The sequence below is a fragment of the Botryllus schlosseri genome, chromosome 9 (genome assembly GCF_051294905.1).
Source record: "Botryllus schlosseri isolate E-star chromosome 9, Bs_hap1, whole genome shotgun sequence".
Lineage (NCBI taxonomy): Eukaryota > Metazoa > Chordata > Ascidiacea > Stolidobranchia > Styelidae > Botryllus > Botryllus schlosseri.
This window is the reverse complement of record NC_137244.1, coordinates 222,407-366,585: the sequence shown is the minus strand read 5'-3', so window position 1 is coordinate 366,585 and position 144,179 is coordinate 222,407. Positions and strand designations below refer to the sequence as shown.

Genomic DNA, 144,179 nt, shown 5'->3' with positions numbered 1-144,179 from the left:
TGGGAGTCTTGATATCAAAATTTTGAAAGGTTTCGGAATCTGTCAAATTATACAAAAAAATTTAGCAAATTCTTTGATATATTTCATCCATTTCGGACTCGATCAACGTAAAAGAATTAGTAAATATTTTATACAATATATTGTATTTGTAGTTGAAGTATAGTAATAATTCTTATGGTTACCGCACTTGTAACGATTCACGGCTTAACTGTAATAATTAGAATGATGTAACTTTCAAATTGTCATGCATTTTGCAACAACATTGTTCTCAATTTTCAAGGTGCTGACCATTGGAGGAAGAATCACCCTTAAACCGGGAATTCACGATCCGTAAACGCGGCCGACTGTTTCCCTCCTCAAGAGGAAGGAAGAGAAAAAGGGAGCAGAAATAGCAAGAGTGTGACAAGTCGCGTCCATTCGCTTTAATGCGTATTTCCATCCGCGAAGCGCGAAGTAGTAGGTGGGAAAACTAATGGGCGTTTGGTTAGCGCTTTATGAGGTTGACTCCAGCGCTGTATTTGCTAAATGTTGCGGTGAAATAGGGGCGGTGTCATTTGGTATCAATATTGACTATTAAAAGACTATTTGTTAGTGGTCATGGATTTGTTCGGCCAGTATGCAGTAATTTCTGATGGTCACTTCCCGGGCTTCTGTTCTCTAACCCCTCATGATTGTTATTCTGCTTCTAGTAAGATTGTCGATTCTAATGTTTTATCGTATCATTTGTCGGAGGTTTCGCTCGCTTTTTTTACAACGTTTTGCTCTCTGCTAGGTCAATTACTGGCTGAGTATCACTACAGCCTAAGAAACTGCACTAATTCTCATTTTAATGTCTTGCTGGTTATCTTGCTGTCAATTCTAATAATTTGTTAATGTCTATACTAGTGCCGCCACTCAAATGTTTTGTTCTCTGTACACAATATTGTTAGGTCTTCAGCTTTCCAGGCAGAGTATCATTCCACTTTCTAGACTTGAGTATATATCTCTCCAACTAGCTGCCAAATAATTGATTCATTTGGATTGTTGAATTGATCATTTTTGACAGAATGTGAAGAACTTTTAGTCAAGAATTCTTTTTGTGTTAGTGGCTGTTTTCAAAGATTGCTGAAGTAGTCATCGTTGATCTTGATAATCAAGTAGAAGTGGCGATTGAAGTCAGTTCTCTAGTCATATAATAATAAAAAATATAATAATAAAAACTTGAAAACTTGAGTGGAAATAGTCCAGAATCAAATCCATTTTAGTAAGTATGGGTGAAAAAAATGTAGGAGTCATTCGTTACTCGCTACCTCTGCCATTTTCGCAGTACGAATGTCTTAGCTAATAATCGTCATTTTCATTTTATTTCTACAGGGTGTTGAAAAGAAAACGCCAGAGGGATTATCATCATCAGACGATGAAACCTTCTGATTACTGACTGTTCTCATAGTTTCATTCATTGCTACTTGGCCCTACAAGTAATTTCGTTCGTTTCATTTTTTACACCGGCATTGTTTACTTGCCAATTCGTTTTGAATTGAATTACCGCAAATGTGATTAATATGTAGTAGATAATGTGGTGTGTGTGTGTGTACGCAGCCGTGATCAGGTTATGCCCAGTGGTAGAAAACAGGTTATTATATCAGGATATTCTTTTAATGTAGGATCTACATTCTACTCACCATGTTTAAAGGCTGTAGCATCTGCATAATATTTACATTATTGAAGGACATTGAAAAGACATTGAATTGAGTCGACACAAAATCCCCCTTTCTACGACCTGCCGAGATCTAATATCTACTATATCGGGCTCGGCTTTCTACATCTTTGGTCTGTACTGTGTTTACTGGGTGGTAAAACGGTCGGGATGTTGATATCGTTATCATGTCAATGAAATGAAAAACAAACTACTTCCGGTCGTGTATATTTTCATAGCAAATCTAACACTGGAATGTATAAAGACTTCGACGTTTATTCAATTCAACAGGCCTAATAATGTAAATAATATTAGAGTTATACATAATTTGCGTTTGCGGCCAATCTTCAGGTCTGGTCGAAATCGAAAATAATCGCCGATGTCTGTTTTGCATGCGTCGGTCTCCTCAATCTTGCAAGTGGTTTGTACCAGATAAGTCCGTAAGTTATCCCATGCGGTCTGGAGTCATGCGCAATGACTCAAGTACAGTACAACGTGCCAACTTTTTGCCGGCGTACCTTACGTCCAGTCGTGTATTTTCATCGCCAATCTTACGCTAGAATGTATAAAGACTTCGACGTTTATTCAATTCAACAGGCCTAATAATGTAAATAATATGATTAGTTATATGATAATAACATTGATAATGACATTTATTCAATTCAACGTAGGCCTAATACTGTAAATAATATGATTAGTTATAAATAATTTGCGTTTGTGGCCATGCAATCTTCAGGTGTTCCCGTCAAGAATCGCGTAGTATGTGGCAAGATAATCGAAGTACTTGAGTAGCCGAGTGCAGGTCAAGTCAATACCAAGATTGATTCGAGTCGAGTCACCAAAAATCCTTACTCGAGTCATTACAGTATCCTAGTTTCGGCCCCCGAGCGGCATCGTCTGTAATGTCGGCAATGTCGGCATTGGAGACATTGGTGACATAGCCGACATTGGTGACATTGGCGACATTGGTGACATTGGCGACATTGACAAAATAGATAGACGTCGACTTTGGTGACATTGGCGACATGTACAAATCAAAGACACCCGTTTTCGCCGTTTAATTTCCCATTCCTTATTGTTCTTGTTTCTGTTCAAACCATTCGCAGTGAGTGAAACACTAAAAATGTACTATACGCAGCGGGATTCTCTTGAACCAGAGTCCAACCGAATACTGATTCAAAACAATAACAATCTAAACTCGAGCATATATCAAGAAACCAGAACAATCCAAAATGAGTATTCAAACGAAACAGAGACGGTGCGATAGGAGAGCTAAGCAGATGAATTAATATGTAACGAAGCCGTGTGAGTATTATTTGCGTTCATAATTAAAGATGTCGCGGGCCGCAAAATAAACCTCTGCGGGCCGCGGGCTGAGAACCCCTCCCAGCAAACACCCGATATCCCATGGATTTACTGGTATGTCCACAATTGTTCCAACTCGTCCCACCTCCCAAGGTTAGTTACTGAGGACTTGCTCAGTTTGTCGCAAATTGAACGTCCAGTTAGGTAACTCCAGGTGACTTCCAGTGGAAGAAATTTTTAGAATCTTCCTATTCCCGTCACCAATGAATATTCCAAAGGATGTCATGGTCATGTCATGGATGCCCCTACTTGGATATCGTTTTCATGGAGTCCAGCTGGCTTGTTCAAAATAAAGACTCTCTCTCTCTCTCTGTTCAAAATGGCATATTATCAATATTCATCCCCACGTGGGATGCACATGCACATCTCGCGGACGAAATCGTAAGACATATAGGCTATATAGCCATTTATTGGTGTACTGTTTTTTTTTTAAATATATCGCAATCCTGCTTTGTATTGATTTAATGAAATTGTTAATAAGCTGAACTATAGGCCTAAAGAGGCATATAGCAGGACCCAGGCGTGCACCTGCTCCTGCACAACTGCACAGTGCACATCATGGCGAAATACGTGTTCTGAATATGTATACTATCCCAATATGGTGAAATACAAGAACAAATGTGAGCATCAAGGTGAAATTGTGATGCATGTGGCGGCATCACAACGTGATTCAGTAAGCATGATACGCCATGACCAATTGAACGTCCGTAGCACACAACACGTCAAGTCTGGTATCTCAACAATCGCGGCCCAGACAGCCTTCTTCCTTCTCCGTCACGTGATACCTGCTCAGTGCAGCGCGACGGCGCGTGCTTCTGGCATTTGAATCTGAGTTGATGTCTGTGTGACTGATGCGACGAGTTTCTTAGAGATAATGGACGCAAACAAAACAGTCATTAGTCATTGATTAGATTGAGAAGCTGTACGAAGCGAAAGATTGATTGATGCATGTTGGTCGAAGCTTTCGAAATTGATATGTCCAGGCGCTGAATAGTCCAGTCCTGGCAAACTGAGCCCAGCGATATACTGCAGGCCCGCAATATAGTCAAGTGAGGGTAACCCTAAAAGGAGGGAACGCGGAAACTGCGGAAAACGCGGAATTCGCGGAAATGGCCCCTAAAACGCGGAAACTGCGGAAAAAGCGGGAAACCTCTATTCCTAGAGCGCTGAAAACAGAGGAAAACGCGGAACGCGGAACAGTCGGTCATTGACCTCTATCGAGCACAAAGTTGGCACTAAAACGAGGAAACAGCAGAACGCGGGACAGTCGTTCATCGACATTTGTAGATCTCATTGAAGGAACTCTAAAGTCTAAAACGAGGGAACTGCGGGACACCAATTTTAGAGTGACGCGATTTGGGCCTCATAAATAGCAGAGAACTGTCGTAATAGTTGAAAATTGAAATTACTAGGTATCTGAGAGTCATACAGTCGTTCACTAACAATTATACACCTGGCCTCGCGAAACATACCTTGAAAACGCGGGAGCTGCGGGACACCCTAGTTTTCGAGTATAAGGCAGATTTAACCTCACAAACGACCGCAAACCGTCGTGATAGTTATAAATCAAACTTTTGAAGTATCTGAGGGTTAAGCCTTCGGCAACTGACCCTAATAAACGCTGAACATAGGGCCGTAACAGCACTTCGTCGCCCCCCCCCCAAACGTTGGTCTTGGGCCCCCCCATAGGGTGATAAATCGGACTTCTGGGGGCTTCGCCCCCCTGACCCCCCTTGTCTACCCGCTCATTGGGGATAATTGACATCAATATGTTTGTCCGTTTAGTGGGACTCCCATTCTCGCCTAGACGCGCGAAGCGCGAAAAATCTCAAGAATTCATGATTGAATCGGTCAGTATCATCGGGGATTGCATATATATATTGCTATCAATTTTTCATCCCCTATCTGCTGACGTATTCAGATTTACCGGTAGAGCTGAGTGAGATAGGTAGGACCCCTCAATGATAATTAAACATCTTCAGGCGTTTACCCGTTGGCAGGAACGAAACAGCACTTCGTCAGGTCCCAAAGAAACTTGGGTCTTGGGCTCCCATAGGGTGATAAATCGACCCCGGTAACCGACCCCCCCCCCATCCCATCTTGTTGATCGCTTTTGCCACGAAATCAGCCGTACTGTTTAGTGAGCCAGCGCGAGGCGCTAAAACTTTCGATAATTAATGATAAAATCGGTCAATAAGATCGGGAATTGCATATTGGTATATCAATTTCTTGTCCTCTCTGCTCACTTTATCAGATTTACCGGTAGAGCTGAGTGAGGTGTCTTGGAAACTGTAGGGCCCGTAAATAATAATTAAACATCTTCTTCGGCGGGCGGACCCGGTCGTATGACTTCGTTACCTGAGGTTATTTCGTGACCTCCTGTCTGCTTTATCAAAAAATATAGAATCGGGCAAAGGTACTAAACTAAAAGACGCACACGATTTCAAATTGGTTTTTCTTCACTGGCGTAGGCCTATAATTTTTCACCGCGGGATGGAATTCGTCTTCTGAGGTTCAGATTGCCAAGACAGGAACATTCGGCGCCAGTCATTTAGGCGCCTAGGCTATGGACAATCAAAGCTATATATATTTTGTATATATAACGAAGTTTTCGGTCAGCGTAAGGGCAGTCCTTTTCGGCCAAGGTTTTTACGCTGCCGATCGTTTTGGCACACTTCTTGGAGTCGCATGTAATATGTCCTAAATCGTTCTATGTCTTGGTGCGTCGTGTCGCGGTATTGGCGAACGCCGATATGTCCATTTCTAAAAATCTTTCGTGTTCTTTTCTTGGGGAAAGAGTACCAAAAAATCATGATATTTGGCACCTCGAAATCGCGCGAAACGCGAAAAATTTTTTTAAAGTTGCATAAATTTTCAAAAAATACTTTATAATTTATGCTAATTCACGAAATAATTTTGGGCCCCCTTCGAGCTCGGCCCCCCCCCAATTGGGGGTTTTGGGGTGCGGCAGTTACGGTCCTGCCTGGCGGAATATATATAGAAAACGCAGAAACTGCGAACACCTTAATTTTCGAATACAACGCAGATTTAGCCTCACCACACCATCGGCCGCGAACTGTCGTGATAGTTAAAAATCGAACTTATGAAACGAGGGTTAAACATTCGGTCACTAACGATTATACACGCGCAGCGTGGCCTCGTGGCGAACATCTAGAAACCGCGGGACACAAATGTTCGAGTATAAGGCAGTTTATGCCTCAAATGGACGAGGACTGTCGTATAAAGTTAAAGATTGAACTTATCAAGTATCTGCGGGTCAAACATTCGTTCACTAACGATTATACACGCCCAGCATATGGCCTCGTGGCAAATATCTAGAAACCGCGGGACACCCTACATTGCCAGTATAAGACGAGTTTGGCCTCACAAATGGCCGAAAACTGTCGTAATAGGTGAAAATTGAAAATATGCGAGGTATCTAATGGCCAAACATTTGGTCACTTAGCCCTGTAAGCGCTGAACATGGCCTGGTGAAAAATATCTAAAAAACGCGGAAACTACGGAACACCCCGAATTTCGAGTATAACACGAATTTGGCCTCACAAATGGCCGAGAACTGCCGTAATAGTTAAAAATTGAGCTTATGAGTTATCTGATGGGTAAACATCATCATTGGTTTATTAGCAATTTTATCAGTCACTGACCCTAATAGACGGTAAACAGGGCAGTGTCGGGCAGACATGGGGTGATCACTTCATGATTGTAATCGATTGCGATTACGATAACTTCTGAATGACGCGATCACGATTACGATTACGATTACAGCAAAATCAGGAAGTAGTCGATTACGATTACATTGGAAAAGTAATCACGATTACTCACGATTACATTTATTTTGCATCTTAGAAGCTATGTTGGAAGATAATATATGGATTGCGCTGAAGAGGCCTAATGAGATAACAAATTCCCTTTAAAAAGAGATACGTCATTTGCTTGTTACGTCATAAGGTACCCATTGCCCATTTTTATAGAGGTCAATTTATCGCGCCCAATGATTTGCATTCTTGCCAGGGCCAAAATTGCCGCATCCCGAATTTCCCAATAGGGTAGGGAGCGAGCTCGAAGGGGACTCAAAAGTATTTCGTAAACCAACATAAGTTACAGAGTATTTTCCAGAGATGTAAAATTAACTTGAAAATCCTCTCTAGATCAGTGATTCCCAACCGCGGCTCCAAGCTAGCCTACTTGCGGCTCCCATTGACGTTGGAAAATTCAAAAGAAATATTATCAAATCAACTTGAAACAAACAAAAAAATTGATATTCAAAAATTACACTTGCTTGGCTTGGAATCTGGAGTTTATAATTAAGGGTGGAGACCAATTCCTTTGCTGTCGAGTAGCGATTCTCTACTCGACTCGATTTCGTTACTCAACTCACGTCAAAAAGTATGCTCACACTCAAATGCGTTTGGATCGTCACTCAAATGTAAGTCTGCTCAACATCAGACTTAATTAAGTGCAGGTGCTGGTGTTGCAACACGTTTTACAACGCTATCTGACCCTCAAACCAATGGATCATTTGACTTGAATGTTAAGTTCAACGGCCGCAGTGACGGAATGAATGCTTTTTCCCCACGATGAAAGTTTTTTCAAGTCCTGTTGTAGTTAATGTGGCCACTGACCCTGGTAATTTACGACTTGAGTTGCTAGACATGCAGTCAGATATAAAGACATGGCAATGTGTTTGTGCGTCTCACGGAAGTTTTTTTTTCTAGTTTGCTACGCTTGAGCCACTACAATATCGTTTGATTATATAACAAACCAGAGGTCACGAATTAACAACATGTAATTATAACAAGACACCAGTGGTTATAATTATGAATTACCTACCCCCAGCTCTACACGTAGGTGATTGTGTGGCGAGATAGCGCAGTGGTATAATCCACGGCTGCAACGCCATTGGGTTGCGGGTTCGAGTCCGACCGAGGTCGGCTTCAGAATTCCTTTCTAAGTGTTGGAGGTTTATCTAGGCTCCTCTTCGCCGCCTCATCCGCGTAAGCGGTGTCTTACAATAAGCCTAGAAGTGGGCCGTGCTAAAAGTCTCAGTCTTCAACTTGCGATTACCACCCTATGGGGGACGAGTTGCTGTTTTGGTTCTGATTCCAGCTACAGCCCATGCTAACATGATATATAAGCTCATGGCTATGGCGGCAGGAGTAGTAAGGATTGATCAAATTGGTACCGTCCAATCACAGAGCGCCACGTCATCCTAATTGCCACGCCTATATGACGCCCATTGTCACGCCTACAGGATGCCCATTGCCACGTCACCTGCCACTGCCACATCGTGTGTATTTATGAGCAAATTTCATTGTTTTGTGAATTTCAGTACCGGTTTTCCATGTATATTTAGCAATATGTATTGAATAACTTGAAATGTATCATCACTAATTAATTAATATCAAATGCGATTTTAAGCGCTGCGACTTGAAAATATTAATATAATAACTTACTTTTTTGGATATAAATAACATTCAGATTACACATAAATTTCGAAAACTATGATCAATGATATCGTTGATCGGTATTGCGTCGATTCGCGTGCTGAAATCCTCCAAATCGGTTGATGTTTCGAGGTACACCGCTTTGCTGCCATCCGACGCTGCGATCACTAATTAATCAATATAAAATGCGAATTTGAGTGCTGCGACTTGAAAATATTAATCCCTACGCTTCTGATGAATGATTTTATGTGATAAGGACCTTGGTAACATTCAGATTCTGCAGCGATTGTTTGGATATACATTTTATCAACACCCCACTAAACCATAGGGCGTTATATTACTCTATTGGTCGGAGATAACTCATCCGTCCATATTTTTAAACTTGATTTTATGTGTACAAGGTACGGTTTCTGCGGTCTCCACATTTACGACTTATTTTGATTAGACGCAGGTAAGCGATTCTCAAGTTCAGAGCTATGGAAACAAATCAGTCGCATGTGCTCGTTCCGAAGTCGCAACAGCTTACTGAGCTTAGTAGCATATACGCGAATCCCAAGGCGAAAATAATCGAACGAACTATAGCCGCAGGCGCGCGATTCTCAGGGCTGTAATTATACAAACACTTTATCTGCATATACGCGAACCCCAGCGTTATAACGACAGGGACTAATTAACGCGTTCTGAAGCCGTAAATTTAATCAACTTCAATGATATGGCCATGATTTAAAGATGGTAATATCTCTTAATGACTTTAATACTCTGAATTTTAAATTATCCACACCTATTGGTTGAAATGTTGTTAAGTAACTAATGTTTTCAACATGACCTAAACGCAAAGTGCACGAATTTCCATGTTGATCAAATACCACAAACTTTGCTTGCTTTCAGAGTCAGTAACTGAGCGCATAACAGAATTTACCCAAAATAGTCGGTACTCCGAAAATTTTGTATAGTAGAAGTTTTTAAATTTATTTTACACTCGCGGTTTTATTGTTATATATTAAAATTAAACAATCACCTTCGCTGCAGGTACGCGATCCCTAACGTTATAATGATAGGGACAAATTAGCCGCATGAAAGCGAGTCTAATGAATATAACGACAGACAACAAGTTAGTTGAAAAGTAAAACTAATCGTGACCGATGCATTAATGACTTCAATACTCTGTATTTTAAATTATCCATACCTATGATTCGAAACGTTGTTAAGTAAGTCATGTTTTCAACACAACCTAAATGCAGTGCACGAATTTCCATATCGATCAAATACCACGAATTTTGCTTGCTTTCAGAGTTAGTAACTAAGCGCGTAACATAATTTAATCGTAAGCTTTACTTGAATTTTTTAAATTAAGGTAGAAGTAGCCATTTACGAGTAAGTAAAACGTTAGTATTTTAGGTTCATTTCTGCCTAATACTATAATTGTCATGGTGTTGAAGCAGTCCAATATCATAAACACTTGAAAGAATTTGTTGCATGCAGCTAAAAACCTAATTGAGTACTCGGAAGAAGTACAAGTAGCACAGTTTGTGGTGTTTGTATGACATCAAAATTTACGTACTTTTCGCTTACCTTATGTTAATAGTGTTCCTCGTCTATCTACTTTATAAGATTCAGTGTAGAAATTCAGTAGAAATGTAAACACGCTTGAATATGACTAAAACTCGCATAAGCATTACACTATGATTGATTATTTCAATTAGCAAGCATAATAGATCATCACCTAATGAATGCAAGGACGAGTTCGCAAGTGGAAAATAAGTCAGATCGCTCGAAATAATAGTCCCGAGTTGCGTAAAGCTAATGTTTTCCCCGTAGCTGAGATCAAGGTTAGCAATTTCGCCTATGGGAATGAGGTATTAGAAAATACCAATTCGAGAGGTTCTCTACTAGATAGTGCCTATACTCACGTTTACAACACAACCTAAACGCAAAGTGCACGAATTTCCATATTGATCAAATACCACAAACTTTGCTGGCTTTCAGAGTTAGTAACTAAGCGCGTAACAGAATTTACCTAAAAAAGTCAGTACTCCAAAATTTTTGTAAAGTATAGCTTTTTGGCGTTGGATTTAAGTTCCAATGAACAAGTGTTCACATATGGGTTCGAATCCCACACCCACTACGTTTTACGAGAATTAATATTTTTAGATTCAAATTTAGCGTATTGAGTACTTTTTCTGCCTTTTTCAGCGCATTAGAGACGTTTACACTATGGATTTCGTGAGCTTTACTTGAGTTTTATAAATTAGCGTAAAAGTAGTCATTTCCGAGTAAGTAAAACGTTCGTATTGTAAGTTCATTTCTGCTTAATACTATAATTACCATGGAGTTGAAGCAGTCCAATATCAAAAACACCCGAAAGTATTTGTTGCATATAGCTAAAAACCTAATTGAGTACTCTGAAGAAGTACAAGTTGCACAGTTTGTGGTATTTCTATGACATCGAAATTTAGCTGACCAGAACTTATACTTGAGTACTTCGAAATGTACAAGTACTTTACCTTCACACGACGTTTCTGTAAAATGAATACTGATTTTATTAAAAAATAAAAAATACCTAGAGCAATTATAAAACGCATCTTCGAAACTTTTGGTCTAGTTCATCCGCTTGCATTTCGAAACGGACCATCACGACAAGACTCTAGCCCACCACATTGAAAAGGAATAAGGCATCGGGTTTGCAGAAAAAAGAAGAAGCAAAAGATGCTAAGTAAAGTGGCTACCAGGGTTTTGTAATTACTCGAGTCAACCAAAAGTTTCGAAGATGCGTTTTATAATTGCTCTAGGTGTGAAATAGACATCGCACTCTTGCGGGGAAACAACACGAATTCAGTCTTCACACCGCAGAAACACAGCCGCTTGGTTAACATCACAAAACCGCAATTGAACTCAAGATTGCCATACACGGAATCGCTGTTAACGATGTCTGACTGCGGCGTTTCGACGAGTAACGAATTCTCGTATTTAGTATTGATTGTGACACATACTCAAAACAGCGACAGTTTTCACAACCCGGTACATACATTGAACCAACTGATGTAAGGTGAAACACCACGTTCACACCAAAAAAAAGTTTGCAGGGTATGACCACCACCAACATATAGAGTAGTGAGTGAGTAATTAAACTACATACCCCGATTTTACTATATTCCGAGATCCGGATCACGATTCAAGTCTACCTGAGAATCCGAACTACCCTGTGAAGTTGATATATCAAGTTGTGAACCGTGAAAGGGTTGTAATCTCGTTGAAATAGTGTGCGACACATTTTTCCACAAGTCGAATGCATGTCGGTTCATACTAAGACCATGTTACGGTCAAATATGTGTGTTTTTCTGTCTCCAAGTCAGCTACCCCCACATTGAATGTACAGAGTCGGTGCATGTATGAGACTTCAGAACATGAATTTGTAATCCATGATGCTTGTAGTGCCGGCCATGATGTTATCCATGATGTATGTAATGTCACACACCTCCTTTACGCGAATACTTGGTATCTATGAACAATCGTGAAGTATACTGGATGTGTAATGTCTTGTTATTTTCATGGAAACACGGGGGTGTAACATGTTTGAATATTGTTCATTGGTTTGTCGATTCAGAGTTGATATCCGGATCCGGTTAATACTTTCTCGGGTTTCCGATTTCAAACTGAACGGTGGGATATGTATTGACCAATAAAGAGTGACACAATATAGTAAACATGTGTGAGAAAACTCACAAGTAACCCGGATTTGTTAGCGCGACGGGGACATAAATTCAACCATTATCCGTGTACCAAGCAGTTACCAAAGTCATGGAGGTTGCTAATTTCAACATATTGACTCTGTAGGAGGCTAAAGCACGAACCGGGACACACACAGACACACACACACCAGGACACACAATATCCGTCGATTTCCAAAGCATACATTTCGATATACAAGAGCATATTGTTATTTCATGTGGTTAACTGTTGATATAGATGCGATGCGATCGACGCGGGTATACTCTGAAACCGTTTGTCCGTTTATATGAGAAAAGATGCTGTGAAGGACTTTAAAAAGCGGCAATTGAGCATAGTTGTGTCGAGTTACCGAATGATTTTTTCCTTACATCAAAACAACTAGAATGTGTAACTACATTAAACACGTATCTAAATGAGCTCCAGGGCATTGTGATTATGCAGCATACCAAATTGCATCACACATTTACATTTCATGATGGAATAACTTTAAAACTAACGCAGTTCTATAGCAACTTTTGCCTACATCTGTTTCGCTAGCGTGTACATGTACATATACATAGTCAGCTTTAATTCCAGAATTACCATGCTAATATGTGAATCCTCACCTTGAAACTTGGTACGTAGTTGTAGGACATTGTGATTATGCAGCATACGAAATTTCCTCACGCATTTCATAATGGAACAACTTTAAAACTAACGCGACTCTACATCGACATTTTGCGTACATCTGTTTTGTGAGGGCGTATAGTACGTACCCATACATAGCCAACTTTAATAACGGAATTACCATGCTTAACATTGAATCCCAACTCTAAACTTGATACGTAGTTGTAGGACATTATGGCAATGCACCATGCTAGATTTCATCATCACACATCTAATGATGGAACACCTTTGAAACTATCGCAGTCGAATACCGACTTTTACGCATATCTGCTTTTCGTGAACACAGCATATACCCATACATAGTCAATTTTAATAACGGAATTAGTATGCTAAACATCAAATTCTCACCTTGAACGTTGGTGCGCAGTTGTAGGACATAATAAGAATGAACCATACCAAATTTCGTCAGACATTTCATGATGTAACACCTTTAAAACCAACGCAGTTCTATACAGACTTTTGGCTAAGTCTGTTTTTCCGTAGCGTAGCACGTACCTATGCATAGTCAACTTTAATAACGGAATTACCATGTTAATAATCGACTCCCAACCTTGAAACTCGCTACACCGTTGTAAGACATTATGACAATGCACCATGTCAAATTTTGTTACGCATTTCATGATTGAACAACTTTAAAACTAATCCAGTTCCATGCCGACTTTTGCGGGGGGCGTAGCACGTACCTATGCATACTCAACTTTAATAACGGAATTACCGAGCTTAACATTGAATGCGCAACTTGAAGATCGGTTCACAGGTGTAGGACATTATGACAATGGAACATACCACTGCGATAACTTTCAGAATTGTTAAGTATAGTACTCGCACTTTGTGAGAATACCCAAGTAGGTTTTTTTGCCTACATGCACCAAATACTCTCAAGTCCTTATGATATTGGAGTACATCAACTTCATGATAGCTAGAGTATTGAACAGAAATGGACCTAGAGTTCTAACGTTTTACTTACTCGGAAATGACTACTTCTACCTTATTTTAAAGGATACCTCGTTCGAAGCGAAATTTATGTGGTTTTGGATAATATCCAAGATGTAGGCTCACTTTGAAGGGTACTTCCTAAAACTCAAATATTGCGCAAAAGTACAATTAGGGATCTAAAAGTTACTAATATAGATGGTTATTTCCGTAGATAACTTACCCTCTACTCAAGAGGTTTTTCAGGTGGAACTACCTACTTTTAGGACTGTGTATGTCAAAGTAGTTTGAGCTTACGTTTATATCACCTTGACAAGTGACATTATCAGACATGAAAATGATATTATCACGTAATACCAGAAGTTAACACACGTCAATGTGTTTCGGAATTCACGAGAAATTGGTTACTAAGAGAAGTATATTCTTGTGTACACAATAGCGGAGAGAATATTTAAAATGTAGTAAGTAGGCCGATGGGTATTCATTGAGTTGTATAAGCATAAAAAACATTCCCGCGCGCTCCTAAACCCTGCCTAACCCTACCACCTAATCCTAAGACGCGCGCGCGGGAATGTTTTTTATGCTTATACAACTCAATGAATACCCATCGGCCTACTTACTACATTTTAAATATTCTCTCCGCTATTGTGTACACAAGAATATACTTCTCTTAGTAACCAATTTCTCGTGAATTCCGAAACACATTGACGTGTGTTAACTTCTGGTATTACGTGATAATATCATTTTCATGTCTGATAATGTCACTTGTCAAGGTGATATAAACGTAAGCTCAAACTACTTTGACATACACAGTCCTAAAAGTAGGTAGTTCCACCTGAAAAACCTCTTGAGTAGAGGGTAAGTTATCCACGGAAATAACCATCTATATTAGTAACTTTTAGATCCCTAATTGTACTTTTGCGCAATATTTGAGTTTTGGGAAGTACCCTTCAAAGTGAGCCTACATCTTGGATATTATCCAAAACCACATAAATTTCGCTTCGAACGAGGTATCCTTTAAAATAAGGTAGAAGTAGTCATTTCCGAGTAAGTAAAACGTTAGAACTCTAGGTCCATTTCTGTTCAATACTCTAGCTATCATGAAGTTGATGTACTCCAATATCATAAGGACTTGAGAGTATTTGGTGCATGTAGGCAAAAAAACCTACTTGGGTATTCTCACAAAGTGCGAGTACTATACTCAACAATTCTGAAAGTTATCGCAGTGGTATGTTCCATTGTCATAATGTCCTACACCTGTGAACCGATCTTCAAGTTGCGCATTCAATGTTAAGCTCGGTAATTCCGTTATTAAAGTTGAGTATGCATAGGTACGTGCTACGCCCCCCGCAAAAGTCGGCATGGAACTGGATTAGTTTTAAAGTTGTTCAATCATGAAATGCGTAACAAAATTTGACATGGTGCATTGTCATAATGTCTTACAACGGTGTAGCGAGTTTCAAGGTTGAGAGTCGATTATTAACATGGTAATTCCGTTATTAAAGTTGACTATGCATAGGTACGTGCTACGCTACGGAAAAACAGACTTAGCCAAAAGTCTGTATAGAACTGCGTTGGTTTTAAAGGTGTTACATCATGAAATGTCTGACGAAATTTGGTATGGTTCATTCTTATTATGTCCTACAACTGCGCACCAACGTTCAAGGTGAGAATTTGATGTTTAGCATACTAATTCCGTTATTAAAATTGACTATGTATGGGTATATGCTGTGTTCACGAAAAGCAGATATGCGTAAAAGTCGGTATTCGACTGCGATAGTTTCAAAGGTGTTCCATCATTAGATGTGTGATGATGAAATCTAGCATGGTGCATTGCCATAATGTCCTACAACTACGTATCAAGTTTAGAGTTGGGATTCAATGTTAAGCATGGTAATTCCGTTATTAAAGTTGGCTATGTATGGGTACGTACTATACGCCCTCACAAAACAGATGTACGCAAAATGTCGATGTAGAGTCGCGTTAGTTTTAAAGTTGTTCCATTATGAAATGCGTGAGGAAATTTCGTATGCTGCATAATCACAATGTCCTACAACTACGTACCAAGTTTCAAGGTGAGGATTCACATATTAGCATGGTAATTCTGGAATTAAAGCTGACTATGTATATGTACATGTACACGCTAGCGAAACAGATGTAGGCAAAAGTTGCTATAGAACTGCGTTAGTTTTAAAGTTATTCCATCATGAAATGTAAATGTGTGATGCAATTTGGTATGCTGCATAATCACAATGCCCTGGAGCTCATTTAGATACGTGTTTAATGTAGTTACACATTCTAGTTGTTTTGATGTAAGGAAAAAATCATTCGGTAACTCGACACAACTATGCTCAATTGCCGCTTTTTAAAGTCCTTCACAGCATCTTTTCTCATATAAACGGACAAACGGTTTCAGAGTATACCCGCGTCGATCGCATCGCATCTATATCAACAGTTAACCACATGAAATAACAATATGCTCTTGTATATCGAAATGTATGCTTTGGAAATCGACGGATATTGTGTGTCCTGGTGTGTGTGTGTCTGTGTGTGTCCCGGTTCGTGCTTTAGCCTCCTACAGAGTCAATATGTTGAAATTAGCAACCTCCATGACTTTGGTAACTGCTTGGTACACGGATAATGGTTGAATTTATGTCCCCGTCGCGCTAACAAATCCGGGTTACTTGTGAGTTTTCTCACACATGTTTACTATATTGTGTCACTCTTTATTGGTCAATACATATCCCACCGTTCAGTTTGAAATCGGAAACCCGAGAAAGTATTAACCGGATCCGGATATCAACTCTGAATCGACAAACCAATGAACAATATTCAAACATGTTACACCCCCGTGTTTCCATGAAAATAACAAGACATTACACATCCAGTATACTTCACGATTGTTCATAGATACCAAGTATTCGCGTAAAGGAGGTGTGTGACATTACATACATCATGGATAACATCATGGCCGGCACTACAAGCATCATGGATTACAAATTCATGTTCTGAAGTCTCATACATGCACCGACTCTGTACATTCAATGTGGGGGTAGCTGACTTGGAGACAGAAAAACACACATATTTGACCGTAACATGGTCTTAGTATGAACCGACATGCATTCGACTTGTGGAAAAATGTGTCGCACACTATTTCAACGAGATTACAACCCTTTCACGGTTCACAACTTGATATATCAACTTCACAGGGTAGTTCGGATTCTCAGGTAGACTTGAATCGTGATCCGGATCTCGGAATATAGTAAAATCGGGGTATGTAGTTTAATTACTCACTCACTACTCTATATGTTGGTGGTGGTCATACCCTGCAAACTTTTTTTTGGTGTGAAGGTGGTGTTTCACCTTACATCAGTTGGTTCAATGTATGTACCGGGTTGTGAAAACTGTCGCTGTTTTGAGTATGTGTCACAATCAATACTAAATACGAGAATTCGTTACTCGTCGAAACGCCGCAGTCAGACATCGTTAACAGCGATTCCGTGTATGGCAATCTTGAGTTCAATTGCGGTTTTGTGATGTTAACCAAGCGGCTGTGTTTCTGCGGTGTGAAGACTGAATTCGTGTTGTTTCCCCGCAAGAGTGCGATGTCTATTTCACACCTAGAGCAATTATAAAACGCATCTTCGAAACTTTTGGTTGACTCGAGTAATTACAAAACCCTGGTAGCCACTTTACTTAGCATCTTTTGCTTCTTCTTTTTTCTGCAAACCCGATGCCTTATTCCTTTTCAATGTGGTGGGCTAGAGTCTTGTCGTGATGGTCCGTTTCGAAATGCAAGCGGATGAACTAGACCAAAAGTTTCGAAGATGCGTTTTATAATTGCTCTAGGTATTTTTTATTTTTTAATAAAATCAGTATTCATTTTACAGAAACGTCGTGTGAAGGTAAAGTACTTGTACATTTCGAAGTACTCAAGTATAAGTTCTGGTCAGCTAAATTTCGATGTCATAGAAATACCACAAACTGTGCAACTTGTACTTCTTCAGAGTACTCAATTAGGTTTTTAGCTATATGCAACAAATACTTTCGGGTGTTTTTGATATTGGACTGCTTCAACTCCATGGTAATTATAGTATTAAGCAGAAATGAACCTACAATACGAACGTTTTACTTACTCGGAAATGACTACTTTTACGTTAATTTATAAAACTCAAGTAAAGCTCACGAAATCCATAGTGTAAACGTCTCTAATGCGCTGAAAAAGGCAGAAAAAGTACTCAATACGCTAAATTTGAATCTAAAAATATTAATTCTCGTAAAACGTAGTGGGTGTGGGATTCGAACCTATATGTGAACACTTGTTCATTGGAACTTAAATCCAACGCCAAAAAGCTATACGTTACAAAAATTTTGGAGTACTGACTTTTTAGGTAAATTCTGTTACGCGCTTAGTTACTAACTCTGAAAGCCAGCAAAGTTTGTGGTATTTGATCAATATGGAAATTCGTGCACTTTGCGTTTAGGTTGTGTTGTAAACGTGAGTATAGGCACTATGTAGTAGAGAACCTCTCGAATTGGTATTTTCTAATACCTCATTCCCATAGGCGAAATTGCTAACCTTGATCTCAGCTACGGGGAGAACTTTAGCTTTACGCAACTCGGGACTATTATTTCGAGCGATCTGACTTATTTTCCACTTGCGAACTCGTCCTTGCATTCATTAGGTGATGATCTATTATGCTTGCTAATTGAAATAATCAATCATAGTGTAATGCTTATGCGAGTTTTAGTCATATTCAAGCGTGTTTACATTTCTACTGAATTTCTACACTGAATCTTATAAAGTAGATAGACGAGGAACACTATTAACATAAGGTAAGCGAAAAGTACGTAAATTTTGATGTCATACAAACATGATGACGTACTAGTATAATGCACATTTTGGAGAGATTAAGTAAAGCAATGATCTCAGATAAATCCGTTAAATTAAGGCAGAAGTAGCAATTTACGAAGAAAGTTAGCATTCCAGGCCTATAATTCTGTTTAATACTGAAAATGTCATGAAGTTGAAGCGAACGGAAATCATAAACACTTCAGTATTAGGTCCATATACGTGATAAGCTACTTTAGTATTCTGATGGTTTGGGATAAAATGTAATTTTTCGTGCTTTTTTATTTTTTAATAAAATCAGTATTCATTTTACAGAAACGTCGTGTGAAGGTAAAGTACTTGTACATTTCGAAGTACTCAAGTATAAGTTCTGGTCAGCTAAATTTCGATGTCATAGAAATACCACAAACTGTGCAACTTGTACTTCTTCAGAGTACTCAATTAGGTTTTTAGCTATATGCAACAAATACTTTCGGGTGTTTTTGATATTGGACTGCTTCAACTCCATGGTAATTATAGTATTAAGCAGAAATGAACCTACAATACGAACGTTTTACTTACTCGGAAATGACTACTTTTACGTTAATTTATAAAACTCAAGTAAAGCTCACGAAATCCATAGTGTAAACGTCTCTAATGCGCTGAAAAAGGCAGAAAAAGTACTCAATACGCTAAATTTGAATCTAAAAATATTAATTCTCGTAAAACGTAGTGGGTGTGGGATTCGAACCTATATGTGAACACTTGTTCATTGGAACTTAAATCCAACGCCAAAAAGCTATACTTTACAAAAATTTTGGAGTACTGACTTTTTTAGGTAAATTCTGTTACGCGCTTAGTTACTAACTCTGAAAGCCAGCAAAGTTTGTGGTATTTGATCAATATGGAAATTCGTGCACTTTGCGTTTAGGTTGTGTTGTAAACGTGAGTATAGGCACTATCTAGTAGAGAACCTCTCGAATTGGTATTTTCTAATACCTCATTCCCATAGGCGAAATTGCTAACCTTGATCTCAGCTACGGGGAAAACATTAGCTTTACGCAACTCGGGACTATTATTTCGAGCGATCTGACTTATTTTCCACTTGCGAACTCGTCCTTGCATTCATTAGGTGATGATCTATTATGCTTGCTAATTGAAATAATCAATCATAGTGTAATGCTTATGCGAGTTTTAGTCATATTCAAGCGTGTTTACATTTCTACTGAATTTCTACACTGAATCTTATAAAGTAGATAGACGAGGAACACTATTAACATAAGGTAAGCGAAAAGTACGTAAATTTTGATGTCATACAAACACCACAAACTGTGCTACTTGTACTTCTTCCGAGTACTCAATTAGGTTTTTAGCTGCATGCAACAAATTCTTTCAAGTGTTTATGATATTGGACTGCTTCAACACCATGACAATTATAGTATTAGGCAGAAATGAACCTAAAATACTAACGTTTTACTTACTCGTAAATGGCTACTTCTACCTTAATTTAAAAAATTCAAGTAAAGCTTACGATTAAATTATGTTACGCGCTTAGTTACTAACTCTGAAAGCAAGCAAAATTCGTGGTATTTGATCGATATGGAAATTCGTGCACTGCATTTAGGTTGTGTTGAAAACATGACTTACTTAACAACGTTTCGAATCATAGGTATGGATAATTTAAAATACAGAGTATTGAAGTCATTAATGCATCGGTCACGATTAGTTTTACTTTTCAACTAACTTGTTGTCTGTCGTTATATTCATTAGACTCGCTTTCATGCGGCTAATTTGTCCCTATCATTATAACGTTAGGGATCGCGTACCTGCAGCGAAGGTGATTGTTTAATTTTAATATATAACAATAAAACCGCGAGTGTAAAATAAATTTAAAAACTTCTACTATACAAAATTTTCGGAGTACCGACTATTTTGGGTAAATTCTGTTATGCGCTCAGTTACTGACTCTGAAAGCAAGCAAAGTTTGTGGTATTTGATCAACATGGAAATTCGTGCACTTTGCGTTTAGGTCATGTTGAAAACATTAGTTACTTAACAACATTTCAACCAATAGGTGTGGATAATTTAAAATTCAGAGTATTAAAGTCATTAAGAGATATTACCATCTTTAAATCATGGCCATATCATTGAAGTTGATTAAATTTACGGCTTCAGAACGCGTTAATTAGTCCCTGTCGTTATAACGCTGGGGTTCGCGTATATGCAGATAAAGTGTTTGTATAATTACAGCCCTGAGAATCGCGCGCCTGCGGCTATAGTTCGTTCGATTATTTTCGCCTTGGGATTCGCGTATATGCTACTAAGCTCAGTAAGCTGTTGCGACTTCGGAACGAGCACATGCGACTGATTTGTTTCCATAGCTCTGAACTTGAGAATCGCTTACCTGCGTCTAATCAAAATAAGTCGTAAATGTGGAGACCGCAGAAACCGTACCTTGTACACATAAAATCAAGTTTAAAAATATGGACGGATGAGTTATCTCCGACCAATAGAGTAATATAACGCCCTATGGTTTAGTGGGGTGTTGATAAAATGTATATCCAAACAATCGCTGCAGAATCTGAATGTTACCAAGGTCCTTATCACATAAAATCATTCATCAGAAGCGTAGGGATTAATATTTTCAAGTCGCAGCACTCAAATTCGCATTTTATATTGATTAATTAGTGATCGCAGCGTCGGATGGCAGCAAAGCGGTGTACCTCGAAACATCAACCGATTTGGAGGATTTCAGCACGCGAATCGACGCAATACCGATCAACGATATCATTGATCATAGTTTTCGAAATTTATGTGTAATCTGAATGTTATTTATATCCAAAAAAGTAAGTTATTATATTAATATTTTCAAGTCGCAGCGCTTAAAATCGCATTTGATATTAATTAATTAGTGATGATACATTTCAAGTTATTCAATACATATTGCTAAATATACATGGAAAACCGGTACTGAAATTCACAAAACAATGAAATTTGCTCATAAATACACACGATGTGGCAGTGGCAGGTGACGTGGCAATGGGCATCCTGTAGGCGTGACAATGGGCGTCATATAGGCGTGGCAATTAGGATGACGTGGCGCTCTGTGATTGGACGGTACCAATTTGATCAATCCTTACTACTTGCAGGTCCCAATGTTGAATAAAGAATTGTGAAATAAGGATTGGCGCCCGTTTCAAGTAGAGTCATACGAGAATAAGACGAAGCGAACATAAAATTCTGCCTTCGACTTAAAGGTCAACTATATCGACCGAAACAACTTTGGCTCATTCAGTAGAGTTTTACATGCTGATTCCAAAAATATACACCATACCTTCTAAAATTACGTATTTTCTGAGATATCGAGCAGCGAAAGTAGCAAAATGCCACCACAGACGAAAACGGTAGTAAAATCAATGAAGCATGTCGATGACGTACTACCATGAGGATTTCTGATGCTGCGGCTGTGGTGTATGTGTTGAAGTGGGATAATGTCAACCTCTGAAGCTGTGGACTCAACTGATAGCTACACGGTGCCTAGTAAATCTGATTACGACACTATTGAGGAATTCGCGTATATAGGTAAGCCATTGAATGGTAGATACGATCAGGCATTACTGGACGACGAAAGTACCGTACCGTTTGGTCAAATGATTGGACTTGCGCGTCTAAAACAATTAGTGTAACGCTTGTGCGGTATGCTGACGATCTAAGCTTGAAGACCGATGCATATAACTAATACATATTGACTTTTCAGAGACGCTAGACCTGACTAGATTCACTCAAAGGAATTCAGCTCCGCTGCATGCACTGGATCCGAAGTATTCCGACGTCGCTGATCAGTTCTCACAGACTGCTACTTCCACTTTATCTTTGTATGTAATAAAATGGCATTACTCAAAAGATTTTACTGGATTCTAATACATACAGAAAAGTCGAAAGCTTTTATTGGGTTCTAATAAATACAGAATCGCAAAAATTATAATATCATAGACGGAAATTATCTCAATAAATCTCTGTGAATAAGTGATATTCCCAGGATTCATCGGCGAATTTTCTTTTTTTGATGTTATGCTCCAGCATGATGCCCTCGGCCAGGATTGTCAATGTTTCTGAAATAATAATTTACAGCAGAAATTCAATCATATACACTCACTGACACTCCATTTACTTTATTCAGGGATATATAGAACTCCGGGATGGCTGACTTCATTTTAGCCTTTACCTAAGTAGGTCCAGAAAGTTACCTGCAATCTGCCTCGAAATATCCACTTTTATGCAAGCTAGCGATACAGCTGTTTCTAGAATAATGATCCTCAACCTTTTGCAGAATAGTTGGTGAGTAAGCTAGACATTCTTCCCAGATCACAACCTTACTGCTGTATGGCCAACCTAGTTAAGTATGACACTGCTGTGTAGCCAACCAAGTAAACCATGACAACTCTGAATTTCAGTAAATCAGGAATGTGTTTAATTTCTACACATATAATCTGCACCAGGCCATAAATAACAGAGTGAATAACGAATAATATCAGCGTCTTCTACCTATTTACAAGCCATTGTCGGAATCCTTGCAGCTGGGAGGGGGGGTTATAGGATTGATTAAATCAACCATTTCAATTCGCGTTAATCGACAATTACCATGGAGTATAGGGTTGCATTTAAAACAAACATGTTTAAAACCAGGCGGACCTTGTATAAAACATACTTTTTTTAAGCCATGACGTCAAGAATATTCAATAGTGACGTCATATTGGATTGAGATTGACAATTGAAAATATAGTGTAGATATAGCTCCTTTGACGAAATATCTGTGCTATTGCTGTTGAACCGACTATTTTGAGGGTTCCAGCCATCCCACATCGATATTAGTCGGCTATATCGGGTGGTAATAGTCTGTAGGCTCATACAACACGTATTTTGGAAAGTATTTACACAATTATGCCATAATTTTACAACATGAAAATAATTTTTTTTAAAGGGCCTCTGTTTAAAACACTGTTTAAAGCATGTTTTAAACATGGTATTTCAAACACCGTTTGTTATAAATACACCCTTACCATGGAGCATTTACAATAAAGAAAAGATAGGACGGCCTGTAAGGACTCGAAATTGTGATAGCAGCATTGTCATCTTCTATGTCACTCAATGAAAGTTGATCAAGAAATCAACACACCATTGATACTTCTCTTCAGGTTCAAATGCAGTCTCGGTGGGTAGAAGTTTGGTCCTTATCATTATCAATTTAAGAAGCATTCGGTAGACCCAGTTGTTGAATTCAGCTGATATTTTGTTCACCGAGAAATAGTTTCATGACCGCAGTGAAGAAATTACCACCATGGCTTAACGGTACATCACGAATGGGCCTCCTGAAGCCTTTCATGCCATTTATCAGTTAAGAAATATTCAGTATCATTGTCTTGCAGATTTTCCGATAGAGCGATAGATGATTCCATGTCAAAAAACATCTCGGTGAGGAGGCAGTAGATCCAAATATTCAGATTGTGGCCATCTTTGCCAAGATTTCAATGGGATGTGCCCAGTATAATATATCAGGATATCCACTGTTGACATGATGCAAATGCTGGAACATTGCGTTTGTTTTTCTGGAATCTGCAACAAAAATGAACAAATGATGTATTTGGAGACACAAATTCACCTTAAGAATATATATAGAATATAGATGTAAGCAGAGTTGGTCAGTAGTCAAGAACTTCTACTTCATTGCAGTACTCAAGTAGATGTTGCCTATTTTCGAAGATACATCTTGTAATTTTGAAGCAGCCATCTCCAAACTTGAGTACCCTGCAGGCATTTCACTTTCTACAGCTACTTGAGGAAGTTTAAATACCAGTACGCCCGGGAATACGACTGTTACTTAAGTAGCAATGCAGACTACTTTAACCACATCAGGATTAATGTAAATAGCTCATTTAATAACGTATCACTAGAATCAGCCAAACTTACCTTGGGCCGACTGAGGAGAGCTCCATGCGTTATTGCGACGATTTGACGAAACCTTGCAAATTGAAAGCAATCTTCAGAGTTTTCCCTTCCTTCGCCGTACAGGCCTATAGCCTATAGGCTATAAGTGTTTATATGGTAAAGACAGACTGTATCTCAGGGTCGTATCGTGTCCTGACGATTGTGTTGGCTTATCCATTCAAGGGAGTGGGCATCTTCACGGCTTCAGTAAGAGCCAATGGTCAACAAATGTCATGGCCATATTCTGGGAGTCAGCCGTTGGCAGTTCACAACAGTGCACTTCTGTTGAAGTATAATTCCAGTACTGTAGCCTTAAGGTGCCGTTCATTAACATACATATGCCTGCCTTGTTTTACCAGACACGTAACTGATGAATAATATCTGTAACAAGAGATTGGATTCAACAGTTGTTATGGACACTTACAACTGCAACGACCTTGACGTGTTGTTTTTGTATTAGATTCAAATGGTTGGTTATCCTTAATTGAAATGCCTCTTGAATCTTGCACACCGGTAGTGTACTCAGTGGCTCCAATTCTTATACTAGGAATAATCCAGCAATGATCTGGAATACCGGTAAGCCTGCAATACCAGCACAACCTGCATATTCACATATTAGCACAAGATCTTAACAGACGAAGTCCCTCCTAACGGTCGCCTTCATAGTTGACACGGCACAGTGTAAATGTACACTTGTACTATTACAATGTACAACCTTGGATGGTGACATACATTCGCATAACATACCGGTAAATGAAAAACATACCGCAAGGCGTAATCGAAATCATAATGCTGATATCAATGTCAACGTTGGAAATTATTGTACATTTTGTTATCTTCTCACGATTATTAACGCAGCAAAACATGTTACATAAGATACTACAGAAGCAGAGATATTCCGAAGGCGAGTATACCGGTAAATTGCTGCTGAAGGAATAAGGCCAATACCGCAAAGCTTCAGACTACCTGAACATCTCATGACCTGGTTAACCTCTAGCTTTATAAAAAAAACATAAACATGGATATTATATGCCTCTACCGCTCTCAAAGACTCAAAATTAAAGATAGATGAAGCGGCTGACCAGAACGTGCATCAAAACTGAATGCGCGAATCGGGACCTACTTAGGTAATACGGCGATGACGCAATTGACGCAGTCAGCCATCCCGGAGTTCTATATATCCCTGACTTTATTTTTATTGTAACACCGGTTCAATATATATGTGAAAGCCAGCAGCAGGACAAGAGTTTTTTATGTAAGCCTAGATCAGGGGTGGTTGTTTGAAGTTACAAAACTCTGAATTTGTTGGGTAAAGTGAGGTTGAAATAATAATTACCTACCGTGACACGGCATCATCGTGATGTACACTACAAAAAAAATAGACAAATTGGTCTCAAAATTAGACAAATTTGGTCTCAAATTTAAGAAATGAGGATGATTCGGTCTCATTTTACCACCCACTCACCATAAATGCTATTTTCGACTCAGACAACCATATATATATTGATCTGAATAGTACATGTGAGTAGTAAGTGGCATGTACCTTGATAACTATATCTAGTGAATATCTTGTAAACTCCTTAGTACAGTATCATCCCAACGCTGCAAATTCTGGTCTCTCTCATGCTTCCCCTTCGCTCAGACCCTAACATTGAAATGGATGCCCCCAAAGCACCCCTACTATTTTCGATCAATTCCGGTATTACTTTTAAGACAGAAAGTACTTGGTAAGACTAATTTGTCTTTAAGACTTTTTCTGCTAAAAATCGATTTGAGTGTATGGCTTGATCTCGTTGCAATCTTGCACGTGCAGCAGCAAGGGGAGGGGGTTCTGGCCACACCTCGTGGTCAACTGGTCAATGATTGAATGACAGATGTGCCTCCAGAAGTCGTTCTTCACCATTGTACAGCATCCTTTGCGGTAGAGAAAGTGTGATGGCAAAGTGCTCCTACTCCGACTACAGCAGCTTATTGAAAAACACTGTACATCGGTGAGCACAGCAGCCTTCCTTATATTGGACTGCAAAAGGGTCTTTCCGGACTTGCTTTTCTTCTGCTCTCTGCATCTGTTTTCATTGAAGTGCGGGGCAGCTAGCCGTCCTCGTCCTTACCGAGGTGGCGTTTCCATGGGATCAATACATGAGATGGAAACAGAACTGCTTGCCTTGCACGTTGGCTTCTGTACTTCCTCTACACAAGCCATCGCAAATTATAAGAACCTAAAGTACCATAAAATGAAAATTGAATAGTCCAGTCGGGCATGACGAATCAAAACAACGCAGCATCAGGTAATTTAGGCGAAGACAACAACCAACGATTGACTTAGACATCCCATTCAGTGTTCCATTATAGAAATTAAACATGGAACGGCAACGACCGATTTTGCAGCTTCGTTCCGCTTCGCAGAGGCTGGAGAGGAGAATTGTTTTGCGTAAGCGACTGTAGGATTTCTGGCAATCCAAAAGCTATCTTCCCGAGCCCAGAAATTATTGAATCTGGTCTTGATCGAAAGCTACTGTTGCACCGATTCCGAAAATATAAATTTAAATATTGATCAGGCACTGATCCCCCTAGAATCTGTCCTCCAAGTCTGAAATATCGGCATTGTTCAGAACAATCGGGTAACCGCAACACAATGACCATAACAATGACCCGTTGCGACTCTCCGATTGTTCGAACAATGACGATATTTCGACTTGGAGGACGGATTATAGGTGGATCAGTGCCTGATCATTATTTTAATTTATATTTTCGGAATCGGTGCAACAGTGGCTTTCGATCAAGACCATATTCAATAATTTCTGTGCTCGGGAAGATAGCTTTTGGATTGCCAGAAATCCTACAGTCGCTTACGCAAAACCACTCTCCACTCCAGCCTCGGCGGAGCGGAACGAAGCTGCAAAATCGGTCGTTGCCGTTCCATGTTTAATTTCTATAGTTCCATGTATCGGCAAAATCCTCATGGTTGTACGTCATCGACACGGTTGCTGATTTTACAGCCGTTTCTCAGAGGTCGGCAGTTTGCACTGCGATATCTCAGAAAATACGTAATTTTAGAAGTTAGGATGTATATTATTGGAATCAGCATAAAAAACTCTACAAAATGAGCCAAAGTTGTTTTGGTCGATATAGTTGACCTTTAATACAGATAATGTACTGCAAGCTGCTGTTTCGAGAAACGGCAAAAACGGCTCGGTTTTGATATATATATATATCTATATCACCAGCTGTTGAATTTTACTGCTTCGTTGTGGAAATCGATATGTTTTATTTGACGAGTACAAAATTTCAAATCTTTGTCCGGTGTACGTACGTACTAGATAGGCCTACTGCTCGCCAAGCAGCTACGGTCAAATTGCGTTTAACTAAGCATAAGCATAACCAAACATCAACCATAAGTTACTATTTTAAACTAGGCAGAACGGAGATAAATGATACTGCTGCGAGGTAGTGGCGTGTGGAACGTGTTGATAACCTGATATACAGCACGGCGAGTGTTCTTACAATGACACTAATGTTCGACGAACGTAGATCGAATATCTATTTAGTGTGGATACTTCTTACGCAATGACGCGCAAAGCTAATAGGCTGCCTCGGACGTAATAATGAGCTGTGGCGTTTGAAAATCAGACGTTCGTGCTGTCACGAGCCTGGTATAATATTTCTTCCTTGTTCACGAATGTTCAGTTTATGTCATAGTCATTGTAAAAATAAAAAGTAATCGTTCTTTCACAGAGAAATCGATTATATATGGGAAGTAGTCGATTACGATTACTTCGGAATTTTTTCGAATGTAATCGATTGCGATTACTCGAAAATGCTGTAATCATCGTAATCGATTACGATTACTAATGGCGATTACCCCATGTCTGGTGTCGGGATGACTCGAGTCATGACTTGACTCGAGTCAGACTCCAGTGACCTTTTTCGTATGACTTGACTTGACTCGATTCTGCCAGCATGCCATTGTGGACAAATTCGCGTACTGTAATCATGGGCTTATCACAGATAAATTTTCGGGTATTTTCGGTCCCAGTGTCTCGTTGGTATCACATCTTCCCTATGTATGGTAGCCCGACATATGAGCATGCAACATAATCGAAAACGACAGTTGAACATAGGACACTTTAGCATGCATCATTTCAGCATGCTGTGACTTTATATAACCCCCAAACTAACTCCAACCCGAAACATATCCCTGGAAATAACCGTTATATATCCTAGCCTAGTGCCCGATGTCACAGTTCGTTTTCTCGCACCTCTTTCTTGCTTTTCCATCCCTTGTGAGTGCGCTCTTTCACCTGGTCTGCGAAGCAATGAAGCACAGAATAAACTCCGACGCGGAATCGAACCAGGATTCACGGTATGTGGGGCACGATTCTTCGGTATACCGTGAATCCCTCACTACAATAATTTACACTTGCATTCGAAAATCACGACATAATTGGCCCGGTGTTTGTTTGTTTGTTTTATTAACACAATTGGCGCATATTAACTCCTAGGTCATTTGCGCCCGGAAAGTAATTTCATAAATTCGTGTCTTTTGAGATCTTTGCCGCATTCTTGCGTACTTTTTTCTGGTCTCTGCCACCATCTTTCTTGAGTTCGGCTCTCTCTTCATTTCTGGACATGTGAAGGCGCTATATTTACAGCGGTATTGGCGATGAGGAGCCCAGATAAACCTCCAACACAACAACAACACACCTCCAACAGTGTTTTAAACAAAAGCCTTTAAAAAAATTTGTGGTTTTTTCAAGTGGTAAAATTATGCCATAATTGTGTAAATACTTTCCAAAAAGCATGTTGTATGAGCTTACGGATAGGGCTGGGCACAATGATTCGAGTACTCGAATCTGAATCGAGTATCAACTTTATTGATTCGAGTCGAGTAGTAAAAGACGATTTTTTCGAGTACTGAAATTATACGCTCCTCGCATCTGAAAGTTAATTTACTAACGATAATTATAGTTTTGATACTATTTTCCACTGAGGAAGCCTTGAAACCTTGATTGGCCGTGCCGCAGCATACGAGACGTAGTACAAAGCTACGAACCTTACTGGAAATAACACATTTCCGAAGTCATGGTCATCCCACAACATTGTCAAGAAGTGCAATGGAATCGGTATGGTCGAGAAAATACCAAAGTATCTTCAATGTGACGGATAACAGGCATTATGTTCTTTGTGCTGGCATAAAAGTTACATATTTGAACTTTGACATAATACATTCTGTTGTGACGTCATGATGAGTGATACTCGAATACTCGATTCGGCTCGAAGCGTTATACATGATTCAGAATCGAATCACTCAAGTACTCGATTTTGCCCAGCCCTATACTGACGGACAATAACCACCAGATATAGCCGACGTATATCGATATATGGAACGGTTGGACCCCTCAGAAAAGTCGGTTCAACAGCAATAGTACATATATTTCGTCAAAGGAGCTATATATTTAATCTATATTTTCAATTACCAATGTGAATCCACTATGACATCACAATTGAATATTCGCGACGTCATGGCTTATAAAACCATAAAATACATGTTTCAACCAAAGGCCTTGTTTTAAACGTGTTTGTTTTAAATGCAACTCCGTCCATGCTATTCCTATTAAACGCTTAAATTAGATGCAAGTAGTTAGATAAATGTGAGATTTGCCCGCATGCACCCTATTTACTTAAACAAACCAAGAATATCAATATAATAATTATTGAAAGAACTAGCTCATTCTCAATTTTGCAGCAATACTTTTATGACCTTGTGTGCGGCAATAAAAAAAGGGGGAATAATTAACGATAGAGAGAAAACGAACAAAGAATCTTGATTGAACTTTGTACTCAGACATGAGACTTGAGTACTTCTACTTGTACTTTTCCACTCCTGATTCTACCTCGCCTGACCTCTGGTACACGAGACTTGTGTATTTAGTAATTTTTTTTATATTTTCCCTCGAATAACAATGGATTGGCTTTTAATTTCAATGGTATGTACTTACTAGTAATTTTTATATTTCCCCTGAACAACAACAGTATAGTATTTTTATATTTCCCCCACGAACAACAACAGTATAGTATTTGTTCCTTCGGATCCGTATGTGAGATCCCGGTGCGTGTTTTAGGTGGATTGTCAACGCGCGTCCGACCGGATGAATCGCCAAAAGTGGATTATCGGTTACTTGCGTTTGTCTGTGCAGAGTGACGCCTACGGGCTGTGTCATACTGGAATCGTACTCTACTTTATTATTGATCGAAGTTGTAACGGGAGAAATGATCTGTTATGGTTATAAATATACGTGTCAACTCGAGTTCTCGATGACACCCATGTAAATAAAGCCCTCGCTATTGTTACGGGTCACAGAGCACGGGTCACGTGTCGACGATCGCTCGAAGCCCGTCGACAGATACCTTGAAAGCTCTCGGTATGGTGTATAATTGTGTATGGATTGTCGCGGTATTAGAATTGTGGTTACGGCTCGATGGCGGTGCGAGGATCAGTTTATACTATAACTACTTAGCTTGGATATTATACGACGCGCTGCTATCGTTGCTTTGTCCAAGACCTGATTCACGATAATCAATCTCGCTGTCGAAAATGACATGCGGCCGCGTAGACTGCATAGCGCCTTTTGTTTTGTGATCCATCATGCTGTGCCGAGGATCGAAACATATCCTCAGCACATGTTATGCCAACACCTCCAAGCATATTTGCGGCATCATACTACGGATATAAGGATTCGGGGGGAGTGTTACCGTCAGAGAATTGCTGTGTCACGCCTTCGGGCCTTGCATTTTCCTCTCGGTAACTGCGAGTACGATGTCAGATTCAATTGTACAGTGACGAATCTGGGATAGCTCGCTTTAGCGGGGATCAGTGGACCGACGTTATTTTGTTGAAACACGCTCGGTTGCGGTGGTGCAATAATGGGGGATGAATTGTGTCAGATCATACGAGATGCGATCTAGCCTACTTTCGGTGAGGTGTAAAGATGAGCGAGAGATTTCGAATTCTGACTCCACCCCGACTCGGGTGTATTGACTCGGCGGAGTGCTACCGTGAGAGAAATGCTGTTTGACCCCCTCGACCTAGCTTTGAATTTACCGTTGAAAAACTCCACCAGAAGAAGCTGTGATCGAGTGTCGCAATCAATGTCAGCCACGCTCCATCAATCTGTTGTTTTGACAAAACTTGTGCGTATACGCCAAAGATGTGTATTGATTAGGATTTAGAAAAAACATAGCGTCCACCCCTCCAAACACATAGTTACGGGGTATGGCGGGGACCCGGAAACTCAGGGTATAGCTTATTAGTAATTCTACCGGATGACTCATTTTAGCACCGGATGATTTTAATGCTTGACGTTTGCCTTGTTTTATCTAACGAGTGTAAATTTCAACTAGATGTACGCTGCACAAAGTGAACAGTGTACATACCACCGACCAAGCAGCAGCGTTCAAAAGTGTGTTTAACCCAACGGAAACACCACTAATTACGTTACTATTTCAAACTACAGACAGAGTGGGGGTTTATATGGCAAAAATAACACCCATTCAAAAGTCACTTGACAAAATTGATGAACCCTCGTATATTAATCGATGTAGTCAACTGGTTTGTGTTGTGTAAACTACTTTTTGCATCCGCTTCACTGCTCCACACCAGGTGTAAACTCAAGTAAACATATTTATTGAGGCGTATAGCACACAGTGGGGTGGATCAACACTGTATTGATGGGCACCCCAAAAGCCTACATAGGGGATAATGTGACGTTGAAGGAATAACGAAATGACACGTTAGCGCCTGTGTTTTCACAGATCATCGGCTTACCTATGAGTAAAATGCGACATTTATCGTAGGTGCGGTAAACGATCGGTTACGGTCCAGAATGAGATGCGGTAAACGCGCATTGTGTTGAACGCATCAAATTTGTCCCCCTGTCTATTTATGACCACACTCGACGCTAACAAACATTCAAAGACCTGAAAGCACGTACGAGCGAATATCGACGCTAACAAGAGAACGATCGATCAATGTTCAGCTTGGCAGTGACTTTCCGCTTCAGTAAGTTTACCAAAGCCACGAGGTCGTGCAAATAGGCGTCAATTTCTATATTCTACACATGACCGAGTGATCGCTATTACGACGTTTGACATCGGCACTCCAAACAGTGAGATAGACTGATGCTAACAAAGGTCTTGGAAGGCCAAGAACCGCGACCCGAGCAACACCGTTCAAAACGCTTCGTACCCGCTTCGTACCCGTACCATTACAGAAGTGGGGTAACCTCTGTATGATCGGGTCAGTCGAATACCTGTGATTACAGAATTTGGGTGACATTGGTACGATAGGGTCTATCGAATACCTGTGAATGTCGGTGTGGCCATTAGATTTGTGTTTGCTAGTTGTTGCTTCTAGTCTTTGTCTGATGAATTAAGCCTCTCTCCATCACATTACCAGTAGAGAGAATAAAGTTGCCGTATCGGTGTTATCGAAAATACCCACCACGCAAGGTCACCTGTTTCGGTTACCCAACGTACATTCGTTGGTCGAGATAGGTCTCATACTGAGTCGTCGGTGAATTGACGCAATAGTGTGACAATTTGGTTTGTGTTTACTGGTACTTGTCTGTAGCGTCGTTAGAAAACAACTTAATGAATTGATATCTCTGTCAATTTAGGGTATCGGGCTTATAGACCACTATGAAACCTTATTTAAGTATTGTACCGCGTGTTAATTGATTAGAGAGAAGCAGGCATGGCGGTGCCTGTATAAAAATACTGTTATAAAATTCACATTGTCCTCGTTATTATCGGGGAGATACGGCTTTGTAGTGATATTGCTATTGCCAAAATACATTGAATACGATTTATTCCTCGTATGTGTTGGTCGGTGGTCGAATAATGTATCGATTCAGCAATTCGCACCGCCCGAGGTACTATGCTACACACGCCCCGCGGACTGTAGAAATTGCCTGCTCCTACACATATGTAAATGGTGCAATAGCGACAGCTAACGGTTGTCAATCAGCCATAAAAGTACAGCTAACCAGTAATACAGCTCTCAAGGATAAACTAGGAATATGTGTGTGAGCCGACTCGGTTGACCTATGGGGCACGCTTAGACACAAAAGCTCTGTCTTGGTACTTCATGTTTATGAAAGAGCTTGGCATTAGGTCAATGGAGAGATACTCCACCCGGACAGAAACGCGTGTATATCGCTTCCGGTTCACACCGCAGTGAATTGTACAGACTCGCCACTTTCGCCAAATTCTCTAAAGTATCATACGCGACACGCACCGATTTAGCGTCTGAAGGATACTACTGGCTAGGATTTGAAGACAAAATCAAATGCTTTGGATGCAGTGTATACCTCGAAAGATGGACCGGGTCGAGTGCACGGCGTCATGACGCGAATTGTATACGAGACGCGTTGAACATACCTATTGTGAAATCGAATTTCAAAAGTTTATTGAGACAGTGTAAAGCCGTTGGAAACGCCAACATCAACTTTGCGAATATCGTTGATCAAGAGCACGAGTATCGGGTTAGGAATCTCGACTTGCGAAAGGAGTCGAAGCGTCGCGAAACCTTTGAGAAATGACCCAGCTATCCCATACCACCGGCGGTCGGCGAGTTGGCAAAACAAGGTTTATTCTACCTCGGTGATCTGGACAGAACGCAGTGCTTCAACTGCTCCGGCGTTCTCCGCAATTGGAGGCCTACAGACGATGTATCTGAAATACACTTGACGTATCACCCGGGTTGTTGTTTCGCACGTGGCGACGATTCGGGGAATATGGCGCTAACCGAGCACGAACGAGACAATTTGGATAAGTTGCTCGGCGACAAAATACGACGTCTCACTCTACATCTACAAGAACCACGGGAACCATCCGAGGACGAAAAGCGATGTCTTGAGCAACTATTTCCTTGTCTTAACCCCGTGAATCCTCTCATGTCGTCGTTGTCAAAAAGAATCGCAACGTTCGACAAGGGCTGGGAACCGAATAAAATTAAGGCTAGTGTTGAACAGTTAGCAAAAGCGGGTTTGCGGGGTTTTACTACATTGATTCGGACAGAACCAAATGTTTTTACTGTGGCGGCGGGCTTCGTTGGGACCGGGGAGACGAGGTTTGGACAGAGCATGAAAAATGGTTTCCGCAGTGCGAATACGTAATCCGAACGAAAGGTATCGAGTTTGCGCAACGTATCGAAAAGACACACCCGAATCTCAATCGTCCTGTGATTAGAAACCCCATAACCAGACAAGAGTTGATCAAACGCCAAAAATTGGTCTGCGGAAACGTCACTCGTGCGATCGATCTATGCATTAAATAGAGGCGATAAAACGATTGTAGTGTAGCAACACCTATTTACGAGACTTGTGTAACTGTGTCTTTTGTGCTGATAACACTACCTAAAAATTAAAATGAATTTCGTGAATTGTAAAATTATTTGATGTAACTGTGTTTTTTGTGCTGATAACAATACCGACAAATTAGAATCAATTTCGTGTATATTCATTGTAATATTATTTGAGCAATAAGAAGATGACGGGGCGCAGTGGCTTACTACGCGAGTCAGTCGGTGTGAATAAGCAGGCGCGTGGCCAGCAACGAAATACAGGCACTATTTCTGAGGTACGGCTAATTCCATTATAATTTAGCAAATTTTTTGAGATTTGTAATGCATACTCTCCGAATTGTCCAATCTTTACATATGTTGTTCTTTTTTGAATTCCAAGTTTATTAAAAAAACAAAAATTGAAAAATGTTCAGCGGTTCAAAAGATATTGCGATTTAAAATCCTCTCGTCACTAGGTGGCGCTACTTTCAAAAATCTTTGAAATCGATATTTTTCGCCTAAATGATGGTAGAGAACCAATTAGAATGTCCAATTAACCAATTCTGGGGCCAAGGAATTCAATAAAACCCACTGTTTCGCCCTAAACTCAATGAAAAAAAAGTTACGGATGAAAAAAAAATGGGGTGGACGGGCTTGAAAATGTCTGTAGGATACGGCCTACACAAAAAAAAATTCTTGGGAAATGTGCTTTTAAGGAGTGCGGTTGATAAAAAGCTTGATTTTAAATTTAAAACTTATTCCACAATGAAATATGCATTACATAAAAATTTCATGGGAAATGGAGGACATATGCTCCCCTAATGAGGCCGCATGGTAACCCTATTAAAATAGGAGGGTCGACGGGGACATCAAATATATCGCGTTGCTGTCAACCAGAAAACGCGAGTTTTGTCAAGTCGCAGATTGATGACTGACAGCGATTGTGTCACGCTCGATTGATCACAGCTGATTTACGTACATCACACCGCGTCGTTGACCGTTGACCGCATGTTGACCGGTAAAGCTATTGTCATCGTGACACGATTTTTACCAATATACTCCTTGAGGTGCCAAATCTGATCGCACTAATAACACCTGTATAGACGAATCAAGCAGAATTCCGCCAAAGGGGCGATACCAAGTCTCCTTGTAAGTAAATTATTATATAACGACACCTATATTACAGCAGAACAATCTTGTCTGGACGGGGGAGGTCACGAAACATCTCCGGACCCGGCGCAGATTTCATCAGTTTTCAGCGAAGCCAGATTGGATGCGACCAAATGGCCTTGAGAGTCGGATTTATACTATATTTGTCCTCACAACATGTGAAAATAACAGGACTTTACGTGCTAGCCACATTTTCTGGACTTTGATTTGGCAACCCGAGTCGGGGTGGAGTCAGAATTCGAAATCTCTCGCTCATCTTTACACCTCACCGAAAGTAGGCTAGATCGCATCTCGTATGATCTGACACAATTCATCCCCCATTATTGCACCACCGCAACCGAGCGTGTTTCAACAAAATAACGTCGGTCCACTGATCCCCGCTAAAGCGAGCTATCCCAGATTCGTCACTGTACAATTGAATCTGACAGCGTACTCGCAGTTACCGAGAGGAAAATGCAAGGCCCGAAGGCGTGACACAGCAATTCTCTGACGGTAACACTCCCCCCGAATCCTTATATCCGTAGTATGATGCCGCAAATATGCTTGGAGGTGTTGGCATAACATGTGCTGAGGATATGTTTCGATCCTCGGCACAGCATGATGGATCACAAAACAAAAGGCGCTATGCAGTCTACGCGGCCGCATGTCATTTTCGACAGCGAGATTGATTATCGTGAATCAGGTCTTGGACAAAGCAACGATAGCAGCGCGTCGTATAATATCCAAGCTAAGTAGTTATAGTATAAACTGATCCTCGCACCGCCATCGAGCCGTAACCACAATTCTAATACCGCGACAATCCATACACAATTATACACCATACCGAGAGCTTTCAAGGTATCTGTCGACGGGCTTCGAGCGATCGTCGACACGTGACCCGTGTTCTGTGACCCGTAACAATAGCGAGGGCTTTATTTACATGGGTGTCCTCGAGAACTCGAGTTGACACGTATATTTATAACCATAACAGATCATTTCTCCCGTTACAACTTCGATCAATAATAAAGTAGAGTACGATTCCAGTATGACACAGCCCGTAGGCGTCACTCTGCACAGACAAACGCAAGTAACCGATAGTCCACTTTTGGCGATTCATCCGGTCGGACGCGCGTTGACAATCCACCTAAAACACGCACCGGGATCTCACATACGGATCCGAAGGAACAAATACTATACTGTTGTTGTTCGTGGGGGAAATATAAAAATACTATACTGTTGTTGTTCAGGGGAAATATAAAAATTACTAGTAAGTACATACCATTGAAATTAAAAGCCAATCCATTGTTATTCGAGGGAAAATATAAAAAAAATTACTAAATACACAAGTCTCGTGTACCAGAGGTCAGGCGAGGTAGAATCAGGAGTGGAAAAGTACAAGTAGAAGTACTCAAGTCTCATGTCTGAGTACAAAGTTCAATCAAGATTCTTTGTTCGTTTTCTCTCTATCGTTAATTATTCCCCCCTTTTTTATTGCCGCACACAAGGTCATAAAAGTATTGCTGCAAAATTGAGAATGAGCTAATTCTTTCAATAATTATTATATTGATATTCTTGGTTTGTTTAAGTAAATAGGGTGCATGCGGGCAAATCTCACATTTATCTAACTACTGATGCATCTAAGACTGGTAAAATGGCGAAAAATATTAATGCGCAAAGAGGTGAAACGAATTATATTAAAGTAACCAAATCATCAACCGCGGTAGTATCATAAACGCAAAACATAATTGAAGGTCATGTAATAAGAAAAACATGCATGCATTCACCCACGCCCAGAATAGTAACACTGAGCGAGAAAAAAATGGACGTATGTCTAGATCTAGCACTATGAAATGACAAGGGCAACCACAAATATAGAAATTCATATTGCTCGTATATTCGACTCCCTATCATCGAGAATTGATGCTCGATAATAACAACTTGTCAATGAAATTCACGTTTTCTTCCGATTACAATACTTCCGTGGGTGTTATTATATATGTATTCGGTAAAATTTGATTCCCCGCAGTTTCCACGTTTGCTAGATCATATTTTCCACGAGGGCAGATTGTTCGTGAATGTATAATGGTCAGTGACCGAATGTTTGATCATCAGATACTTCATAAGTTCAGTTTTTAACTTTTGTACGACAGTCCTCTGGTGTTTATGGGGCCTAATTCACCTTATACTCGAAATTTAGGGTGTTCCGCAGTTTCTAGATATTTTCCACCAGGCCATGTTCAGCGTTTTCAAGGCTAAGTTCCCGAAGTTTAACCATCAGATAACTCATAAGCTCAATTTTCAACTATTTTACGACAGCTCTCGGCCATTTGTGACGCCAAATTCGTCTTATACTCGAAATTTAGGGTGCTCCGCAGTTTCCGCGTTTTCTATATACGTTTCACCAGGTCATGTTCAGCGCTTACAAGGCTAAAGTGACCCAATGTTTAACCATCAGATACCTCATTAATTCAATTTTTACCTATTACGACAGTTCTCGGCCATTATTGTGAGGTCAAACTTGTCTTAAACTCGAAATTTAGGGCGTCCCGCGGTTTCTAGATATTTGCCACAAGGCCATATGCTGGGCGTGTATAATTGTTAGTGAACGAATGTTTGACCCGCAGATACTTGATAAGTTCAATTTTTAACTTTATACGACAGTCCTCTGCCATTTGAGGCATCATTTGCCTTATACTCGAACATTTGTGTCCCGCGGTTTCTAGGTTTGCCACCAGGCCACGCTGCGCGTGTATAATCGTTAGTGACCGAATGTTTAACCATAGCAATTTACAACGTAGCTACGTTGTAAATTGATATGGTTTAACCCTCAGATACTTCATAAGTTCGATTTTTAACTATCACGACAGTTCGCGGCCGATGGTGTGGTGAGGTTAAATCTGCGTTGTATTCGAAAATTAAGGTGTTCGCAGTTTCCGCGTTTTCTATATATATTCCGCCAGGCTATGATCAGCGTCTATTATAGGGTCAGTGACCGAAGGCTTAACCCTCAGATACTTCATAAGTTCGATTTATAACTGTCACGACGGTTTGCGGTCGTTTGTGAGGTTAAATCTGCCTTTATACTCGAAAATTAGGGTGTCACGCAGCTTCCGCGTTTTCAAGGTATGTTCCGCGAGGCCAGGTGTATAATTGTCAGTGAACGACTGTCTGACTCTCAGATACCTAGTAATTTCAATTTTCAACTATTACGACAGTTCTCTGCTATTTATGAGGCCTAAATCGCCTCACTCTAAAATTGGTGTCCCGCAGTCTCCTCGTTTTAGACTTTAGAGTTCCTTCAATGAGATCTACAAATGTCGATGACCGACTGTCCCGCGTTCCGCTGTTTCCTCGTTTTAGTGCCTACTTTGTGCTCTATAGAGGTCAATGAACGAATGTTCCGCGTTCCGCGTTTTCCTCTGTTTTCAGCGCTTTAGGAATCGAGGTTTCCCGCAGTTTCCGCGTTTTAGGGGCCATTTCCGCGAGTTCCGCAGTTTCCGCGTTCCCTCCTTCTAGGGTTACCCGTCAAGTGACAATATTATTGAGCTATGAACTTCGAAAACTTTTCGCGCTTCGCGCGGCTAGTGGCCCGCGCAATATTTCGGCGTTCGAATGTGGCCCTTTGGCTGAAAAGGTTGGCCAGCCCTGCACTAGTGCGACCACAGATATTGTAATTATATTTTTGTGAAACTATCGTCTTCACCATGTAACTTGCATGTATCAGTTCCGTTTTGGCGTTTGTGCTTCTGTTTTTGGTAATTTTTTCATAGAACTCGGAACGCAATATGCATTTTTTCCGCACTCCATATTTGCAGCGTTGAGGGATTATTTAATGGAAGTATTTCTTACGGAAATTCCAAACGTTGCATTGCATCAAACAAGCATTGTTCAATCTATGCAGAATTGCCGGGCGGTCTGTATGTTTGACAGCCCTGATGTAATGGAATTTGGCTTCTTGCCAACATGGGTAGTCGAAGTAAAAGTAGTCAGTACTGCTCAAGTAATACATGATTTCTAGTGAAGTATATGTAGTGGTTTACAAGACATGTTAAACCTACCTCAAGGAAGCCGTTAGTGTGATGTCGTAAATTTCGTCGAGGTGTCGCTTGATTTTTGCATATAACCGTAAGTGGCATTTAACAAATTAAAGTATTCAACGTTGGGACTCTAGTGGAAGTAGAAGTAACAGGAATTTATACTGGAGTATTGTAATGATTTACGAAGTATGTGAAAACTACTCCAAGTTGAAAGGTACTCGAGTTGTTTAAAAATGGTGGATTTGGTTGTAATGTTTCATTCTACCATGTAATGGTCCGAACATGGGTAGCCGAAGTAAAAGTAGTCGTTTTTGGTACTTAAGCTGAAGTAGAAGTAACATCATCAATTTTAACTGAAGTATAGAAGTAGCAATTTTCAAGGTATGTCAAGATTATTTCAAGTGGAAGTAGAAATATAAGTTGATAAGTACTCGAGAAGTGGTCTTTTGTCGAACAGGAGTTAGCTCTCGAGCAGACATGTACCGGTAAGTAACGTAAATCTGTAGTGAAGCATATGTAGCACTTTCCAAGGCGTTGTATAACTACTTCGAGCAGAAATAGGCAACATACGGAATTCACTGACATTGCTATATATATTTCAGCCACAAGCACCGAGAAAAAACGTTTGGGTGCAGCCACTTCTGATTGACGAAGAAAAAGAATAGTCACTCGACATCCGCAAACGGTGCATTGATTTAATTCTTGCAGAGTGAATTTTTACGGAACGCTTTTTGTAATGCTCGTTTTAAATTGTTGCTGTTACTTTATTCCTGCGATACCATTCTTTCATTTCATCAATCTTTTGCACATGGACTGTTCCATTAGCTTCGAGTTGTCCCAACAGTTGCAGTGTCTTATATTCCTGTGACACCTTTTTTTATGTAATTAATGCTTTTTTACTTTTGACTATTTGTCATTAGTTTGAGTGGTATTAGCAGTTGCTGTTTGCTAAACTCCTGTGACACATTTTCTGTGATTGCTTGTCGCAATATGATTTTTTACTTCAGCCTTGACTGTGTTAAGTGGTAGTAGTTCTCGCCTTATTTCACATTTTGTGTTTCGTAAATTAGATAGTTGTAGTTTCGTTGATAATAACCAATATCGTATTTGTATTTTGCCAGTTTCATTCCCCACTCACCCAATATACGCTGTGTGAGTAGTATAGTCGATCGGTCGCATGACGCAATGGGGTTCTTATGGGCGGGGTGGCATGGTGCCGAGAAACCGGGGGTGGTGATGCGCCTTTTTTGCTATAGGCTGCGGCGGTGATGCGTCATGTATTCTTATGGATGCGGTCGTGATTCGTACTTTCGGGTATAGGCTGCGGCGGTGATTCGCCGTGAAAACTCGTGGTCGTGACTCGCCTTTTTTGCTATGGGCTGCGGCGGTGATGCGCCATGTATTCTTACGCGATATGTGGTGACTCGCCATGTGTTCTTATGGGTGCGGTCGTGATTCGCACTTTCGGGTATAGGCATCTCTCGCACATCGCATGGAAAACTCGTGGTGGCACATCGCCCTTTCGGGTATTGACATCTCTCGCACGTCGTACTTTCGCATGTCGTGCTTTCGCGTATAGGTTGTGTTGGTGATTCGCCATGCGTTCTTATGGGTGTGGCGGTGATTCGTACTTTCGGGTATATACATCTCTCGACCGGTGTTGAATATGTATCAAGTAAATAGTCATGTGAATGAATCTTTGTTAATGTGTATATCGTGCCGCACAAACGGAAACGCGGCTTGTTGTGAGGATTAAGCAGTGCGACCTATATTTCGAATGACCTGTGTGTGGAATTGTTTCACGGCCAGCCGCGTGCTACTATCGATTATTACACTAATCCAGTCAGCACTATTACATTCAGGAGTATTCAGTATTCAGCAGCGACACGAAAAGCGATCAACAAATAACCGCGTTCACAAACTAACACTTCAAAAATGTGTGAAATAGTTTGCAAAACCCCGCGATCGCTGACAAGATAATGTCTCGGGCATAACCATTTTAGTGACTTGGTGTTAAAGACATACCGATCGCTCACAAGGTAATATTTCGGTAATTAGTTTGTCACAGAGCCGTCGCAGACGGTGATTCGAAAACCAACAATTTGACACTTTCTGGTGCTTGCTATATGTTTTGACACTTCGGAACGTGGTCGACTTTAGTTATATGATAAGAATCATGTGAATATACAAGTAATGTGTCAATTTGTCAACTTGAAATGAAACTTACTGCACAAACCAAATTGATTCGTATCTGAATGTGTTAATTCGGTACAATTCTAATTATTTTGAGAAATCTTTAGATTCGACCGTAACCGAATATTACTGACGCCGACTTTCAGCCGCATCGAATTATTCGCACATTCCGCGCCGCTGTTTTCGCACTTATAGAATCAACACAACTATAACTCTACAAGAATCAAGAATCACAAGTATGTGTATTATACAGTTATTGTCTTTATCAACACGAAATCAAACTCTTAACAAAAACACGCAACTAATCACTCGTCAACTCTATCATGAAAATCATCGAGTCCTTATCATCAAAAATGTTATAGTGCAGCGTCGGAATCCATTCGCAGGGTGTACTAAAGTTAAATCCAGATAATCCAAAATGAAATATTTGGACTTTGAAATAGTCTGAATTGAAATATATTGACAAACATGACTACCAACTTTGATCCAGTCACATTTCAAGATCATACTTTGAAACAATCCTTGAAACTTACAACTCTATTCACGACTGAGTTTTCCGTTTGTCAAATAGAGTTTCAGTAAATACTATCGCTATGGTGTCGCTATATTTTAATGTATAGAATCAATCAATGAAATAGCACCTGTTGTAAACATTTCTAACTTGACAACCACTTGTGCATACCGTGATCAAGTTGCGACGCGATGAGTTAAATCGAAATATTTCAATCTATTTGTCGAAACCTTGAGCAAGCTATCTGGTTATTTTTTGTTGCAATTGAGTTAACGGAAATAGTATTACGTCTCGACATCTTACCATCTTACCATATTCAAAGAATCAACCACAAAAACATTGTCAAGTAAATCCGTTACCCGACAAACTCAAACAGTTAGCCAAACATACACGAATCCGTACAATCACTAAAACCTAAAATCCATAACAAGCTTGGTTGTATTCATATCCCTACGCATCATTATTATTCAACTTGAAAAGTCGTTACTATTCTGTAAGATAAAGGAATTACTACGCGGTATATTCTGCAAGACAAACTAATTACTACTCGGTATATTTTGTAAGACAAAAGTAATTACTTCTCAGTGTCGGCGACTTGAGATTAACATAATATGCTTGAGTATACGAGGTTTGACAGTCTGACCAACGTAGTTAAGAATTCATTTCTTACGATCGAACACAGGTGTTATATTCATAGTTATCATACTGTAAACATAAGGATTGACACATTGATTTGACGTATGTAATAGTTGATCACGACTTGATTATTAAATTATTCGCGTTAATTAGACCCGGCGTTGTCTTGAAAGTTATGACAGCAACAAACTTTTCGGAAACATTGTTATTAACATATTGATTTGTAAAACTATACTTGTCTGAAATGTTCTTGATTTGAAAGATATGCCGTGTTGGTACAAATCACTCTGCGTATTACGGAGATCAGAAAATATTTCCAGGACCCAAGACTAAAGATGAAACAACAATTTCGTTCGTTGATTAACAACCGGTGCAATACTTTATTGTCGGGATCTGCGTGAGAATTGAAACATACACACATTACGCAGTACGAAAATACCACTTCGGCTCCGGAGGGAGTCATTTAATCCGTGTTAAACTCTGTTCACACTCTCTGTCGAAAATGTGTGAAATTTAGAAACATTACGAGGTCACACTCTAAGACTTTGATCATCAAAAAGTAAATAGAGGTATCTTTACTGGACGGATTCTATTCAACCGGTCTTGATTAATACAAAACCCATAACAATAATATCGAAGTACGTGCTACACTGAAAATCTACAAAAATGTGTTTGAGAAATTAAAAATTATCCCATTGTCATTCGTCAAAGTAAATGTCGTCACAATACTCTATCACTAAAAACCATACACTTGTATGTGATTGAATCACCGGCAATTAACTAGCTAAATCAAACCCCTAAGAAATTTCACTCACTCATTAGATATTAAACAGCGTCGCTTAATCGGTGTGAGTCGTTTTTTCTAAATATAAATCATATCTGTCCATCAGAAAACAATTTTCACTCACTTGGGTAATGAAATCAGTGTGCAATATCAATACAAGATATTTCCGTCACACAAAAAATAATCAACTTCACTCGAAATTTCCATACGACGAAACTGTACAAAGGTTTCATGTTTTTTGTATGACATGGAATCAATACCGATCGAAGTAGTCGTATTAGAAATGACTTTCAAACAAAGACACTATATGTGGTTAACATTCTCATCGATTCTATTGTGATCAATGTATATTTCATGTGATCCGGATTCATTTCGATATGGTTAAACATTCAACCTCAACGGATACGAATCGTCACACACTCAAGTAATATCATACCAAATAGGTATTTACAACAACCAAGACACAGAAATTATGTTTGTTCGTTTCGATTTTATTACTGGAGGTACTCATCCCTTCGCTTAATACAATCTAGATTTAAACTCCATCGAACCTTTGGTGCCTATCGTTTTGCTGGATACGAATTATGTTAGTCTAACAGTACACAATTTTCACTATCTTGGGTTATGAACTCAGTGTGTTAGCGATCATTCAATATTTTGTAGTATCAACTAGTTACTTTGTAGGATACGAATGATCATCCTCACAACTCTCACAAAAGTATGAAAGATATTTACATCACACAAAGTAATCAACTTTACTCGATATTCTCACATTACGAAACTAAAGAATGGTTGGTTTGACTCTACAAACTGTTTCGTTACCTCAAGAACTTTATTGTCTGAATGGTTGGTTATGTGTCAAACCAAATAGTTCAACACAACACTAGTACCAACAGAAACATCAGAGTTGTTTACACAAAAGTTTGTATGTGTACAGTATGTGAATACCATGTGTAAGTCCAGCACAATTGTGGTATCCATCCGGGTTTAGTTAACACAATTTACGACACCGAGGTCGCCTCATCTTTCGTAAGACAACAAACCAACCAAGGTTTCAGGATATGTCCATGTCATAGCAATAAATCAGCTACTCCAACAACAGAGTACATATGTTTTCTAGTTACGGTGCTTACATCTTACACACAAATCAATATACTTTGCTAACAAAAAGTGCTGAGTCATCAAGTGATTGCCCTAGCAACAAAACAGCTAAACGTACTATCATACAGAATGGCCGTTATAGTCATCAACGGTACATGGTACAAGTAACAAGTCTCGAGAATCCAGTTATTGAAAAAACGTGAAAGTGTTTCTCCTGCACCAAGTCGTTATGTTGACGAAAGCGTATATTGTAATATCACGATCGATTTGCATTCGTTGGTCACAAAATGTCATTACTCTAAATCAGTGGTTCCCAACCTTTTTCGACGCATCGCCCCCTTTTCAAGGTCAACACCGATCATCGCCCCCCAAATTTTGTGTACCGAAAATTGGGCATACAAATTGCAATCACCGGCGGGTTGACTAAAAAAAAAGGTCGAATTTTCGGCTCGATGTCTGATTTGACACACTTTTTCACACTTTTTTGCGTGGGTTGACTAAAAAAAAAAAAAAAAAAAAAAAGGTCAGCCGTTTTGACGCGTCATCGCCCCCCTATCGCCCCCTTTGCTATTTTCGCCCCCCGTCGCCCCCTTTGTCCATTTTCGCCCCCCTGTCGCCCCCTTCGTCATTTTCGCCCCCCTAGACCGCCAAATCGCCCCCTGGGGGGCGATATCGCCCACGTTGGGAACCACTGCTCTAAATAATTATTTTTCACTCAAACACAAACGCATACTTGTCACCAATCGTTTTCATCAAGTACGAGTTCAAGAAGCTTACTACGACATGAATTGTTATTTTTATGTTGTGTAAATTGGTAATAATTAATTTTAGTAACACTATATCAACATCATCGAGTTGTGCGAATAGATTTACATGTGGTCTTGTGGTTTTAATCGAAGTACACAGCACGGTCTAATGTAGAGCGATCTCTATTGTACAGCAACTCGGTAATCGAAATGCATGCATTAACATTTAAACAGCGATCTTGTTTCGTCATGCGAAAAATACGTTCACTGTCGCGATACTCTGCACAAGACGAGCAAATCCTTTTCACCCTCGTAATAGTATACCAACGGCTACCGACGACAACGTTTAACAATACCAACGACACTGGAAACACTGAAACCACAACACTTAACCGAGTAAAAATACATTTTCCTTTGGCTACATGACACTTACCCGACTAAACAATATCATTATCACCTGGAGATCCACCGTTACCCGAGTAACAAAACCATTTTCCTTTGTAGATCTATCGTTTACTCAGAGTACCAATACATTTTCACTTGAGGGTCTATCGTTTTCTAAAGTAACAAACCCCCCTTTCCTTTAGAAATTTATTTTTTCCCTGGGTAACAAACCTTTTTCACTTGGAAATATATTTTTTCTTTGGGTAACAAACCTTTTATCACTTGGAAATATATTTTTCCCTGAGCAACAAACCTTTTTCACTTGGAAATATATTTTTTCCCTGAGCAACAAACCTTTTTCACTTGGAAAACTATCATTTACCTGAGTACCAATACCATTTTCACTTGGAAATCTTTTCTCTGGGTAACAACACCATTTTCGTTTTGAAAACTGACGACCACGCCCGACAATTTGATATTTTTGTATATTGTTACAACGGGCAGTGACAAAATATACACCAACAACAACTCCGATACATTTGTGTAATCACATACTCACTTGTTCTGGTGCATCCCATCAAAATTGACGGTTAGCCACACACACACACAATAACAATGCGCTATTTCGATATGACTGCGATGTCCGGGTTCGTGCTTTGGATTTTCCAGAATCAATCCGTCTAAAGTTGTAATCCCCCGACTTTATTAACTGGTTGATACACGGATAACAATCTTCGGCAAATGTAGGAATGCATGCTACCCATCGTGCTAACGATTCCAGGTTACTTGTAAATAATTTTCTTGCTCACCCTATACAGATTATGCGTACAGGGATATGTAGCGGTAATCGGTTTGGTCAATACATATCGACCCTTTCAGTATGGAATTACAAACCCAATACAGGTCAGTCCATAACCGGATCCGGATATTCAATGCAAAGCGATAAAGCAGAACCAATGACCAAATGTAATTAAACATGTAGATTCACAACCCTTGATTTTTTTTTCGTGAAAAATGACAATACATATCGAATATATTTTACGATTGTTCAACCCTACCAAGTATTCACGTAAATGTGGTTTATGACATTACATACAATGTGTCGGTGTACAAATGTTGGGTGTTTATGCACACATCGGTATGACCTATAGACAACATCATCATACCCTCCAGGACTTCGTTATTGCATCGCGAGTTCAATAAAATCAATTTTGTATATTCAATCGGTGGCATAGACGACGGAAGGCTTGGAGATCCAATGTAAAATTCAGACAAACAAACGGGTATAATTGTCCATCTTGGTTATTCACTCAACTACCATTGGTGCTCTCGATACAGCGAACGGTACAGTATGCAACGCATATCATTAGAGTGATATATCCACAGGTAAATATGGGGCCTGGCCACAATAATTGTACGACGCCGACAAATCGATGCACGCAAGGTGTGGTTGATAATAATTGTTTCATGTGTCAAAGAGACAGCACTCCCTCGTAAAGGTTAGCAGATCCCACAGAAACACACCTTGGATTACATTATCAAATCGATTTCAAACTTAAACCGAATCACTGGTGTTGAGAGTAGTGATATCCGATTTTTTCGAATATCCATATCGACTTAGTGAACGATCGGTAACGACACTTATCATAAACATTATGAATATTAGTAATTCCAGTCGTGTCTATCTTGTGTTGTTACTGGTTGCTAAAACCATCGAGTGAATCATTGAACGGATAGTAATCTGGTTTAAATCTCGATACAATTATTGTGGCCAGGCCCCATATTTACCTGTGAATATATCACTCTAATGCAGTGGTTCCCAACCGGGGAGGAATTCCCCCCTTGGGGGGAATTTCGCCACATTTAGGGAGGAATTCTGCTTTAGAATTGTAACGGATTTCCCAAATTGTTCATGTCCGAACAGTCATGTAGTCAACCAGTTATATCCGAATGTATGGTCCTTATGGCTGTTTTTTGTTTGCTGATAGTATATTCAAATGCTATTTGAAATCTTTTTTTCACATTCAAATCCCCCCTTTTTTAAACTAGTTCAGATGTGCTGCAGTTTGCAAGACAATTTTGTAGGCCAGCAATCAAATCCTAAGCGAGCAAATGTCGTGTCGGATCTATCACAACAAGGCCTCTAGCGAAAGAATTTATCTTATATTTTCAAGTCAACATTTTCAGACAGTGACAAAATATTCCACCGTCATCGATTCAAGTCAAAGAGATCGCTAGCCTTACTTTATTTTTAGTGAACAGCTACCCGATCGAAAAAAGACATGTTAAACTTGGTGCAATGTTACCGAAACGTAATGGGTGTCCTAAATTTCCATGAGCTCCAGCAGGGAATCTTATCACGTGTATGTTATGTATCAGGGCTGTAACCAAGTCACGATGCTCCGAGTCACAAGTCAATCTCAATTTCATAGTTTTGACTCGAGTCAAATTGAGTCATTTTCAATTCACCATTGGGTCAAGTCCGAGTTCAAGTCAGCGATCAAAGGGTCGAGTCCGAGTCATGGTATTATGACTCGAGTCCGAGTCCAAGTCACACTCAAGTCAACACTGTTTGGTGATATTGAATGATTAGGATTTATGTTATAGCCTACTAATATTCCTCACTTTTAGCAGTTTGACATTGTCAAGTACCAGGATCAATAGACGAAATTCCATGAGGGTGGTCACTTTACTGTTCTTCGAAATTACAATATAATGTCGGTCTATAGGCCGTTTTATAGTCTCGAGTGATATGGCTTGGTTCGAGTCATGCACAAGGACTCGAGTCCAAGTCGGGTCAATACCCAGATTGTCTCAAGTCGAGTGGAGTCGTATCCATATTTTGAGAAAATGACTCTCGAGTCAAGTCGAGTCATCAGGAAATGGTGACTCGAGTCGGGTCAACCCTGCTATATATGAAAGTACCAATATTATTAGTCAAATGCATACGCAATCTTGAGAAAAAAAATTGCGATACCAGTAAATTTATGGATAGTGATTTTTCGCAGTAGCTATATTAGTGATTGGTGCATGGTAAGCCGAAAACACAAATGGAAGTGTGGGGGTCTGTTGAGTCAAGCCTTCCAGAATTTGTTTGATTGGGACCAATACCATTGATTTTGGAGGTCTACAAAAGTGTTATTACAGCACTGCTAGAAACAAACGAGGTAAAAATGACCTTTTTTAATCATCGGGCAGATTTATTCTAAGGGGGGAATTTCGGCTTAAATTTCGGCCAAGGGAGGCACGAGATGAAAAAGGTTGGGAACCACTGCTCTAATGATATGCGTTGCATACTGTACCGTTCGCTGTATCGAGAGCACCAATGGTAGTTGAGTGAATAACCAAGATGGACAATTATACCCGTTTGTTTGTCTGAATTTTACATTGGATCTCCAAGCCTTCCGTCGTCTATGCCACCGATTGAATATACAAAATTGATTTTATTGAACTCGCGATGCAATAACGAAGTCCTGGAGGGTATGATGATGTTGTCTATAGGTCATACCGATGTGTGCATAAACACCCAACATTTGTACACCGACACATTGTATGTAATGTCATAAACCACATTTACGTGAATACTTGGTAGGGTTGAACAATCGTAAAATATATTCGATATGTATTGTCATTTTTCACGAAAAAAAATCAAGGGTTGTGAATCTACATGTTTAATTACATTTGGTCATTGGTTCTGCTTTATCGCTTTGCATTGAATATCCGGATCCGGTTATGGACTGACATGTATTGGGTTTGTAATTCCATACTGAAAGGGTCGATATGTATTGACCAAACCGATTACCGCTACATATCCCTGTACGTATAATCTGTATAGGGTGAGCAAGAAAATTATTTACAAGTAACCTGGAATCGTTAGCACGATGGGTAGCATGCATTCCTACATTTGCCGAAGATTGTTATCCGTGTATCAACCAGTTAATAAAGTCGGGGGATTACAACTTTAGACGGATTGATTCTGGAAAATCCAAAGCACGAACCCGGACATCGCAGTCATATCGAAATAGCGCATTGTTATTGTGTGTGTGTGTGGCTAACCGTCAATTTTGATGGGATGCACCAGAACAAGTGAGTATGTGATTACACAAATGTATCGGAGTTGTTGTTGGTGTATATTTTGTCACTGCCCGTTGTAACAATATACAAAAATATCAAATTGTCGGGTGTGGTCGTCAGTTTTCAAAACGAAAATGGTGTTGTTACCCAGAGAAAAGATTTCCAAGTGAAAATGGTATTGGTACTCAGTTAATGATAGTTTTCCAAGTGAAAAAGGTTTGTTGCTCAGGGAAAAAATATATTTCCAAGTGAAAAAGGTTTGTTGCTCAGGGAAAAATATATTTCCAAGTGATAAAAGGTTTGTTACCCAAAGAAAAAATATATTTCCAAGTGAAAAAGGTTTGTTACCCAGGGAAAAAATAAATTTCTAAAGGAAAGGGGGGTTTGTTACTCTAGAAAACGATAGACCCTCAAGTGAAAATGTATTGGTACTCTGAGTAAACGATAGATCTACAAAGGAAAATGGTTTTGTTACTCGGGTAACGGTGGATCTCCAGGTGATAATGATATTGTTTAGTCGGGTAAGTGTCATGTAGCCAAAGGAAAATGTATTTTTACTCGGTTAAGTGTTGTGGTTTCAGTGTTTCCAGTGTCGTTGGTATTGTTAAACGTTGTCGTCGGTAGTCGTTGGTATACTATTACGAGGGTGAAAAGGATTTGCTCGTCTTGTGCAGAGTATCGCGACAGTGAACATATTTTTCGCATGACGAAACAAGATCGCTGTTTAAATGTTATTGCATGCATTTCGATTACCGAGTTGCTGTACAATAGAGATGGCTCTACATTAGACCGTGCTGTGTACTTCGATTAAAACCACAAGACCACATGTAAATCTATTCGCACAACTCGATGATGTTGATATAGTGTTACTAAAATTAATTATCACCTATTTACACAACATAAAAATAACAATTCATGTCGTAGTAAGCTTCTTGAACTCGTACTTGATGAAAACGATTGGTGACAAGTATGCGTTTGTGTTTGAGTGAAAAATAATTATTTAGAGTAATGACATTTTGTGACCAACGAATGCAAATCGATCGTGATATTACAATATACGCTTTCGTCAACATAACGACTTGGTGCAGGAGAAACACTTTCACGTTTTTTCAATAACTGGATTCTCGAGACTTGTTACTTGTACCATGTACCGTTGGTGACTATAACGGCCATTTTGTATGATAGTACGTTTAGCTGTTTTGTTGCTAGGGCAATCACTTGATGACTCAGCACTTTTTGTTAGCAAAGTATATTGATTTGTGTGTAAGATGTAAGCACCGTAACTAGAAAACATATGTACTCTGTTGTTGGAGTAGCTGATTTATTGCTATGACATGGACATATCCTGAAACCTTGGTTGGTTTGTTGTCTTACGAAAGATGAGGCGACCTCGGTGTCGTAAATTGTGTTAACTAAACCCGGATGGATACCACAATTGTGCTGGACTTACACATGGTATTCACATACTGTACACATACAAACTTTTGTGTAAACAACTCTGATGTTTCTGTTGGTACTAGTGTTGTGTTGAACTATTTGGTTTGATACATAACCAACCAACCATTCAGACAATAAAGTTCTTGAGGTAACGAAACAGTTTGTAGAGTCAAACCAACCATTCTTTAGTTTCGTAATGTGAGAATATCGAGTAAAGTTGATTACTTTGTGTGATGTAAATATCTTTCATACTTTTGTGAGAGTTGTGAGGATGATCATTCGTATCCTACAAAGTAACTAGTTGATACTACAAAATATTGAATGATCGCTAACACACTGAGTTCATAACCCAAGATAGTGAAAATTGTGTACTGTTAGACTAACATAATTCGTATCCAGCAAAACGATAGGCACCAAAGGTTCGATGGAGTTTAAATCTAGATTGTATTAAGCGAAGGGATGAGTACCTCCAGTAATAAAATCGAAACGAACAAACAAATTTTCTGTGTCTTGGTTGTTGTAAATACGTATTTGGTATGATATTACTTGAGTGTGTGACGATTCGTATCCGTTGAGGTTGAATGTTTAACCATATCGATATGAATCCGGATCACATGAAATATACATTGATCACAATAGAATCGATGAGAATGTTAACCACATATAGTGTCTTTGTTTGAAAGTCATTTCTAATACGACTACTTCGATCGGTATTGATTCCATGTCATACAAAAAACATGAAACCTTTGTACAGTTTCGTCGTATGGAAATTTCGAGTGAAGTTGATTATTTTTTGTGTGACGGAAATATCTTGTATTGATATTGCACACTGATTTCATTACCCAAGTGAGTGAAAATTGTTTTCTGATGGACAGATATGATTTATATTTAGAAAAAACGACTCACACCGATTAAGCGACGCTGTTTAATATCTAATGAGTGAGTGAAATTTCTTAGGGGTTTGATTTAGCTAGTTAATTGCCGGTGATTCAATCACATACAAGTGTATGGTTTTTTAGTGATAGAGTATTGTGACGACATTTACTTTGACGAATGACAATGGGAAAATTTTTAATTTCTCAAACACATTTTTGTAGATTTTCAGTGTAGCACGTACTTCGATATTATTGTTATGGGTTTTGTATTAATCAAGACCGGTTGAATAGAATCCGTCCAGTAAAGATACCTCTATTTACTTTTTGATGATCAAAGTCTTAGAGTGTGACCTCGTAATGTTTCTAAATTTCACACATTTTCGACAGAGAGTGTGAACAGAGTTTAACACGGATTAAATGACTCCCTCCGGAGCCGAAGTGGTATTTTCGTACTGCGTAATGTGTGTATGTTTCAATTCTCACGCAGATCCCGACAATAAAGTATTGCACCGGTTGTTAATCAACAAACGAAATTGTTGTTTCATCTTTAGTCTTGGGTCCTGGAAATATTTTCTGATCTCCGTAATACGCAGAGTGATTTGTACCAACACGGCATATCTTTCAAATCAAGAACATTTCAGACAAGTATAGTTTTACAAATCAATATGTTAATAACAATGTTTCCGAAAAGTTTGTTGCTGTCATAACTTTCAAGACAACGCCGGGTCTAATTAACGCGAATAATTTAATAATCAAGTCGTGATCAACTATTACATACGTCAAATCAATGTGTCAATCCTTATGTTTACAGTATGATAACTATGTCAAACCTCGTATACTCAAGCATATTATATTAATCTCAAGTCGCCGACACTGAGAAGTAATTACTTTTGTCTTACAAAATATACCGAGTAGTAATTAGTTTGTCTTGCAGAATATACCGCGTAGTAATTCCTTTATCTTACAGAATAGTAACGACTTTTCAAGTTGAATAATAAAGATGCGTAGGGATATGAATACAACCAAGCTTGTTATGGATTTTAGGTTTTAGTGATTGTACGGATTCGTGTATGTTTCGCTAACTGTTTGAGTTTGTCGGGTAACGGATTTACTTGACAATGTTTTTGTGGTTGATTCTTTGAATATGGTAAGATGGTAAGATGTCGAGACGTAATACTATTTCCGTTAACTCAATTGCAACAAAAAATAACCAGATAGCTTGCTCAAGGTTTCGACAAATAGATTGAAATATTTCGATTTAACTCATCGCGTCGCAACTTGATCACGGTATGCACAAGTGGTTGTCAAGTTAGAAATGTTTACAACAGGTGCTATTTCATTGATTGATTCTATACATTAAAATATAGCGACACCATAGCGATAGTATTTACTGAAACTCTATTTGACAAACGGAAAACTCAGTCGTGAATAGAGTTGTAAGTTTCAAGGATTGTTTCAAAGTATGATCTTGAAATGTGATGGATCAAAGTTGGTAGTCATGTTTGTCAATATATTTCAATTCAGACTATTTCAAAGTCCAAATATTTCATTTTGGATTATCTGGATTTAACTTTAGTACACCCCGCGAATGGATTCCGACGCCGCACTATAACATTTTTGATGATAAGGACTCGATGATTTTCATGATAGAGTTGACGAGTGATTAGTTGCGTGTTTTTGTTAAGAGTTTGATTTCGTGTTGATAAAGACAATAACTGTATAATACACATACTTGTGATTCTTGATTCTTGTAGAGTTATAGTTGTGTTGATTCTATAAGTGCGAAAACAGCGGCGCGGAATGTGCGAATAATTCGATGCGGCTGAAAGTCGGCGTCAGTAATATTCGGTTACGGTCGAATCTAAAGATTTCTCAAAATAATTAGAATTGTACCGAATTAACACATTCAGATACGAATCAATTTGGTTTGTGCAGTAAGTTTCATTTCAAGTTGACAAATTGACACATTACTTGTATATTCACATGATTCTTATCATACAACTAAAGTCGACCACGTTCCGAAGTGTCAAAACATATAGCAAGCACCAGAAAGTGTCAAATTGTTGGTTTTCGAATCACCGTCTGCGACGGCTCTGTGACAAACTAATTACCGAAATATTACCTTGTGAGCGATCGGTATGTCTTTAACACCAAGTCACTAAAATGGTTATGCCCGAGACATTATCTTGTCAGCGATCGCGGGGTTTTGCAAACTATTTCACACATTTTTGAAGTGTTAGTTTGTGAACGCGGTTATTTGTTGATCGCTTTTCGTGTCGCTGCTGAATACTGAATACTCCTGAATGTAATAGTGCTGACTGGATTAGTGTAATAATCGATAGTAGCACGCGGCTGGCCGTGAAACAATTCCACACACAGGTCATTCGAAATATAGGTCGCACTGCTTAATCCTCACAACAAGCCGCGTTTCCGTTTGTGCGGCACGATATACACATTAACAAAGATTCATTCACATGACTATTTACTTGATACATATTCAACACCGGTCGAGAGATGTATATACCCGAAAGTACGAATCACCGCCACACCCATAAGAACGCATGGCGAATCACCAACACAACCTATACGCGAAAGCACGACATGCGAAAGTACGACGTGCGAGAGATGTCAATACCCGAAAGGGCGATGTGCCACCACGAGTTTTCCATGCGATGTGCGAGAGATGCCTATACCCGAAAGTGCGAATCACGACCGCACCCATAAGAACACATGGCGAGTCACCACATATCGCGTAAGAATACATGGCGCATCACCGCCGCAGCCCATAGCAAAAAAGGCGAGTCACGACCACGAGTTTTCACTGCGAATCACCGCCGCAGCCTATACCCGAAAGTACGAATCACGACCGCATCCATAAGAATACATGGCGCATCACCGCCGCATCCTATAGCAAAAAAGGCGCATCACCACCCCCGGTTTCTCGGCACCATGCCACCCCGCCCATAAGAACCCCATTGCGTCATGCGACCGATCGACTATACTACTTGTGTGTGAGCTGATATGATGTTGTATCCCATGTTGTTAGTCGCGAGGCGTTGAACCAGGTATGGAGTGGAGATGATAAAGGGGGCGAATGACACTTTCATAGGGAGTGGCGTCATGTCCACAGTACGTCAGGCGTGTCCATAGGGAGTGACGTTATGTCCACAGTACGTCAGGCGCGTCCATAGGGAACCACGTGACGTCCAGGCTAGGTCAGACGCGTCCATGACGAGTCTCTCCATGTCCACAGCACGTCATTGCGGACGTACTCAGCGAGTGGACAGGACGTCTCTAGTTGTCGACAAACCCACTCCAGGGAGGTAACGGCCGGAAGTAACCGGATGTCCTGCCAGCTATTCCACCGGAAGTCAACTGGACATCGAGTGTTTGCTGGGGCTGTTTTAAAGAAAGGTTAAATCTTAGAAATAAGGACGGTATGGCAATCCTGGTTATAGACCTCATGCTAGAGAACAAATGCATCATGACATGGTCAAAGCTGTCGCGTAATAATATTGCAGCTAGTGGACATTTGACGTGCCCCAGTTGCATGTAGAATATTTTAGAATTTACCAAATATTGATCTGATATCAGATCATTTGAGCAGTAGAGTATATAGCCTAATCGGGGATTCGAATATAGTCCTGTTAAGTTGGCGAATGTTCATGTCAAAGTCAAATTAAATCAGCGCAAGGTTTGCTTTTTACGCGAACTGATCATTGATCAATAACAATAACTTGAATATAATAATTATTGTGCCACAGTAACAGCAGTGTTTATTAAACGTTTAGCGACCGTACCCCTTATGCGTTCAATAAGATTTCTCGTACCCCGTGTCCATTTTCAACACAATTTCAGATGGTACCTATAGTAAAATCAAAAAAGCTATTTTCGTGAAATCGTGCGTGGTGCAAAGAATATTTTTCAGTTGAATAAATTATCCTAGAAAATATTCCACTTTTGGTTGGTTTGCAAAATAATCTCAAGCTCTGGATAGCATATAGGCCAATTACCCTATAATTCCACAATGCATCTCACACCCCCTAATGTGGTGCTCCGTACCCCGAAGGGGTCTACAGAACCCTGGTTAAGAACCCCTAGAATAGAAGTGTCCACTCACCGAAGAATCCATTGGTGTTACAGCTGTGGAGCGTACCATTAGCCTACCTTAATATTACCAATAAGATCAACCTGGATGTATTACTAACTATACATAACCGGGGCAACAGATTGCCAGTGGATTCCATGTGGACTTGATTAGATAGATCTATACGCTACGCAACGAAAGCAACGACCTTTTGATTCCAAAGACAGTTTTATAGTTTGTTGAATCCGTGGTCGTACCAAAGTCACGGTGTTCCGAGTCACAAGGCCTCTGAATTTAACGTTTAACCAATGATAATGTATATATATCATTGGTTTAACTCAACTCGAGTCATTTTTATTTTATAATCCAGTCATTCCGAACAGGAATAATTTTACGAGCGGTTGCTCCTAAGTCCAAAATCACAATTTTCGGTCACGAATCATCAATGGGTCGTGTTTATCATCATGATAGCTGATCCTCCACCACATAAGAGCTGTTGAGAGTAATGTTATATAGTGGAGTTTGAAGAGATTTCCGATTTTCGAGTAGTTTTTGAGTGAACTCTAAGTTCTCAAATCGATCAAATATATGTGACACATGAATAGATTGTCGAATTCTTAAAAATCCAAAATGCCGTCGCGGCCCGCGGGTCTCGTGTTTGAGACCTCTGGCCTAGGCCAAGGTGGGTTTCTGATTCCATAGACTACTTCAAGTCGCATCGACATCTTCCTGTCTTTTCATTGTATCGCATTTTTTGTGGTGTATTGAGCTGATAAAATTGCTAATAAACCTGATGATGCACCATGCTACGCTGTAAATTGCTATGAATGCACACTGAATGAAAAGTAATGCAGAAAATATTAAAGGCAAGCGACAAAATGAGGTGGCATGAGGCGGAGGGCGAGGTCGATGTTAGGTCGTGGTCCGGTAATCCTGAAGACTGGCTAGTGTTCATTTTATCGTAAGTCATATGCATAAGTCATATGCAATTTGAAATGTGGCAACCGCTTTTACATAAATGGCGCGATAATTCGATTTCAGTAGTAGTTCATTGATCAGTTTGTTTATTGTTTTTTCTTTTCTGTATGAGATCAGAACGCCACAAGATTGTGATACAATGTAAAGATATGAACGTATCAAACTACCGTCCTCGGATTCGTTTGCAACTAATATATAGCTGATAAAAAGACTACTCAAGTCGTTTCGGCTCCCTCCTATCTTTTCATTATATCACAATGTCGCATTGTCGTGTAAAGATATGATAAAAAATTTAATAAAATGATGATAAACTATATCTCCCGCTCAAACGGCGATGGACTCGGCAATTGAACAGACTTGTACAACTATAAAATTTTCAGCTCTTCCAAATTAGATTGGAATTAGATTATGGCATTTCAATCTAATTTAGTGAAATTATACAACTATTGAATTATCTAGTTTTTCAAGTCTGCAATTGAACTGTGTGTGAGTCAGGGTGTGTGTGTGTGTTTTTAGTCAGGGGTCATAGTCTTATAGAGATACGAGTGGTTAAGTCGAGTAACCACGAATCCAATTTCAGCAAACTTATTTTGTATGATATTATAATTTTAGATGTTCTGCCTATGCGCTATGCCCAATATGGAATCGGTGTCTCGTGCACACCAAATATTCTACTGACTGCACACAGGTGTGACGCCGAGAACCGTCTTGGCACACCAAAGATATTGCGCTAAGCGTACCGGGATTCCAACCTGGCGCTATGCCTATAGGGCCATTTCACACCGGTAGGCGGCAGCCTACTTTTGTTTTACTTAAAACCCTCATTAAAGAATTAACTGTTTCTGTTTGTTATTCCAATCTCCAACTTGACTAAAAACAAGCGTTTGTTGTATTTAACCTTTTGAATATCAGTACCGTGACGTTAAAGCTTCAAAACAAATCTTGTGGACTGTTGTGTTGAACCTTCGAAATTAACATAAAGTGCAATTGTGTCCATGCAATTGGAAAGTTCTGTTAAAATCCAATACCTTTAACCTGTGATTTTGACTAGCCTTGGGATTCTTTTGAAGGAACTGTAACCTTGTTGTTTGCTAGCCTGTGAGCACCTGACTTCAACATCACTGCTCACCTCTCCCCTGATAAATTCCGCAAAACATACCAAGATCGCACCGAGGGCCTCCATTATACTGCCAAATGTTGCTAAACGGTACTGTCGAAATTGAAAGAATTGTGGACAGCCAGAGTGGAATTGGTGGCAGTGTCATACGGAACTTTCTGTTCAATTACTTAATTATTCTATGCAGAAAAGCTCTCATCACGCAGGATATATTTCAAAAAATGTACCGAGATTCCATAATGGTGGACAGTTATGTGGACGTATGGTTGACAAATTTCTCATAGAAATAGAGAGTTAAGCTATGGGAATTATAGTTTTGACACTATTTTCCACTTTGTAAACCTCGACCTTTTTGTGAAGTCGTGATCAACCTACAGCATTGTCAAAAATGCAACGAAATATAGATACGGTAGAAAAAATTATCAATAGATTTTAAGGTGATGTAGAACTAGCAATATATTTTATGTGGTTGGATAAAATGTAAAGTATTTGGATTTTCCATATTTATATGATGATCATCCATATTCCATGCTGATGTGATGTCATAGTCGGTGACATTCTAATACCCGACCAGACTGGATGCCTAATCCTAGATTCAGAAGCTCGGAGACTTGATTTCATCCAGCCCTATATATAGTCCCTTATGACGATGACGAGATGACTGATATTGATTGTTTCTGCTAAATCTGAAAACACATTTGAACATGGTACTTTACATCTCTAGGCACCGTGGTTAGTCTAATGGAGCGTAGAAAACTCGCTTCGAGCATATTTAATATAGAAAGTCCATCCAGAACGAGCACATTTGGGAAATGCAAGCAGGATGAAAACGCCAAAGATGTTGCTGGATTGCAGTTGGAAATAACGGAAATAAAAACACGTTTGAAGCAAGTGGGTTCATTTGTATTGAATTCAAATTACAATTTAAGGCTTCTTGTACAGGCAGCCATTGTCCTGACTATTCGAAATTTCATGTGTGTGATGTCATTTAAAGAGCTTCATGGAGGTACAGAACTCAACTGCAATACACAATTGAATATAGTATATCCATATTGAAATGAACCCGAATATTGTCAGCTGACACTTGTCAGGAGTAATCATCACCAACTATAGTAGAGAATTGGAAAGAACATTGCTGACGATTACTCCTTACAATATCAATATATATACTAGGCCTATTCAATGACCATTGAAGTTCTGTACCTGTACCTCTGTACCTTTAATAAAGCCCAAACTTGGAAAACTATTAGAAACCTAATCAACCCTTCCAGCTCCCATGCCACCATCCCGCCTATTATAATTGATGACAACGGCAATTCTGTTAGCAATCCAAATAATGTAGCTAATGCATTAAATAATTACTCCACCTCTATTGGGCCAAAACTTGCATCTGATTGCCCTAATCTCCCCCCAAAACACTACCAAAGTACACCACGTAGTAGTACTAACTGTATATTCTTGAGTCCCACCAACATAGGAGAGATTAGCATAATAGTCGCCAACATGAGAAATAATGAAGCAGAGGGTCATAATAGGCTATCTGTGCAAATATTGAAGGCAGTTTTCCCTGCAATTTCTTCAATATTGGCTCATCTCCACAATCAATCCATGGCTTTAGGAATCTTTCCCGAAGCTTTTAAAGTAGCCAGAGTAGTTCCTGTACACAAAAAAGGAAACAGAATATTTATCGACCAATATCAGTCTTATCTTGCTTAGCAATACTTTTTGAAAAGCTTCTACACTCAAGGCTCTCCGAATTTCTTCAAACCAGATTATGGCCCGATCAATTCGGCTTTCGAACTCATCACAATACTCAACATGCCATTTTAGATTTACTGCTCAAGTACCAATCAACAATTATATCTAATGAGGTCGGTTGCTCCATATTTCTTGACTTGAAAAAAGCATTTGATACGGTTGATCATTCAATACTTCTGAATAAACTATGGTATAATGGGGTTAGAGGGACACCGCTAGCCTTGTTTAAGTCATATCTAAATTGCCGCTAACAATTTGTTGGTGACCAATGTACGAAATCTGAGCTAAGCGAAATTACTTGCGGTGTTCCTCAAGGTTCAGCTCTTGGCCCCCTTTTCTTTATCATTTACATAAACGACTTACCAGGTGCATCTAAATTCTCAACTAGGTACCTTATTTGCTGATGACACTTGCCTGTATAAATCTGACCACAATTTGAGTATTCTACAAGACTCAGTCAATATTGAGATGAAAAAAATCTGTCATTGGATGAGCCTCAATAAATTGAATATCAATGCAACAAAAACTCAAGTCCTTCTTATCAATGTCAGACCTAAGATCTTGTTACCTTCTCCATTTTTGACCATCGACAAAGATAAACTATCAGCAGTCCCTAATGTCAAATATTTGGGACTATGTATTGATAAAGATTTGAGTTGGAAGCCACAACTAGCAGCTCTTGCCAGCAAATTAGCGCAAGCAGTAGGTATTATAGCTCGCTTGCGACATATTCTCCCTAGATCTGTACTAAGAGACATATATTTTTCACTCTTCCACTCTCACCTGGACTATGGAATCATCTTTTGGGGGTTAACTTACGATACCTACTTGAATCACATCGCAGCTCTCCAAAATAGGGCTATCCGTTTGATAAGTGGCATGGGCCGATACGAGCATCTTTCTCCAAGATATAAATCCCTAGGGATATTGAAAGCGCGCGACCTCTGCACTTATGAAATTGCCAAGACCATGTACCGATATCACCATGGTGAATTCCCTTCTGCTCTTAGCCGCATCTTTACGCCATCTGCCGGTGTCCACTCTCACGGAACTAGATCCGCCACTGCTGGAAATATCTTTATGCAGAATTTAGCCGCTAGTGTGTGCCAGAGATCCTTAGCTTTTGTTGGTCCAAGGATTTGGAACTCCTTATCAATAGAGCAATAGAGCAATAGAGTCCACATCAATAGAGGTTTGTCATTTGCATCATTCTGTCGGAATTTTAAGTCTCAGCTCATTTCTACATATTGAGACCTGAGAGTATAATCTGGTATTTATTTTGAACTAGTGTTACAGTTTTTTTTCTACTACCACTGTTTTGCGTTTGCGTTTTGTTGTTTAATCTTTTGTTGAAGTGTTACTGACCGACAGTTGCATGATATAAATGTTCTAACGTTACGCCTTGACTACAGCTGACTTGAAGACTAAACATCTTGATGTGGTCATATCGCTGTGTTTGTCTTTTTTACATATTTGTGTGAACAATCATCGTACGAATAAAGAATCTGTCTGTCTGTCTGTTCTTTAAGTCCTGGAGCAATATTCTCATTTTGATCTTTCTTATCAAACAGGTAGAAGCCGAGAAAAGAACATATGAAAAAGATCTTGCTGTTTACATGGCCGAGAATAAAAGTTTGAACCACCAGGTAGGAGCAAAGACTTTACTTTATTACTTTCAGAGGGAGTCGATGTCAAGTGCTGTATGCGGAAAATACCTTTATAGAGTGGTAGCCTATACATAATAGATTATTACTAGGGTTGGACAAAATCGAGTACCTGAGTAATGTGAGTTCGTGTCGAGTCGAGCATTTGAGTATCGCTCGTTATGATGTCACAACAGCATGAATAATGTGGAATGTTCAAATATGGGCCTTTTATGAATCTAGAACAGTGGTTCCCAACCTTTTTCGACTCATCGCCCTCTTTTCAAGCTCAACGCCTATCATCGCCCCCAGATTTTGTGAACCGAAAAATCGGTATACAATCTGTAATCATCGGCGAGTTGACTAAAAAAAAGGTCAACTTTTCGGCTCGATGTCGAATTTTACACTTTTGCAACAAAATTTCAGTGGGTCGCCTAAAAAAAGGTCATTTCTCCGACTTGACTCCTATATAGCCGTTTTAACGCGTCATCGCCCCCCTATCGCTATTTTCGCCCCCTTTGTCCATTTCCGCCCCCTTCGTCATTTTCGCCCCCTAGTCCACCTGGGGGGCGATATCGCCCACGTTGGGAACCACTGATCTAGAAAGACTATCATGCCAATTCTACCTCGCGTTGAATATTTCATATTTTTTCGTACCTAGCCTACCTATTTTATAGCAATTTGTGACGATGCTGCGGTTAATCACGTCTTCCCATATATGTGAATTCCACTGATGTCCCTAGCTTTATACTAGATGTTTCGTATGTTACAAAATGACCAATCAAGGTTTACAACTTTCAATAGTGGAAAATAGTACAGAAATTCTAATTCTCGTCGCCGAATTAGCTCTTTGTGGTGATAAGCGTATGATTTCAGCGCTCGAAATATCATTCACTGCTCGAATAGAATCGTCGCAATTAATAGGCCTACTTGATTCTGATGTGGGTACTCGAATCATTGTGCCTGTCCCTAGTTATTGCTGAGTTCATTGCCCCAAATTTAAGTCTTTTCTTGTTTTCCTGCTGAAGATTTCGATGCCCCGCTATTTGTCATTTTGAAGATATCCAATGCTGCACCTACCACAGGCTGGAACAGGTTTTGTCACCAGGGTGGTGTAAACAGAGGGATAGATTCGAGAACAATCTACCCCCTTTTATAATCCCTTACTTTTCTCTTGGAGAGAGTAATCTGCTTATCTGGCATTCTAAGTGCTTTCACAATTGGGCATATTGTTGTTATTGTTTCTTTTGTACACTGTCTTAACAACCTAAATCTTTATAATGAACCATTCCTCATACCGTACTAAAATAACTAGATTATTCCCCTCCTGCCGCTGGCCTACATTCTATCAGCAGCACAGAAATTTGTTTGTGATTCGGATAATTCGCTTCTCCTGGTTTGTGAGCTCACATATCACTACTGAATTGAATAAAATCGATTGAAACTTGCATAATATGTTTATGTATATAGAGATATTAACACGAAAGATAATTGGATCCTTGTTGCATTGTCATTTGTACATAGATTTTACAGGAATAATCTACTAGAATGTAGGACATTATCTGTTTGCAAAATATCCCTCCTCTCCCCTCTTCTCTTAACTGACATGCCTGGTCTGGATGTCACTTCCACAATGCTTATCTTTGGTTGTCTTTAGGCCATTACCATCCTTTCTTCATTGTCCTTTAGCTGTCGGAACTCAGGGAATCTCACGATAGCAATGCATCTACTTCCGCAAAACTCCTTCGAGAAGTCACCAATCAAAATAAAAAGCTGATGGTCAGTTGATTACCTACTCCGCTTTAGGCTTGCCCCTAATGGTTTGCATTTGGCACCATTTTCCAGAATATTCAAGTCGAACTGGAAGGAAATCTTGATCGCAAACGGAAAGAGATCGTCGACAGCAATTCAGAATGGTTTAAGAAACACGAGGCTCTGCAAAAAGAAAATTTTCAAAATCAAAGTGAAAGCAAGAAGTTGAAGAAAGAGATGCAGGTGTTTAAAATTGTAAATGCTTATGGCATGAAATGGCTGCCAGAGTCTGATATCAAATCCAAGACATTCGTGAATTCTCAACTCCGCAAATCACCATGACACAAAATGAGTAGAGAACTTTAAATGTAATTATTTACAACTTCTAGAACTATCCCAAATAACAGAGATTAGTTGATTTTCCGCAATTTAAATTGATCTAGTACGGTCTGTAGGCCTACTTATGTATTGTGCCTATAATACATTCTAAAATTGACATATTTAAAGCGCTTCTTGGAGATACAGAACTTCAATATGCAATTGGATAGTATTTTCCTATTGAAATGAACCCGAATATGTTCGGCCGACACTCGTCAAGGGTAATCGTCAGTAACTAGTTGACCTTTATCAAAATACATCAGCCAAGATTGTTTACAAAAGGAGTTCGTATACCATCTTAAAAGAATACATTGAACACTCTCTTATTTGAGATTTTATTTCAAACTGGTGAGGTCATATTTTGTGATACAATTCTTGGTGTACAATGTTCAAATCCGATTCCCTACTAGTTGCTGACGAGTGTTAGCCGAAAATATTCCGTTTCATAACTTTCATTTAATATGAACATACTAATATTCACAATATTCACAATATTAATATTCAATTAACATTGGCATATGGGTAAAAAGTTTTAGAAAGTCATTGATAGTTTTACCATTCTTTTGAGTGAACTGTAAATCCTCAAAGCGTTCATGACAGCAATATGTATTATTTGCAAGTATTTATGTTAATAATCAACGTCGATAACTGAATGTTACTTTACCATTGGTTCTGATGATTTAATTTGATTTGAATTTCTAATATATGATGACTTGCAGGAACTCGAAAGAAAATTAACTGATTCTAAGGAGAACTCGTCGATAAGCAACATGAGAAAGGAAATTCAATATCAAGCCTCAAGGAAGAAGCTGGAGGACCTCAATTCCGAAAAGGAAGAAATGGAGAAGCGATTAAATAAGGTATGGGATTTAACAAAACCCCTCTTTAACTGCTAATGAATTGATATAGTAGGGTTTCGATACGTCCTCTTTTAAGAGGATTTGTCCTCTTTTGAGATTTTGTCCTCTTTTTTGAAAATTTAGGTCATATTTAGAGCAAAATGCGAGTGATATGCTGTAAATTAGCACAGAAGTGACGCTTCGGCTGGGCGAAAAGTTGACCTTTTTTTTTAGTCAACCGATCACAAAGTGGGAAGAATTCTTCTCCGGTTTTGCAAGTCTCAAATTTCTGAAAAAGTGTCCTCTTGTTAGATTTCCAAAATATGGTAACCCTATAATATAGCCTACCGCTCACATGCCTACTGCCTACAACTGTTCATTTCCTTCACCTACATTCAATGCTTACATATCCAAATACTGAGTTTTGTTGAGTTAATAAAGTAGACATGGCATCAGAATGTACCTAGCCTGAACAGTGAGTACTTATTAAGAAGTTTCAAGTGTGTTGCTACTGACAATATCTGGTCGGGCATGAAATGTCGATTAGGAACTTGATAATTGGTTTGTGTTACAGGTAAGGCTGACGAAAATCGAGTACCTTACATAAGTAACTCAAGTGTCACTCATTATAATACCGCATCAGTATGAATGATTAGGAAAGAGTTAGGAATTGGGTAATATATACCCACCCAGGCCCGTAGCCAGAGGGGAGTTTCGGGGTCGAAATCCCCACCTTTTGATGCGCAAAACCCCCTCAAACGTGAAACCCCGTCCTTTTGAAATGACCGTTCTGACGCTAATACGCGGTTGCAATTCAATAAATCTTATCATTAGCGAAAGGCGTGTTGTGAATTAGCGAGATCCGTATGTGCACATTGCACTGCACAATGTAACACGACGCGATCTCCCGCAGAGATAATCGCGATATCAGGTCATTGATTGCCGCGCGCTCAGCAATCGTCACCTGATTTATCATGCTCCAGCAAGCCTAGTTCCGTTGGCTTGAAGAATCGCATCTGTATTAGGCCCGGTGCGCACTATACCATCGAAGGCCTGCACAATCGCATCTGCTCAGACTGGTGCGCACGATATCATCGGTGGGCCTGCACAATCGCATCTGCGATAGGCTTAATACGAAAGATATATCATCGCTATAGCCGGACTTCATCACTAGCCTAACTATCTCGGGTCTAGCATGGTTACTGGTTATCTCTCGATGGCTTGGAGACAACGCCGTTAAGTGTATGCTGATTAGCGATTATAATTAAAGATTGACATCCGAAACTGAATGGCATGGACTGTCGGCAAACATATGCGTGCGTTGCGTACCCTACATATGAAATGGATTTCCACTAACAATTGAACGTTAACATAACCATCAGAAGATGTCTGTCAAGGCTTGAGTTATAAAAGAGGACAGGTTTGAAGCACCTGAAATTGGCGTCGTTATAGCACATATTCCATAAAAACTTGGACATTTAGACTTGTGCAAATCGTCGGGGAGGCTGCGTGAGACGCGTTGATTAGCGCGGGTATTTAATTGTTCACGACATCATCAGGGACTCGCTAATTCGAAAAAATCAAAACCCCACCCTTGTATTTCAAAGCCCACCCCTTATTTTTCGGCTGGCTATGCGCCTGTACCCACACCCACAGTAAACACTATTATTTAAAATCCAAAATTGTGAACATCAACATCTTTGCTTCTACTGGTCGGAGTTGAGCCAAATTTGTTATAGGCCTACATCATTTTTTGATAACTTAATTTCATGTTGATGCCAGTAAAATTTGAAAATTAAAAAAAAATTCTTAAATAAATACAAAATTTATGAACTTCAATAGTTCTGATCTACAGGTTGGAATTTATCCATATTTGGTGTGCGGCGACCTCAACCAACAATTTTATGGAATAACCAGTAAAATTTGTTGAACAAAGTTATTTCTGTACTGTACAACCCTAGCCTTGTTTCCAGGAAATTGTCCAGTTGCAATCCCAGTTAGCAGACAGGGAGAAACAGTTGAACATTCAGTCTGAAGTGACCAAATCCAAAGAGAGCGATCTGTATGTGAAAATGGAAGACAGCAAGAAGAAATGGTATGATGAGAGGGACAAGAATGAAGGACTGGTGTTGCGAGTAAAGGTTGGTTGAAATCGTCTTTGAATTACAACTGCCATCTATCTTTTGTAAATGACGGAACCTTATTGATACGCTGCAGTATTGAATAAGCACATAGAGGTAAGTTTAGTTTTACTGACCAAAACCACTCACATCTCTGGTTTCAAATAGATACTAAAGTCGATTGATCTTTTTCAATCTTTTTCAAAATTGATGGCATGTTTTTTGAACCAGGGCCGAGAAGTTGAAGTCGGCAGATTCTGAGTCTCAATTTCATTAGTGTGTCGTGAAGGAAAGTTTTGGTTCGAAGCTCCGGAATCTTTATAATTTATTAGCCTCCGGTATAATGGTATATTTTTGACCGCCCTCAACAGAATCTCACCCTCGAGCTACAAAAGGCCCGCGAATCTGCTGATTCTGCCCAGGAACAAATGTCGGGAAAAGTTCGGGCCTTGGAAACTCAAACGTCTGCACTGCAGCAGGAGATAATCGCAAAGAATGTAAATCTGGTGAGGCGATTGAAAAATGATTACCGTAAACCGGGGTAACTTTGGACTTTGGACACTAAGCAGTAAAAGATTTAAATGGTTATTGATGAAAAAGGGTTGTCGCTGGATGTCCAATTCTTTTTCATGAGGCAGCAGTACTACAAGTAGTCTCAATAGAAGGTGGATTCGTTTCACTACAAGATAAACTTGACCCAACATTGATAAATTAATGGCGGGGGTCAAATTCTTCAAAATTAATGGTCATTAAACTTCTTACAACCAAACATAGATAGCATTTGATTCACAGATTAAAAACTTGGCAGCAGATACCTCTAAGCAGTCTTAATCCATGGCAAAAATCTCAGTGGGCTCACCCTTAGATCAATACAGGAAAATGTGATGTCCAAAGTTACCCCGTCAAATTTTATCAGAACGGGGTAACTTTGGACAGTGGAAAATGTGATATTCAGAGCTCTGGAAGTGGCTGCGTCATCTGTGTCAAAGTGTATGGTCAACTATATTCCTTATTACCGGCCAGATGACTTTTTAAAATGGAATGAGAAGGTTAATAAATTAGGAGTTTGCCAAAATATGAAAAAATGGGTAGGCAATGAGCTCAGAGATTGCAATCGGATGTAAGCTACTTCAAAAATTTATCACATACTCCTAAAGATGCGCCAGCTGAATATGGGATATCGTAAATTACGACAAATATGTCCATCAGCGGACATAGGAAAGGGAAAGTGTATCTTTTAAAGAACAGTAATATATTTGAAATCGGAAATAAATCACGGTAACATGTTTAATGTTTGCTGTCGATTGCTGACACTGCCAGTGGGATACCCCTTATCACCATATGTTATTTATAAGTCCCAATTGGCGAAGGCATGAGGGAAAATTGAGACAAGAGATGAATAAGAGGGCATTAGCCTTCATAAACTACCTAATTTTTTTTTTTTGGGGGGGGGGTGGATTAGGTAAAAATCATGCAATAGGCCAAAAATATACTATTTTGTTTCAGTTTTAGCCAATGCTCTCATCAACTCTTACCAAATAAGCCTCATTTACGAGGTTTCATAAACAATTGAGTGTAAAGGCATACAAAAAAACTACATTGTCCAAAGTTACCCCACATGCAGGGGTAACTTTGGACACGGATAATTTACAAAAATAAGGTACTTATTTATGACCATTAAGATTTTGGATTAGGTAATTCTAATCTTTGCTCCATGACCCGAAAAAACACAAAACATGCCTCCCCTACACCCTAGCATTTCCGAGATACAAAGCGGAATTGTTGAAAATTGTCCAAAGTTACCCCGGTTTACGGTATTTATACGGGGGATTCCAACGATTTTTAAGATTAAATTAATAAAAATCAGTATACCCCTTTTTTCAGGATATCATATCAGTACTCAAAAATACCATCTCTCACTATTCGTCTGGAATCATTAAAATGAACACCTACTCGATTGAAATTCGAGCACCCAAATCATTGTGCGCCCTGCCCAAATTATAAATACCATTTTAGCAGAATAAAGAATATTTTCATTTTGTTTCCCTTTTCCATATAGTTAGTGCACAGGGCTGCCTTGGTTATTTGCTAAACACAATGCATGTAATCTATTTTTTGCAGCAAGATCTTCAAAAGCAGTTATTGGATTCTGCCGAGGCCAACCTCCACAAGTCCGATGAAGCAAGAGCCAAGTTAGCATTGGTCAACCAGGAGAAACGGGCTCATGAGAGCAAGATTTCTGCTTTGCAGGTATTGTGTGTGAAAGGCCATAGGAGCCGAATGAATGCTTTCAGAAGGCGACCAGCCAACTGTCTCTTATACATAATATAACCTCACTTTTATGAAACCTCTTAAATGATGCCCATTTGGTAAGATTTGATGAGAGCAGTGGCTAAAATGAAACAAAATAGTAGGCTAATGGCTATACGTCTGGCCTATCACATGATTTTGACCTCCTCTTCCTCCCCCCCCCCAAAAATGAATAAATTTAAAAAAATAGGTCGTTTATAAAGGCTAATGCCCCCTTATTCATCCCATATCTCAATTTCCACTCGTATCTTTCGCAATTGGGACATGGCGATAAGGTTATCCCACTGGCGGCGCCAGCAAACATCAATCCTTGTTACCATGATTTGTTGCCGATTGGAAATATTTTACTATTCTTTAATATATGCACTTTCCCTTTCCTATGTCCTCTGATGAATATATTTTTGTAATCTATGCTACACTCCGTAGACGCATCTTGAAGAGTATGTGCAAGTTTTTGAAGTAGCTTCCACCCGCTTAAAATCTCTCGGCTAATTGTCTACCCATTTTTTTTCATATTTTGGCAACTCTCAAGTTATTAACCTTCTCATTACATTTTAAAAACCATCGAGCAGGTCATAGCGAATATAGATGACGATTCACTTTTGACACAGATGAAGCAGCGACTTTCCAGCCACTTTCCTGAATATCACATTTTCCCCTGTCTGAAGTCACCCCGTTCTGCTAAAATACGAGGGGAAAACTTTTGACATAACATTTTCCTATATTGATCTAAGGGTGAGCTCAGCGATGTTTTTGCAATGGATTCATACTACTTCGAGGTGCCTGCTGCCAAGTTTTTAATCTCTGACTGACATGCTGTGTATGTTTGGTAGTAAGCATTTTATTAACTATCAATTTGTATGAAATTGCCCCCCCTCCGCCATTAATTTATCAATGCTTGTTACCTCACGAGAAAGAATTGGACAATGGACATCCAGCGGCAACTCTTTTTCATCAATAACTATTTGAATGTTTCACTGCCTTGTGTCCAAAGTTATCCCGGTTTACGATACGTTTCTGCAACGGAATACAAGATGCAAATTCCGATTTTATGAATTCCTTGAATTCTAACAGCATTTTTTTGTATTGCCAGGAAGAAAATGAAGAACTGGCGAGGAAAAATGCGAATTTGAAATCCACAAAACAGAAACTGGATTCTGCTCGGGAGGAATTGGGGGAAATGCGTGAGACGCATCACGTTCTCGAAGCTAAGGTGAGCTGATTTTCAAGTCGCACATGAGCTCAGGTCTTGAATGTGAACTGCGGTCGATGACTTGGAAAACTTTTGACGTTACACAATTCTGTCTGTATGTGAGAACAATGTCGCTAACATAAATCATAGTTTGATGTGGAAAGCTGTCCGTTAGGGTTGTTCAAAACAACTTTTTATTAAGGATTCGCGGAATATATTGTGAGGTTGCCTAAACGCTGCGCACCAAATTTGGCTCGATTTCAACCAGTAAAAGCCGACGCACAGCCAATTGAAATTTTCTAATTTATTCTAAAAAACTCGAATAACTTCCATTCTATGGGTCCTAATTGCATCAAATTTGTTTGGCATCCTTTGGATAGATAACTCAAGAATTTCATGAGGTTTACAGAATAATTTCAAAATTTATTTTTAATTTTTATACTAAACTTAAAAATTTCAATTGAGTGTTCGTCAACTTGTACTGGTAGGAATGAGGCAAATTTGGTTTGGAGCATTTTTTCGGCAACCTAACAATTCACTGAGTTCACTGAGTGAATTGCCGGGATCCGGAAAATATAGTTGTTTTTGTACAACCCCTACTGTCCTTGGATACAGATTTGCACAAGTAGAACACTCTACTTCTGTAATTAGGGCAAAATGGAGGTGATCTAATTCTACTTCAATTTGTCAAGTATTTCTATATAGCTACACAGTTATTTCAAAATTCGATTAGCATTAGAATAACTGAATTGTCAAAAACTTTATTCAGTTGATATCAATTCAGAGAGTATGAGAATAGCAAATGTCAGTACAGCAAGCTTGGCTTGGCGAAATTAGATTAGAATTAACATAAGAGCATAGAAACATTTCACCAATTAGATTACTGGCATTTCGCTGTAATTGGTCTGATTTTATTCAGTCTGGCAGGGAGTAGGGTCATCTCAAGTTAGCGTTTTATCATTCTTGTCCATTGCTGTGTGTTTACAGCACGCGCGATTGGAACGTCAACTCAAAAGTGCGAATGGCAACAACCAAGCCCTGACAGAGGAACTCAACCGTGAAATAGAGCAGCTGCAATCTAAGAATGGTGCTCTTGAAAATCAATTGAAGGTAAGACAAATCGTCAAGTATGCTTACTCCATCTGAAATGGGTACGGGTTGATCGATGCCAAAATGTAGGGGTAACAGTGGCGTAGCCAAAGGGGGCTTTGTGGGTTGAAACCTGGGCTGTGGAATTTTACCACCGACTCCGATTCCACGCATTTCGAATGTACCGACTCCGACGCCCGAGTCTTTAAACGTACCGACTCCGACTCTGGCTCCAACATTATTACCAATTTACTTCGAAAATTATATGCCACATTGTCGGTTGAATGACTATCATACAACCATCAAACATATGCAAACATATGATTAACGGTGGCATGCTAAATTATTTCATTGTGGCACAGCACGAATTATCCACTATGCAATTAACATGAAAGAAAGATTTGCTAAATATCCTTCCTTTTTCAAGTTTTTATGACATGGACTCTCTAATATCCTGAAATGTATGAATCATTCAAATATGGCAGATATCCAATCCCGCATAATAAAAATGTAGATAAAAAATCCAAGTGTAGCTCTTGTGTATGAGTCAGCAACTAATAAAGAGATTGAACCTACTAATTTTGTCATTGCACACTATACTGATTACAAACACACACACTCTTAATACTAACAGACATTGGTCATAAATGGAATTTAGTTAAGTAGTCAAAGACCACAGCCTATGTCTGTCTAGTCTACATGTACTTAATCAAGTATTCAAGGATTGGGACTTGCAGTCTTTCTTAATCATTTGTTCGACCCAAACAGCTAAGCTACGCTACAAATATTTTTAATTTTGTCAAGTGGGAAGCATTGTTTGGTCAAATTTACATCATTTTTACAATTTTACAAAACCAGCCGATGCATTTGCTCTGTCACAGTATCATGGTATAATTCCGAAAATTGCATCAATTTTGACTGCATCGCGAAAACGCATATTGCGATTTTCCTCCCCTGTGCAACTGAGTTGTAATTTGCAAGCAGGGGCGTATCTAGCCGAAAAAAAAGGTAGGGTACCTTTAGAAAAGGGGGGTGTTTTTAAAGGGAGAGGGTGTTCTTGATACGAACCGCTTTATTGCGTAAAAATACACACAAAAGCCGATACGACAAGGGGAAGATAATCTCGCTTGTGTTAACGTCTTTATACAAATGAACATATGCCAGTTATAGTAAAATATAGCTCCATTATGCACAGTCGTATGCTACAGTAACAAACGTAAGGCCCTCCTCTTTTGTGCGCCACTATGCCCGCTAATTGCCTACAGCGAGTTTCATGCGCGTGGATCTTCTTACAAAGCGCGCTTGAATTATGACACAACACAGCAGGTGATCATCGATCACCTCGCAAATCACAATGCATCAGACGGGAGTAGCAAACAAATTTCGATGGCGATGGAGAATTATATTCAAAAGATTAAGGTCGTTGAAACACAGTGCATAACAGAAACAGTTTGCAAAGGTATTATTCATTAACGCTGTTATTGGGGGAAGGCTTCATTATTCGTCAAGTCAGGCTAGGCACGGTAGCGATTTAGATTAGGCTGGGGACGTTTTATGATTATGAAGAAGACCGGAAAGGCCGGACAGAGATCTATTGCATCATTTTTCAAGCCTTCTTCGCCGAACATCAGTGATACACCCGAATTCAATTCGTCGGCGGGACGCAGGGGAGTCGAATTGAGTCAGGCCAAAGGACCATGTTCTTCGCAACAATTAACCCATTCGCATTTCGAATATGATATTGTTGATTATAAGCGTCGTAATGAAGTTGAGAACCAAATCAAATTCAATTATTTAACTGGTCATTGGAGACCAGATCGTTATTTCGAGTTTCCGTCGAAAGAATATCGCTACTCCCAAAAAGTCGTTCGGCTTAAATTTCAGCGAAGTTGGCTCGACGCGTTCAAGTGGTTAGCCTACAGTCCGTCCCAAGACAGGGCATACTGCGTGTTTTGTCGACTGTTTGCCGCGGATGCAGTTAGCGGCCAGCAATTAGGACAATTCATCACCGAGCCAATGCAGAACTGGAAGAAGGGTAGAGAGTATTGCAGAAACCACGCTAGAAAAGAATACCACGCTATGGCTCTCCTGCGAGCAGACGGTTTCGAAAGAACGCACAAATCGGGTACGGTAGTGGAAAGAATGAGTTCAAGTAGTGAAAGGAAGGCCATTGCCAATCGCGAAGCTATAAAATCCATCATCGATGCCGTTATATTTTGCGGTCGCGAAAACATACCTCTTCGTGGCCATCGGGATAATGGCGCTCTAGGAAATGATCAATCACGTAATGACGGACATTTTTGTGCACTACTTCGATACGCCATATCCTCTGGTAATAAATATCTGTCTGAACATTTTGCTACTGCTCCCGCCAATGCCCTTTACAGATGCGGAGCAATTCAAAATGAGATCATTGAAATCTGCGGCAATTTCATTAGAAAGAAAATCATAGAAAGAGTTGCTGCCGCGAAATATTTCTCTATTCTCGCGGACGAAACTAGTGATGTTGTTCAGTGTGAGCAATTATCACTGAGTGTTCGATACATTGACGTCGACAAAAACATGGATGGATGTGTTCGTGTAGACTTTCTTGGTTTCATGGAACCTAAGAAGTTAACAGGACGAGCGCTTGCGGACCTTTTCATTCAAACTTTGACTTCATGGAAGATGGTACTGAGCAACATGCGCGGGCAAGGAGCTGCGAACATGTCCGGACGCTTCAATGGCGTACAAGCTGTTGTGCTTGAGCAGTTCCCTTCAGCTACATACACGCATTGTAATTCACACATCCTTAATCTCGTTCTCTCGCACGCATGTGGAAATGCTACTATAAGAAGAACAATTAAGAGTATGCGCCAAGTCATCAATTTTTTCGCCAACAGCCCAAAGCGGGGAGAGATATTGAAGGAGGCTATTAGTGGTATTTGCCCTAATACACGGAGGACAAAACTAGTTACGTTTTGTGCAACTCGTTGGGTGGAACGCCATGATGCTGTGTTAGTGTTCTGGGAAAAATATTCTGCTGTCGTTCACGCTCTTGGTGAAATCGAAAATGCCGATGACAATGCATCCACTAAAGAATCCGCAGTTGAATGCCAGCAAAGGATACGGACAATGGAATTCCTAACGTGTTTGAAAATGCTGGCGACTGTTCTCGGAACAACACATGCTCTTTCCGTTGCATTGCAAGCCGTTAATATGGATTTAATAAAATGCGCGGAATTAGTGTCCAATGTTGTAGACACTTTCAAAGAAATCCTAGCTAATGCAGAGGAAAAATTCTCTACAATTTTTGAAAATGTGTTAAGTGTTGTTCGGGACCATGACATTCCAATGATGTGGAGGGGGCTGCGAAGTGCCACTACGAGCGAGGACGAGGTAAAGAGACACGCCTTGGAGAATACCTTCCGGCCGTTTGTGCAAAATGTAATCGAAGAGCTAGAAGGACGATTTGGAAATACATTTCGTCGAGCTGCGCAATGTTTTGCAATTTTGCCGACGAGGATTAATGCAGGTATGTATTATGAAAAAAGGGTGATGATTAGATGATTTTTGCGACAAATAACGATATATCAACTTATTTCACGCAGGTTCCTGCGCAGGAACAAGCGATTCGGAGTTATTTAGGTTGTATGAAGACGATCTCGATGATTTGGTCACCTTGCAAAACGAGCTCGCAGTCTGGCGGCGGAAATGGCGGAATGCTGATCCAGCATCGATTCCTACGAATGCACTTTCGGCATTCAACTCAGCTCCAGAACATATTTTTCCTAACATCAGACGATTACTGCAGGTGGGCTGACCACAATTATAAATCAAAACGCGCGCCTGTACCATTTCAATTGTATTTCAGATCTTGGCGACACTACCTATAACAACCGCTTCAGTCGAACGTTCGTTTTCTACCTTGCGGTCCCTTAAAACCTATATCCGAAATGCAGTTAAATCATCTCGACTGAATGGCCTGGCTTTGATGCGTATACACCGAGAAATCGAACTATCCGAGTCGGATGTTTTGCGGGAGTTCCTCAACAAATCTTCTCGCAGATTACGTATTGCCACTTGAATGCGATTATTGTGAATTTGGTTTTGTACAGCTGTTATTGTAATGTTCTAAACGTTTGTTGATAATAAACTGTCAAACATGGCGTCTAATGCGAGTGTTATAGTAACTTGATAATAGCGTTCAGACTAGACGAGAGAAACATGTGACGATGCGTTTTTCGGGCTTCCGTAGACGAGAACGATACGAGAAAAAAGCATCTACTCACTGCATTGTTTGCTCGATCGCTGGCGTGATGATGCCGCGCGGCAATACGGGGATTACCGATGTAGTAGAATAAGAAATATTGGATCAATGGAAGTAGATTTAGGAAGAGGGATAATCAAGCTTGGAAACGGGGGGGGGGGGGGTACCGGACACCGATTACCCCCCCCTGAATACGCCCCTGTTTGCAAGTAATGTCTTTTTCGGCCAAAGGGACACATGAGATTTACGAACCATTGCGCGCAATGCGCGGGCAACTGAAGTGTTAATAACCTTTTTTTAGTCGACCGATAGGAGCGAATCGAATTAGCTAACATTGCAAACAAGACTTATATTAATACGCTCTAAAAATGTCATGCAACTGTGCAGCGCAAAATCAGGCCCTAGTCGCGCCAAGCGCGAAATTTTTTTTGCAAGATAATGATTGAATTATATCTATAAATATGTTGCTAAATGCTAACATACATTGGGGGCCGCATCTGTATACCAGTGGGCTCATTTGGCAAGGACAGAATTATTCAGCGTTTAGACATAGCAAAATCGACGGTATCAGTGAACATGCCTCTATCATTTTGTGCAAATGTTTTGTTGACGATCTCGCGGCGAGTGCACAAGCGAAGCCGCATGCTGGACGACACGTCATCTCCTAATTGCGAATATAGTTAGACTCAATTCTGTGAATAACATGTATTTATAATTTTCGGAAGGGGGCTCAAATACTGAATTCAAGAAATCTAGTGACAATGACTCATGCGAAGTACCGAGAAATATTTCAAGTCAGATAAATCTGCTATGAAATATTCTACTTTATGGTCATATACGAAGATCTGGGATAAATGTGGTTGGCCCCTGGATACGTCAATGCGTCAGAACTGTTGTTTTAGTCATCATCAAATTTCGCGGTCATGTTGATCAAATTTTGGTTGGCCTTGCAATTGCACCTGATGTCATAAATAATTTCGAGAATTACCTCGCAGGCCACACCTAACCTTCTTGTGTGCCAAATTTGGCCTGCTTACCACGGACTGGCCGCACCTGATATGTATGGTTAGTAATAACAGTGATTGGAGGTACATAAAAATTCTACTGAAAATTCTTTGAAAGCAAATGTTTTCATAATAGATAAGTTGGAGTCGGAGTCGAAGTCAGGGTCATTCTCACAAACTCCGACTCCAGTCAGTATTTTCCCCACGACTCGTCTCCGACTCCAGCTATTATAGTTTTCACCACTCTGACTCTGACTCCACAGCCCTGGTTGAAACCGCCCTTATTTCGAACTATATCGTTTTGAAATGTCAATTGTATCGCTAAATGTTTGTTCACTCAACAATTTCAGTATCGGTAACTCGTATTGTCGGTGCTGCCATTTAGCGAGAATCGACAGTGCACAGTAGGGTTGTTCTTCTTCATACTCTGCTACGGTATCTATCCCTTAAAATGGTTAGATTGTCTAAAAATGCTGCACACCAAATTTAGCTCAATTTCAACATGTAGAAGCAAACTATTACAGTTAGAAAATTTCAACCCCCATGTAATTGGTAAGTTGTTTATTAAAACGATACATGGCAAATCTTGCTCAAGGCCAACCAGTAGAAGTGAAATTATTCAACTACAAAATTTTGAATTTGAAAAAAAAATTACGATGAGCAATTCAATATCATTGAATAGGCAGTGAAATTATGCACAGCTGAGTAGTGAGTACCTGAGTGATTTGACCCAACCCTGCTCGTACTCGTGACTTGACCAAAGACGAGATGAAGATCGGAGAAAGTATTTTGTGCTGTTAAAATTCTCTGCATCCCTGTTCTATTTGCTTCCCTATTGCGAAATGTGATGATCGAGCTATGTTTTAGGAGAAAGAGAAACGACACGTCAGCCTCAAGCAAGAGCTATCGACGACAAAGAGTGAATCTAAATTGGAACAAGCCAGATTGAAATCTGACATTGAAGCGGGCAAGAAGAAACTGCAGGATGTCGAGAGCAGTTACATGGAACGAGTCTCGACTTTGGAGGCAAATTCTATTTATTAATTCCGACTTGTTGAGAGTCCCGACCAATTCTAGATGGCGCACGCTATTTAATATGCCGTCCATGGTAGAACCATGAGACGTTATCAATTTTGCGCTCTCAAAACGAAAAATCACAGACACTCATAGATTGGAAATCAAAAATCTTGCAGTAATGTATATACAGTATACTTCAATTATGGAAAATATGTGAATATCATATCCAATTAACTGATGAACCTGCTTCATTATTGTCTGGCTTGAGATCAAAATATGCACCAGCGCCGAATTGGATTTCTTGGTCGGCACTGATGTTCGAATGTGGTAGTATTATATTGGTTGGAGGTGCAAGTAACACGTAACGTCATTCCAGGACAAACTGGAGAAGGCCGAGAAAAAAGCAGCTGCCAATACAATTCAGTTGGCGACGACACAAAAAATATTGGAAGAAGATTGCCAGCAGCAAGTGAGTTCTCTAAAAAGTGACAAAGCAGTGCTTCTCAAGCGTTTAAATAAAAATACACCAATACATTCTCATTTCCTGAAAGCCATTAACTGTCGAGACGGCGTTCGTTGTCTTGATTAATATATTGTGGGTTCAGTCCCCGGTCGGGTCAGGCGAAAGACTGTAACATAAAGGGGCTAAGGTAGTCACTGTTCTCTAACCAAATTCCTCTACTTTATCTGAGTACTCGGATTTTTTCATTTTGCTGCATATAAGCATTTTGTCACCATTTGGAAGCGGAAGGAGAGTCTCTTTATTGTCGAAATTTCATACTGGTAGTGTCATATTTTGTGATACGATATTTGATATACAATGTTGTTGATGATTTCCCTGACGAGTGTCAGCCGAAAATATTCTGCTATATTCAATATGAATATACTATTCACTTTTTCATTGAAGTTCTGTACCTCCAAGAAGCTCTTCTTCAAATTTTGGGGGGTATAATAAAGTCATTTTGTCACTGGCATTGACGGCGTGACCTCTGCACCACGAATTGTGCTCTGGCAGTACATGTATATTCCAAACTTTTTCCCTGGTCTCACTAGTACTCATCTTATTGATTGTGATGTTAACTAAACTGTCACCAATACTACGGTACGACATTTCTTGCAATAAATGTGAATTTTCGGTTAGCTTATTGGTCGAAAATACGTATTTCTGCCTGAAACTAATGCGAGCTACAGTGACCATGATAGTGGTACATGGTGACTTTGATTCAATGCGGTACGGGTCTGGCATAGAAAGCGTCTTGCACCATCTTGGGAAGCCATATAGGTCAGGAGAAAGCTAATTTCAATCGCATAGTTTTGTTAAAATCCAATCCAAACTTCGACGCACTTACTCAATAACACACATGTTATGAGAATGAACTGAATAAATCTTGATTTTAACAGATCGAAGATGCCGAGAAGAAATGGCAAATTGAAATAGGAAAATTGAATCAACAATTAGAAGCCACGAATGCAAATTTTGCTTCCGTAAAAGTAAGAGTTGTGTTTATCCATTACAAGTCATTGGAGTCATTCCGACAGTGCAAGATGCGATAAGATATTGGACTGCGGTGTGAGGAAGTATATTGACCGACTTGCATTTTCAATTGATTGCAGAGAGAAAAGACTTTGCTTGAAACAAAGTTGAATGAGTTGAACCAACAATGTTTTGACGTACAAGCCATTGAGGAGGAACTACAAACTGCTCGAATGCTTACGAGGAATGTTCAGGTTTGGAGCATGCGATGTTGAAGCTTTAAAACGCTCTGCCCCGCCCTGAGTTGAACACGTCCAATGGACAAGTAGAAAATGTTCAAGCTTTCCAAATTATGACACTGCAGATGCTTTGTTACGACGAATGGCTTGGAAATATATGTAGAACTTCTGTAATCGAAATTATCATCTCTTTCTACTCGAGTCAACTTTTTTGTATGACTTGACTTGACTTGAGTCATTTAGCAAAAAATGACCTGACTCGGCGCTTCAGACGCTTCATAACTCAATTTAAAGTCATTAAGTAAACGGTGTCGATGAAATCACCCTATCTTATGCATTTCGGATTTATCGCGATACGCCGCTGTGACTTGTGAGGGCAATCAGTCTGCTTGATTGCACGTTTCACTGCTCCTCCATCGTTACATAAAAAATAAACTTACTGCAATAGAAACGAGAACAGCTCACGTTGTCATATTTACCTATTGTATAATTTAATCGAACAAACATAGTTTATGCGTTTATATTCTCGCAGATGTGTGGATGGTTAGGCGTACTGTAGCATATCAACTCGTTTCAACTTCTCGAGGCTTTGATTCGATCCTCCATATTTTGGCTGATAATAACAGACTGTGTCATGTAGCTATACACAGTTGCTCATATATTTTATTAGCAGTGACACAGCGTTTTTTGCATCTATATTTAACTTGATATTTGTTACTTCATTTGAGATAAATGGGCAATTAATCTGTCTTTCACCCAAGTCAATTTGACTTGTGACTAGGGCTGGGCACAATGATTCGAGTACTCGAATCTGAATCGAGTATTAATTTTAATGATTCGAGTCGAGTAGTAAAATACGATTTTTTCGAGTACTGAAATTATACGCTTCTCACCACTGAAAGTTAATTTATCAACGAGAATTATACTTTCGATAGTATTTTCCACTGCTGAAGCCTTGAAACCTTGATTGGCGGTATCGTAGCATACGAAACATAGTACAGAGCAACGAAGGTTACTGGGCGTAGCACATTTCCGACGTCATGATGATCCCACAACATTGGCACCAAGTGGAATGAAATCGGTATGGTCGAAAAACACCAAAGTATGTTTTATGAGATGGATAACAGGCATTGTATTCTTTGTGAGGGCATAAACGGTGCACATTCGAACTTTGACGTATTACATTCTGTTGTGACGTCATTATGAGTGATACTCGATTACTCGACCCGATTCGAAGCATATCACGTGATTCAGAATCGAATCACTCAGGTACTCGATTTTGCCCAGCCCTACTTGTGACTTGACTCGAGTTACCTCCAATAAACGAGGGACTTGACTTGACACCTTCGAAAATCGATTGACTTGACTTGACTGGAGTCAAAACGTGCAATGACTCGAGATGATTCGTGACCCGAATGTAGTGACTCGATCCCAACACTGTTGTAAATACTACTCTATTAGGATTTGAGTACTCGGGTCATTGTGACCAGCCCTAACCAGCATTTTCAATTAGATGAAGAACCTACTGATAATCCCAAATATTTATGGCTGACACTCGTCAAGGGTAATGGTCAGCATGTAAAGTAGATCCTACTTGGCCATGTCATGTGAGTTTACATGACTCGCTATATTGATGTAAAGCTGGTTTTGATCAGGATGAAAATGGGGAGTTGAAAGAAAAGGTGCGAGTGACAATGAAAGAGAAATTGGATTCCTGTAAGAAAGTCGTTCAAGTGGAAGCCATCAATCGGAAGCTTCGGGACGAACTGGATCAGTTTAAGAAGGTCGTTTTTTTGTCATTCTGTCACCATGATCGAAGCTGCCGTACCAAACCGTGCTTTTCTAAAGGGATTAGTTGATTCAAGTCTGGTAACTGGTATCTGTGTCAATCGTTATACAGTCCGGTCTCATGTCATGCCTAGTTGCTAGATGTCCGTTGTATAAAATTAGAGAAGCCTGAGCTACATCAATGGTAGGCTTGACTAGATGATTGTTCTCTAGGATTCGCTTGCAAAGCGGACAAACATGTGTGACAAGTAATCCCTATAGTAAGAAACCTCCTGCATTAGACAAATGGCTTTGCTGTAATTGGCGAATAATAAGTACTCACACCAAAAACTGAGATTGGAAATTTCCACTTCGCTGAGAATGCTGCAGCATTACGAGTACAACTAAGAAGTATAGCTGTCCAATATTAGGTTGTGAGCTGTCCAAGCACTTAACTTTAGAAGTCCTGCTGGTCGATAAAGCTTTTCTTAAAACACGGGTATTACTGTACGGATATATTTCAGAGGTTGATGCAAGTACGTTTAGCAATGAATCTCCTTGATTCTCTAGAATCATGGGTTTTCTACTAGAAGTAATTTACGAAAGGATGTCTCTCGATTGCCAGGGTATGGCGCGATAATATATACGATGTATATTTAATGGTCGAACGATAACAGGGATCTCCTGCAGTGCTCTATGACAGACCTGGGCAAAGTGCGGCCCGTAGGGTGAAGTGAAGAAAAGAAAGATTGGAATTTCAAAAAATGCCTTTGATATTTAGTCCCAAATCTAAAATGAATAACTCCTGTCATGATTTCAGGCTCTTGCGCCCTCTAGTGGCTAATCAATTTTAACAAACGAGTCGAAAATAGCTAATTTTGCCAACCACACTATCTCGCTCAGCAAAATCGAGCACCCGAGTCTGAGTGATTCGCTTTTGAATCGAGTATTCTGCTTCCTCTCGACTCTCCTATTTCTATTATCACATCACAACAGTATGAATGATGAGGAAAGTTGAAATATGTACGTTTTATGCGACCACAAAGAAGATAATACCTGTTCTACATCTCAATAAAAATTACTCGGTATTCTTGCGATCACACCTATTTCATTGCGCTTTGTGACAATGCTGTGGGTCGATCACGGCTCCACAGATGTGTCATATCCGCTAACGTGCGTGGATTTGTACTACCGGTACATGATTAGTGTGGTCTGATACGATCAATCTTGGTTTTAAGGCTTCCTCAGTGGAAAATAGTACTGGAAAAATCATTTCAGTGCTCAGTAGAATGAATACTAGATTCAAATTTAAGTGCTGGAATGATATTGCCTGACAGGCACTTCCACTCTCACTGCTTGCTTTCGTTTTCTCCGTGTTTCTAATTAGAATCTTACTATTCGTGTTTGCGATATTTCACTTGTCTGTCAGGTATAATTTTCTATAAATCTGGCGTAATTCAACGGCAGGTCGCGGAAATGGTGAAGCAGACTTGTGAAATGCAGGACCAGCAGATTGTGGATCTGGAAAGAATGACCGAACAATTAGGAGCTGAAAACGAAGAGCTCGCGGACGCGAAGTAAGTCTGACATTGCAGACAATATCGGAAAAGAGCCCCGAGGTTGAATGATTTTCCAAATCTACTGAAATATACCAGTATTCAATATTAACAATTGCACTCATAAATGGACTTTTGGCTTTTCTTCATTGTTAGTGCAGTACAAGTTGAAAAATCGTGAGTCGCTTCTTTCCAGCGAGTGCGGAATAACTGAATCAGATCTGGATCTAAAAAATAGCTTGAAAGCCAACGATTCCTGGATTGAAAGTCCCAGGGACACGGCCCCACTACTCTGCCACCATGTTGTCATGTTCCGAGTATTCCATTTGCAAATGCAGAGAAGCGGCTTTGCTGGAGATTGGAAATCTGGAGAAGAAATTGAGCGAGTACGATCGTATGGTGGCGATGCATAAGCAACGTGGCATGGAGATGAAGGAGAAGGGCGTCGAAGAAATCACAAAATTGCAGATCCAAGCTCGTGGCGAAGCGAATAGAGCGCATGAATTACAAGATGAGGTGAACAGACATTTTATGATGGCCAATTCCATTTTAATTCGGCAAATTTTTTGAGATTTGAAAGGCATATTGCATACCTGCAATATCCGATATCTCCGCATGTTTATTCTTATTTGAATTCTGAGTGAATATAGAAAAAAAATTTGAAAAATTCTGAGTGATTGAAAACATATTGCGGTTTGAGATTTCTTCTAGGTGGCACCACATGGGGGAAATCTGTAAAATCAATATCCTGTGCTATAGTGATGGTACAAATCAATGAAAATGTCTACTTAGTCAATTCTGGGGCCAAGGAATTCAATAAATGTAACTGTTTCGCTCTCAACAGTGGTTCCCAACCTTTCCCCACTCATCGCCCCGCCTATCAATCTCGAAACAAATTTTCCCCCCTCCCCCCCCTATTTACAGACCCGAAATGGAGGACATAACGGGATATTTATATCGCCCATGTTGGGAACCACTGCTCTAAACTAAATGTAAAAAGATATCGATGAAAAAATAATTAATGGGGGTGGATTTAAAAATGAAAAAATTCCATGTGACATTCCGCTTTACCCAAATAATGAATGCCACATGTACTTTAAATGTGTACAGGTGATATAAAATTGGAATATGAAATTGGTCTGGAATACCCCACGAATCAGCCTGTTAATAAAATGCACCTCACACTTTGATTATAATTTATTATCGAGCTACTCACCATAAATAGACTACTATTATTACAAATGAAAAATTTCAAAAACCAATAAGTACTAAAGTTCAAATGTGGAGAGTGAAGCTAATAGACTTCGAGAGTTTTCATTTGAAAAATATGTTCTGAAATTTTTGATTTCTAATAACATTCCAAAATTTCAAAATCGTTTTGTCATGGGACTTCTGTTTATTTCCAATTCTACTACTTAAGTCATACAAATAAAGTGAGGTGGAACCTGTTATCCAATGTCTGTCGCATTTTCTGCTGGTGTCTGTATCAGACCTGCACAAGCTACTGGATTTTCAAAATGTGTAACTAAAACTACAACTGCTCACTTTTCAAAACTCGCAACTTGAACGGGAACTACTCGCTGTTCAAAACGACTTTCATTCATTTTTATTCGATTGGAATCGGATCAGCTTTCCACGGGATTATCAGCGTGTACAAGTTTAAAATGGGAGGGGTTTCGACCCTCTAATCTCGCCACTTGCTACGTCGTCATTAGCAGTGGTGACTCTGAGCTGGCAATGGCTGCAAGAACGTCACACAACACAACTTTGGGATCACGATCCACGCCAAACGATGTCACGTGTTTCCTAGTCATTCGGCGACAAACCTGTATTTTTTAAATGCGCAACTTGAGCTTGAATTACTCGCTTTATGAAACGTGCCGCTAGAACTAAAACTACCCGAATAAGCATTAGTTCGCTGACAGTCAACGAACTAAATTTGTGGTTCACACAAGTCTGGTCTGTGCAGCTGTTGGACCTGGAACGAAAATGGAAGCTGCAGGAGATGCACGCGCAGAGGCTGCAGAACAAACTGGACAACGAAAAGGCCGCTTTTCAACGCGCCCGCTCTGAGCACGAAGATGCTAAAAGACGCATCGCGAAGCTGGAAGAGGACCTCGCTCTTACGGTTTCCCGTCTTCACCAACAGTTTACCCAGGTCGATTTGTTGTCGCACGAGAGGACGGTGCTCCTCAATCAAATGGATAATATCAAGGTCGGTCCATTTTTCCTGCATTTGTTTTTAAAAGTATAGATTTGAATCATCTTTACGGGCGAAACTGTCTGAATGACAGCTTTAACCATTCTCGGTTTGCTGATCATATCGACTCGATGTCACACTTCAAATAAAATGTCGGTATCGGCCATTAGAGGCAAAAATTTTCGAATAAGACTGTAATGAGAATTATCAAAGCGCATCAGGGTTGTGATGACTCGAGTCATGACTCGACTCGAGTCCGACTCGGGTCACGATTTTCTGATGACTCGACTTGACTCGAGTCATTTTTTCAAAATACGGAAATAACTCGACTCGAGTCAATCTGTGTATTGACTCGACTTGGACTCGAGTCATTGCGCATGACTCGGACCGAGTCATTGACTCGAGACTCAGACGGCCAAGACCGACATTTCATTGTGATTTCGAAGAATTGTGAAGTAACCACTCTACTGGGATTTCGTCTATTGGTAATGGCCAGGCGCGTAGCCAGAGGGGGTTTCGGGGGTCGGAACCCCCTCCTTTGGAAACGCGAAACCCCCTCCTTTAACGCGAAACCCATACCTTTTCATCTGACCGCTTTGATGCTAATACTCGGTTGCAATTCCATAAGTCGTATTATCAGTATTGCGCGCGGCCAATTAACGAAAGGCGTGTTGCCAATTAGCGAGATTCGTCCGTGCGCATTGCACTTCACAATGTAACGCGATACGATCTCCCGCTGAGAAAATTACGAAGTCAGGTCATTCATTGTCGCGCGTTCGGCGGTTGCTAGCCTGATTAACTGCGTCTCCAACAAGCCTAATTCCGCTGGCTTGAATAATCACATCTGCAATAGGCCCTGTGCGCACGATATCGTTGCTGGCGTACACAATCACATCTGCATTGGCTTGGTGTGCACTGCGCACGATATCTTCGCTGGTCTACACAATCGCATCTGCAATAGGCCTAGTACTCAAGGTATCACTAGCCTAACTACCGCTTCTTGGGCCTACCATGCTTTGGCTCCTATTTCTCGATGGCTTGGATAAAATGCTATCAAGTATATGCTGATTAGCGATTGTGTTCAAAGAGTGACATCTCGTAACTAAATGACATCGAATGTCCGCAATCATGTGCGACGCGTGCGTACATGCGTAATTGATTTCCAATAGGCTTGAGTTATAAAAGAGGTAAATTTTGAACCACCTGAAATCGGCGTCATTATAGCACTCCATAAAAACTCGTACATTTTGACTTGCGCAAATCGTCGCTGAGGCTACGTAAGACCCAAGACGCATTGATAAGCGGGTGTATTTAATTGTTGGACGCGTTGATAAGCGCGCGTATTCGAATGTTCGACGCGTGCATATTTCATTGTTCACGACAGAGCAGGGAGTCGCTAATTAACAGCACTTCTGAACTTGTCGACAAGCTTATCACACGCCTATCATCGCCAACACGGGAATGTTTTATAATCGTTATTTACGCATCGCGTGTACTTAAGCCTAATGAATTGATGGTACATTACTAAATTCGAAAAAATCAAAACCCCCCTTATTTTTTCGGCTGGCTACGCGCCTGGTACTGGCACTTGAAAATGCGACCAGAAACTGCTAAAAGTGAGGAAAATGAGTATATTATAAATACATTTGATATCACCAAACATAGTTATATAAAGTGAGTTTAACAAGACTTTAACTGGAAACTGAGCAGTCAACAAAATGACTTGACTCGGACTCGAGTCATGACACCATGACTCGTACTTGACCCTCTGATCGATGACTCGGACTTGGACTTGACTCGGTGGTGGATTAAAAATGACTCGACTTGACTCGAGTCAAAACAATAAAAATGAAATTGACTTGTGACTTGGTTCCAACCCTGAAGTGCAAGTGTGATTTGAATTACTGAATTCGCGGAAACTTGTGAATTGAATCAAGTTCAGTTGATACCAAATCAAAGTCCATCCTCATAAGGATGATGATGGAAAATACTTATAGAGCAAGTTGGCTCGTCGTGTACTATTCAGCTTTGCTGGAATTAGATCAGAATTAAAACGAGGGCATAGGAACATTTCAAAAATCAAATATCAGAATTAGATTACTAACACTTCACTCAAAATCGACAACTAGAATTAATTATCTGGTTATGCAGTCTGTTCACAGATAGGATTCTACAAAAGAGAATGTTTTGTTGTAGATGGAAAACTCTCACGAGGCCATTCGACTGAACAGCACAATCGGACAGCAAAATAAATTGATCGATTTTTTGCAAGCACGCATCGAAAGCCTGGAACCCCAAGACAAGAAGAAGAGAAAGGTGATCGTCGACAATGTGCAAATCTAACAACTAAAATCTAACGACGGTGGCCTTTGTCTTTTTGTTGTCTTTTCGCAGAGGAAAAAGAACGACCTGTATCAGGTCCCGTTGCAGTATCGCGAATTGCAAGACATGTTGGAAGAGTCGAAGCAAGTCAACATCCAGCTGCAAGAGAAAGTCAACGGTTTGAGAAGCGAACTACAAGTTGCTTCCAGTGAAAGTGAGTTTGGCTGTTCCATTGAACCAAATAGTCTGCATGCATTAACGATGTGAGTTGTACGAACTGACTTTTCAAAATGCGTAACTACAACTATTACTCACTTTCCAAAACTCGCAACTACAACTAACGACCTTTAAAAGTTCGCAAACATTCAACTAAGACGCAATTCTTAAGCAGCTCAATTCATATTTATTTTATTGGATCATCCGAAATGAGAGGGTTTCGACCCCCAAAACTCACCCGTCTGACTGCGCCACTGTTAGTAGCGATCACTCTGAGGAAGTGATGGTAGCAAGAACATCACACAACAGAACACAGGTATCAGGCGCTTAGCCAGCCGAAAAATACTGGAGGGGTTTGAAATAAAGAGGGCGGGGTTTCGATTTTTATAGCAACAATTCATTAGGGTTAAGTGATGCGTAAATAACGATGATACAATCGCTGCGTTGACGAACTTACCCGTACGATAAGCTTGCCAGCGTGTCCGGAAGTGCTGTCAATTAGCGGGTCCCTGAGACCCTGATCTCTCGCGAACAATTGAATACACGAGCTTTCTCAACGCGTATTACGCGCATATCAACGCATATTACGCAACCTCTGCGACGATTTGCACAAGTCAAAATGTCCGAGCTGTTATGGAATCTGTTCTATAATGGCACCGATTTCAGGTGGTTCAATTTCAAACCTTTTCATCTTTTCTAACTCAAGCATTGACACACATCTTCCGATGGTTGTGGTTATGTTCAAGTATTAGCGAAAATCAATCACATATGTATGCACGTACATGTTTGCGGTCGATTGCGGACATTCGATGTCATTCAGTGTCGCGATGTCACTCTTCAATCACAATCGCAAATCCGCATACAATCCATCAAGAGATAGGAGCCAAAGCATGCTAGGCCCGAGACGCGATCGTGAGGCTAGCGATGATATGTTTCATATCAAGCATATTGCGGATGCGATTGTTGTGTAGGCCAACGATGATATGATGCGCACCAGGCAAAGCCGATGCGATTGTGCAGGCCATCGATGGTATAGTTTGCACCGGGCCAATTGCAGATGCGGTTCTTCAAGCCAACGGAACTAGGCTTGTTGAAGACATGGTAAATCAGGCTAGCAACGATTGCCGAGCGCGCGCCAATCGATGACTTAATTTCGCAATCATCTCAGCGAGATCGATTCTCGTTAGTTTTTGCCGTGCACAGCCAAATCTCGCTAATTCGCAGCACGCTTGTCGCCAATTGGCCGCTGCCGCGCGCAAGCCTGGCCTGGCTCTGTTAAAGGAATTTAGCAAAAATGTTCGCGTAGATTGAAGATTGCCGTTTGAATGCAGTCTTCTTCAGATAACCTGTTGCTATTTCTTTCTTTGTTCATATTATACCGTCAAATTGTAGATCAAAGTTGTGTTGCCGTGTATCGGTGAATGCGTGAGATTAAGCATCCAATTGTTGAAGCATGGACCTAATAGAGTTCTAGATTGGATGAGATCGCGAACCACCCGACAATTACGAATTACACGTTGCCAGTGAAGTGAATACTGCAATACATCAGATATTATTAGTATTGATTGCGCACGTTCAGAAAAGCGACGAGTTAAGTATAGTGCCCTACTTCTTAGCTACACCGTGAATACATCATACGAGATAATAGCCTTGTCTCCCTTGCACGCACGTGAAAAAAATCCCTCTCTCATGTACTGTGCACACGAGAGAAGACGCGAGAAAAAAGCCATCATTTGTATAGGTCATATCATTGCGCAAGAGCGTACGACATGTGTTTTCACGTTGTTCGGCAGCTTTTTTTTTTGAAATACGTAACTAAAACTAGAACTACTAACTTTTCAAAATGTGAAACTAGAACTACAAAAATAACCAGAAGTTATTTCACGGTCAACTAGATGGCAGTTTGTACAAGTCTGGATGAACTTCTCTTTAAAGAAGTTGTATTTTTATCTTGATTCGGGACTCTGAAGCTGTTTGGTAGGAACATATATGTCCTAACTCTAGGCTTTCTAAACTCACATTCTCTTTTTTAGAAAAGAAACTTTCAAGGAAACACATTATTGGCGTATCGATCATGTATTTAACTAGTTTACGAGATCAATTACACTATTTGATGACTACAGTGACTATATACCAGGGGTGGTGAAAATAGCCAGTATTGCTACTCCTGTAGAAGCAGAAGTGACGTTGTGAATGGCTACTCCTATACATGCACAAGCAGCTTTTTCCGAGACATGTCCCGATATGTGTTTATTTTCCAGTTAACAAACTGAAGCATAATCTGCCTGGGATCGATAAACAGTCCAGTCAAAGTTCAAGCACTCTTTCCGCCATTTCCGCCTTGACCAAGTCTCCCAACATGGCCAGCCCTCTCTCCAGACATTTGAAGACAAGGACACGTCACAATGTCCCGCACAGGTACGACACATTTTAAGATTTGTCTGTATTCAAAAGCTAGGGGTTGAACAAGTTTAAACGAGACATCTGTTCCTTCGAGCACTATGATTTGTAAATGTGAGTGGTTCATGATGGCACACACGCACACTGCCATGCAGAGTTTATGGTAACGAATAGAATCAGTGCTGTAATAACATTGGGTTCGTTTCATGCGATGGCTATGTATGAAATGGCAGAGCGCTGTTGCGCATAAAATTGATTGACAGGGTTGTAATGGTGTTTGAAGTTAATCGCTTCCTCGGAAGCCAGGCTTCACTCGTGGAATGAAACTATTCCAGTAATTATGGCTATTCTTTTTAGGAATTTTTACTGACTATAGAAACTCCTTTCCAAAACATAAAATGATTTATGAATCAGCTTTGCTTTGCCGCTTACCGACGGCTGTGTAAGAACCTCTGTTTTGAGAGACGATTTTTTATCTGATGTGACTGTATCCTGATGATATTCTAGATGTTGCAAATATGAATAATGAAACCCTGGAAATTTCCTTCTCGAACACCTCTGAAAAATAGATGTCTACTAAACCTGATGTAGCAGTATTTCTCAAAATAGTAAAATAAAATGGCTCCCCTTTTTCAGACTTGTTGAAATTTTGTGTATCCGTACATCGAAATGCGGCGTGTGCCTGGATTCCGTTCGATTTGGCCAGTACGCTTTTCGATGTTCTGAATGTCACTTGTGGTGCCATGGATCGTGCAAAAGCAACCTTTCTAGTAGCTGTGGTCTACCCGGTAACCTGTGATGCACTACTTTATTGTTGTGACCATGACCATGATCAATCCCTCTGATGTGCAGGCGGTTTGATACAGCATGTGATGCAAGGCGATAAGAAGTGCGAAAAAGCATCTCCCGTCTCTTGTATCGCAATCAATGAGGCCGAGGGGAATGTTCACGGCTGGCTCAAAGGTAATGAACACTCGTCGAATGATAAGCTTTGAGTGAAGTATTCGAGTTATCACTACCGTGAAAAATACTACCTCTTCTACGTCGCAGAGTGACTCGGTGACAATAGCCTGGGTTGGCCACGCCTTCGCAGAAATGTAATTTTGCCATCGTGCGTAGTTTGTACTACTTGGTTTTGGTGATGTACGGCAAATTGTGGTTGGGAAAAAGGATCAAGTTTTATTTTCAGTGTTCCGATAACTCGTCTGTCATTTCTCGACTCCATCTTTACAATTCGTACTCGCTTTGGATTCCAGTAGTCTGAATCATTGCACAACTAGAAATTTTCAACTTCTCCCAATTAGATTAGAACTAGAATTATAGTTACACAGTTTTCCAAATTAGATTAGAATGATAGCTACGCAATTTTTTAATTCAAAATCCGATCAGAATTATAATTATCGAAAACTTTGAAATTGAATCAAGATCAGTTGACACCAAATCAGAGCTCCCTCCCATGAGCAGGAGAATAGCGAATGCCCGCACAGAATGCTCATATCGTTTCGTACTGTACAATACTGCAGTGTTTTCAGGAAAATCGAGAATTGGATTAGAATTAGATTACCGCCATTTTGCTCTGATCAGAATGATCTAGTTGTCCAACTTTGCTCCTTATGGTCGTTGACATGTATTGGATGTTGTGCGATGTCTGACGTGTCGATGTCTGATCAGTGTTATGCGGAGAATCGTCTTGGGAGCGAAAATGGGTTCAACTAAGAGAAGGAGTGATGATTATCGGCAACCACGAGAAGCCGATGGGCAATTTTTCGAAACGAGTCAAACTACACGACAAAGATTGTGAGCTGGTGGACCTCGGAAAGCAACAGAGTTATGTTCATCCGAGCGTGTCGTCGTCTGAATTGATGGCTATGGCGAGAACAGGTATTCATACTTGCTGCATCAATGCAGGGTCACAAGGTCTCGAGTCAGCAACTGAAAATCTTTTGCTTTATTTCAATATGAATATTCTTGTCAAGTGGTTCCCAACCTGTCGCCCCCTTCTCAAGCTAGACACAAATTTTCGCCCCCCAATATTTACGGACCTATATACGGGAAATCTATTCACCAAACGCTGATCGCTGGTGAATTGACTGAATAAGTGCTCAGAAAATCGGTTTCCGCACCTACTTTCTGTTGAGTCGACCTTTTTTTTGGACAACAATATGCAGACTAAGGGGGCGGCTTTACATGTATTTTTTGGTCGGGTGAAATAAATATATCTCACAGGACATCAGCGCATACTTAATAATGATCCAGAATGCAATGAAGTATTCCCGAAGAGGCCTATTTTAGCCATACGTCAACCACGCAGCTTGCGTAACATTTTAGTGAATAGCAGACTACCCCGCCCAAGACAAAAAACTGGCGTGGAAAATTGCAGACAATCGTCATGCAAGACGTGTGCTATTCTCGATAATAATAACGTGATTACGAGAGGACATGCCAAGCACAACACCAAAGGCCATTTCTCTTGCAAATCAAATCATTTGATTTACTTGATTAGGGTGTGGAAGCTATTAAAGTCTTACGTTTATATATATCGCCTGCTATCGGCACAACAACGTATTCAATCATAGGACGTTGTAACATTTTCGTCCCCTAGTTTCTCAAAATTGGCCATTTGGGGGCACTGGATATCGGCCACGTTGAGACCACTGTACTAGTCAATGGTATACTGAAGTTGTGTACCTCCAACAGTCTTCTCTTCAAATACTTGAAAAGAAACAAATGAAAACGGTACAAGTGAAACGAGTCAGTAAACCAGACTTACTTGACTACCAACTTTGATGGTGTGCACATACTTCTTGATGTAGATCGCCCGTACGTATTCAAATTGGAGCTGGGTCACGGAACATCATGTTGGCCGACAAGAAACATTTATTTTCTCTCGACCGGATTCGCGGACAAACAAAAATGGGTGGCATCCCTCCAGAAGTTGACCACCCACGGCGCTTCCTTGCAAACTGCCGTTGCCAGCTCGGTAAGATGGTTTGTCAGTTCTACATCTGACAGTAAAGGCTGTATCAGACGAGGCCATGTCGGCGGAGCGTTAGTGTTTGTTTCATCATCGCTGCCATCGGCCGAATCGCCGCCGATTTTAATTGACAGTGTCAATTAACTCGGCGACATCGCCGGCGATGAGAGAAGTGAGAGATGCGCTCATGCATATCCATATATAAACCAGTGTCGAGACTTGAATAGCGTCACTTTTGCTCAAGCCGTTTGGCGGACGGACCTTCTGGCGAGGCATTGCGAAACGAATTACTGCGATGTAGTACTAAATTATTAAGCCGCTCCACTTATCCAGTATAAGCCGGCGTTGCAAAATCAGATGCACCCACCACCTTCGAGTAGCATCAGCACGCGCATATTCTTCTACAGCTATCATGGCAGTCAAAACTCGTGCTACCTTCAACTTTACAAATACCATACTACCATGGTTCAGATAAGGTTTCATTCGACAAGACATTGCAGCATGAACACATTGGACAGACATCATAACCATATTGCAGAATTAGTTTCGAATATTTTCGGCTAGTTGTAACTTTGTTTCCGGATAATTTTGACCAGACGTGACTTTTGACTTCAAGTCGAAAGAAAAAAATCGTCAGCTCGACAACCAAAACAGACAGTGTACCCCTTGTTATAGGACTGGTAGCACTCTAAAGTTGTTTTGTCAAAGGTCCAAGCAAATATAAACCAGCCAACTCTAGGCCCTAAATGTATCTAGCTCCGCTGCACAATTGGGATTCTTCGGAATATTTATTCTGTTCGGATTTTCTGGATTATGGACAAGATTTTTCGGATTTGCATGGGTATTTGGATGAGATTGTTCGTATTCGGAAGGATTGCTCATCAGAGCTTTGAGCTGTCGGATGGATTCGGATTCTCAGAAATCACTATCCGCCCATCACTGATCATAATACGGTAGTATGTACGTTGTACAATACAGTGTACCTGACCTGTTCAACAGCAAAAAACCGATTCGCAGATGTCAATCATCCCCGAGCAGGTTTAAATGCAATGGGTCAACGCCTTCTGAAACTAATCAAGTGCAACGATCTCTCACATGATGGTAGAGAAATTATCGGCCGACATCGCCGGCATCGCCTCGTCTGATACAGCCTTAAGATATGACTATTTAGGCAAATATGAGGCCTCGTCCCAAGAGCCATTGTTTTGCTCTTGAGCATAACCAGGGTTGCCATACCGTCCTTATTTCTAAGATTTGTCCTTATTTTGAAGGGTCACGTCTTAGAAAACTCAACCGTCCTTATTTCTAAGAAATGTCCTTATTTTCGACTTGCGTCCTTATTTTGTCTAATTTTCAACCACTGCAGAAGTTCGATCGTTTTCGTTTGGTATGTGTTGCATAACATTCTAAAATTATGCTTTTGCGTCGAGATTTTAGGACATCATAAATGAAAGGAACTCTCGTAACGTTCACACCGCAGGATTTGACTTCTAAGTGGTGAGATAGCCAGGGCAATTCAAAGGTATCAAACGTAGCTTGAAGGCCGAGTGTTTCGCACATTGCAATATCTACAATTGCGACATTAACCTGGAGGCCACAGGAAAGACCGCTATTTCAACTCAAATTGATACTCCAAAACACAAGAAGTGTGTCATAATGGTTATAATTTGAACCAGTTGATGAATAATTTTCCCACCAGCCGATCAGCACCAACGACCACAGACTACAAGGCAGCTGCTGCAGAGGGCACCTGGGCACTCCATACTGTCAAACACCAGCAATCATTCCTCACCAACGATTGCACATCGTAATTGTTCAAAGCAATATTCCCCTATTTCAACATCGCACATGGTTTTCTTCGGCCAGGACCAAGACTACAAGCATTGTTACTGGAGTTCGTGCTCCATAAGCTCAAATAATGATTTTATCTAAATTTGGTGTAGCCTACGACCTTTTCCTATCTTGGTTGACGCCTCTAATCACATTGAGGTAAAGAAGTTAGGTTTATTACCCTAGGGGGGGGGGGGGGCAAGACCAACGTTTTTTTGTGGTGAGGGGGGCTGACGAAGTGCTGTTTCGGCCCTGAGTAAAGGTAAACCTAGACCTGAGCATTCGTGAGATCCATGAAACACTTTCTAATAGCAAGGAGTTGCTAGAGCAGATTGTTTCTGGCAAAATGTATGGAATGTGATATGCCACGTCTCGTATAAATACAAAGTATGTACAAAAACGCTTTTTAATGATAATCCAATTTTTCAACTGTCCTTATTTTTGGGTCCATGTCGATGGCAACCCTGAGCATAACAGACACAGTGATGCATGTTTCTTTCACTCTAACCTAGCTGAGGTCGACTGTATGAGAATTGAAAAATGATATTTTCTAATGGAGAAAACGATAGATCTCAACGCAAAACGTGTGTCGTCAACTCTCAAAATGGTCTTGTCGCAAATAATCTTTTTCATCGGTTGATCTTTGATGAAGCTTCCGTTCTTTCCAGAAAGTATCCGGCAACAAAATTGTGACGCTGCAAGTCAAAGAGAAATTGGAGATGAACTGCTCTCTGCCAATCTCGAAAGAGGTATTTCATTCCATCCGCGCCTATGCTATAAGCTGGTAACCGATTATTATTGTCGGCTCTGGTACATGCCCAGCTCAAACGAGATCTCACTGGACAGCAAAGCATTTCGCGCAAACGTCCTTCTTGAACTATTCGCTTGATTGGTTAGGATGTTTTTAGACTGTTTTCACTTCAACGTATGAGTGCTTTGGGCTAATTTACTTGATTTTGATGCTTTGAATTTTGTAAATTACAAAGTAGATTCAGGATATGGCCACATGACTGTAACGAGCGGAATTGTCGAAACAAGTGCTGAAAGTCTACGACCTCACAACCCAATTTACTGTTTCATGTACACGTGCGCTTTCTATATGAAATAGTGTAAAAGTGTCCTGGAAATTGCAACTTTCACGTCTACTAGAGTACCGAGTATGAGTATTTTGACCATCTTTGGTGATATCCTTCTCATATCATAGAAGGATTTTAGCTATGGTACTAGGAATATTCCTTTTTTTCATAAGCCTGTGAAATGTTCTGAACTTCAGCACCTTAGCTACGTGGATGAACTCGACAATTGTTTTCACTTCCACAATCGAAAAGCCTGTTGGCGCCGTTACATTGAGTTTTCCATTTCTAGAAAGTCCTGATCGGTTGCGACGAAGGACTATTTCTCCTCACCCCGAGCTCGGCATTTGTGTGCGATCGATCTCACATCAAAGCCGTCAAAGGAGCGCGGCACATCCTGCAATTGGACTTCCTGCGAAAGGCCGACATTATCGTGGCCATCGAAGGATCCGACAGGAGAGTGGTTGCTTTCGATGTTGCCCAAGTAAGTGTTACGGTTGCTGTGCTTAGATCTGTCAGATCAGTTATTCGGAAGTGCAACTGAAGAATTTTCAGGTCGAGAGTAATAAGAAAAAGAAGATGTGCATTGTGACATAAATGGAGACAAATGTAGCAATGATTTGCGTCGCCAGTTGCTGTACAATAGGGATGTTCAAAAATAACTTATTGGATGAAATTGTTAGGTTGACCCAAAAAAACGTTGCCCGACAAATTTGGTTCCCCTTCGACCTGTAGGAGCGGAGCTAGAAATAATGGATTCAAAATGTAATAAAATTTAGCTACAAATTTAGCTCAATTCCGACCTATGGTAATGAAGATATGGTTATTGATAATTTTGGATTTGACAGACATAGTATTTACGGTGACATTTAGCTATAGCTACTGCTATAACTTCGCTTCTACGGGCTGGAATTGAGCCGAATTTGTTTTCCATCGGTTTTTAGGCGATGGAATAATATCATGGAGTAGACAGGAAAATTTGAAAACATATTTTTCGAAATGAATAAATCCCTAATTATTTCCTTTTATAGCTCCACCCTTACAGGTTGGAAATAAGTCAAATTCTCTGTGCGGCGTTTTTTAGACAACCTAGCAATTCTACCAAATAGGCAATAAAATTTGAATAAAAATGTTATTTTTGAGCAACCCTATTTGGTTGTATCGCCGATACTGTGTTTGATGTTCCTAGTTTGAATTGATTTGTGACGGACCTCCTGTTCCGTTCAGTATCGCCGGCATCATAAACTAACGCATGTCTTCCAGCTGATCACCGCCACCGGGGAGCCTGGAAAGTTTGTTGAATTGGGTGCAATGGAAGACGTGAGAAGCTGCCACGTTTTCGCTGTCGGATCCATTGCCGGAATTCCCTACATATGTGCAGCCACACCGAACAGCATTCTGATCTGCCAATACAATGTAGAGCAAAGATATTTCAGCAAGAAAAAGGTACTGGCCATTATTCTCTTGATCATGATCGGCACATTTACTTTGATTCTCCGTATCTAGTGGGTGTTCATATTGGTATTGCTGGATTAGTATAGGTTCATTTTAAAGTTTTCTCAAATATAAGTGGATGTGCAAGTAGTTGCATCAAGTGCACAGTTGCATCGGCGAGTCTATCATGTGTTTCTGAGACAAAATAATTTATCAACAGGTATCCATCACTATCGTTCTAGTGCAGGGGTGTCAAACATACGGCCCGCCAGACGATTTCGTCCGGCCCGCGAAGCAATTCTGAGTAGATTAAAACATCTTTATATTTCCAGCACATTTGTAACAAATTTTGAGATTTTTTGCAGGACATACTTCCACGTCCATAGGCCACACTATAACCACCTGACTACAGCTGTGTGGTTTCACTCTAGTTAGCACTGGTAAAATTTCGATGGAATTGACATCCAATTTCAGGAAGGCAAAAAGTATACACTAAGTTTAGAGTTTTATACAAATTGGACCAAAAGTAGTTATTTACAGAAGCGAAATCGTCAATGCGGAACCGCTGTATGCAGTTTACATGGAAATATTAGTTGAACAAATACATAATTGAAATATCTATAGTCACACTGCAGTGTCACTTTCGACTCACTAGAACCCCCGCTATGAGAGAAACCGGACTCGCGGTTCAATAATTATAAACCAAATTCCAACGTCCACGTTTCCAATTGAACATCTTGTACTCCCCACAATGCATATGCAGGGCTGACGCCAGACTACGGCTAAATCAAATTTGAGTTTGACACCCCTGTTCTAGTCGTAGCAAATCATAGTCTATAGTAGCAATCAATTTTAATCTTGAAAATAATATGATTGATACGTTGGGCCATTATTTTTTGACATGTCACTTCTTAACGACGGACAATTTCATTACATCGCGGTCTCGTGGTTAAAATGTCAATAAATGATTGCCTTGACCGACTATCAGAAAATGTTACAACATGTATCTAGTTGTACTGCGATAAATTTTGGATTTTCATGCAATATTTCACGCATTCATCTTTTCATGTCAAAAAGTTCAACTTTTTTAGGTAAAAAAATGAATGCTCTGTTCATAAGTTATCATGGATTGCATCCCGACATCATTTCTGGTACAATTCATTCGCCACTGTAGTAATGATTTCATGCCTTCAGCACGGAGGCCAAATGTCTAGTGAGGCTCATGGTATATTTGAAACGGATTTTGTCCAAATGATCTCATTTTTGACTACACTAAACTGCCATGACAAGATAATTGCAATCATTCATTATTTTTTCAAATATGGCATTTAACCATCTGTTCTATACTATCTTGTTAGCTACCTTTATGTTGATAACCTTGACTTTTGGTAGGAATTGACGACATCCCAGCCGACTACATGTCTTCATTTCACTATGTGCAGCATTATCCTCGGCACCAGCAGGTTTCTGGAAATCGAGCTCGAGAATTACAAAGTTGACGGTATGATTACACTGGTCAGCACAATTTTTGTTGACTTTGACCAGACAATTGATGTTGATTAATTTTTGGGTGCTGAATTAAAAAAAGACTTGCGTTTCTCTCTATCACATCAAGTTTTTCGGTTAGGCACCCACCACATCGTCTCATAACCCACATAATAGCACTACTTTTATTATTTTGTGTTTATTGTATAAAACCTTTCAAAAACCACAAGCAGTCGGAAGTAAATCAATAGACTTCAACTAAACTTTTGCACTGCTTTATTTGGTTGATTTAAACTAATATTGCTTCTACAGGACAAATGGAGTGCGAGTTTCAGCGTCCAAATTTATGCTAATAACCCATAATTCGGTTGATTGTCTAGTTTGATATCCGAGCAATAGTCAACGAACATATGTAAGCTCCAATCTACTATGGTATCTTACCCCCATCCTTTGAGCTACCTATTGGCTTTTTCCATTCACTTGAGTTGTAAATCGGGATTCCTAACTCCTCCCGTAATCCACGGTAACAGTATCGTGCCGATGCCAGTATCACGGCAATACACAAAGCTACCGAAAGTAAGCCTACGAAGAAAAGGCTGTTTTTCCTGATCGAAAGTCAGATATCATCTCTACCTTGCCAAGTAATCTTTTCTCACTTCGTATGGATGTTAAAGGTTCCGAAGTTTTCTGTTCCAAGTCCCAAAGCCTATGTCAGATCAAAAACTCGCGTTAATGGATTGATCTACGTTCAGAATCATCTTCGATTTTAAAGTCTTCATCATTAGGCGGGCTATCACTAAGATCTTCATCTTGATCCAAATTATCGAGCGTATAGGAGTTTCAAGTTACACTGGATAAGCTGAATGGGCCATTGGACCTATAGCTGATAGTAAATGTAATGTTTATTTTTCTTGCCATATCCTGCAGTTTGCATCAAATACGTGTCTGAAATATCCTCGGATGATTGACCAAAAATAGGTGAAAGCATCGGCCTAGATTGATACCAGTACCGGTCCGGTACCGTTTTCTTAATAATTCAATGGAGCCCTTGGCTATATAAATTATTATATGGTAAAATTGGATTTTTATATGGTATGGAAAAGTAATGTGGCTAAATTCGTGAAAATTTGCATATTGTGGGCATATGTCGTAGAGCAAAACTTGACGTGATAGAAGAAAACCAGTGGCATTTTTGGAATCGGCACGCCAAAATCAAGTGCAAAATCGAAGTCAACAAATTGTTAGTTCAAAATTTTTGCCCAGTGTTATGTTTTAGGATCTGCAATTCTCGATTCTAATTATAGTGAGACGCTCGAGGCACAGACGATCTTTCTGATTGATGCGTGCTAGCCGAGTTCCATGTTCTCGCGCTGTCATGTGAATACGCAACGTATTCGCCGACACCCGTACCGACAATCAGGAGATTTCAATCACTCCGTCTCGAGAGACAAAAGAATACGTATCTCCGGCCATTGTTGATTACATTCACAAACTAAAGATACAGGAACTATTTTCACAAATATGTCTAAGTCTGTTCTGGAATCTGTCCAGGAGTGATACCGATTTCAGAGGAGTCTGAACTTTTGATGTCTCGAGCTTGTAAGACATCTCCTGATCATTGTGTTTTAGTATTAGTGCAAATCAAATTCAATTACGCCGCTTGAGTCTGTTCACTGCCAGTATGTGTCTTCTGTCATTCCGTCCACGTCCTCTGTCTTAGACCCGTATGACGCGATAGTTCCGGCAGGCGTCGGCACTAGGCTTGATCTAGAGTGCTCTAAAGCAGTGGTTCTCAACCTTTTTCACCTCGCGGACCGGTAAAGTTTCAAAAAATGTTTGGCGGACCGGTGAACTTTCAAAATTGAAATGAAACCAAAATTTAAAGCATGCAACCGTTTTTTGCAATTGTATGGTGCTAGAAAGTGATATTTAGAAGGTTTTGATAGCAAATAATTATCTTCATGATGGCATCAATGTGATTTTATGGTAGTCAGGCTGCTGAGTCGATGTAAAATGGCTTTGCCCAGAACCTACAGCTGGGCAGATATTTTCACCTGTACTTGTGTGGACATTCATTGTACTCAGTGTATGCAAAGAGTTTGAGTAGCTTAGTCGCGCCAATAGCGAAAATTTTCCATCATTCATGACTCAATCGGTTTTCTCGCTGCCGAATTTTGGGCACGCCTTTCGTAGTCCCATGTTAGCCTAATATTCATTATTATGTGTTGTTACGTCATGGCGCGGTAATGGCGGACGCCCAAACGCCTATTTCTATAAATCATGCGTATTTCTCGGAGAAGGGCACCTAATAAGCAAGACGTTTAATGACACTAAATTGTGCAGAGCACGAAAAGAAATTTAACAATGTGGGAAAAGATTTCAAAAAAATACGCTATGGTAATGACTCTCGAGAGTCATTTTTTTAAAATGAAAAATGACTCGACTCGAGTCAATTTGTGAATTCACTCGACCTGAACTCGGGTCATTGCATATGACTCGGACCAAGTAATATGACTCGAGGCTGGGTCTACCAAGACAGGCATTTCGATGAATAGTAAAGTTATCACACTGATATTATTTCGTTTATCAATACTGGTACTTGGAAATGCTACCAGAAACTGTTGTTAGTGAGAGAGGATACAGTATTACGAATGAAAAGCATTCAATATCACCGAGTAGAGTTGTGAAAAGTGAGATTCACATGACATTAACTCGAAACTGAACAGTCCACACAATGACTTGGACTCGGACTCGAGTCAAAACACGATGACTCGGACTCGGCAGTCTACTCAGTGACTTGGACTCGGACTTTACTCGGTGGTGAATTGAAAATCACTCGACTTGACTCGAGTCAAAACTATAAAAGTGACATTGAATTGCGACTCGGAACCTTGTGACTTGGTTACAACCCTGATGTTCATTTGCAAAATAATTCCGGACTCTTTTCAAGCTTAGCCCCTCTCCAATTGGGCGGTTTTGGGTGCCCCGGCTACGGTCCTGCACAAAATGAATGAATCGAAGACGAATGCTCGCGCAAACGGCGCTGTTTAGCGATGAGACAGCTCGTACCGAGCGAGATAGTGTAATGGTTATGCGTCCGGCTTCTCGAGCGGTAGGTCGTGGGTTCGATCACCGGCCGGGTCATACCAAAGACTCGAAAATTGGTATCCGCAGCTATCCTGCTAGGCGCTCAGCAATCACGGATAGCATGGAGGAGAAAAAAACGGGGTCGCAGACTAGATGACCTCATGGGGCCGTATCGCAACTCCGTCGTCAAAGCATCTCGATGGTGCAGGCGAAAAAGAATACCATATCTCTCTCTCTCTCTACTTATGTCGCTCGGATGTCGTCAAATGACACGTCTTCAACTTTAGGTCAAATCGAATGTGTTTCCAGCCCTAATGTTACCTCACGAAGTTCTGAATCAGTTTAAAACTTGATGTTTTATTTATTTTATCTATGGACAAGCCTTTTACATTGCATCTTGAATTTAGGATGTAAAATTGTAATATACTCGGCGGACCGGCAGGAATGTCGTCGCGGACCGGCGGTTGAGAACCACTGCTCTAAAGTACTCCATTCAAAATCGAGTCACCAAGTTACCCCATATTGTCCACTGCTGGTCGTCATGTAGACAATACAGTACTTTAAAACATTGCAACTTACTCCTTCTAGACTTCCTCAACGACCGAGAGCAATCTCAATTGGATGTTTCCGATATGTTTCCTGTCGCCGTGCTGGAAATTGGTAAAAAAGATGGCAGACTCGAATATCTGCTGTGTTTTCATGGTGAGATCAAACAATCACAAGTGTTGGTGGATCTAAATGTGCCGTTGAATGTATGAGAAATGAACTTTCACACTGTACGTAATCGCCAGATCTTTGTTTGGTGTTTTTGCAGTCCATCTGAATAACATCGCATCACGGTCGATGCCGCCATCAATACAAAGGCCGACATCTTTTCCTCAGTCTAAAACCTTGCTCTTACATATAAGCCTGCGAGACCAAAATGTCTCTAGACTTGAAATTTGCCCGTGTAGGTAGAGACGGCATAAGGGAATGAGCCCATTCTTTATTCTCATACCGAGTAAAACAAGAAAGAATAGAACAATTACTAAGTCAGTAGACAAGTTGTGTAGCGAGATGTATTGGTCTACGTACAGCCTCAAGACAAATGTCAACATTAGGGTCGTTGAAAATTAACGGTTTGCTTCAAATTTTACTGGCTATCCGTTAAAATTGTTAGGTTGGCTAAAGGAACGCTGCGCAGCAAATTTGGCTCCATTCCAACCTGTAGAAGGGAACGTATTATTGTGTTGGAAAATTTTTAATTTCACTGCCAACCCCATCAGGTAGTAACGTTGTCTAAAATCGATGCATTGAAAATTCAGCTCAATTCCAACTAGTACAAGCGAACGATTTGTAAAAATAATATTTAATGAGCTCAGATAAGTAATAACACTGGCCAACACATATATTTAGGCAGACAAAGTAAGAGCGGTTTTGTGGGTTCTGAAGTCCACTGATTCCGAATGCGACCTTGGTTTTTCCAAATTGGCTCTTCTTTTGGAGATAACCCATTAGGCTACTTTAACCAAAATCTCACATTTTCGCCGTATTGGACAAATCAAAAACCTACTCCGTTGTATTATAAAGTTGAGCAGAAAATTTTTCATTTAACAGGTCAAAAAAAAGTGACGCATATGGGTATTGTTGTAAAGCCCTAGTCAACGTGTTACATTCTGTGATTGTGTGAGATTTGGCAAAGCGGCCGGAGAGTTGACACATCATCTAACTTCATCTCTTTCAGAATTTGGGATTTTTGTCGATTGCTTTGGAAAAAGAACGAGACCCGAAAACGTTGTGTGGTCAAGAATGGCGTTATCGTTCGGTAAGCTGCGTGCTCTAGTTGCTCTTCGTTTACCTGCCATTCGTTTATTCTCCCTTCCATGTTTCAGCTTACAGCGACCCATACTTGATCATCACGCATTTCCATTCCGTGGAATTTCTTTCTATACCCCGTCTGCACGAAAGTGACGAAACGACTTCGTTAAATCGAGTCTACTTGGGCTTGGCGAGGTAATGCGTTTCCTAATGGCCTCGTTCTTTGAAAATTTTATCCCCCTGGCAGACTTCTCCAAATTCGACTACCATTGCAATTAGAATTACTGAATTCGTGAAACCCTGGACATGAAGTCAGATGCCGTTCTCATAAGCACGAGAATGGCAAATGTCTATGTAGCAAGCTTGGCCTTCGCACAAAACAGTTCTCCTGAAGCAGTTTCAGGAAAACAGAAAATTGGGTTAGAATTAAAGTGAGAACATAAAAAATTTCATTAATTAGATTGGAATTACAATTGAAGCAAATAAATATTTGGCACATTAGCTCAGAATTTGATTACCAGTGATTCGCTCTAATTAGTCCTAGTCTGACCCCAGACATGGTTTGGAACTGATTTTTTCGATTTCGAAATCTTAACATGAATTTTGTTTTGATTTTGTTGAATAACATTTTTCATCGTCATTCAATGTTTGTTGTTTGTCAAATAATATGCAAAGTCTCGCGTCGTATGACTTGGTCAAGGTGTGCGCGATGACTCGAGTACAAGTCGACTCAATACACAGATTGACTCAAGTTGAGTCGAGCCATTTTCTATATGTTACAGATTGATTCAAATCAAGTCGAGACGACGAAAAATTGCGACTCGATTCATTACAACCCGGCTAGATCATTCTAGGGATTCTTCAATAATAATGCTAAATGCCAATCATTACCTTGCCAAGATTGATACCCGTCCCATTCGTGTCTCCTATTTTTTTCTGTTTTTTGGGACTAGTCCAAGATACCTCGGGCCCGCCATCACGGACGGAGCCGTCTACTTGAGCACCAATGACGGGGGTAAAGTGACCGTGGTATGTTGTAAGGGAGCAATGGAGAAAGACGGCGCCAAGTCGTCAGAAGCACTTCCATCCAGGTACGTCAGTCTTTTCAAGTCATAAAGAATCATAAGCCTAAATCAAGCTGCTATCTTCAGGTCGCGTTTTATCTACATTTCATTCCGTGCTCATTTCCCCTGCAGTGTTTGGGATTCTGGCTTAATCAGGCATAAGTCGCGATTGTATTGTGTTGGGTCTATTTGCACTGCGCCATCATCACTTACTATCACTGCGGAAGCTTTGAACGCATGTTTGTGGAAACGTCATTCCGGCGTTGTCGTGATCAACTCGTAGCATTGTCACATCGCGCAATGAAATAGGAATGATCGAAAAGAAACCGAATCATATTTAATGAGATGTGGAGCTGGCATTCTCTTCTTTGTGGTCGCGTAATAGGCACATATTTCAACTCTCCACACCATTCATACTGCTATGCCATCATAATGAGTGATACTCGATTCAGAATTGAACCACTCGGGTACTCGATTTTGTCCAGCCCTAGTTGCTGTGTTGCGAAGCCAGAACCGGCTCCATGTTCGAGTGGAATATCACAAAACATAGTTTCAAAAGAGGCACAAACAAAAAATCTAAAATACAAATTGATTCACTCATTCCGTCCGAATCACTGTAAGTATCAAATAATTATTATGATTGTTGGTGGTACAGAAAAGTAGGTTTGATATGAACGGTTTTATTTACTGTTCTATGTCATTATCGTGCTGTTTGCTTCTTGATAGGAGGCACGCGAAAAGTTCTTCATCTAAGTAACTGCTTATTATCAACGTACTTTTGAAAGCTGAATTATTGTTGTGTAGCGATACTGTGATTCTCCATTTGGTAGCGAGGTGATTGAATTTGGCTGATATTTCGTCAAAGGCTCCTTCAAGGGAGATGGTCAAAACGGAACCATGTGTCGTTGTCGACAAACCGATAATAATCACTCGGGCTTTCATAAGCACCCATTCAACAAGCAAAACCATTCGTTCTTTTTCCAGAGTCGAGAAGAAATTAGCAACCGAGTCTTATTCCGATCGATTTCTTGATGCCGGCTCCACATCGACAGAAGATGTTGCGGATTCGGACAGTTCTGTTTGGTCGCATACTACATCAGAAACTGTCCGTCAACACGTAACACCGGTCAAGTAAGCTACTCATTCTCATTCTGTGGGACCGTCCACTAACATTTCAGGCACACGGTTAACATGTACATTGGTAGTGCTCTAGTAGCTTTGACTCTTGGCATCATTTCTCCTATTCTATATGTGTTACATAAAATAAGGGGGGGTTTCGATTTTTTCGAATTTGCTAAGGTAGTGCTCTAGTAGCTTTGACTCTTGGCATCATTTCTCCTATTCTATATGTGTTACATAAAATAAGGGGGGGTTTCGATTTTTTCGAATTTGCTAATAGGGTGGAGAGAAAAATGGAAAATTTTGAATTTCAAAACGGATACTTGATATGTGGTGCCCAATATCAAAAAAATAAATTACATACAAATTTTTGATTTTTAGACCATTTTTTGGTAAAATTAGGCATGAAGCAGTGGGTACAATGCCAGAAGCGTGTAGCGATTGATCTTATGACTAACAACTCCATATTGAAAGCACATAAATTGCAAATCCATATTGAAAACACAAAAACATCAATTCTATATTGAAAAAAGATATATTTCGAAGATGTTTTCACTACCAGAGTATTAGTCTACACAAACTTTGAAATCTTGTTTCGTATTAAAGGATTTCATCTGCTTTTGAGACTTCAGTTTTCGTCTGATGAGGCCATCTCTACGTTTAAATCCCGATACATGGGCAGATGCTTCAGTCACCACTTTAACGTCTCTTTCTACTGCCTGGTTGTGCCAGGGAAGATTGAACCTTTGATGACCTTAGATTTTCCAGCTTGAGATATGAGTTATGAGTTTTTGATTGCTGGTGCCAGTTTCATATCTTTTAGATTCAATTTGACAATTTGGTGGTATGTTTGGCCCTGATGTTTATAATTGGGATTTTAAACAATCTGATTTTAGTGTCAACGTTGTTTTTAGGTTTCGGTTCATTAACATATCCTCCTACAAAGTCGATAATTGGAATCTGGTATTCTGTTTGGTCTGCTGATAGTTGTAGTCTTGATTAGAGCCCGACCGATTATTTTCTCGCCGATAATATCGAGTCGATATCACGTTTGGAGAGAAATATCGGTATCGGCCATTGAAGTTTAAAAAATATCAACCATTTTCATGACGTCACCACATGGTGGCAGGAAGTCAGAGAAGTGGATAGAAGACGTGACGACGGTAAATTATAAAAATAAATGGTCAAGCTGCATATAGTGCATACTGCATACAGGGCAGTAGGCGTGCCTATCTGAAAAATATTATAGATAACTAACCAGCGTTATGCCCCACTGACTTCGTGGGAATCCCCCTGCAGTAATCGATCACCAAAGACAGAGAGCAGCTGGATGGATAGTTGTCTGCAGAAGATTTCAATCATTAAGAGAAATCAGAGCTTCAATCATGCTGGACTGACCCTCGTGATGATAGAGAAAAGCGTGGCGTCGAAACATTTCTCTGAAGATAGTGCTATTGGTTCGGTACCAACAGAGCGAATTATACCAGTAATGTATGAAGTCGTCTGACTGAGGCCTGCGGGGCCCGCATGATGGAAAATATGCGAGCATAGAGAGCAAGAAAATCAAGCAAACGTGGAGTAAAGCCAATAATGTATACAAAAATTTTTGATTCCATGATGACATTGGCCAATTCTGAAAAAAGAGCGTAAAATATTGATCAATTGATTGTTGAAATGCTGGTCATGGTCAAGGGGGATGGGTGGGGGATGACCTCTACATTTCGTTTGTATCGTAGATTTTGCGCTGTCTGTGAACTTATCATTTGATAATTTACAGCCTGTAGCCTACTTTATAGGCCTACCGTTGTCAACGGCTCATCGTCTGCTCATTGTGAATCATAAACGGTCAAACGAAACAAATAGTGACATGGTTTTATGTTCAACGTAGCGCAATATCCTAACTGAAGCAAGACTGCTTGGGCATTGCATGGTTCTTATATCAAGAAGCGCAAGCTGAAAAATTGTGATATAGACAACATTGTCAGAATGAAGCAACACGGTGCATCACCAGCAAGCAGTGTGCACACAACTTCAGTGTTGTCAGCTAACAACTGCTGCTGTTGAACGTTCTTTCTCCATTCTGGGCAAGCTACTTAGTAAGAACAGACACTTTCTACCCGAGATAGCGCAGTGGTATAATCCGCGGCTGCAACACCAATGGGTGTGGGTTCGATTCCGACCGAGGTCGACTTTACCTAGGCTCCTCCTCGCCACCTCATCCGCGTAAGCGGTGTCTTACAAAAAAGCCTAGAGGTGGGCCCTGCTATATGGTGGCAGTTACGGAAAATAATGAAGAATATCGGCCTGGGGTAAATGACCATAGTAGTTGACAAACACCATGAATACCACAAAACAAACAATGAAAAAAAAACACTTTCTACCCGAGAATGTAGGAAAGTATCTTTCGTTGTACTACAGCAAATTTTAATTATTCCACCATAATACGTGATGTAACTACTGCAATTCTTCATAGGGCCAGATTTCGTTAAAATACTAGTTTTTTCATGTAAAAATTTGTCAGTTTTTGAGCCAAAAACGTTCTTTCAGGCCAATCTACTTTGTAAGGACAGACAGTTCCAACCAGAAATGAAGATAAGTAGTACAATTTTAACATTATGTGCGAAAACACCTAATTTGCAAACGTGAGGTCAAAATTTGGTCAAATTTCAGAATTTTTAGGTCAAAATCTTCCGTTTTTTAGGTAAAAAAAAAATCGCCCTAGTCATCACCATTAAGGCTCAATCTTCCGTGGCATAACCAGGCAGTGGAAAGAGACGTCAAAGTGGTGACTGAAGCATCTGCCCATGTATCGGGATTTAAGGGGGGAAGGTACACCTACGCTACGTAAAATTTCAAATTGCTATATTTTCTACAATATACAGTCTGGCGTCTTAAAATTTGGTGTGTGAGTTTAATATACCATACTCCATATTCTATGTAAATTTTGGTTTCTCAAAATAATTCCTTGGGCCCAAATTGGGGGGGAGATTTTCAAATCGGACACTTCGCACGGCGGAAAGTCTGTCTCTTCAAGGAATGCTTATAAACTCCAGATAATGATTGATTAGGTATCCATATACCCCTAAGCACCTGGTAGAATGCTTGGAGTTTCCAATTATGCAGAAAAAAATCACCTGAAAGTGGATTTGACACTATTACGTTACCGAGTTTTCCATTTTTTTTCATAAAATAAAACAAATCATAACTAGCAAACTAAAACTCTGACTCCAACTCAAAATTCTATCATTCTACCAGGTAGAGCACATCTACTGCTGTAATTGAGCCAAGTTTGATCGAGATTGGAGATCATTTGATACCAAAATTTCCTTCCGCAGATAAACCAAACCAGTGAAAATCAAAAAGCTGAGAAAATCAACTTTGAAAATTGAAAATTGTATTTGTGAAAAATTAGAACAGATATGCGAAATGCGATGCTCTCCCAGTAATCAGGCATGCTTGAATTAGGATATAGCCAAATTTGAAGGAGATTGAATGTACATAAATGCATAATAAGTGATATAAAGTATGTCGGGTTTTACCGTTTTTCACTCAAAACTGCTATTCCATATGTGAACATTTTTCAAACCTTGAATTGGACAAGCATAAGATCACAGTTGGATTTAGAACAGTTGAAATGACATATTTGGATCCCTACGACACTGTCAAGTTGCACTGCAGTTGTTACTGATTGAACATATTATGACAACATTACACTGGATTCCTTCAACGATACAATTTTATACCATCAAATTTATAATAAAAATGAGGCATGAAAAATTAGTAGATGGATGAACGGTACAACAGGGAGAGCCCAGAGCCAAGGATGCAGCATGGTTATGATTAAAATTTCCCTGCACTGTAAGTAGTGTTTCCTTCTCAAACTCTCTTTCACTGCATCATTTTTTTAATTTCCTTCGTTTTCGATCACCAGTTGTGTCGATTTGGGCGTCAGAATTTTTCGTTTCGAATTGCGTTGTCTCTAATTCCTGCAAATCTGACTCTGAGGCTCATAGGAATTCCTACTGCTGCTACCACATCGAAGAGACCTGTTGCACCGGTGTTCCATCTTATCACAGCTAGAGCTACCGCAAATTCCAGGTAGTCTCTTTCCACGCAAGTCTCCTCGGAGCATAGGGTGCTATGGAGGCACTCGTTAGCATTCTAGGTTTGCAAGTTCATGCACTGTGAAAGAAGATCAATACTTGCAAGGTCCTTGAAGACGGGTTTGACCGCTTGATACATTTTGGCTCTCAGCAGATATTTGCGGATCGGTAGCACCTTCAAGTTTAGCCTTCAAGTAAAAGCACCACTTTTCATCACAATTACCGTGCATCGGTTCTTCTGTAGTTGGACTGTTAGGCATCAGTATTGCCCACACTTTAGTCGATGCATTCTGTGCATCTGGTGCACCATTTACGATGGCGTTATGATAATACTGGCTCCACTTTGGTATTGATCTGGTGATGACAATGCTTTTTGCCTTCCTCTTCAACATCATCTCTTTTTGACGAGGTGAACCAACAAAAAATTTCTTTCTTGTAGCACGACACTCCGATGCTAATCTCTGTAGCAAAGCCTTGCTGGATATTTTGCCAACAGCCCTTGCCTGTTGAATCACAGTCAGGGTAAGTCACAATACATTGAATGACTGCATCAAAGATGCATGACTTGCTAGGAAAAAGGTTTCCTCGGAATTTCATCAACCACCATCAGACTTCGAAGCAGATAAAAGGTCCAATCTTTTCTCGAATGACTTTTTCGGTTTCTTAGAAACTTTTCTTTCACCATATTATACCTCCTTCTCTTGCTAAATGCTTGCTTTGTTGTTATCTTTGTCCCGTCCATTGTAAAATCACCACTAACTATCAATTTTCTCACAATATTATCTTGGAAAGTATAATAATTCAGAAATTTCCTCCCGACAGCAGGATAGCTAATGACACATCTTGTGAGTGCTCACAACTGCTTTGGCAGCCAGATAATGTTATGATATTCATGCTTGAGTGAATACAGATATGGCTCTTTGTTATAACTATCTAAATTACAAGGACAGGGCGTTTGGTGACAATTTTGAGCTAGTTAAAAAAATTAGGGGGGGGATTCTCAATTTTTCACGAAAATGAGAGATTTTAAATGGAATTTTAACCTACTTATAGCTTGAAATCATGCAAGATGATTATATTTTATGAAAGTGCCAGTCTCATACTTTGTAATTATGCAATAAAAAAATTATGAAAAATTTTGATGATCTGGGTGTACCTTCCCCCCTTAAATGTAGAGATGGCCTCCTCAGACGAAAACTGAAGTCCCAAAATCTGATGAAATCCTTAAATACGAAAACAGATTTCAAAGTTTGTGTAGACCAGTGATTCCCAACCGCGGCCCTGAGGGCCGCATGCGGCCCCCAGCTAGCCTTCTTGCGGCCCCCACAAGAATATTGAGAAATCGATTTATGAAAAAAAAATTATACAATTAAATAGTATATTCATATTGAAATGAACCCGAATATTTTCGGCTGACACTCGTCAGGGGTAATCGTCAGCAACTAGTAGAGAATTGGAAAGAACATTGTATATCAACAATCGTATCACAAAATATGACGTCACCAGCATGAAATTTCGAATGAGAGAACGTTCAATGTACTATTTTTAGGTGATACACGAACATTTATAAAAGACTCTTGCTTGGCTTGGAGTCTGGAGTTTTCAATTAGGATTGCAGGGCAGTTGTGAGTAGACTGCTAAGATTACGTCACTGCTGTTTCAATGCAATGTGCCCTAACTTTCCAGTTGAACGGGCAGTACCTAAAGATATAGGTATTGATAGGACCGTAACTGCCGCACCCCAAGCCCCCCAATTGGGGGGAGCAAGCTCAAAGGAGGCGCGCGATTTCAAATTTCCAAGTACCTTAATTATTGGGTACTCTTCGACCAAGATAAAATACGAAAGATTTATAGAAGTGGGCATATCGGCGTTGGCCATTACCGCGCCACGGCGCACGAAGACATATAAAGTTTTAGACCATGTAACATGCGACTCCAAGAAGTGTGCCAGAACGATCGGCAGCGAGAAAACCTTGGCCGAAAAGGACTGCCCTTACGCTGACCGAAAACTTCGTTATATATATACAAAATACATATAGGTATAATTGACCATAGGCGCCTAAATGACTGGCGCCGAATGTTCCTGTCTTGGCAATCTGAACGTCATGAGACAAATAGGCTACCATCCCGCAGGGAAGAACTATATGCCAGTGAAGAACTACCAATTTGGAATCGTGTGCATCTTTTAGTTTAGTACGTTTGGGCGATTCTATATTTTTTGATATAGCAGACTGGAGGTCACGAAATAACAAATAACATCATGTAACGAAGTCGTACCAACGGGTCCGCTCGTACGAATATGTTTAATTATTATTTACGGGCCCTACAGTTTCCAAGACACCTCACTCAGCTCTACCGGTAAATCTGATTACGTGAGCAGAGAGGATAAGTAATTGATAGCAATATATATGCAATTCCCGATCTTATTGACCTATTTCATTTTGAATTATCGAAAATTTTCGCGCTCCACGCTGGCTCTCTAAACGGGGGTCCTGATTTCGTGGCAGAAGCGAACAACGACACGGGGGGTCGGTTTATCACCCTATGGGAGCTCAAGACCTAAGTGTTTTGGGGGGCTTGACGAAGTGCTGTTTCGTTCCTGCCAACGGGTATACGCCCGAAGATGTTTAATTATTATTGAGTGGTCCTACCTTTTCAAACACAACTCACTCGGCTCAACCGGTCAATCTGATTACGTGAGCAGAGAGAGGATAAAAATTGATACCAATATATATGCAATTCCCGATTATATATATTCAATCAATAATTATAGAATTTTTTCGCGCTTCGCGCAATTTGTCGAGAGAAGCTGCCTAAAACGGACACCCGATTTAGATGATAAATAGCGGTAAACAGCCATCTAGCCCGAGGGGTCTGGGGGGATTCGGAGTTCGGTTTATCACCCTATGGGGGGCCCAAGAGAAACGTTTTTAAGGGGGGGGGGGCTGACGAAGTGCTGTTACGGCCCTGGGTATTGATAACTAATTTACGGATAGATGTGCAACAAGTGACTCGCGATTGAATACGCCGAGATGCGTACTGCTTAGCCGGCAAAAAGCAGCATAATTGGTAGTCCTATAGCTCGCGACCCAAGCGTTCGAATAATTTGATATGTCGGTGTTTATCGAAAGCAAGTGTCGCACTGATTCCAAAAATACGAATTGAAATCTCGCCAGGGCAATAAAACTACTCCGAAATAGCCAGCAAAGGTTGATTGTTCTGAACAACGGGAACGCGGCAACACAATGGCCAATGGCGTCAAGCGAATGATCGGAACAATGCCAATTTTCATATTTTGGTGACTATTTTGGGTTCCTTTCATTGCCCTGGTATTCGTGCGGCCCCGGCCGTACTCTGAAATTCTAAATTTGGCCCTGCCACCGAAAAAGGTTGGGAACCACTGGTGTAGACTAATACTCTGGTAGTGAAACCATCTGCGGAATATATCTTTTTTCAATATAGAATTGATGTTTTTGTGTTTTCAATATGGATTTGCAATTCATGTGCTTTCAATATGGAGTTGTCAGTCATAAGATCAATCTCTACACGCTTTTGACATCGCACCCATTGCTTCAGTCCCTAATTTTACCTGAAAACGGTCTAAAAATCAATGATTTGGTTGCAACACTTTTTTTCTGTTCATTTTTGAGACAAAGCTCTGTGGATGTGAGATAGAAACTTGTTGCTTCCGCATCTTTTAAGCCCTAAATCAGCTTTCTGTTGTATCAATATATAGCGAAATTAGCTATTTTTGGTGTGTTCGGTGAAATTGCACGATCACTAGAGGGTGCACAAGCCCAAAATTATTATCAAAATTATTTTTTGATATTTGGCACCACATATCAAGTGTCCGTTTTGAAATTCAAAATTTTCCATTTTTCACTCCACCCTACTCACTAATATAGCATCAATTCATCAGGGTTAGTACGTGCGTAAATGACGATGATACAATCTCCTCCTGTTGCCGAACTTACGCGTATGATGAGCTTACCAACGAGTCCGTAAGTGCTTTCAATTAGCGAGTTCCTGATTTCTTGTGAATATTTAAATCCTTGCTCTTATTAACGCGTATTACGTGGCCTCGGCGATGATTTGCGCAAGTCCAAATGTCCGAGTTGTTATGGAATCTGTTCTATAATGACGCTGATTTCAGGTGGTTCAAACCTGTCCCCTTTTATAACTCAAGCCTTGACGCACATCTTCTGATGGCCATGTTTGAGTATTAGTGAAAATAAACGACGCACATGTTTGCGGACATTCGATGTCATTCAGTTTTGGAGACGCTTAACACGAGCCCAAAACTGATTATCTCGATGTTCTTTTGTCTCCTGTTTTCTTTTGCCCTTTTTTATTTTATCTAATTGAAAAGTCGATATATGTATATAGTTTTGCGATGTCACTCTTTAATCACAATCGCTAATCAGCATACACTTAACGGCATTGTCTCGAAGCCATTGAGAGATAGGAGCCAAAGCATGCTAGGACCCAGACGCAATAGTTGGGCCAACGATGATATCTTTGCCACCAGGCCTATGGCAGATGCGATTGTTTAGGCCAGCGCTGATATCGTGCGCGCACCAGGCCAATGCAGCTTAGAAAGGAGCACATATGGTTGGAGCGTGAAGTGCTGTACTGTCTTTTCCTCACTGAAACATCTTTTGCCTCCTTTTGTTGATGTAGCAATTTTTGTTACTAACTCTCTTTCCACCGTTATCTCTATTGCAAATGATAGGTACAAATTTGTTCTAAATTAGATTGAACAATTACTGAATTCCAAAGAACCTGGAAATTCAATTAAAGGCCTATTCAGAAAGAATGTCAACAAAAATTAAGTTCAGTTCATACCAAATCAGGGTTGCGTCACATAAGCACGAGAATGGCAAATGGCTGTACAGCAGGGGCGGTCAACTTCTCCAGTCGGCGGGCCGGATATAGGAAAATTAAGTACTTGGCGGGCCGGATTGCTGAATCGATACATTATTCGCCCGTTTATCTACATATATAAGGAATAAATCGTATTTAATGAATGTATTTTAACGACAGCAATGTCACTTCAATGCCATTTCTCGCCGACCATGACGAAGACAATGTGGATTTGAGAATAGCATTGTCATACAGGCGCCGCCATGTCTGCTTCTATCTGATCAATCAACACACGGTGTGCAATCCTTGATGAGGATTTCAGGGCGTTCGATAACCCCGGTACCCCAAATTTACCAAGATATCAATGCACTTTAAGGTTGAGTAGGTGACGAGATAGCGTCGTTGTTCAACTGTGTGGCCTAATTAATCTCGATATTGAATGCGTGCCACGTCCTCCATGAAATTTAAGAAGTGGCCCGCGACCCGTTTTGAGTTGGCGACCCCTGGCATAAGCGGAGTCTTACAAAAGCCTATAGAATTGCCCCGAATATTTCAATGACTTCTTTACCTCTGAATCAAAAGCGCACAAGTACAACACACGCGCGTCCACGTCGTCCAAATATCATATGATCGACCGAAAAGATCATCGCTCTATCAAATATGCCGGACCTGATGTGTGGAACAGTATCCCGCCGGCCATCCGACAGTCGACGAGCATGTCCACATTCAAGTCGAAATACAAGCAATTACTACTAAATAAGTACAGTCCATCCTCAAGATTACCGGACCACGACTGACCTATCGATCTCACTTCCCATGACATGCCGCCCTATTTCTTGTCGCATTCTTTTTCTATACTATCTTCTTTACTTTCATTCAGTGTGCATGCCTCCTCTTTACATCGCCTAGGCCAAGGTGGGTGTCAGATTCCATAGACTACTCCTTGTCGCTTCGACATCTTCCTGTCTTTTCATTGTATCGCATTTTTTGTGGTGTATTGAACTGATGAAATTGCTAATAAACCAATGATAATGAAATGTGCCGTGCTACAAGTCGGCGGTTACTGAATGAAAGATAAGAAATATCAGCCTGGTGTAAATGACCATTGTAGTCGACAAACACCATGATTACCACAAACGACATTAGGGTTGAGTACATCGTAAATACCGATAATGCAAGTTGTTGTTGTTTGTGGTATTCATGGTGTTTGTCGACTACTCTGGTCATTTACACCAGGCCGATATTCCTTCTTTTTGATTCCGTATCTGCCGACTTGTAGGCTTCTTCTAAGACACCACCTACGCCGATGAGATGGCGAGGAGGAGCCTAGACAAACCTCCAACACTTAGGTGGGAATTCTGGAGTCGACCTTGGTCGGACTCGAACCCTCAAACCATTGGAGTTGTAGCAGCGAATTATACCACTACGCTATCTTGCCACAGATAATGCAAGTCTTCTCGCTTCGACGAACTTACGCGACAGTCACTAAAATGTGACGTACTAAGTGGGGAATCTAGGCAGACTGGGGCCGCGGGTCACATTATTGTCATGTATCACGGAAAACTGTCCGCGGGCCGGACAAAATCCCTTCGCGGGCCGGATCCGGCCCGCGGGCCGTATGTTGCCCGCCCCTGCTGTACAGCATGCTTGGCTCATTTCGCAAGATACAGTTCTGTACCATTTTCACTAAAACCAAAAATACATTAACGTAGAAATATTCCACAAATTGGATTACCCGTATTTCGCTGTAGCTAGTCTAATCAAAAAACTAGAATTACCTAGTTGTCCGACTCCGAATTAGACGTTGAACATTGGTCTCATCAATCCTTACAAACTGAAAGATTCCATTTTCCTCCCAGTCCGTTTTCAGTCCTTCCTATCTCACGAGTGGGTTTTGTGAAAATCATGTCTCATACAATGTCAATATGGAAACTTTTTTCTTCAGGAGACGGAAGCCATTCGATGGAATGCGCAGCACTGGAAAAAGATGCAACGTATCCGGTGAATGGTCTGACTACAGTGGGGTGAGAGACCTGTTAATTTTTTAAAGCAAAAATGTATAAATTTTTTGCGTTGCGAAGTAGCAACACAGTCATCGATCCAGACCAGAGCTCTTTAGCTTGTGTGCATACAGTGCACCAAAAGACTCATGGAGTTGCACCAATACGAAAAGGTATAATAGTGTCCATCATGAACCTGTCATACTAAACCGGAGGTTCTCAAACTGGGGCTCTGCGGACCCCTTGGAAGGGGTTCATGAAAGGACAAAAATCTGAGGTTTGAGGCCACAAAGCCGAGTATTCTGGATTTATGGTAAAACCATGAATGAAATGATCCACTAATTAGGAAGTAGATGTTCCTCTTGTCAAAAAGTAGACTTTTCTATTGTAATAAGCAGATTTGTAATGTAACACAACGACCAGGCATATGCCTGCTGTCACTGACATGATTCTGGTAGATTCAGTCCCTACCCGGTATTAATACTCGCGTTTCTTCTCCGGACCGGGTGGAAATATTTTCAAGAAATCGACAGCACAAGACTGTTGCGCGTAGTCGGGGTATTTCTGCTCATGTTTAAAACGCCCATCATTTTTACAGAATGACACTTTACACGTGTCTTCCAGTCTCGATTCTCAAACAGATGAATATGGAGATGCAGATGCAAGATGAGGCTTCCCGCACGATATCGGAGTTGATTTGTCTGCTGCTGGCGTCATGTTCAAACTCTTTTCTCCGTATTTCAAGATGTTTTGTTAAAATCCTCTGTTTGGGAAATGTCATCTACATTGTCAACCGGCCTCAAATGGTCCAAATCATTTTTTTGAATTGCGTAAATGAAATGCGTTTTTGTTGTGTACGCATACCTTGAACTTTATAATTGTGTTGCCTGCCATGGAACCTGGTGTGTGGTAATATTGCTGCTATTGCAAGACACTTTGCACCTTCTGAAGCAACGAAACAACTTATTTGCTCTTCATTTGCATATTTTTTCTCCCATCCCATGCAATATGCTGAGTACTTTGTTATTATACTCAGTTTTGTGTGGCACTTCGCTTATGATCCATGGTCGTGAATAAACGTGTTGGTTTTTTCTTAGAATGCTGTTAACAATATAAGTGTGATTACAATTTCATCATGGTGTGGTTTGGTTGTGGCAGTGTAGCACGTTCAAAATAACTCTTGGTTGGTAATTGAAATGAACATATTTTGAAGAGTGGGTTAGTAGCTAATAAAATTCAGTAATTGATGGATGTTCTAGAGATGAGCAGTAACATTGACTTGAAACAAACAGATTGTAGGGTTTGTGCTAGCCTAGAGTTGCCATACGTCAGGACATGTCCGAAATTTTACTGTTCACACTGCGTCCGAGTCCAAAGTAGGTCGTGGGTAAGTCTGGGCAAAAGAGCTGACCTTTTTTAGTTATCAGATTGATCAAATTTTGAGCTGGGGCACGGAACATTTTCACATTGGAAATGCTGTCGCGACCATAAAAGGTTGGAAACCACCGGATCTGCAACCTTCTGTTATTTCAGCTCATCAAAAGTCTTATTCGTGTGCCATGAACATGACTGAACGATCTACTATACCTGCATTTTCGAAGTCAGCTGGTCTTCCCGTGAACTGAAAATATTATACACAGTGGTGCCACTCCTAGTGTTTTAACGCTAGATCTAGCGTTTTTTCGGTCGTTCTAGTGTTTTTTTTTCGCAAAATTTTGCCAATCTAGTGTTTTTCTGCATTTGTGCGAACAATGAATATTCTAAGGTTAGACTACTAAATAATACGCTAAATTATCGCTGATAAGGCGATTTAGTGTCTCTAGCTGTGTTTGTTTTATAATTCTATGTGGTGGTGCAGTAACAAGCAATTATTACGTAACACGGTGCGCTGTGAATCCGTACTTATGAGCGAAAGTCTCTGAAAAAATGAAGAGCGATTTCGCTCTGATGCTCTGTCGTTTTTTGTTGAACTCAGTCTGCAGATTCGGCAAGATTTTCATTTGCCGAGGACAGCATACTTGAGTGTATAGAATCCGTTAACATCCTAATCAACACAAAGAATAGTTAAATCAATCATTCCTCTAGCTGTGCAATTTCCCTCTGTGATATTATTTGATGAGCTTGATGATTTGTCGGAAGAATGGGCTGCTTTGGCAAGATCGCAAAATGAGTTGCAGGTGCCCTCCAACAGAATTTTTGCAAAAATTGAAATCTGTGCACAATGCGTTTGGTGAATCAAAATTCCCTTTACTGGGGAAGCTCATGACGAATCTCTTAGCATTGCCACATTCCACTGCGTTCGTGGAAATTAAGTATGCTGCACATAGACATGAACATCCCCCATTGTTTGGTTGAAGATGTACGGTAGTGAGTAAGATGCCACACAAAAGATACGCATGTTTGATGGATGGTGTACAATGGAATGATAAATTTTTATGACCCCGTACAATTCGAAAGCGACAATATTTGATTATTTTTGCGCTATTGAATTCATTTCATTAATTTTCGTTGAATAATTATGCAGTATTATCAATTCGTTTCATTAATTTTCGTTGAATAATTATGCAGTATTATCAATTCGTTTCATTAATTATCGTCGAATAATCATGCAGTATATCATGCATTTGTATCGAATTCATGTGCGGAACACTTCTTATCTATGGATTTGTACCTTGGTCATCATGATTACTTGGCAACGGCAAATTTTTCCATCAATTTACTAATCTAGTGTTTTTTTCGCCAATCTAGTGTTTTTTCACGACATAATCTTGTGTTTTTCCTGGAACCTAGAGTGGCAACACTGATTATACAATATTTACCCGCTAGCGTGTGGTAGAGGTCCATGGCTGCTGTAAGTTTTCTGCGAATTTCGAACTCCTTATCATCTGCATAGCACATAGGTTAGTCATTTGCTTCATATTGCCGGAAATTTTATGTTTCAGCTCATACTTCAACAGGAGTTAAACCCGCTTCGTATTGATAGTTCGGTCTGGTATCGAATCTAGCGGTAACTGATGTATTTATTTTGTGCCGCATTTGCACTAGTGTTGCCGTTTTACACTTTTACCATAGCAATTTACAACGCAGCATAGTATATATGTGTATTGTAGCCTATGTTGTAAATTGCTATGCTTTCACTGTTCTATGTTTGCGTTTTATAATTTTAGCCATATGACTAGTTCTTCGTTGCTGTTTTGTGTTACTGACCAAGGAAGATGGAAGACTATACAGCTTGAACGAAGAAGACCACATGCTTTTGGCTGTGATGATATGATATTGCTGTAATTGTGTGTTCAATACTTGTGCCCAAATATGGAATCGGTGTCTTGTGCACACCAAAGATTCTACTGACTGCACACAGGTGTGACGCTGAGAACCGTCTTGGCACACCAAAGATATTATGCTAAACGTGCCTATATAATCGCCATTCGCATTGTACGAAATAGAGAGCCGGACCGAATGGATTCGCATTCCATAATTTACGAATGCGCCCATCTCTGGCGACATACATCGTGCATGTATGCGATCCGACATTATTACTGTTTTAGTTTTTTCCGATCTTCGTCGATTCTTATTCGCAAGGTTGCTAGTATATCATGATGATGACAGTATGACTCTTCGTATTAAAAATGACGGCTCTCTATATGCCCATCTTCGATTCCGTAGTATCAATATTTCATAGATGATTAAGATGAATCACCGTCTACGTTCCAGCTGTGTTTCCATTTTTAGGAGTATTCAGACGACCGTTGTTAATAACGCCAAAGGTAAGTATTACTTGACATCGAAGTGTATCTCGATTTCTAGGCAACTAAGGCAATGATAATTATGATTCGCTTAGGATGATATCCAACTGTCATACCAGTGAACTTCCAAGCAGGCGATTGTATTTCAGTACTGATGTACCATACTCCTGTAGTTCACACTTTATATGGTGTACAATCTTGCTGCTGAACAAACATCAATCTCACCATCACTAATTATGAATTATCTGCAGCTTGGTACTGCCTTTTGTGTCATTGCTGGGTAAGTCCATGTCAAATCAACCGCTCTTGTCACCACTGGGTCCTCAGATTGCAATGAAAATGGAGGGGTAAATATGGTATCCAGTTCTGACTGCAGCAAACCTAATTTTGTCAAAATTGGTCAACCCATCACAAAGTTATCGCATTTTAAAAAATGGCCATTTTGTGCTCACCCAACCATGAAGTTCAATTAGTTTTACATTACCTGTTACAGTAACGTTTATAAACTAGCATAGTCAAGTACTTGAGAGTGGATTATGGTGTCTAATGATAGAATAGAAGAAACTCTTGCTATTGAAGGGAAAATTGTCACTTAATTAAATGAGGTCAAGGGTCCCACCTCATAAACTGACACTTTTCAAAATCGTTCATGCGTAACATGAACTTCAATTATATCTAGCGTAATTCTGTCTACACGAAAATTGGAAAGTAACATGTCATATGAAAGCTTGTTTGGAGAAGAACATGGCTGACATGTTTTGCTAACTAATATTTGACGGATAGTACCTCTAAATTAACTTACCATAAATACTTCTGAATCCATGGGGTAATTCAATTTGAGATTAATCAAAAGAGGGATTGGGTATCTCTCAAGTTTCAGATTTTTCTGAAATTTGGCTCAAGACACCATGAAGTACATCTAAGTAAATATCAATTTATTTTAAATGAATTACATAAGTAGTTTTCAAGTTATTGCATGATAAAAAACAAGCTTTTTATGCTCATCCAACCGCGAAAATCAAGTAATTTTTTAGGCTGATTTGAAATTTTCTGTAAATAAGCTATTTTGACAATTAGAGAGTTGTTCTATTTGTTATGTTGTATAAATTGATATATTCTATCATACAGCACAAAAATTAGTGATTTTTGGTTGACATCCCAAAATATAACTCATTAACCCCAGAAACCACTGAAGCGTAACAAGAATATTTCAGGGGTCTCTCTCTCATTTCTGTCTGCTTCAAAAAAATTGTAAATGGTGTCATATGAAAGCTGTTAGAACAAAGAATTTCTAGAAAATGAGTAACATGCTAGAGTTTGTCTCAAGGTAACGCAGCAACTAGAATATCGAACATCATTTTTTAGGAAAATCACTACATTTTCATGACCTGATATATACCCTGTTTTCAAAACTTTGTCAGTAAATATTACATAAAAACTTGTTTTCTAAGGAATCTGTGTTACAACAGCTTTCATTTGCCACCCTTCATAACTTTTTTCAAGTAGACAGAAATTAGAGGGAGACTCCTGAAATATTGTCATGCTTGAGTGATTTCCAGAGGCACCGTCTTTCAAATTGAGCTAAATTATGGGCCGTGAACCAAAAATCATTAATTTCGCACTTGAATGATAGAATAGATCAATTTATACAACATAACAAAGTGAACAACATTCTAAGGTCAAAGTAGCCCATTTATAGACAATTCCAAATGTACTTAAAAACAGCCCTACAATTTCACGGTTGAATGGGCATGAAAAGTATGTTTTTCATCATGCGATAACTTTAAAATTACTCAAGTAATTCATTTGAAATGAATTGCGATTTAGTGAGCCATACTTCATGATGTTTTGAGCCAAATTTCAGCAAATTTCAAGCACTATGTGGTGACGAAATCCATTTTTTTGGTTGATCAGACATGGAGTTACCCTGCTTTTTAATCCTGTTCTAATCACAGTTTTCCTGCAAGCTTGTTCTGTTCTATTGCTAACTTTACACTATCTTATTTTCAGCATCTATAAAAGCACCTGTAATACCAGAACCTGAACCGCTTAGAGAGACACCAAAGCTGCAACAATTCTGTTGTGGATTGAATTTCAAGCAAGGTCATACAGATCCAGAACTGCAATCAGATAGCAATTACCCTGAATGGCAAGTTTCTTTCGTCAATCTTGTCCTGGCCGTCTCGATTTGTGCTGCAACCCATAATTACGCAAGGAGATACGTCATGAAACTCCAGTTTGTACAGTTACCAAGAATGATGACCACTGCCATTTTTACTTTACTTACGTACGGTATCCTATTTTCATACTGTTCAAAAATACTGTTAATCTTCCAATATTTCTAATCAAAAGCATTACCTATACTTGAATCCATACTCATGTGTCACGTACAAGTGTTCATACAAAAGTGCTTATGGTAGCTAGGCAAAATTTTATAAAATGATGCATTCTTGAGTCCAATCAAATTTTTCAAACAGGCATATTGCCAATATATGTGCTCATTAGTTGATTTTGAAATTGTATCCTTGACATTTGTTCTATTTATGTGATTCATGTGAGAATAGGATGCATGCTAACTTTCATTATTGTCATTGAAATCACAAACTGATCATTTTCATGCAAAGGTGCGGCATTACATTATTACTACTGATTGCTTGTTATCAAGCTTTATAATAACACCTCTCGGTGCTTTATCAATCCTATCCTAGTCTAGGCAAATGAAACGCATTCTTTTTGCGTAATCAGCCCACAGTTACATAGAAGCGCGGTATAGGTACCGTAAGTGTCTCCTTCCCAGTTTCTCTCATTTAAACTTCTGACTCGAATCGAGTTGAGTTATTTTCACTTGGTCGTTGAGATTCAAGTCGAGTCATTGTTCCATCTGCGATTTGAAGAAGACTGGCGCTTGGAATGTCTTGCTATTGCCCAGTCAACTTCAGAACTCATTCGAGCCAAACTAAGCGAGTGATTAAGCAAAGCAGGTCAGGCTTAAGTTCTTGTCCGTTGTGGGAGCACTTGTCATACATGAAGTAGATAAAAAGTAGTGCTTAGCAGAATCGTCAAAAATGGGATTATCGGATCGCTGAATCAGTGTGAGAAAAGATGAGAGAATGTATCATTGCTGTGAAATCAGAGTAGCTTACGCTCATTTTTCAAATTTTGAGATCCATTTTTCAAATTGATAGACAATTAGGTTCTGTAAAATTTCATTTCGGCCATGTTAATGTTTATCACATTGTTTCAGACTTCATCATCGCCAAGATAGGACTGAAAGAAATGAAAACTTCACATGAAGTTAATTTTTTCAAATTGAGTAAAATTGACATAAGCTACTATGATTCCACAGCGACAATATGAGACAACTGAACTTTGACAGTATACGACTTGAATCAGTGATATGACATGGTCGAGTCATGTGCAATGACTTGAGTAAAAGCCAAGCCAAGCCATGAATTGAATCGAGGCTTAATTTCAGTCATTCTAGCCCCACTCCTTGCTATAAATATGCATTCAATTACCCATTTGAGAGCCCACACAATGCTCATAAAAGTTTTCGTGGCTCTCTATCTGAGCTATATTGCGACAACTCCCGGTTACGGCAAGCTACGATCACTCTCGTTTTCTTCCAGGTTATGGACTGTCCACACTGGACGACCTAAGACGTACAAAGACTTCATGCCAGACACTCGAGAATACTGGAATTTGTTAATGGCCGCAAAGCAGGATCATGCCGATCAGATCAGAGGGAACGTGACTTTCGCGAGACCTTGCAGGGAACACGAAGTGAACTTTTATAGCAGATTTCCGCAAAGAAATCATGGAGAGATGCGTGTTAATGAAAGCACTGGCTCTTGATGTATGTTCGATATTGTCGAGAGTCGTCTGTCAATAAAATCAGTGGCTCTATTATTTTGATTCGCGTAAGACAGACGACATACCATGTAATGTGATTGATGAGCGGATAGGATGTCGTAAACAGACTTGAACAATCAGATCCATTCTTCTCTAATTGGAGTGTACCGTAATCCAGGTAATCTAATTCTGTTTAATGTTCCTACGCTCTAATTTTAATTCAAATCTAATTTGTGAAATGTTTCTATACTTTAATTTTAATTCTGATATAACTTCTGGTTTTCGTGAAGATGCTACAGGAGAACGACAGTAGCTTGGTGAACAGGCATTTTCCAAGTTTTCGCAAATTCACTAATTTCAATCTAATTTGGGAAAAAGCATTACTGTAGCTGTAATTATAATCTACGAATTTGAAAAAAAAAAACAGTAGCTCTAATTCTAGTCTATATAGGAAAAACTGTATAGCTATAGCCCAATTCTAATTCTAATCAATTTTAGAAAATCAGCCAATTTTCTAGTTGTCCAAGTCTGGCCAGAACAACCATGTGAGTGTGGTCTTTCAATTTTGAACTGCTGCTATTCATTATATTTTACGCCAATCTTTGTGCTTTTCTCCATAGTGCAGTGAGGAATAGCCCATGCACACCTAGCAAGATAGTGCAATGGTGGTGCGTCCTGCTTCTGCTTCTTCATCGGTAGGTCGTGGGTTCGATCCCCGGCCGGGTCAGACCAAGGGCTTGAAAACTGGTATCCGCGCCTTTCTCGCTAGGCGCTCAGCATCCACGAATAGCATGAAGAAAAAATGGTGGTGCAGACTAGATGACCTCGGCAAGGTCGTATCGCATCTCTGTCGTCAAAGAATCTCGATGCAGGCAAAAATAAATCTGATCTCTCCATCGACGCTTTGAATTGTGCAACCGCCAATGGTGGTGGAGTACCTACCAACTGGGCGAATTCCTAGATAAACTGACCGTCATCGCGATAATAGATAGGCCGTCACCCTGTGTCATGACTTACAACAGGCGCAGCTGAATTGCAAAATCTGATGATGATGTGAAGATTATACAAATAATTACATTTGGCATAGTACTGTTTAAGGTAAAGGCTGCCCACTGCCCAGGTTATTCTCCAGGTACTCTGCTTGGAAATGATCCAGGTTATTCTCCAGGTACTCTGCTTGGAAATGATCAACTATGCTCCTATGAGTAGCTGAGGTCTGGTAGACTGAAAACCCATAGGCAAGATAATAATTGATCCGAGTCGGATCTCAACGTTTCTACTTATTTTCCAGGATCAGAGGGTGTGACTAACAAATTAATTCTCAAAATAGTAATTGCCTCAAATGTAGCAGATAAGTCCAAATTCAAACAGTTTCTATAGGGATACAAGCCTGTGTTTTGAAATCACAGGAAGATCCAATCGATTAACACATAATTGAACCGTGCCTCATGCTGAAACATGTCTATATTTTCATTGCCTGTCATCAAAGGAACAAAGATACGGGTTTCCAAAAAAGCTTCAAATAATGACCAACAAAACGAATCTGTTCTAGGAACTGTTTGAGAACAGAAATGCAATAAGAAATGCATGTATATTGTAGGCCTATAGCCTACATGGAACATCGGTAGACCAACTTCCCTATAGAACTCCATAGATGAAAGATTAATATGTATATCGACACTGTCGGACAGTATGGTAATAGATATATCGTCATAAACACCATGATTAGTCAATAATATGAGACACACAATTCAATCAACCTAGATTTTAATTGAGATGTTTGTAGCACAAGATAATGTAGTCCTACACACAGTCAATACAACCTTGTTGAAACTCATTTCGTGACTTGATGAATGGAGCGGGCCAGATAGCCTACGTTCCCACACGACACACCGGCTACAGATATCCTACCGTCCCTTGTTAAATATACTGCAAATTCACTGGCGAGCCTGTCCACATTCTCCGGAGTCAGCCCAGTATAGCAAAACATACCAATTTGATCTGTGATATGTTGCCAGTTCCGTGTGCTGCCTTCGTTTGCCAGATTTTCACGAAGTTGACTGCGCATCGAAATGATTCGATCGGCCATCCCTTTCACTTCGGTTAGCCACTGCTCGTTCAAAGCAGGATCCGAGAGTATGGTGGAAGCTATCCGCGCGCCGTGCAGAGGCGGGTTGGAGTACATTGGTCGGATGATAATCTTGACTTGACTCTCGACGCGTTTTGCTTCCTCTTTGTCAGCACATACAATGCTAAATGCACCGACGCGTTCTCCGTAAAGGCCCATATTCTTTGCAAAAGACTGGGACAGGAGCATATTGTGGCCTTGCGACACAAAATAGCGCATGGCTTGCGCGTCACGGTCCGTATCTCCGCTCGCAAAACCCTGATAAGCCATGTCGAAATAAGGTAGTAAATTTCGACTCTTGCAGATTGCCGACATTTCTTTCCAATTTTCAAAACTGGGATCAACACCGGTCGGGTTGTGAGCGCACGCATGGAAAAGTACTACAGACTTCTCCGGTATCTTGTTCAGATCCTCCATTGCTCCGGATGCGTCGAAACCGCACGTTTTTGAATCGTAGTAACGATACTGCTTGATTTGTAAGCCAGCGTGACCAAAAATGGGGTTGTGATTTCCCCAAGACGGGGTTGGCAGCCAAATTGCTTTGCTGTCGAGGAACTTTGCCAAGAAATTGGCCCCTATCCTTAATGATCCGGTGCCCGAAATGGATTGAACAGTCACATTGCGAGATTCCTTTCTGACGTCACTGTCGGGTAGAAATGCCAAATCCGCCGCTTTTTCTGTGAACGCCGGCAACCCTGTTATTCCCAAGTATTCTTTATCCAATTTCATTCCGACGATCTGTTCCTCCGCTTTAATAACCGAAGGCAGAACATATGGCTTGCCATTATCATCCCGGTAAGCCCCAGCACCAAGATTCAACTTATTTGGATTACTATCGCGTTTGAACGCTTCCGTAACTCCAAGAATCGCGTCAGGAGGGCCCATCTCTACATTTGACCACCAGCAATGATGATTCGCCACGCTAGCGGCTATTGGAGATAGTTGCTTTCGCAGAAAGTGACACGAATGTCTGATCATCGCCATGGTGAATCACAGTATCAAATAATGTACTAAATATCGCATAAGCTTTTCCATCGAACAAAAATGCTCAAGTTAAGGTCACGTCTAAGCCTCTTTATTACTACACACACCAATTATTTCTTGGAGTCCCGATTAAGGACTCAATTTGGCGCAGATGCATTGTAATTAAATACGGTATCGTAGTAAAAAAATCCCAAGAGCTCAAATGAGACCATCATATAGGATGTCATGAATAACACTGCTGAACTTTTAATGACTTTGGCCTGCTTAACATGTAAATGACAGTTTAAATTGCAAAGTAATAAACCTCCGAGGTAGGCTACTGCTCGTTAGCTTATGTTGTTAGCTATGTTTGTCAATTATATTAGGTTTGAAGATCCTCCGTTGATATTAATGGTAACTCTAAAACATGGGAAATCTACCTCTAGGCATTATAACAAACAGGCTTCATTGCACAAAATAATTGGAAGTCGATGGCCTTGCAGAAAACAACGTCATAATTCATGTGTATCGCTATCAATCAAGACATTGCCAACAAAGGTTGGTCTACTTTAACTAACTACTATCTAACGAGAAGCATAGGCCTATTATTTGACATCCTGTTCCTATAACAGTTTTTAGCATCTAAGTTTGACCCTCAAAATAAAGCAGCTTGCCCGAGTTAATAGGTCAGAGCGTTGAAGTTTGATCAATCAATTGTGTTCTTGTCTCATGACAACGTTCCAGTTTCAACTTCAAAACTACCGACCAGGTTGTTTCTTGATTAGCAAAATTCGTACTAAAAGCAAGACCAAAAATACTGACGCAGCAAAAACTGTCTTAATAAGCTAGTTGTGTCTTGTGCTCTTGTCTCATGACAACTTTCCAATCTCGTTTCACGACCACAAACCATGTTGTTTCTTGATTAGCGAAATTCGTCTTGAAAACAAGACCAAAAAACGGATGAATCAAAAACTGTCATAAGAAGCACAACATGTCTTATAAGATGCGTTTTACTGGTCTAATTTTCAAGACCAAATGATCGTGACAATTCTATATGGTTTCAAAAAGCTGAATCCGTCTCAATTTTAAGACCTCACTTCATCAGTAAGACTGAAGAGGTTACTGAAAATGAGACCAAATCATCCTCATGTCCTAAATTTGAAACCAAATTTGTCTAAATTTTTTTTGTAGTGATACAAAAATACAACCACCCTCTACTCTTATCGATACTGGTAATTGATGCTCTAGACTTGGACCTGATTGATAGCATCATACGAACTTCGTAACCGCCAGCACACATATGATGGGACCAGACTGGAAACAGGGGTTGTTATTAGCAATAACTTGCTTGTAATGAAGGCAAGGGTTCCTTGCATAGAATAATATAATTGAACGTTGAAGGTTAAACCCAAACGGAAAACTAAGTGTGACGTTGCCACCAATTCCACTCTAGAGAAGAGATGGTACAGTGACAGTGGCATAGTAAGATACAGTTTCATCGATACAATATTATGATATTAGCCATCGATTAGCTTTGAACCTTTGATTTTCACCTTTGGTTTTTTCCGATGGCGACAGAAACTTTCATTTGCTGGTTGTTCACGATTTTGCACAGCAAAAGATCAAATAATAACCGATATTGAAACTTGCCAACAATATACCTATATCCCTATTATCACTTCCTAGAAGATTGATCTTGTTCTGCAACGTCTCTGCGACTCAACTGCAATACCGTACTTAACGCTGCAGCCAAATGGTAGCAGCTACATCGCTAGCAGACATGACGTCGACGTCTCTGCAATGACTTCTTCGTAGGTCAGCAGATCCTGCAGCAAATAACAAGTCCGTCGACGGTATTGTTTTTATACGTGATTTCATGATCCGAACTTCGTATTGAAACCGGAATCAGGTATTTCGTCGTTTGTTCGTAACATAACATGACATAACATGGTTGGGTTATATTTTTATCTGAACAAGTCACACACAATGTACAATGCGATAAGACACAATGCGATGTCATAAACAGATAGGAGGATGTAGAACGACACGCATCAGTAGCGATCCTTTACTCTAACATCCACATCGACCTAGACTCTAGAGTGCCCGCGGTTCGCCTGCGTGCTGGGCGCTTATCGTAACCACTACACTATCTCCCCTGCCAGCACTTCAGCAGTCGTTTACAGTGCTGTAAATGACCATGGTATCAGTATAGATTACTAACCTGTCTGATCTTAAAGGTCAACTGCATCTTATAGACAACTTCGCCTAATCATGTTCAGAATTTTTTTTCATACCGAAATTGCCGACTTTCCGTTTTCAAACTAATCGGAAATTGCCGTAATTACCAGGATTTCAATCAGTAGCTCAATCAGAGAGATGTCCCACTATAGATATCAACAGGACTATTGTCATATAATTATACCATCTAGTTCGATGCATGAGCGTATGAGTCTCATTCACATGAAACGTTGAGTCGGGTGCGAAGTAATTACCCGTCAGTAACACAATTATGCTTTTCAGGAAGCTGAGAAAAACTGTGTACGGAAGTTTTGTTTGCTGGCCATTGGGATTCTGCAACACAAACCAACGAGAAATCCTGTCTGTACATCCGATCAAAATTCACATCTAGTATTTTCAAAGGATTTCAATTTTGCAATGCTTCGCGAAAGAATAATTGTATTGAAAATAATAAATGCAACATAACCAATCCATCAACAGTACTACTGTGTCAGGGAGAGAAATATAGTTTTGTGTCCAACAATAGCTTCTTTTGTCCCGCAATGGCTTCAACTAATTTTCACGATGCCGCTAGTTGAATGAGGAAGCCATCGCAATAGACTTGGTCGACTCCGCCGTATCTGGTCTTGCTTGAATACATGCGTCAACTTCTTCATTGCAGGAATCTAAAGCAGGTGTAAAAAGATTGCAGAGTTCTATAATAATGTCGAATCAAAGGCAGTATACCAAATACTGTTCCGAAGTATCATAAAAATGAAGGATTGCCAACTGCATCCTACCTAACTTTTAGACTGCTATGGTGATAGTGATATGTTTTCATCTTTTACTGAGCTGTCGATATCTTGAGAGATTTAGTCATTGATATCTGACAGTCTTCATTCAGTAACTCAAGTAACTAATATGATTATATGACTACACATGTACACAAACAGAAGTTTATTTTCAAAAGTAATAGCAACTCTTCCATTAAAATGAGGTCTGCGACATAACCATTATAGATTATGAAGTCAGCAGGTTACAGACTCCTATTAACTAATGCCTTTATACATCTTTTTTCTTGATTGATTTTAAGTGGCTTTATTTCAGACTACGTACACTTCTACTCAAAGTTTTTCAAGGCATACTTATTTCAGTTATTTGCCTATATACAGTCCATCCTCAAGATTACCGGACCACGACTGATCTATCGATCTCGCTTCCCATGACATGCCGCCCTAGTTCTTGTCGCTTTCTTTTTCTATACTATCTTCTTTACTTTCATTCAGGGATATATAGAAGTTCTATATAGAAGTTCTATATAGGAGTTCTATATATCCCTGCTTTCATTCAGTGTGCATGCCTCCTCTTTACATCGCCTCAAGGCCAAGGTGGGTGTCAGATTCCATAGACTACTCCTTGTCGCTTAGACATCTTCCTGGATGTCTTTTCATTGCATCGCATTTTTTGTGGTGTATTGAATTGATAAAATTGCTTATAAACCAATGATGATGATGATGATGATGATTGCATATGCACATGAGTGTAAACAATAACTACTTTGATGACTACCGTACCGCAGTCAATACTACTATAAACGGTTAGTCACACTCTTACAATACTAGCTAACACAGTACATTTTCACTTACCGATTTTGGACACTTTGCATAGCTTTAGAAGTGCGTTCCTCTGTTATTACCACAATTTCACTGGTGCGTGAAAATAAAGTATGAACGGCACTACTGCAGTACGTCGGCACCAAAGTCACTCAACTATAGTTGAGTGACTTTGGTCGGCACTACGTGTGAGAGTTTCCGTGGTCAGCAGTCAACTTTATTGCGCGTTGCGTATCTCGGATACGTCATTGAAAATGTCTCTGCCTTTGGTTGTCTATAAGTCCGCACTTTTGGCCTTGGCGGCGTCCGGTCGCCTGACGGTAAACGGATGGATTTTGGCAGCGATGTAAAGACATTGTAGGCACGGCATATTGCGTATTGGAGCAACCATACGCGACATAACATCTGACTCTATGAATCACCTCCTTCACAGCCTTCATGATCTCACTCAATGACTCAAATCCACTGCTCAAATCCCACCTAACAGCCAACAGGGCCCTGTGGACAGTGTTGCCAACTCCGGATGGAAGAAAATCGCTAAAACTGATGTCAAAAATCGCTAGATATCGCTAAATATTGAGAAAAAGCGCTAAAAAATAGCGCTAAATCTACATTAATTGCTAAAGGTGTTAAATTGAACCATTATTTCAATGCATTCTTCTCAGCTATATCTCACTCGTCTGGGACCAAAGTCACTTACCATATTTCTAGTTCAAAATAGGTAATAGTCATCTCTAAGCGGGACAAAACGTGCAGTGCATTTCGATAAAGCAGATCGCTTTGCGCAATGATCGCTATACGTGACTGATGACTAATTTGCAGGCATACCCGCTCACTATATAAGCGCGCGCCTTGCTCGTAAATACGTGATGCGATGTACCGCGGAAATGCGCTTGACTTCTTTTCTAAACTGTGTTGGAGTACTTGAACACGACATGCGACTTGACACACGTGCACACGACATGCGACTTGACCCGACACAACACGACATGAACCGGGTTTGCCAGCCACTATAAGTATAGAGACATTATGAAAATAATCTGAGGACCAACCCGGGGTATGAAATGTAATTACTCTGTTCCTAAACGAAAGCTAGTGTCACACTGATTCCGACAATACGAATTAAATTCTTGTCAAGACAATGGAACGACCTGAAAATCGGCATTGATCAGAACAATCGCTGGACGAAATTGGTCATTGTTATGTTCATTGTGTTGCAGCGGTGCCATTGTTGGAGCAATGCCGGTTTTCAAACTTTTGCCGATTTTCAAACTTTGAGGGCTGTTTCGGGGGTGCATGGTTCCATTGTCCGGACGACACTTTATTTTGTATTTTCGAAATCACTGCGAAAACTATCTTCCGATCGTGGTCAATTATATTAAATTTCACTGCCAATTATGCTACTCAGCAAGAAGAGACTCTGTTTGCCCATGCGTAACCGCCAGGAGTTGCGTATCTCTACTATCCAAAGTCACTCAACTATGACAAATCGTCCGAACGTATTTTCATGGAGCAAGAAATGCTCCACAACTTGATGTTATGTCAGCCAAAACTGATCTTTATTGGTTATTTTCGGTGAAAAAGCGCTAAATAATCGCTAAATACTTTTTCAAAAATCGCTAGATTTATCGCTAGGCGCTAGATCCATATTTTTTGGCGCTAAACCAGATGAAAAAACGCTAGATCTAGCGCGAAAATCGCTAAATTGGCAACACTGCCTGTGGATATACGCAGTTCACGCAGATCACGCAGTTCACGCAGATCACGCAGGTCACACAGATCACGCAGGCATCACTCTCCCACGTTGTTCTGGTGCTCAGGTATCAAGTCTGGAGTGTTTTGGGGATGTGTTCAAGTTTGTTTAGTAATCAGGTATCGCGCAGGTAAATCTCCAGCACTTAGGAATCGAACTCTGAAGTCGACCTCGGACGGACTCGAACCCGTGTGTCTGCGGCGGTGTGTTCACGCTAGTTATCATGATTTGTGTTTATTTGTCGCCGATTTTTAAATTCGTTGTATTTGCATTTTGCCAAATGGTTTGAAGCGGCTGAAGGAGACACTTTGCTCGCGTGAGCTGACGACTTGGACTAGCATCGAACAGGCGGCCTTGGAAGCAAAATCTATACTGCTACCGGTAGTGGTTACTTACAACATTTGGAACGCAGATCCCAAGTGGCAAAAGTTTATCTGTGGTCCTTGTTGAAGGAGCGAAAAGGAAGCGAATGTGAAGGACGGGATTTCGTATCTCAATTCCCAAATACATCACGTTAACTCTTGTCCATTATCAAAGAAATAACACCTCAATGTCGTCATAGTCAATTCATGGTCTACTTTGGACGTACGTCACAAAGATGCGAATTTTCGGACAAATAATATGGAGTTTGCGCAGCTGTTCTCAGATTAGTTGATATCATTATTGATGTATTGGAATGATTGGCTACTATATAATTTATTTGCTGTTCATCAATATAATTGGCAACCTTCGTTGCGAGTTACTTTCAAAGAGTAAGCTAGAACTCGTTTCAGACAGATAATAAATGCGTGTGAACTGCGTGAATTGCGTGAACTGCGCAGGGCCGCCAACAGGAATAACAAGGATTTTTGATGTGTCAACTACTTGACGTCATTTCACGGCTGGATGATTTCGGGTCCGTTTTTCGGAATTTCGATTTGTAATTCGAATTACTTGAAAACTATCACGTAATTTTCATTATTTTTTCTTATTCCTAACCACATAATCTACGAAATAAGCAAAAGTCTTTTCGAACATGCAGTTGACCTGGTTAACTGCATCTTAAAAATGACTTTGCCTTATATCGTACGTTATGTGGTTAGGAATATGAATAAAATAATAAAAATTGAAATTACATGATGGTTTTCAAGTAATTTAAATTATAAATCGAAAAGCTGAAAAACGGATATGAAATCATTCAGCTATGAAATGACGTCATGTGAGTGACACGGCTAAAGTCCAGGTATAGCTCAGTATGGTAAACAGATAGTTATTGGTGTTGGGATTGATTTTGATACTGGATTTGATTGTGAATATGGAAGGTATGAAGAAGATGAGGCACGGAGGTACATCTGGTGTCGCGTGTGGTTGCTCGAATACGCGATATTCGGTACCCAAAGTGTCTTTTCATCGCTGTCCAAACCCTATCGCTGGAGAGGATTATGAAGACTGTGAAAGTGATATCCAATCCCTGTCAACTGATGATAGCTTCCACCCAACAGAGTTAGATGGCGAGTCAGAGTGAGTACTTGAACAATGTAATCATATTTGTACCAAGTCTTCACCAAGATATTGATTTGCAGGCATTCAGATTCAGAGGAATGTCTGGAGAAATAGCAAGAACACCCAGTTTGTGATTGTGGACAGAAATAAGCTGGTGAGCATTTTTCAACATTGTCCAATGTGTCAATCAGAGTCGGACGTGCAAGAGTCTGGTTTAGGTAGCACACTGAGAATCAAGCAAGACTGCACAAACTGCTCATACTCCAGATTTTGATTTACGGGTGGTGTAGATGCCGTTACTTCCTTTTAAGATGAAATAGCCTACTTGACTGTATCAAAAAGAAACAAACTGCTCCATTCAGCATATATACATGATACATATAGGCCTAAATTTAAGTTACAATGAATAGCATCTTTGATTCTGTTGTTTACCATTATGACAATCCATTTTCAGATTCATTGGCATATGAAAGGATTTGCGATGTTCTCTACTCCACGCGAATGAAAATGACATACGCCATCTATCGCCGAATGGAAGCACTGCTGGAAGTGAATCATTCAATGCCCTCGTCAATCATTTCTGCCAAAGTTATATCACTACAACCATATTTCAGTCAAAAAGCCAGGTAGGTACCTTGCAGTGTCTCGGCTATTCAAAACAACCTATATCAGATTTTGGTATGATTACTAGCCCCCTCAATTATGCATTTTTGTAGGATGCAGTTGGCAATCCTGCATTTCAATGAAAATTGCTCGAAAACTCAGAAAATGCCGAAAGAAAGAGCACCGCGGTCAAATACCCGAAGTACAAAAATGGGAAATGTACAGTCCACAAGAAGTTACTTGAAAATTCAACATTTGGTAACTGCATGCCGTCGATCTGACTGCATCATAAGATTTCGTCATATTGTTATGCCTGTTCTAGATTACTGCAATGAGCTTGTCGAAGAAGTTCAAGCACTCATCAGAACTGGACCAGAAACTGATGTTGAGTTGAGCGATTGTGCTGAGACCGTTCCACCTCCTCTGACTAGCAGCATAATCAAAATTAGCAGAGGGGAAGCTATTGCGCGACCGACATAAAACTCGATATGCTTTTCTGCCTGACACAGTAGTTATTTTGGTCGATGAGATATATGCGTTTGTTATTTGGAATACAACTGTACATTCACAATGTGGCGTTACTGAACTGGAATCCTTTATAAGAATTTGACGTAAATTTTGTTCGGACAGCAGTAACAACGCATGCAGGCAGGATTTTCCGCTGCTTTTTGCCACAGAATCCCCATACCCAGCGAACACAATTTCTGTAGGCAGTATGTTTCAACTTCCTGAAAAGTGAAAACAAGTGTATTAGTGCGAGAAAAGTATTTGGCAACCGAATCAGAGACTCATCCTATTCATGCATTGAACTCGATGTTATTATTCTGCGGCCATTTCCTGTTGATATCCATAGTAGGACATCTGCAAAACGTCAACGTCCAGACACACTAAATTACATCCTGGCAATTCTGTCAGTAACTCTCGGAACCTCCTTACAGCAAAAACTTATCAAGATAGACAAGATACATGACTGAAACGAGCTATTACACTATAGACTATATATACAACTGTATTTCATGTAGTCTCGATGAGTGGCTTGCGCTGAGCAAGCTAGGCTGATCATGACCCATCATATGAAGCTGCAAGGGGTTCCACTGACGTGGGATAGAGCGCATCAACACCAGAACCAATCCGGCATTTAAACGGTAATTTTGTAAGTACGTGCAAAAATGATACTTACATTCGACATCCGAGTACTCGGACTCAGTCTCAATATCACTTGGCAAGTACGTTACAATGGAAACCTCGGGCATAACTGACTAGAATAAAAACTGCGAGAACACAAACAGCCGCTGTGACCGGTGTTGATAATATGTGTCACTCACTTGACGTCACACTGCACATTCTGCTTTTTCTGTAAACATGCCAATATTGGAACTTTCAGTCAAAATTACGGCAATTTCCGATTGAGTTGAAACACGGAAAGTCGGTAATTTCGTTATGAAAAAAAATTCTGAACATGATTCCGCAAAGTTGTCATGAAGATGCAGTTGACCTTTAAGACTACTCCTAGTCGTTTCGGCATCTTCATATCATTCATTGTATTGCTGTCTTGTATTGTTTTGAAGTGATGAAATTTTATGAATGAACTTAAAACTTGAAAAAACCTACGGAGGTTAGTAATCTAGCATCAGTTCAAAACACCACGAGACTACGATACAATGAAAAGATTGTAAGGTGTCGATACGACTTGAAGTTGAAATCACACTCACACCAGGGCCCAATGATGTAAAGAGGAGGCATACACACTGAATGAAAAGTAAAAGATGATAATATAAAAGGACAAGCGACAAAATAAGGTGACAAGGGGCGATACAAAGCGAGATCAACATGACAGGTCTTGGTCCTGTAGACTTGAGGGCTGACTAGTATTCATTCAGTATAAATTGCTTGTATTTCGACCTGAATGTGAACTGTGCTGTTTTTCGACGATACCGCTTTCATTGCACTTTGTAACAAACAATGTTGTAGTTTGATCATGGACATGCTCGACGACTGTCTGATTTCGAAGACTACACCATAAATCGTTTCAGCACCTTCCTATCTTTTCACTTTATCGCAGTGGCGTTTTGAAACGTTGAAATTAGTAATGAACTCCTATTCCACGCGCCACCGTTCTTATGGCGACAAAAAAGCTCGGTAAAAGACCCCTTGAAAGAGCGCACTCGCAAGGAATGGAAAGAGCAAAAAAGATCCGTGAAATAGAGAATATCGAAAAAAGAATTGTGACATCGCGCGAGCACTATAGGTCGAGGTGGATTACGCAACTGGTCGTCTGTTCATTACATCGCATTGTGTCGCGTCATCATCATTGGTTTATTAGCAATCTTATCAGCTCAATGTACACCACAAAAATGCGATACAATGAAAGGATAGGATGGTGCCGAAGCGACTTGGAGTAGTCTATGGAATCAGACACCCACCTTGGCCTAGGCGATGTAAAGTGGAGGTATGCACACTGAATGAAAAGTTAAAGAAGATGGTATAGAAAAAGCGAGCGACAAAATGGGTGGCATGTCATAGAAGGCGAGATCGATAGGTCAGGTCGTGGTCCGGTAATCTTGAGGATGGACTAGTATTAACTTAGTAGTAATTGTCTGTATTTTGACATGAATGTGGACATGGACATGCTCGTCGACTGACGGATGGCCTGCGGGATACTGTTCCACACGTCAGGTCCGGCATATTATTTGATACAGTGATGATCTTTTCGATCATCGCATCGTGTCGCGTCGTAGTTTGTGTCTTGTTCAGATGAAAATATAATTTTTGATTATTATTGATTATAATTATTGATACTGATACCGTAGCAATGCTGATGCTGATGCTGATCGTCACTAATCATAGAATTTTTGGCAGCTTTCGAAATATCACCAAAAAGTCGATGGCGCCAGCGAGTAAAAAGCAATTTCTCGTGCCGACGTAAAGGTGTCGTTTGGCGGCGTTCGGTGATTTCGAAGTTTTCTGGTTCAGGAGATCGCCTACTTTAGCGTGAGATTTAGATTTTTGGCGTATTCCGCGAGCATATGTTCTCATTAGGTGGTATGAAATTCACCATAGGGTCATACCGTTGGCGCTGAAGCTGAATCGCCCAGTCCACCCTTTTGCCACTGTTCAGTTAATGCGCTAATCATCCCTTTCCTTCGGCTACAGTTAGTCATTCAGTGAGTTCTATTAATATTTTCATCATTTCAAAACACCGAAAAACTGCGATACAATGAAAAGATAGAAAGGTGTCGAAACAACTTGGAGTAGGCTTTAAGATCAGACACCCACCTTGGCCTATGGCGAAGTAAAAAAGAGGCATGCCCACTGATTGAAAAGTAATGCAGAGAATACAAGACGTCCGGGTCGGAATCCCGGTACGTTTAGCGTAATATATTTGGTGTGCCAAGACGCATCTCAGTGTCACACCTGTGTGTAATCAGTATAATCTATGGTGTGCACAAGACACCGATTCCATATTGGCAAGACGCAAGCGACGAAATGAGGTGGCATGTGGCAGAGGGCGAGGTCGATACTGGATGTTAGCTCGTGGTCCCGTAATCCTGAAGGCTGGCTAGTATTCATTCGGAAGAAATTGCTTGTATTTCGACTTGAATGCGGACATGCTCGACTACTGTCGGTCGGATAGCCGGCGAGATGCTGTTCCACAATTGGTTTCCGGCATACTTGACAGAGATAGAGCAATGCATTTTCTTGTATTCCGTCCTGATCATATGGTATAGTTGTGCTTCGTTGACGCGCGTGTGTCGTACTTATGCTTTTGACTCCGATACGTGGTATAGAATAGCCATATAGCAGCTAGCGAGTTGAAATAACGGTTTTTGTTTCACAATATATTTGATGAGCAGATGAGGATCCCATCAGGATGAGGTTAGATCAGTGGTTCTCAACCTTCTTTGTGCGATCTCTGCAAGGCAAAGTCATGTTCAAAACCACTAACTTGATTGTGATTCAACTTGATCGGCTTAATTTGAAAGAAGACAACTTTGCTGTTTATTAGTCTCCATTATACTATATACCAATGGGCCAAATGTACACTACGAAAAAAAAATTAGACAAATTTGGTCTTAATGTCTCAAATCGATTTTTTAGCAGAAAAAGTCTTGAAGACCAATTAGTCTTACCAAGCATTTTCTGTCTCAAAAGTAAGTCACAAATTGATCGAAAATATTAGCAGCGATTTGGGGGCATCCTTTCCAATGTTGGGGTCTGAGCGAAGGGGAAGCATGTGAGAGACCTGAATTTGCAGTGTTGGGAACTTGGGATCATACTGTACTAAGGAGTTTACAAGATATTCGCTAGATAACTTTATCAAGGTACATGCCACTTACTGCTGTCATGTAATATTCAGAACAATATATCTACGGTTGTCTGAGTCAAAACTAGCATTTGTGGTGAGTGGGTAAAACGAGACCAAAAAAAACTGCAAAATTCGTCTTAAAAACAAGACCAAAAAAACTAAAGCATCAAAAATTATCTCAATAAGCTAGCTGTGTCTGTAAAGTCCTTGGCACAGTATTGTTCCATGGTCTCTATCACTCTCCCCCTTCACTCAGAACCTAACACTGAAAAGGATGCCCCCAAAGCAATGCTTCTATTATCGATCAAGTTGGGTCTTAGTTTTGAGACAGAAAGTACTTGGTTAGACAATCTGGTCTTTAAGACTTTTGTTTTCTAAATAGCCTAATCGATTTAAGACCAAATTTGTCTCATTTTATGCTCTTGGCCTATGTCAACTTCCCGGTCTCATTTTTAAGACCACAAACAATGCCGTTTCTTGATTAGCGAAATCCGTCTTAAAAACAAGACCAAAAATACTGACACATCAAAAACTGTCTCAAAGAGCTAGTTATGTCTTATGCTCTTGGCCCATGTCAACTTTCCGGTCTCATTTTTAAGATCACAAACCATGCTATTTCTTGATTAACGAAATTCGTCTTAAAAACAAGACGAAAAAAACGGATGAATCAAAAACTGTCTCGATAAGCGCAATATGTCTTGAAAGATGCGCTTTATTGGTCTGACTTTTAAGACCGAATGATTGTGACAATTTTATATTGTCTTAAAAAGCTGAATCAGTCTTAATTTTAAGACCTCACTTCATCAGTAAGACTGAAATTGCTGAAAATCAGACCAAATCACCCTCATGTCTTACATTTGAGACCAAATTTGTCTAATTTTTTTTGTAGTGTAGGTAAATTGTACTGTTAATATCAATAATATGTACCGTAATGTGCCAAATGTAGGTAAATTGTACTGTTAATATGCACCATAATAAAATATTTGAAAAGTCTGCTTAGCTTTCATATACACCTGGTCCGAGTGTTGTACAACATTTGGAACATTGTGACGTCCAAAGTCAATATTGAACTCTAACGAGATTTATAAAATTATACTTATATTCGTACTTCGGCCTAGGCTTTCTGTGCATGGTAGAGAAATTACGTTTTACATACCATTACTACATGTAATATCTGGCTGCTACTTTATCTTCCTAGGATCAATATTTTTAATTACCACGGACTGACTTGCGAACTGTTCAATCAGAATGGCTGACGCATCAGCCCGCTCGTTGCAGTACGAGTACAAAGCCAACTCTAATCTTGTATTGCAAGCCGATCGTTCTCTCATTGACCGTAGACCACGCGACGAGCCTACCGGCGAAGTTCTATCGCTGCAAGGGAAAATCTTGGTGTCCAAGATGGGCGATCGAGCTCAGAGAAGCAAACCTCCGATGATGGATGAAAGGAGAGCCAAACGGCATAAGCGAGATGAAGACCAACGTTCGTCTGTGAAATTGAAAGGGGCTACTTTGCTATCCGAGGGAATGGACGAAATGGTCAGCATTTTGTACAAACCCAAAACAAAAGAAACAAGAGAAACATATGAAATCTTGCTCAGTTTCATACAAGCTGCTCTCGGCGATCAACCTCGAGACATTTTGTGCGGTGCGGCCGACGAGGTGATCATTGTTTTGAAAAACGATAAACTGAGGGACAAAGAAAGAAGGAAGGAAATCCAGTCTCTCCTGGGTGCTTTGGAAGACACGAGATATTATGTTTTGGTCAACCTTGGTAAAAAAATTACTGATTTCGGTGCGGATAAAGATGCCGAAACGGCAGACGATAACATTGATGACAAGTACGGCGTGAATGTCCAGTTTGAATCGGATTCGGAAGAAGACGACCAAGAGAACAAATTCGGGGAAGTCCAAGATGATTCAGACATGGACGATGAAGAAGGCAGAGAGGAGGCGGATGTGAATATGGTGGTATCCGCCAGCTTGACGGACGAAACTGGTGGCGTGAACGTGATGAAAAGCCGAGATTTGCATCCTAGAGATATCGACGCATACTGGCTGCAAAGAAACTTGAGCAAAGTCTATGACGACGCTATCGTGTCGCAGAAAAAAGCAGAGGAAGTTTTGGAGATTTTAAAAACGGCGGCGGATGATTTACAGTGTGAAAATCAACTGGTTATACTACTAGGTACCGACCAGTTCAGTTTCATTAAAGTGTTGAGACAACATCGCAACATGATCTTATATTGCACGTTGCTTTCGAGCGCTCAGAGCGAATCTGCCAGGAAGCAGATCGAAGACAAGATGTCCAGCGACGCGGAGCTCTCGATCATATTGCAGCAGCTGAACGAAACGGAGAAAGAGGACATTATCAAAGAGGAACAAGAACGGAGGGAGAGACTGCGCAAAAGTAAGGTGGACGCCGACTTGGAGGCGATGGAAACAGACGAGGCGGCGACGGCAGTCAAACCAAATAAAGGTGTCGATTTGGAAGATATTATGTTCGAACAAGGCTCGCATTTGATGGCAAACAAGAAATGTCAACTTCCCGACGGGTCGTATCGAAAGCAACGCAAGGGATATGAGGAAGTGCACGTGCCAGCATTGAAGCCGAAATCGTTTGGTGAGAATGAGAAACTCGTACCGATTGATTCCCTGCCCAAATATGCGCAGGCTGCCTTTGAAGGATTCAAAAGCCTCAATCGTATTCAGAGTAAACTTTCCAAGACGGCTCTTGGCAGCGATGAAAACATTCTGCTCTGCGCGCCTACCGGTGCAGGCAAAACCAATGTAGCTCTTCTGACCATGCTACGCGAAATCGGAAAACACATCAACTCGGACGGTACAATCAACGTGGACGATTTCAAAATCATCTACATTGCTCCCATGCGGTCTCTCGTACAAGAAATGGTCGGTAGTTTCGGTAAACGCCTCGCCGCATACGGTATCAAAGTCAGCGAGATGACGGGGGATCATCAACTTTGCAAGGAAGAAATTAACGCTACGCAAGTCATCGTCTGCACTCCGGAGAAATGGGATATTGTCACCAGGAAGGGCGGAGAACGTACCTATACTCAACTCGTGAGATTGTTGATTGTGGATGAGATTCACATGTTGCACGATGACCGAGGTCCGGTTTTGGAGTCTGTTATTGCTCGGACGATACGATCAATTGAAACGACGCAGGAAGACGTCCGACTGGTCGGACTGTCCGCTACTCTCCCAAACTATGAAGACGTCGCGACCTTCCTGAGAGTAGATCCTTCCAAGGGACTGTTTTTCTTTGATAACAGCTACCGGCCGTGTCCTTTGGAACAACAATACATCGGCATCACCGAAAAGAAGGCCATCAAGAGATTCCAAGTGATGAACGAGATTGTGTACGAGAAGGTTGTGGACAATGCGGGAAAAAACCAGGTTCTGATATTTGTGCATTCCAGAAAAGAGACGGGAAAGACCGCTCGCGCGATACGGGATATGTGCCTTGAAAATGACACGCTGGGACACTTTCTGAGGGAAGGCTCGGCCTCCACGGAAGTGTTGAGGACCGAGTCTGAGCAAGTGAAAAACCTCGAGCTAAAAGACTTGCTGCCCTACGGATTTGCGATCCATCATGCGGGGATGTCGAGGGTCGACAGAACTCTGGTCGAAGATCTCTTCGCCGACAGGCACATTCAAGTTCTAGTGTCCACTTCCACTTTAGCGTGGGGAGTCAACTTACCCGCCCACACAGTCATCATCAAAGGAACGCAGGTGTACAGCCCCGAGAAAGGAAGATGGGTCGAACTCGGCGCTTTGGACGTCTTGCAGATGATGGGACGTGCCGGCAGACCTCAGTACGACACAAAAGGAGAGGGGGTGCTCATTACTTCACACAACGAGCTGCAATACTATCTGTCTCTCCTCAACCAACAATTACCTGTGGAAAGTCAAATGGTCGCTAAACTCGCCGACATGCTAAATGCGGAGATTGTGTTGGGCAACATTCAAAACGTGAAAGACGCGGTGAATTGGCTCGGCTACAGCTACTTGTATATAAGGATGTTGCGTCAACCCACGCTT

At 40.2% G+C, this 144,179-nt stretch overlaps 6 protein-coding genes and 1 long non-coding RNA gene across 15 annotated transcripts in view; 6 read left to right on the top strand and 1 right to left on the bottom strand.

The window, feature by feature from the left end:
• The window catches only part of LOC145446886 (uncharacterized), a 3,719-nt gene extending 1,890 nt beyond the window's left edge, over positions 1-1,829 (top strand). Inside the window, exons 3-4 of the long non-coding RNA XR_013917380.1 lie at positions 281-460; positions 1,354-1,829. This is a non-coding gene — a long non-coding RNA (uncharacterized LOC145446886). The remainder of the gene's footprint in view (positions 1-280; positions 461-1,353) is intronic.
• Positions 1,830-59,593: 57,764 nt separating this feature from the next.
• On the top strand, positions 59,594-118,587 carry LOC145446989 (citron Rho-interacting kinase-like). Of its 5 annotated transcripts, XM_080325402.1 has the most exons (37): positions 59,594-59,991; positions 62,430-62,504; positions 64,191-64,280; positions 64,347-64,496; positions 65,351-65,491; positions 67,444-67,611; positions 67,962-68,096; positions 69,712-69,840; positions 70,994-71,113; positions 72,080-72,202; positions 78,302-78,460; positions 78,828-78,920; positions 79,853-79,942; positions 80,066-80,179; positions 81,820-81,948; positions 83,399-83,508; positions 83,826-84,003; positions 85,457-85,702; positions 87,884-88,003; positions 88,082-88,223; positions 90,487-90,643; positions 91,262-91,413; positions 91,478-91,588; positions 92,297-92,506; positions 93,439-93,605; positions 96,098-96,178; positions 96,795-96,986; positions 97,766-97,948; positions 99,329-99,437; positions 103,097-103,210; positions 104,232-104,312; positions 104,380-104,500; positions 105,259-105,396; positions 106,354-106,500; positions 114,511-114,592; positions 117,400-117,478; positions 118,053-118,587. In XM_080325402.1, the coding sequence occupies exons 1-36, from the start codon at positions 59,842-59,844 to the stop codon at positions 117,457-117,459; spliced, it is 4,767 nt and encodes a 1,588-aa protein (XP_080181528.1). In that variant the 5' UTR covers positions 59,594-59,841; the 3' UTR covers positions 117,460-117,478; positions 118,053-118,587. The 5 variants fall into 5 exon arrangements, with proteins under 5 accessions (XP_080181528.1, XP_080181526.1, XP_080181525.1 ...); XM_080325400.1 differs by lacking the exon at positions 114,511-114,592 and having other exon boundaries at positions 78,302-78,467; positions 78,835-78,920; positions 117,400-117,487; positions 118,059-118,587; XM_080325399.1 differs by lacking the exon at positions 114,511-114,592 and having other exon boundaries at positions 59,597-59,991; positions 117,400-117,487; positions 118,059-118,587.
• LOC145446999 (52 kDa repressor of the inhibitor of the protein kinase-like) lies at positions 72,209-76,937 on the top strand. The gene is made up of 2 exons (XM_080325421.1): positions 72,209-75,974; positions 76,035-76,937. Exon 1 carries the CDS (start codon positions 73,736-73,738, stop codon positions 75,728-75,730), a length of 1,995 nt encoding a protein of 664 aa, XP_080181547.1. The 5' UTR covers positions 72,209-73,735; the 3' UTR covers positions 75,731-75,974; positions 76,035-76,937.
• Positions 118,588-120,364: 1,777 nt separating the features above from the next.
• On the top strand, positions 120,365-125,106 carry LOC145447031 (large ribosomal subunit protein mL54-like). Its single transcript, XM_080325464.1, has 3 exons — positions 120,365-121,221; positions 123,211-123,349; positions 124,830-125,106. Exons 1-3 carry the CDS (start codon positions 121,137-121,139, stop codon positions 125,053-125,055), a joined length of 450 nt encoding a protein of 149 aa, XP_080181590.1. The 5' UTR covers positions 120,365-121,136; the 3' UTR covers positions 125,056-125,106.
• A 1,392-nt stretch (positions 125,107-126,498) lies between these two features.
• On the bottom strand, positions 126,499-128,239 carry LOC145447008 (aspartate aminotransferase, mitochondrial-like). The gene has a single exon (XM_080325435.1). It carries the CDS (start codon positions 128,162-128,164, stop codon positions 126,887-126,889), a length of 1,278 nt encoding a protein of 425 aa, XP_080181561.1. The 5' UTR covers positions 128,165-128,239; the 3' UTR covers positions 126,499-126,886.
• A 6,535-nt stretch (positions 128,240-134,774) lies between these two features.
• LOC145447032 (uncharacterized) lies at positions 134,775-136,382 on the top strand. 4 transcript variants are annotated; one of them, XM_080325469.1, is made up of 5 exons: positions 134,775-135,226; positions 135,289-135,362; positions 135,663-135,834; positions 135,925-136,069; positions 136,134-136,382. In XM_080325469.1, the coding sequence occupies exons 3-5, from the start codon at positions 135,710-135,712 to the stop codon at positions 136,203-136,205; spliced, it is 342 nt and encodes a 113-aa protein (XP_080181595.1). In that variant the 5' UTR covers positions 134,775-135,226; positions 135,289-135,362; positions 135,663-135,709; the 3' UTR covers positions 136,206-136,382. The 4 variants fall into 4 exon arrangements, with proteins under 4 accessions (XP_080181595.1, XP_080181593.1, XP_080181594.1 ...); XM_080325467.1 differs by having other exon boundaries at positions 135,289-135,834; XM_080325468.1 differs by having other exon boundaries at positions 134,775-135,362.
• Positions 136,383-141,280: 4,898 nt separating this feature from the next.
• LOC145446988 (U5 small nuclear ribonucleoprotein 200 kDa helicase-like) overlaps positions 141,281-144,179 on the top strand; it is a 16,182-nt gene continuing 13,283 nt past the window's right edge. Inside the window, exon 1 of one of the 2 annotated variants that reach the window (XM_080325398.1) lies at positions 141,281-144,179. This exon is cut by the window's right edge and continues 2,521 nt beyond it. In XM_080325398.1, the coding sequence (XP_080181524.1) occupies positions 141,366-144,179 (2,814 nt within the window). In that variant the 5' untranslated portion in view covers positions 141,281-141,365. The other variant, XM_080325397.1, reaches the window with a different exon arrangement.

Excerpts from the sequence above, each read along its gene's own strand:
- LOC145447031 (XM_080325464.1), top strand. The coding sequence starts at position 121,137 with ATGATTAAGATGAATCACCGTCTACGTTCCAGCTGTGTTTCCATTTTT. Across the intron at positions 121,222-123,210 it reads CGTTGTTAATAACGCCAAAG|CATCTATAAAAGCACCTGTA; the intron begins GTAAGTATTACT and ends TCTTATTTTCAG. Across the intron at positions 123,350-124,829 it reads GATAGCAATTACCCTGAATG|GTTATGGACTGTCCACACTG; the intron begins GCAAGTTTCTTT and ends GTTTTCTTCCAG.
- LOC145447008 (XM_080325435.1), bottom strand. The coding sequence starts at position 128,164 with ATGGCGATGATCAGACATTCGTGTCACTTTCTGCGAAAGCAACTATCT.
- LOC145447032 (XM_080325467.1), top strand. The coding sequence starts at position 135,611 with ATGAATAGCATCTTTGATTCTGTTGTTTACCATTATGACAATCCATTT. Across the intron at positions 135,835-135,924 it reads TATTTCAGTCAAAAAGCCAG|GATGCAGTTGGCAATCCTGC; the intron begins GTAGGTACCTTG and ends GCATTTTTGTAG. Across the intron at positions 136,070-136,133 it reads ACTTGAAAATTCAACATTTG|ATTACTGCAATGAGCTTGTC; the intron begins GTAACTGCATGC and ends TGCCTGTTCTAG.
- LOC145446989 (XM_080325400.1), top strand. The coding sequence starts at position 59,842 with ATGGAGCGTAGAAAACTCGCTTCGAGCATATTTAATATAGAAAGTCCA. Across the intron at positions 62,505-64,190 it reads ATAAAAGTTTGAACCACCAG|CTGTCGGAACTCAGGGAATC; the intron begins GTAGGAGCAAAG and ends ATTGTCCTTTAG. Across the intron at positions 65,492-67,443 it reads TGGAGAAGCGATTAAATAAG|GAAATTGTCCAGTTGCAATC; the intron begins GTATGGGATTTA and ends CCTTGTTTCCAG.
- LOC145446999 (XM_080325421.1), top strand. The coding sequence starts at position 73,736 with ATGATTATGAAGAAGACCGGAAAGGCCGGACAGAGATCTATTGCATCA.